Here is a 144,179-nt window from a genome sequence, read left to right as displayed (position 1 = left end):
GCAGTAGATGTTGTCTATATGGACTTCAGTAAGGCCTTTGACAAGGTCCCTCATGGTAGACTAGTACAAAAGGTGAAGTCACACGGGATCAGGGGTGAGCTGGCAAGGTGGATACAGAACTGGCTAGGCCATAGCAGGCAGAGAGTAGCAATGGAGGGATGCTTTTCTAATTGGAGGGCTGTGACCAGTGGTGTTCCACAGGGATCAGTGCTGGGACCTTTGCTCTTTGTAGTATATATAAATGATTTGGAGGAAAATGTAACTGGTCTGATTAGTACGTTTGTAGACGACACAAAGGTTAGTGGAATTGCGGATAGCGATGAGGACTGTCGGAGGATACAGCAGGATTTAGATTGTCTGGAGATTGGGCGGAGAGATGGCAGATGGAGTTTAATCCAGACAAATGTGAGGTAATGCATTTTGGAAGGTCTAATGCAGGTAGGGAATATACAGTGAATGGTAGAACCCTCAAGAGTATTGAAAGTCAAAGAGATCTAGGAGTACAGGTCCACAGGTCATTGAAAGGGGCAACACAGGTGGAGAAGGTAGTCAAGAAGGCATACGGCATGCTTGCCTTCATTGGCCGGGGCATTGAGTATAAGAATTGGCAAGTCATGTTGCAGCTGTATAGAACCTTAGTTAGGCCACACTTGGCGTATAGTGTTCAATTCTGGTCGCCACACTACCAGAAGGATGTGGAGGCTTTAGAGAGGGTGCAGAAGAGATTTACCAGAATGTTGCCTGGTATGGAGGGCATTAGCTATGAGGAGCGATTGAATAAACTCGGTTTGTTCTCACTGGAACGAAGGAGGTTGAGGGGAGACCTGATAGAGGTATATAAAATTATGAGGGGCATAGACAGAGTGGATAGTCAGAGGCTTTTCCCCAGGGTAGAGGGGTCAATTACTAGGGGGCATAGGTTTAAGGTGAGAGGGGCAAGGTTTAGAGTAGATGTACGAGGCAAGTTTTTTACGCAGAGGGTAGTGGGTGCCTGGAACTCGCTACCGGAGGAGGTAGTGGAAGCAGGGACGATAGGGACATTTAAGGGGTATCTTGACAAATATATGAATAGGATGGGAATAGAAGGATACGGACCCAGGAAGTGTAGAAGATTGTAGTTTAGTCGGGCAGCATGGAGGGCCGAAGGGCCTGTTCCTGTGCTGTACATTTCTTTGTTCTTTGTTCTTTGAATGGGTCACATCTGCTCTACATCTACCCTGTCAAACCCGTTTGGCATCTTATATAGCTCAATTTGGGCTGCGATCTAACGACCACGTCACGCCGGATTCGGGATATGACACAGCCTCTCGCGAGATTTCCCCGGCTTGCCTTGCCTCAAGAGATCTAACAGGATCTCGCAAGATATCGGGATCTGAATCCCGCCTGCAATAAGCGGGACCTAATTTGCACATTTAAGTTAAGCACACTCGAATATGCACTCGCCGGATCTAACCAGCGCCTCGTATCGAATCTCCTCACCGACTAAACCCAGGCCAGGCGCCATTTAGTACTGGTCTCCACAAATGGTGACCAGGTAGAACGGCACTTGGGAGAATTTCCAAGGTGGTCAGAGGCCCTGGGTGGTCGTTCTCTCGGCAGGGTGGCACCCCGGCACTGCTGATGCTACCTAGGCACCTTGGCACTGCCAGCCTGGTACTCTATCAGTGCCACCTGGGTGCCAGCCTGGCACTGCTAGGGTGCCCAGGTGGCACTGACAAGGAGCCAGACTGACAGTGCCATGATGCCAGGTTGTCACTGCTAAGGTGGCATTTTGCCCATGCTGGGAAATGGTCCCAGGGGTGCCCTGCCCCTCTGAGGTGGGGCGGGGAGGATGACCCCCTTATAGGTGAATTAGGGGGCCTGGAGGCCACGATGGGAGGAATAGAGATCACATGACGCCCCAATCTCGTCCTGCACTGGCAAGCAAAGCTTGTTAGTGCAGGAAATGGGACCAAGTACAGCCTCGGCGGGGCGTACTTTGCTGACGTCCCAAAATTAAGCAAAGTCCCATTTAATAGCGGGGTCGTACTCGACACACCTCAGATTTCCTTTCATTCTTCTAAACTCCAGTGAGTATAAGCCTAAACTGCTCAATCTCTCTTCGTATGACAAGTCCTTCATCCTGGGAATCAATTGAGCGAACCTTCTCTACACTACCACGAATGCATTTACATCCTTCCTCAAGTGGCACGGTAGCACAGTGGGTAGCACTTTGCTTCACAGCGCCAGGGATCCTGGTTCGATTCCCAGCCTGGGTCACTGTCTGTGTGGAGTCGGCACATTCTCCTCGTGTCTGTGTGGGTTTCTTCCGTGTGCTGTGGTTTCCTCCCACAAGTCCCGAAAGACGTGCTGTTAGGTGAATTGGACATTCTGAATTCTCCCTAGGTGTACCCGAAAAGGCGACTAGGGAACTTCATTGCAGTGTTGATGTAAGCCTACTTGTGACATTAATAAAGATTATTATTAGTAAGGGGTCTAAAGCTGCGCAGTTCTCCAGATGCAGTCTCACCAAAGCCCTATAAAGTTTCAATAGCTACCTTTATATTCTATTCCATTAGTAATGAATGCCAAAATTCCATTTGTCTTCCTTATTACCTGCTGCACCTGCTGCACCTGCTGTGACCTATGCACGAGGATACCTAGATTCCTCTGCCCCAAAGCATTTTGAAGTTTCTCTCCATTTTAACAAGTTGCCTTTTTAATCCGCCGACCATAATGGATAGCCTCACACTTTTCCATGTTAAGTTCCATCTGCCAAACCTTGGCCCTCTAACTTAACCATATCCATTTGTAAATTTTTCATTTCCTGATCGCAACTTGCTTTCCCAATTTAGCAAATTTGTCTCTCATACATTCTATCCCAGCATCCAAGTCATTAATGTAGATTGTAAATGGTTGGGGCCCAAGGGCCAAACCCTGTGGCACACTACTTGTTACAGCTTGCCAACCAGAAAAAGCCCCACTTATCGACACTCTCTGCTTTCTGTTGGTTAGTCAATCCTCTATCCAAGTTAGTATATTACCCCCAACCTTGTGGGATCTTACCTTGTGTATTAACATTTTGTGTTATCAAATGTCTTCTGGAAGTCCAGATGTACTACATCTGCAGGAGCCCTGTTATCCACTTTGCTTGTTACATCTTTGAAGAACCTTAGCAAATTAGTCAAACACGATTTTCCCTTCATAAAACCATGCTGACTCTGATGGAGTTCATTTTGACTGTCCTAATAATAATGGATTCAAGGGGGCGTCACGGTGTCACAGTGATTAATACTACTGCCTCACGGCCCCAAGGACCCGGATTCGATCCCGGCCCCTGTTCGTTGTCTGTGTGGAGTTTGTACATTCTCCCCATGTCGGCATGGGTCTCATCCCCCACAACCCAAAGATGTACTATGTAGGTGGATTGCCACATTAAAATTGACCCCCTTTTTTTTAAACTTTAGAAACATAATGGATTTGACCAATTTCCCAACAACAAATGTTAAACTAACTGGTATATAGTTTCCTACTTTCTGCCTTTCTTCCTTTTGGAACAGAAGCATCACATTAGCTTTTTTCCAATCCCCTAGACCTTTTCCAGAATCCAGGGAATTTTGGAACATTATAACCAATGTCTCCACTACCTCTGCTGCCCCTAGGATGTCTGCCTTTAATCCCAATAGTTTGCCCAGTGCTTTTTCCCTCCTGATGCTGACCATTGTAAGTTCGTCCTTTTCAACAACCTCTGCATTACCTGTTACTAATGGAATGGTTCTACTGTCCTCCACTGTGAAAATCGAGGCAAAGAATTGATTTAGTGCCTCTGCCATTTCTGTGTTCCCCATTATTAGCTCCCCAATCTCATCCTCTAAGGGACCAACATAGAATTCAGCTACTCTCTTCCTTTCGTAATCCATTTTAATATTTTGCGCAAGATTTATTTTTTAATTGTTGCTCTCTTTGGTTGGCTCTGAATATGGCGATCAATATGGTCACCTTCCTTAATTCTAATTATGTTTGCTCTAGAGTCGTCAGGTATCTTCCGATACCGTCACAAGGTTCAAAACCGAATACTGATCAAAGACTCAATACACCAGTTAGTTAGTTCAAAGTCAATGCTTATTTATTTACACACGCAGTTAAATATACTCATGCACGAAACTCTACAGACTAAACTATCACTACTGCTAAAGCCTATACTTAGCTTCGGGTGCCCACTCAGTCAGAGGAACAATGGCCATTGTTCGGTTCTGAGGCTGCTGGGGTCGAACTGGTACAGGGGAACAGCTAAGGTCGTCTGTCTGGTAGCGAGCGTTGACCTTGGACTTACTTGCTTCTGGTGCAGCTGGTGGACAGGTCTCTCCTCGGTGAGAGCCGGGTCCAAGAGAACGATTCTCTCTTGGGGGCTCCTTCTTCTACCCAAATGGGCTTTGCGCTCTTTTGGGCGGGCCTTGAACTTGGCCCCAATCAATTGGGCCGTTTCTTGATCATTCGTATTGATCTCATCCAATAAAGGGGTGGGTGCCTTGATGGCTGAGCGTGTCCTAGGTGGCCGTTGGCCTGCTTTGTTTCGGTCTCCTCTGGCGCCGGAATGTCTGCCTTAGTATCGGTTACTCAAATGTTACTCTTTTGTTCCCGGAGATGGGCCATTTGTATGCTAATGGGCCTGCAGATTTGGTCTTGTCTGGGAGCTGCGGCTCCAATATATAGACAAACCCTGAACCTGCTTGTTTTCTCAGTATTGTCCATTTTCCCTGCAATCTTTGCAAAGTGTCCATTTTGTAATCGGGAAGTGGCCATCCCAGATGGCTACATAATTTAACTTTGCTCTTCTTAATACTTTTTCAGTAACTCTTTGTTGGCCTTTAGAAGTTTCCCAATTCTCCAGCCTGCCACTGACCCTTGCAATATGGTACACTGCAGTTTATGCCTTTATGTTATCTTTAACCGCCTAACTTAGCGAAAGATTCATTTTCCCCATCTTTCTTCCTCTCTGGAATATATTTTCGTTGGGAGGAATTTGAATGTCTCCTGAAATTTCTGCCACTGATCATCAGTTGTCCTACCTTTCAGTCTTTCTGCCCAGTCCACCAGGGCCAAATCTGTTCTCATGCCTTTGTAATTACCTGTGTTTAGCACCAGAAAACTAGTGTGGGAGTCACGTTTATTACCCTCAAATTAAGACTTGATGCAGCCTGTTGGTCTGTACAGAGCCCTGTTCTGATGTTTGCAGGTTGGAGTTTAAACAGAAGACTGCAAGTCTAGAAAAGTAATATTAAAACTTTGCAAGGACCAGATGCTTAGGTCATGTGATGTTGGCCATTAACAAGTCAATTCCAGACCACAATCAATTTCTCTGTCTTTAGTGAAAAGCCATTGATAAATGGTGGCTTTTAGCACCTCTGCATTCATAACCAGTTTCAATGCCTCTCCCTTCGTGAAAGGGAGGCAAGTTGTCTATTGATCCCTGATTTTGGTGATTGTAATGAATCCTCACAATGAGAGGTGTGAGATTCTCCAAGAATGAGGATTGAAATTTTTCCTGTAACTGCTGTTGGAAATTTACACAAAGTGACCTATAGCAGCCATATTCTGCTTCAGTGAGGTCCATTATTTAAATAAGTAAGAGTGTAAGGTTTGATTTAAACAGTTTATGATCTCTTTCGTATCTTCAGGACATGACAATAATCATGGACCAATCCAATGGAAGTCCATGGTAGTGTATGTATTCTTTGGGCATGGCCCCTGAAGGAGGAGGGATATTCCTTGTATTTAGGAATATTCAAACCCAACTGCCTTTCCAAGGAATGCTTTGTGAATGGTGTTATCTGCTTTACACTTGTGACTTATTTGATTGGCAATTGAAGACAATTGACAATTTCTATCACATTGCTAAAGGCATCCTCCTTTATAAAGTAGCATTGTAGTAGTATGGAGGGTCATTTAAAATTTAATCTGTTGTCTACAATCACCTTGGCAGGCATCAGTATTAGAGTTGCTCAAACTAGGGCAGATTTTGAAATGTATACAGTGATCAAAAAATCTATCTGGTGCTGATCCTTTATCGATGTTTTAAATCCTTTCCAAGGGGATGGCCTATTTATCTGAAAGCTAAATTATTTGGCTGTTGCTCTGCTACAATATTAGAAAGATCATACAAATTATTATTTATATATGAACTTATACATATAACTCAATATTACAGTTGGTTACTTATTGTTGAATGAAATCCACAATGAGTTCCACCATAGCCAGCAACCTTCATCTACGGAGAAGAATGGAATTCACTGACATTCAACGGTCTCGTTGTATGCAGTGCGACCACAAGAGTAAAAGATGGGCACCTACTTCACCACCATGTAAAATTAAAACCGTGCATATTACAAATTCATTTGGATACCGGACAGTGATTTCAAGGGCTTCACATATTTTAAACCCTCGAGCTTTCCTCCCAGTTTATGAGGTCATCCAAACCATTCAATTAAATTACTGCTTTATAACCACTCCCAGATAGGCATTATTCTGTGTTCAATACTATTAACATGAAGCAGATTGTAAAACAACAAAGGCTTCTCTCTTCTGAGGCAGTTGGAGATGGTTTGCACACAGCCTTCATTGCAATTATAGCCTAGGAATGTAAGCTGAAGGGTGTTGGACTGGAAAAGGGCAGAGGTCAGTGAGATAAGAAGGGGCCTGGCCCAAATTAACTGGGCAGAGAAGCTAGCATAGTGGTCAACAGTGAAAAATCTTCCAATATGTGATCAATAGAATATGAAATAAATGTATTCCAATGAAGCAAAAACGGTTGTGCATCAAAGGATAAAGTTTCATGGATAAGTACATTCAAAACGTAAAAAAGGACATTTAGTGAAAATAGAACTTGCAACATTGAAAAAAAACATGACAATCATGTGAAGGGAGATTATAATAGGAAGGGTACATGGAAATATGAGAGTCTAGCAGATATAGAAGGTATCGTAAGGACTTTTTCTAAATGCATAAAAGATAAAGATTAGTTGAATAAGGTTAAGAGCACCCAGAAAGCAAAAACAGGCTGAAGACACAGCCGGTATAATAAATAAACAAATATTTGTTTTCACAAATTGGGGTGTAAATTGAGAAATCAAGGTATACTAGAGGAATGCATGTAATTATTGTTAGAGGTAACTGTAGAAAAAGCAGTTCGGAAAAGTAGGAAATCACAGAGCAGGATCTTATAATAATGTTTTCAAAGTGTCAGGGTCTGACTGAAAACCAAGAAGGCCGACTCCACAGAGATTTGGGTGCCATTTTAAGGGCACCTCATTCAGCACACAAATTAAACAGCCCCCAGCAACCCCCCACCCCCACGTAAACATCCCCTCACAAGCATCAGGGCATACTCCCCCCCCCCCACCACAGTAGAAACAACAGGGCTTACCCCACCCACAATGACAGCATCCGGCCCCCACTGCCCCAATGGCAGGCATCGGGCAACCCCCTGTCACCCACACACCCCTTTAGAGATATTAAGTGACCCCCTCCCACCTCCAGCCCCTTGCAAGCGTTGGGTGATCCTCTTCTCATCCCCACCCGCCTTGCAGATATCAGGCGACCCTCTCTCGCCCCCACTCCTTTGCAGGCATCAGATGACCCCCCTTCTCATTCCCACCTGTTGTATGCCTTGTCCGATGTGATGTTGGCAAGGTTTGAATTTTTTTTTTAAAATTTAGAGTACCCAATTCATTTTTTTCAATTAAGGGGCAAGTTGGCATGGTCGATTAACCTAGCCTGCACATCTTTGGGTTGTGGGGTTGAAACCCATGCAAACACGGGGAGAATGGACAAACTCCACACGGACAGTGACCCAGAGCCGGGATCGAACCTGGGACCTCGGCGCCGTGAGGCAGCAGTGCTATCCCCTGCGCCACCGAAGGTTTGAATATTCACTGAGGGAGGAATCATGTGACAGGGGAACTCACTAATTATATTAAAATGTATGAAAAACCATTCAAATGAGGTTCTCGCCCTTTGTGGACGTGTACCTCGTAACATCACCGGCGAGTGGCGTGGAAATGTGGAAACGTGATCTCTCTGGAGAGAATCGCGTTTCCCGATTCACTCTGGATTTTCCACCCACGTCAGCAATCTTGCACACTGCTAATGTGGGCTCAAAATCGCCCTGCAGTCAGATTAGTCAATGGCAGGAAGGAGTAAAGAGAAAGTAACAGGCTCTGGTTAAACTGTTCATGCTTTTCTCAAATATTCACAAAATTGTACAATCAAAAAATGGTTACAGCAAACATAGAACATAGAAAATACAGCACAGAACAGGCCCTTTGGCCCATGATGTTGTGCCGAACCTTTGTCCTAGATTAATCATAGATTATCATTGAATTTACAGTGCAGGAGGCCATTCGGCCCTTTGAGTCTGCACCGGCTCTTGTAAAGAGAACGATACCCAAACTCAACACCTCCACCCAACACCAAGGGCAATTTTGGACACTAAGGGCAATTTATCATGGCCAATCCACCTAACCTGCACATCTTTGGGCTGTGGGAGGAAACCGGAGCACCCGGAGGAAACCCACGCAGACACGGGGAGGAGGCCATTTAGCTTATCATGACCTTGCCAGTTCTCTGCAAGAACAATTTAGGTATCCTGCTCCCCAATCTTTCCCGATAGTCTTGAAAATCCTGTCTCCTCAGGGGATTACCTAATTCCCCTTGAGAAGCCATGATTGAATTTGTTTCCACCACCCTCCAAGACAGTGCATGTCAAATCCAAACCATTCTTCCTCATGTCGCCATTTGTTCTCTTGCCAATCAACTTAAATTGGTGTCCATAAGACCATAAAACATAGGAGCGGAAGTAAGGCCATTCGGCCCATCGAGTCGACTCCACCATTCAATCATGGCTGATTTCAACTCCATTTACCCGCTCTCTCTCCATAGCCCTTAATTCCTCGAGTGTCCTCTGGTTCTTGGTTCTTTCTCCAATTGGAACAGTTTCTCTCTATCTTCTCTGTCAAGATTCCTTCTTATTTTGAACAGCTCTATCTAATCTCCTCTCAACCTTCTTTTCACTATGTAGATCAACACAGCTATTCCTGTCTATCGACATGAGTGAAGCCCCTGCACCTTTTCTCAAACCTCCTCAACCTTCCTAAAATGCAGTGTCCATAATTAGACATAATACTCTAGCTGAGGCGAACCAGCTTTATAAATGTTCATTATACCTTCCTTGCTTTCGTACTTTATATATTTATAAAGCCTAGTGTGGTACCATGGCCCCTTTAAGGGAGATACTTTGTGGGCCACGTGATGGGCCTCGAGCCTATGGGGACAGAGTGTGCGAATGTAAGTCTATCAGGGATTTAGGTCCGGTTCTGGCCATTGGGGCTTGGCCGGAGTTAGCCTAGGAGTCATAGGAGCAAGACCTGTGTATTAATTGTGCTGTCCAGTGTATATCGTTCACCTTAGTTCAATAAACCACATTTGTGTTTCAACACTATCTTGTTGATCGCCTCGCAATATAACATTGACAACAAGAGTAAGACAAGCAAGTCGAATAAAATTGTCCAAAGTTTGGACAGGCAAGGTAAAGCACCTCTCAGAATACTAAAAGGTAAAAGAGTATCTGCAGTCAAATAGCGATGCACTGTTTGGGAAAATTGATCTGGTGGGTCGGGAGGTTGTAAGTTGGGGCTGATTTGATACTTTCTCGCTGCCAATGAAATAATGGCAGAAGAGAAACAAAAAGTAATATTACTTACTGTTTGCAGACCACAAAAATACAATCTTGTGCGAAGCTTAACATCTCCGGAGGCACTGAACTCTATGTCCTTTAATCAATTGGTGCAATTAGTGAGGTATCATTTTAACCCCCAACCCGCCATCATTGTGTAGCGATACAAGTTTCATAAAGCCATCAGAGGTCCAGTTGAAAAGGTATCTGCGTTTGTAGCGAAACTTCAACTAATGTCTGAAAATTGTATATTTGGTAGTTCTCTCAGTGACATGCTGTGACTGGTTGGCCTGTGGCATCAGCAACTTAAATATTCCGAAGAAGTTGCTGGCAGAAAACAAGATATCATCAGACAAGGTGGCTGAGTTGATTTAAGCAACTGAAGGCACTGAGCAGAGCATTTTCGAATTGCAAAGAGGTGAGCCAGTTGTCATGATAGCCAGATTAACATATCATGGTGCAATCACACACACACACTGATGGACAGGTAGATGGACCAACCAACACACACACAACATCACAGCCAATCACCAGTGAGAGCACACGCACTATATAACAGGGAACACCACAGTTCCCGCTCATTCTAACAGGAGATAGCTCAGAGCACAGAGCTCACAGCATGCCACTCAGACATACACCATGTGCTGAGTGCCTCACTAAGATAGTGCTAGGGCTGGGTCCACAGGTTAGCTGGTGAAGTACGAACCAAGGCCAGAAGTTAATAGTTATTATTGTACAGAATAATAAAACAGAGTTGCACCATCTACACCCGTGTTGGTTCGGTTGTGTATCGGAACACCCAACACGACACCAGTTATGGAGGGAAACAACAGCTGCTCGAGGTTTCCGAAGAGAGGGAGCAACGGAGACTGAAAAGAAGAAAAGTGACTAGCAGTCACAAAGCTTAGAGGTTTGTTACCGTTGTGGGGAGAATAGTCCAAGGACAGATGCAGGTATAAAGAATACAATAAGAAAGGCCATTTGCAAGTCAGTTGCAGATGCAGACAGTCTAATTCAAGTTCCCCCAAAAAACAATGGCAACTCCAGTCAACAAGCTTGAGGAGGACCCTGAAGAATAATCAGAAGTTTACAATCTTAGTATGGTGAGACTAAATTGCACATGCCAGGGATCGGGCCCGGGGGGGTGCCCTGAGATGGGTTGAGGGGGGGGCTTGAGGGCCCCCTAATGGGTAAATTGAGGCATTGGGGATGTCCAGAGGCTGCGGTGGGGGATCAAGAAAAAATATAGAAATAAAAATGAGGTGGCACAGTGCATAGCACTGCTGCCTCACATCACCATGGACCCGGGTTCAATTCCGACCTTGGGTAACTGACTGTATGAAGTTTGCAAGTTCTCCCGGTGTTCCTGTTTCCTCCCACAGTCCAAACATGTCCAGGTTCACCTGAGGAAAGAGCAGTGCTCCAAAAGCTAGTGATTTGAAACAAACCTGTTGGACTTTAACCTGGTGTTGTAGTAAAATTTTTTACTATGTCCAGGTTAGGTAGATTGGTCATGTTAAATTGACCCTTAGTGTCAAGGATCTGAAGGTTAAGTGGAGTTATGGGGTTACAGGGATAGGGCAAGGGAGTGGGCCTCGGTAAGATGCTCTTTCAGAGGGTCGGTACAGACTCAATAGGCCGAATGGCCTCGTTCTGCATCGTAGGAATTCTATGGCTCTATGGTTCTAAGTAAACACCCTCCATTGAGATCACCCTCATCATCAATGGCCGTCCACTTCAAATGGAGGTCGATACAGGGGCGGCAGCCACAGTAGTGAGTGAACAGATGTTTAAGTACCTGCAATACTTTGGTTACCTTAGCCACCTATACTGGAGTGATATTGGGGACAGCATCCATACCTGTGTAGTACCAACAGCAGTCAGCCCAGCTGCTATTGATCATTGTGGAGGGAAAGAGGCCAAGCCTCATGGGGTGTGATTGGCTGAATAAAATCAAATTGAATTGGTTAGAAATATTCAGTATCACCGACGGGATTTTCGAGGGACTTGTACAGAAATACCACAAGGTCTTTCAGAGAGAGCTAGGATGTGTCAAATGTGTGAAAACAAAGATCTATTTAGAGTCAGAAGCACCACCAAAATCTTTACGCACCAGACTGGCGCCTTATGCTCTACATCAATAAGTAGAGATAGAATTGAAGTGCCTGGAGGACCTGGGGGTAATTACTCCAGTATACTTTTCAGAATGGACAGCACCCATCGCCCCAGCGTTGAAGCTGGACCACATAGTCCAAATCTGTGGTGATTATAAGATGACGGTGAACAGGGCGGCTAAAGTAGATAAATATCCCATATCTAGGATAGAAGATTTATATGCTGAGTTGGCTGGAGGTCATGAATACACCAAGTTGGATTTAAGCTGTGTGTTCCAGCAGCTTGAGCTGGAAGAGGAGTCAAATAAGTTTGTTACTATAAATACCCATAAAGGCTTTTTCCAAAATACAAGATTGCATCTCGGTACCTAGTCAGCCTGTGCAATATTCCATTGCAGGGAATTCTGAAGATTTTCGTGTATCTGGACAATGTCCTACTGACAGGGGAGACACTAGAGGAACACAAAGTGAATCTAAAATGAAGGTACTGGCCAGGAGCTATGCATGATGGCCAGGAATCGATAAGGACATCGAAAGTATGGTCAATCGGTGCAACCACTGTCAGTCTCAACACAACCTTCTGCCTCCAGTAAGCTGTGCACCCATGGGAGTGGCCAAGCTTCATGGGGTGTGATTGGCTGATCGTCTGTTCATAGACGAGACTCCACATAGACGGTGGATCCCTTCTTCGGTATGATATTTTTGGTCATTGTAGATGACCATTCAATATGGCTAGATGTCCAGTCTGTATGTTTGACCACCCCAGCAGCCACAGTGAACAAGCTACACCAAATTTTTGCCATTCATGGCCAGCCTGAGATGATTTTCTCAAACAACAGTACTGCCTTCACAGACGCAAAGTTTCAACTCTTTCTGAAGTCCAATGGGATACAACACGTAAGGACAGTCCTGTACCACCCCATATCAAGTACACTGGCTGAAAGAACTGTACAAACTTTCAAAGCATCAATGAAGAAACAAGCTCATAGGCCACCACTGCTTCACTTGGCAGACTTCTTGCTCTTGTACAATTCAACCTCGCAACTGGGATTACCCCGGCTGAGTTGTTAATGGGCTGGCATCTCAGGACCCAGCTAAACCTTATTTTCCAAATTTGCCAGGGAGGGTGGCAAACGTCACAGCAAAACTACGATGATACAGCCAAGAAGGACGATTGTTTCAAGCAAATGATTTAGTATACATGAGGAACTTTGGTGGAGGACTGGAATGATTACCCGTAAGAGTTGGTAAAAGGACTGGGCCAGTATCTTATGTTATAGTCCTACAGGGCCATGAGGCTAGAAACTCTGTAGACTATCTGAGGTGGAGAGAAGCTGACATCCCTGAAAAGGGGCAGATGGACCCAACCCATGGTTACAAGTATGCCACTTGCCGAGGCAGTGGTGATAAAATGGGATCTTCTCAAGGGGATTCCGCAAACGCCAGCAAGGGAGCTGATGTGGAGGTCAGTACAACTCCTGTTTTGAACTCTACAGATCCGCCTGCCATTGCGGGACACTCAGATACTCCTAATCTGGAAGACTCAGTGGCCAAGTTGAGACGTTCGGCAAGAGTTAAAAAGTCACCTGATAGATTTACCTTATGAACTTTGTTTGAAACTTTCTTATTGTAACCCTTTTGTATGCATAGAACTACAAATAAGAGTTTTTTTGTATTACAAGGATCTGGAAAGGAACTTATGGGGGAGGAATGTGATAGCGTGGCCCCGTTAAGAGATGCTACTTCGCGGGCTATGTGACGGGCCCAGAGACTATGGGCACACAGTGCACGAAGGTAAGTCTCTCAGGGGTTTAGGCATGGTTCTGGCTGATGGGTCTTGGCCAGAGGTAGTCTGGGAGTCGTGAGAACAAGACCTGTGCATTAGTTGTGCTGTCCAGTATAAATAGCCTGTCTGTGGTCAATAAACCTCGTTTGTGTTTCAACATGGCCTCGTCGATCGCCTTACAATATGACACCCAGGATCACGTATGCATGCGAACCATTTTCTCAACCTGTCCTGCCACGTTTGATGATTTGTGCATAAAGCTGCTGCACTCCCTGTGAATTGTATCCTCTATTTTATGTTGCCTCTCTTTTTTTCAACTAAATGTATCACTTCACACTTTTCTGTAATCTGCCACAGGTCCGTCCATTCTACCATCCTGCTATGTCCTATTGAGGTTTATCACAATCCCCCTCACAATTTACAACACATTGTAACCGTCATTGATGCTTCAGGAGGAATAGAGAGGGAGGTAAAAGGGGTGGAGGAGTTGCATTACTGGTCAGAGATGATATCACAGCTGTGATTAAGGAGGGCATAATGGAGGATTCGAGCACTGAGGCAATATGGGTAGAGCTAAGAAATAGGAAGGGTGCAGTAACATTGTTGGGACTTTACTACAGGCCTCCCAAAAGCGAGCGTGTAGAGGTACAAATATGTAGACAGATTATCGAAAAATGTAGGAGTAATAGGGTGGTTGTGATGGGAGATTTTAACTTCCCCAACATTGAATGGGACTCGTGTAGTGTTGGAGGCGCAGATGGAGCACATTTGTAAGGAGCATCCAGGAGAGTTTTTTAGAGCAGTATGTAAACAGTCCAACTGGGGAAGGGGCCATACTGGACCTGGCATTGGGGAATGATCCCGGCTAGGTGGTTGAAGTTTCAGTCGGTGATTACTTTGGGAATAGCGATCACAATTCCGTAAGTTTTAGAATACTCATGGTCAATGACTCTTAATAGAGTTAAGAGGGAAATCAGGAGGGCAAAAAGGGGACATGAAATTGCTTTGGCAAATAATGCAAGGGAGAATCCAAAGAGATTCTACAGATACATAAAGGGGAAAAGAGTAACTAGGGACAGAGTAGGGCCTCTTAAGGATCAACAAGGACATCTATGTGCAGAGCCACAAGAGTTGGGTGAGACCCTGAATGAATATTTCTCATCGGTATTCACGGTGGAGAAAGGCATGGATGTTGGGAAACTAAGGGAAATAAATAGTGATGTCTTGAGAAGTGTGCATATTACTGGAAGTCTTAAAGCGCATCAAGGTAGATAAATCCCCGGGACCTGATGAAATGTATCCCAGGATGTTGTGGGAGGCTAGGGAGGAAATTGCGGGTCCCCTAACAGAGATATTTGAATCATCGGCAGCCACAGGTGAGGTGCCTGAAGATTGGAGAGTGGCGAATGTTGTGCCCTTGTTTAAGAAGGGCAGCAGGGAAAAGCCTGGGAACTACAGACCGGTGAGCCTAACGTCTGTAGTAGGTAAGTTGCTAGAAGGTATTCTGAGAGACAGGATCTACAAGCATTTAGAGAGGCAAGGACTGATTCGGGGCAGTCAGCATGGCTTTGTGCGTGGAAAATCATGTCTCACAAATTTGATTGAGTTTTTTGAGGGGGTGACCAAGAAGGTAGATGAGGGCAGTGCAGTAGACGTTGTCTACATGGACTTTAGCAAAGCCTTTGACAAGGTACTGCATGGTAGGTTGTTGCAGAAGGTTAAAGCTCACGGGATCCAGGGTGAGGTTGCCAATTGGATTCAAAATTGGCTGGACGACAGAAGGCAGAGGGTGGTTGTAGAGGGTTGTTTTTCAAACTGGAGGCCTGTGACCAGTGGTGTGCCTCAGGGATCGGTGCTGGGTCCACTGTTATTTGTGATTTATATTAATGATTTGGATGAGAATTTAGGAGGCATGGTTAGTAAGTTTGCAGATGACACCAAGATTGGTGGCACAGTGGATAGTGAAGAAGGTTATCTAGGATTGCAACGGGATCTTGATCAATTAGGCCAGTGGGCCGACGAATGGCAGATGGAGTTTAATTTAGATAAATGTGAGGTGATGCATTTTGGCAGATCGAATCAGGCCAGGACCTACTCAGTTAATGGTATGGCGTTGGGGAGAGTTATAGAACAAAGAGATCTAGGAGTACAGGTTCATAGCTCCTTGAAGGTGGAGTCGCAGGTGGACAGGGTGGTGAAGAAGGCATTCGGCATGCTTGGTTTCATTGGTCAGAACATTGAATACAGGAGTTGGGACGTCTTGTTGAAGTTGTACAAGACATTGGTACGGCCACACTTGGAATACTGTGTGCAGTTCTGGTCACCCTATTATAGAAAGGATATTATTAAACTGGAAAGAATGCAGAAAAGATTTACTAGGATGTTGCCGGGGCTTGATGGTTTGAGTTATAAGGAGAGGCTGGATAGACTGGGACTTTTTTCCCTGGAGCGTAGGAGGCTTAGGGGTGATCTTATAGAGGTCTATAAAATAATGAGGGGCATAGATAAGGTAGATAGTCAACATCTTTTCCCAAAGGTAGGGGAGTCTAAATAGGTTTAAGGTGAGAGGGGAGGGATTCAGAAGGGCCCAGAGGGGCAATTTCTTCACTCAGAGGGTAGTGAGTGTCTGGAATGGGCTGCCAGAGGTAGTAGTAGAGGCGGGTACAATTGTGTCTTTTAAAAAGCATTTAGATAGTTACATGGGTAAGATGGGTATAGAGGGTTATGGGCCAAGTGCGGGCAACTGGGACTAGCTTAATGGTAAAAACTGGGTGGTATGGACTGGTTGGGCCGAAGGGCCTGTTTCCATGCTGTAAACTTCTATGATTCTATGATTCTATGACAAAGCCGAGAGTGGTCCTAAAGGAAGAGTGCTAAATTGGGGAAAGGCCAAGTATAACAAAATTCGGCAGGAGCTAGGGAATGTGGATTGGGAGCAGCTGTTTAAGAGTAAATCCACATTTGAAATGTGGGAGTCTTTTTAGGAAAGGTTGATTAGAGTGCAGGACAGACATGTCCCTGTGAAAATGAGGGATAGAAATGGCAAGATTAGGGAACCATGGATGACGGGTGGAATTCTGAGACCAGCTAAGATGAAAAAGGAAGCATACATAAGATCTAGGCGACTTAAAACTGATGAAGCTTTGGAGGAATATCGGGAAAGTAGGACAAATCTCAAACGCGCAATATAGAGGGCTAAAAGGGGTCATGAAATATCTTTGGCTAACAGGGTTAAGGAAAATCCCAAAGCCTTTTATTTGTATATAAGGAGCAAGAGGGTAACTAGAGAAAGGATTGGTCCACTCAAAGACAAAAGAAGGAATTTATGCGTGGAATCAGAGAAAATGAGTGAGATTCTTAATGAGTACTTTACATCGGAAATTCACCAAGGAGAAGGACATGACGGATGTTGAGGCTAGGGATGGATGTTTAAATACTCTAGGTCAAGTCGGCATAAGGAAGGGGGAGGTTTGGGGTATTCTAAAAGGCATTAAGGTGGACAAGTCTCCAGGTCCGGATGGGATCTATCCCAGGTCTATCCCTCACCCCCGCCACAAACGCCCCCCCTCCAGACTGCCCCGTCCACCGCCACACCAACATGTGGTCCAATCATTTGTCATGTCTTGTGTCTTGCAGGATCACCTGCCGATGACACGAACCGTCCTCCTGTCCTCCCCGACCCAAACCCCAGAAGGAGAGCAGGGAGGAGGAGGATAAGGACCGGAGCCCTCGACCAGCAGCCCGAGGCAGCCCGGAGCACCAGTCTGGGGTCGACACTGATTTCCCATCACAGTTGTCTCCAACACCCTCGACCATCCCAGAGATACTCACCTCGGTTGAGTATCTTCATGAAGAGTCTCCTGGGGCACTCTCTGGTGCGCACCAAACACATGCTCCAGTATTGCAGGTGGAGGTAGGAACACCTGAGGGGGTGGACGGTCGGAGGGAGGGTTAACCCCAGGGACTATCTGCCCTCCGGACGGATTTCGAGCTTCTATTATGGAGGTGCAGTCTCAGAGCCGGGTCAACAAGAGGGGGTGTCGGCAGCCATCCAGCACCTGCAGTTGCAGTTGGAGGAGCTGAAGCAGGAGATGGTGCTAACCAAGCGTGCCATTCAGGGCAACACCGCATGGTTGGCATCTGTGGTGCAGGGACTGGGAGCGAAGGTTTTGGCCATGGTTCAAGATGCCCAAAGCCTGGGGCACTCTGTGCGGGCAGTGGATATTGCAGCGGCACCCCTGAGCGTGTCCCCCTGGGCCTTGGTTGAAGGCATGGGGGGCATTGCCCAGGCTCCGGCCGATGCGGCACAGACCCAGAGGGAGGTGGCGCAGTCACTAACTGATATGGCACAGACCCAGAGGGAGGTGGCACAGTCACAGCTTGATGTGGCATGATCCCAGACGGAGGTGGCCTACTCCCTGTGCTCCATGACCGTGAGCATCTAGACCCTGGTCGGGACGTGCGTGGCCTCCAGGACTGGCAGCGGCAGGTGGCGCGGGAGCCTCAGGGGTTAGCTGCACTTGCACCCCCATCCCATGGATTAGCTTGCGAGCCATCAGGCACCCGGTGGGAGCAGGAGGTGATTGGGTCATGCCGATGACTCCTGCAGGGGAGATGTCGGAACAGCACAGCACCTCGGGCTCCCCCTCCTAGAATCATAGAATTTAGAGTGCAGAAGGCCATTCAGCCCATCGATCTTGCACCGGCCCTTGGAAAGAGCACCCTACTTGAACCCACCCCACCCTATCCCTTGTAACCCATCTTGTTGGCTGGGATTAGTGTGTGTGTGGGAAGTGAAGTGCTTTACTGCAGCTGCAGCCTGTCAGTCTCTCGAGTAACCTCACCCTTTTGGACACTAAGGATGTCGCCACTGAGGTTAAACTGACTAGGTTTCTATCTTTATCCTTGCACCCTTTTTCAATAAAGGTGCAGCACCTACAATTCTCCAGTTCTCAGGTACTATCCTTGTATCTAAAGAGGGCTGGAACATTAATGCCAGTGTCTTTCCAATTTTTAACCTTACTTCCTTTGGCATCTTTGGCTGCACCCATCTGCTCCTGGTGACCTATCAATTTTAAGTAAAGCCAGCTTTTCTAATACCTGCAGTTCATCAAATTTTAGACCATCCAGTAACTCAACTGTCTGCTTTTTCACCATAGCTTTGGAAGCATTACCTTCCTTAGTAAAGTCAGTCGTGCTTCTGCCTCCATGCACAAATCTCCTTTTTGGTCCCTAATCATTCCCACTTCTCCTCTTACAACCTTTTTATTCTTTGGATACCCATGGGCAGCTTTTTGATTCCTTTTTTGTGAGCTGTCAATCTCTACTCATACTCTCCCTTTGCCTCTCTTATTTCATTTTCATGTACCCACTGATCCTTTTATATCCAAACTGGTTCTCACTTGTATTATCATAGAGTCATAGATGTTTACAGCATGGAAACAGGCCCTTCGGCCCAGCTGGTCCATGCCACCAGTTTCTATCACTAAGCTAGTCTCACTTGCCCGCATTTGGCCCATATCCCTCTATACCCACTCTGCCCATGTAACTGCCTAACTGCTTTTTAAAAGACAAAATTATACCCGCCTCTACCACTGCCTCTGGCAGCCCGTTCGAGATGCTCACAACCCTCTGTGTGAAGACATTTCCCCTCTGGTCTCTTTTGTATCTCTCTCCTCTCACCTTAAACCTATGCCCTCTATGTCGACTATCCACCTTACTTTACATTTACATTTATCATATGCATCTGTTTGCCATTTAATATTACTTTCTATTTCTTTCGCCATTCAGGGAGCTATGGCTTTTGATACCCTACCTTTTCCGCTCATGGGAATGTACCTCAATGGTACCTGAACCGCATTATCTTCAAATATGCCATGAGACTGTAGAATCGTTACTGTAGAACATCTGTTCACGAAGGAAGAAAACAGCAAACCATTTTACCATAAGCCTGCCTAGATTTAGCTTTTGGCAAACTCTTGGACCACCTAGATCTCATTTTAATCCATTCAAAACTCCGCCTGCAGAAAGGTAAAACGGGATCCATACAAAATACAGGAAGACACATTTGGTAAACCACTGTGTTCTGATATTAGAGGTTGTACGGTAGAACCTGCACTACAGGTTCACCTGTGGCCCCTGCATGCTAGCTCCGCCCAGAAGCCGGGTTATAAATGTGCATGGCCTCCAGCTCGCAGCCATTTCATCAGCTGCTGTGGGAGGCCACACATCTGATACTAAAAAAGCCTCAGTTTGGATTCAACTTCGTCTCCAGTAAAATTGATCGTGCCTCAATTTATTAGTGTCAGATTCAGAAGATGGATCTCCGGATTAAACCAGATAGCCTGCAGCTGGATCCACACGCAAGCGAAGCCAAAAAGGACTTCCAGCACTGGCTAGCTTATCAACGCGGCACCGACCCCTGTTCCAGAGGCTCAGAAGATTCAAATATTGCACTCCAGACTCAGCTCGAAAGTCTTCCCGCTGATCCAGGATGCACCCAATTATGCTGCTGCCATGACTCGACTCAAAGAAAATTATGAACAGAAGACGAACACGCTCTTCGCCAGACACGCGCTCGCAACGTGTACTCAATTACCTGGTGAGTCAATCGAGGACTTCTGGAGGGCCCTGATGCCACTAGTTCGGGACTGTGACTGCCAGGACGTTACAGCTAAGGAGCACTCAGATCTCCTTATGCGGGATGCTTTTGTAACTGGGATTGGGTCTGGTGTTATCAGGCAGCGGCTCCTAGAAGGGGCCACGCCCGACCTCGCAGAGACTAAAACACTAGCGCTCTCCATGACGGTCGCCCTGTGCAATGTCCAGTCCTACGCCTCCAACCGTGTGGCCCACTCCTCCTACGCTTCATGGGCCCCAGCGGGGGCGCTACCCACCCAATACGCCTGCGCTACGCGCCAGCCAGTGATCTCCAGGGGGCCTCGATGCTATTTTTGCGGCCAGCAAAAACACCCCCGCCAACGCTGCCCATTGTAAGGCCTGCGGGAAGAAGGGCCACTTCGCTGCGGTGTGCCAGGCCCGCTCAGTGGCCGCGGTCGCCCCACCCCCCCGGTCATGGACAATGGGTGCCACCATCCTCCTCTCCTCCCCAGGCCATGTACGACCAATGGGCGCCGCCATCTTCTCCCCCGCACAACACGTGCGTTTCATGGGCATCGCCATCTTGCTCCACCCCTGCAACGTGCGTTCCATGGGCGCTGCCATTTTGTAATCCCCAGGATCTCCGGGCGCCGCCATCTTGTCCACCCCACAGCACATGGATACCAACGGCATTTCAGGACCCCAACTCAACGGCCGCCTCACTACCTGATGATCAACCACGGCTCGCCTCCATGGCAATCAACAAGTCCCGACCACATCTGACCAATGCATCCACCAGCGTGAAAGTCAACGGCCATGTGACCTCCTGCCTATTGGGCTCGGGGAGCAACGAGAGCTTTGTACACCTGAATACGGTAAGGCGCTGCTCCCTTAAGGTACAGCCTATCAATCAAAGCATCTCCCTGGCCTCCGGATCCCATCGGGTAGCGATCCGGGGGTACGCAACGGTCACGCTCACAGTCCAAGGTATAGAGTTCCACGGCTTTCGCCTCTACGTCCTCCCTAACCTCTGCGTTGCACTTATCCTCGGCCTGGACTTCCAGTGCAACCTCCAGAGCCTGACCCTTAAATTTGGCGGACCCTTACACCCCTCACTGTGTGCGGCCTCGCAGCCCTAAAGGCCGATCCTCCTTCCCTCTTTGCCAATCTAACTCCAGATTGCAAACCCGTCGCCACCAGGAGCAGATGGTACAGCACCCAGGACAAGACCTTCATCAGGTCCGAAGTCCAGCGGCTGCTTCAGGAAGGAGTCATTGAGGCCAGCAACAGCCCCTAGAGAGCTCAAGTGGTAGTGGTTAAGTCTGGGGAGAAAAAACGAATGGTCGTGGACTACAGCCAGACCATCAACAGGTACACGCAGCTCGACGCGTACCGCCTCCCGCGCATATCTGACATGGTTAACCAGATTGCACTGTACCGGGTCTTCTCAACGGTGGACCTGAAATCCGCTTACCACCAGATCCCATCCGTAAATCGGACCGGCCATACACCGCCTTCGAGGCAGACGGCCGGCTATATCACTTCCTTAGGGTCCCCTTCAGCGTCACCAATGGGGTTTCGGTCTTCCAAAGGGAGATGGACCGAATGGTCGACCGGTACGGTTTGCGGGCCACGTTTCTGTACATAGGCAACGTGACCATCTGCAGCCATGATCAGCAGGACCACGACGCCAACCTCGCTAAATTTCTCCGCATCGCCACTCTCCTCAACCTCACGTACAACAAGGAGAAGTGTGTGTTCCGTACAAACCGCTTAGCCATCCTCGGATACATGGTCCAGAACGGAGTTCTGGGGCCCGATCCCGACCGCATGCGCCCCCTCATGGAGCTCCCCCTCCCCCACTGGCCCAAGGCCCTCAAACGCTGCCTGGGGTTCTTCTCATATTACGCGCAGTGGGTCCCAAACTATGCGGACAAAGCCCGCCCACTCATACAGTCCACTCATTTCCCCCTGATGGCTGAGGCCCAACAGGCTTTCGCCCGGATCAGGGCTGATATTGCCAAAGCTGGAATGCACGCTGTAGACAAAACACTTCCTTTCCAAGTAGAAAGCGACGCATCGGACATCGCCCTTGCTGCCACCCTCAAGCTGGCAGGCAGGCCCGTGGCATTCTTTTCCCGCACCCTCCATGCCTCCGAAATTCGGCACTCGTCCATCGAAAAAGAGGCCCAGGCTATCGTTGATGCTGTGCGACATTGTAGGCATTACCTGGCTGTCAGGAGATTCACTCTCCTCACTGACCAATGGTCGGTAGCCTTCATGTTCAATAACACACAGCGGGGCAAGATCAAAAATGATAAAATCTTGTGGTGGAGGATCGAGCTCTCCACCTATAATTACGAGATTAAGTATCGCCCTGGCAAACTCAACGAGCCCCCAGACGCCCTATCCCAAGGTACATGTGCCAGCGCACAGGTAGACCGACTCCGTGCCCTGCACGACAGCCTTTGTCACCCAGGGGTCACTCGGTTGTACCACTTCATTAAGGCACGAAATTTGCCCTACTCCGTCGATGAAGTAAGGACGATCACTGAGGAGTGCCAGGTCTGTGCGGAGTGCAAACCGTACTTCCACCGACCGGACCGCGCGCACCTGGTGAAGGCCTCCCGCCCCTTTGAACGCCTCAGCGTGGATTTCAAAGGCCCCCTCCCCTCCTCCGATCGGCACACATATTTCCTCAGTATGATCGATGAATACTCCCAGTTTCCCTTCGCCATCCCATGCCCCGACATGACGTCTGCCACCGTCATTAAAGCCCTTAATTCTATATTCACTCTGTTCGGCTTCCCCGCCTACATCCACAGTGACAGGGGACCCTCATTCATGAGTGATGAGCTACGTCAGTTCCTGCTCAGCAGGGGTATCGCCTGCAGCAGAACGACGAGCTACAACCCCCCCGGGGTAAGGGGCAGGTAGAAAGGGAGAATGGGACGGTATGGAGGGCCGTCCAGCTGGCCCTACGGTCCAAAAATCTCCCGGCCTCCCACTGGCAAGAGGTCCTCCCTGATGCACTACATTCCATTCGCTCATTACTCTGCACTGCTACCAAAAGTACACCTCATGAACGTCTTTTGGCCTTCCCCAGGAAGTCCACATCCGGGGTATCGCTCCCAACTTGGCTCACAGCTCCGGGAACCGTGTTTCTCCGTAAACATGTGTGGCTCCACAAGGCGGATCCGTTGGTGGAAAAGGTGCACCTGCTCCATGCGAACCCACAGCATGCCTACGTGGCGTTCCCCGACGGCCGTCAGGATACCGTCTCCCTCAGGGTCCTGGCACCAGCAGGTTCCACCCCCACACCACCCCCGTCGTCCCCAGCGCCACCCTCCCCTCTCCCGCCGCCCCCATCACCCGCCAACCCCATCAACCCCCTAGGACCGTCCGTCCTCCCCCTGCCCACCCCCGTTGATGAAGAGGATTTCGGCACGCTCCCAGAGTCAACTTCGACCACGACAGCACCAACATCGCCGTCACCACTTCGTCGATCTCAAAGGACCATCAAGGCGCCGGACCGGCTGAACCTCTGACCAGCCCGCCGGATGACCAGAGACATTTTTTTACTGCTCTGTAAATATTAAAAATTGCTAATTGTATATAGTTATCCACCACCCCAGCCGGACTCAATTTTAACAGGGGGTGAATGTGGTAAACCACTGTGTTCTGATATTAGAGGTTGTACGGTAGAACCTGCACTACAGCTTCACCTGTGGCCCTTGCATGCTAGCTCCGCCCAGGAGCCGGGTTATAAATATGCGTTGCCTCCAGCTCGCACCCATTTCGGCAGCTGCTGTGGGAGGCCACACATCTGATACTAATAAAGCCTCAGTTTGGATTCAACTTCGTCTCCAGTCAAATTGATCGTGCCTCAACACACAAATGAGTTAGTGCAATGGATAGGCAGCTAGAAGGTGCAATTTAATCTGGATAAGTATGAAGAAATACATGTTGAGAGGAAAGACAATAATTAGGAAAATTAATCAATGGAACAACACTGAGGAGTGTGGAGAGGAGCAGTATTGTTTCCTTTTTTACACCTTAAACTGATTAGGATGTAATTCAAGTTATATGTGCAGTTTTGGGTACACCATTATGGACAGGACATTAAAGTCATAGGGACCACACAGTGTAGATTCACCAGGATGATAGCAGGAATAGCAGACTATACTCATGCAGAAAGACTTTAGATATACTAAGCCTATTTCCAGTGAAGCATAGAAGGGTAAGAGGAGATTTAATCCAGGCTTTTAAATTATGAAGGAGTTTGAACAATTAAATAAGAAAAGACCATTCTTCTGGTTAGGGAGTCAGTGATAGTCATCAATCTAAAATTATCAGGAAGGGAGAAGGGAAAGAAGGTTAGGAAAAGTCTCTTTATGCAGTGGATTCTTGGAATAGTTAAGACACAGGTCATGAGGGAAATTGTATAAGCATTCAAAGCAGAGGAAGACAGAGGACTATAGGATGAGTGTAGGGGACTGGGATTAGTTTTAATTGCTATAGCAATGAGGCAACACAGAATTTTCCAGCCCTTGGGATTTCCTGTTTCCGCTGGCAATGTACCCCCGCCCGCAGCTTTCTCGGTGGCGTCGGATGGCTTCAATGAGAAATCCCATAGTCAAGTGGCGGGCATAGAGAACCCACTACCTATGAACGATGTGCCACCGAGAAACACGCGGTCAGAGGATTGGAGGATCCAGCCCATGGTGGTCATGGGTTATTGCTCTGTTATGACATCGCTTTTAAACTACTGCAAATAAATAGGTTAATGTTTGTGCTGAATATTGGGCATTAGACACATCCGCCCCGCTGGCGGCGCACCCACACCCACGGGTTTCCCGACAGCATGGGGTGGCTCACAATAGGAAACCCCACTGACCTTCTGCGGGAACGGAGAATCCCACTGGAAAGCGGGGCTGGGACAGAGAAACCTGCCATGTACTTTATTATCATACAAAGCTATTTCTAAACTCTTGAATTTATTCAGAACTATGCATATACATGAAAGGGCAGCATGGTACCATAAGTGGATAACACTGTGGCTTCACAGCGCCAGGGTCCCGGGTTCAATTCCCCGCTGGGTCACTGTCTGTGTGGAATCTGCACATTCTCCCCGTGTCTGTGTGGGTTTCCTCCGGGTGCTCCGGTTTCCTCCCACAGTCCAAAAACGTGCAGGTTAGGTGGATTGGCCATGCTAAATTGCCCTTAGTGTCCAAAAAAGCTTAGGAGGGGTTATTGAGTTACAGGGCTAGGGTGGAAGTGAGGGCTTAAGTGGGTCGGTGCAGACTCGATGGGCTGAATGATCTCCTTCTGCACTGTACGTCCTATGTTCTATGAATGATCTGTCTTAATCCAAGTATGTATTTATGGATCTTCATATTTTTATTGTTTCTTTGTTAAACGGTGAGTGAATTAAATGGTCTAAGAAAAGTATTATGGAAAATTAGAACATGTCTTGAATCACTGAAGAACATTGAAGCCAACAGGGAATATGTTTTTTGTTGCAAATAAGAAAAGATTAATGGGTCTTTGTGAGGCAGTGTGATAAGTTAGAGGCAGAAAACAGCAATTAAATGTGCTGTATTTCAATTCAGGAGTCACATTTTAGGGTTCATGCAGTTCTTCAATCCTAATTTTAAACAGAACAGTTGTCAGAAGCATAGAACTAAAAACAGAAATTCCTCTTAGCTAATGGCAATTAGTGGTAATGTTCTTATTAGAAGGAAATGTGGATTGGTTCAGTCGACTAGCATTCAGGAAGTTATTGTTTGTTTCAGGCACTACTCCTTCCTGCCAGAGAAGTCCATGATGAAGTTTATTTTCAATGTCCGAATCAGTAAAGTGAGATAATTTGTATCTGGTTCCTTTTCTGAGTTCAAAGCATCACATTTCTGTCAAGGATCACTGGCACCTTCCAGGCAAGGAGTGAGGTCATGGGATATCCTTGTTACACAGGAAATCATGTTTTGTAAGAAAGGAGAATTGTTTGCTAATCCCCAGTTCCACGTACTAAAAATAAATTAAATTCTAGCTAATAAAGTGACCCATTCCTACTTAACATCAAGTAACAATCACTGCTTGTGTCCGATCTGTCTTGGAAGCAGCGAAAGCCAGGCACCTTGAGGCTGTCATCGGTTCTATAGGAACCCCCTCATCGAAAAAGAAAAACTTGGCCCGTCTTTTTACACTTTAATGCCAACAAAATAAACTAAATTTAACTCATGGATTTTGACGAGAAGGAATGAAATAATTGTGACACTTGGTTGAACATCAAATGGTGTCAAAATCATGCACAGCATTCGGTCATTTTTTGCCAGCTCATGCCATGTTCACTTAAGAGGCTAGTGGTGAGGTGGGACTGAGTCACAGAAAATATAAAACATGCCTTGCTATTTTGGGTGAAGCTAAATTCGGTGGCTGCTTGTTCTTTGCTTTATCACTTGGTGAACATATAATTCAGTAATTGTGAAAAGTAATCCCACTTAGACATTTTTTTAAATCCTGAGTGCCCATTATTCCAAGATTGAGAAAAAAATAAATCAGCTGCTTGGAGTAGCCCAAGAACAAACTGTTTTTTCAGATTTATAGAAAAAAACTGGCTCATAACAACCGCAGAGAATTGGAACAGAGTCCAGATGAAGAAGGTAGAGATTGAATAGTGTTGAGCTTGCCAGCATGAGCTGGACACAATCACTGCACCGGCACAGGTAGGGTCAAAATTGGGCCTTGGACCACAGTAAGATTAGACCTGTGAGCTTCAGTTGTCTGTTGTATGTCCCTAGGAGGTTAGAGGGCAAGTAGACATCCATTTTGGTTCACTGTGGCACCGACAACACTCTTCAGATTGGTAATGGGGGGGATATTGTGAGGTCTGAGTTACCTCGAAGCAGAGCGAGAGGCACAATATATTTTGGGATGACTGTGGAATTGCTCAATCTTCACACAACAATTTTTCAAGGAACTTACTGTTTTGGTGGCAGCCTCGAACGGTCATCCTGGCAACCACTACTAGGGTTGCCAACCCGCCAAGCTTTTCCTGGAGTCTTCACTAATTGAAGATCAGTTTCTGGGAGAAAAATCATCAGGACGTTTTTTTCAAAACATTTTCTTTGAACATTTCTCTTCAGCAGATTTAAAAATAATGAAAATGGGAAATAAAAGGCTGTTTGGCTGTCAATCATGCACCATCCAATTGGATAATGGGTCATTTTGATTTCCAACTGGTGCAGGAAGGCAGTGTATCACAAGGATGGATGTGTTGGCTGTCTATTGGCGAGAAGGTGGCACAAGTAATGTGATGAAACCTGCAGGAATACTTTTAGTCACCATTGCTTTTGATCATCATTAACTCAGCACCTTGCTCTCGTGCCCTTGTATCCGTCCTTGGCCTGCTGCAATGTTCCAGTGACGCCTGGCGCAAGCTTGAGGAGCAGCACCTTATCTTCCGGTTGGGCATGTTGCAGCTCTCTGGATTCACCGTTGAGGTTGGCAGCTTCCGATTGTGACCTTTCTCCTCCATCTTAAACCTCTTCTTTATAAATATCCCATGCATGCATTGCCTCAGTGGAAACCCCCTCCCTCCCCCTCCCACACCAGGTCATCTGTCTTTTGTTCTTAAAGTTGCTCCATTTTGTTGCAAACTCTCACATCTACACTTTAATATCTAACACATTCTCCCTCCCTTCAGTTCTGATGAAGAGCCAAAAGGATTCTAAATGTTAACTCTGCTTTCTCTCCTTATAGATACTGCCAGACTTGCTGAGATTTTCAACATCCACTGTTGTTTCAGATTCCAGCATCCACAGCATTTTGCTTATTATACTTTTAATCACAATTGGCAACTCTTAATTAGTACATATTTAGTCCTTCTCTAACATTGCATTCAAATTTCAGCATCCTTAACAGTGTAGCATTGCCATAGTAATGTACAAGAGTCGGGCTAGATTCTGTACAGATATTCAGTATATAGATTATCTACTGAAAATGCACTGAGGGAAACACAACCTTCTGACAATTAGATGTCAATGTTTAATAATAATAATCATCTTTTTTGTCACAAGTAGGCTTACATTAACACTGCAGTGAAGTTACTGTGAAAAGCCCCTAGTCGCCACATTCCAGTGCCTGTTCGGGTCACAGAGGGAGAATTCAGAATGTCCAAATTACCTAACAGCACGTTTTTCGGAGCACACGGAGGAAACCGGAGCATCCGGAGGAAACCCACGCAGACACAGGTGAACGAGCAGACTCTGCAGAGACAGTGACCCAAGCCAGGAATCGAACCCGGGACACTGGCGCTGTGAAGCAACAGTGCTAACCACTTTTTATGGAAAGTCAATGGGGGGGGGGGGGATCTGACTTTTAAGTATCCAAGAAACACAGAAATAAGGGAAATCTGAAGGTTGTGTCCAGTTTAACAACAGGACCGCATTTGAATTTTCTTTTCTCAGTTTTTTAGCCAGAAACTACTCAGACTGAGAGACTAACTAACTGGCTGTCAGGTGGGAAGGCCTGTGAGAGAAGACCACACCCAGGGACCGGAGGAGGATGGGGGGGGGGGGGGGGGGGGGGGGGGTTACAAGGAGAGATTGCAATGTGGTGATGGGGGAATGGAGACATAGGTCAGCATTGCATTGCCATGAGGGGCGTTCGCAACTGGGGTAGGAGTGAGCTGAGCATAAGCACTCTGCTCTCTCAGGCCACAAAGGCAGTACAGGGAGAAAGCAGGCATTTCTCCCTCCCTTTCGGTATCGGGTAAACCAAAACTGTGAACCATGGCGGGCAGGCCACTACATGGCTGCTAAAATCTGAAGCACAGGGCCTCTTTAAACATTAGAAGTCCTGCCTACCTCTCAAAAGCAGACCAGCTGCCCTCCCACCAATCCATTCTGGTTAAACTGAAAGTATGCACATTTGGCATATGGTTTCCTATTTCTAACAACTCCTCTCGCCTCTTTCCCACACAACATGGGAGGGGGTTAAAAATTCTCCCCTTTGCATCTAGATGCCATAACACATGATAAAAAAACTTAGGAACACAGGTCAGTTTATATATATGATTGAGAAATCAGTCCAAAGATGTGCAGGTTACGTGAATTGGATTTGGATTTGGATTGGATTTGTTTATTGTCACGTGTACCGAGGTACAGTGAAAAGTATTTTTCTGCAAGCAGCTCAACAGATCATTAAGTACATGAAAAGAAAAGGAAATAAAAGAAAATAGATAATAGGGCAACACAAGGTACACAATGTAACTAGGTAACACCGGCATCGGGTGAAGCATACAGTGTAGTGTTAATGAGGTCAGTACATAAGAGGGTCGTTTAGGAGTCTGGTAACAGCGGGGAATAAGCTGGTTTTAAGTCTGTTCGTGTGTGTTCTCAGACTTTTGTATCTCCTGCCTGATGGAAGAAGTGAGTAAGCCGGGTGGAAGGGGTTTTTATGCTGCCCGCTTTCCCCAGGCAGCGGGAGGTGTAGATGGAATCAATGGATGGGAGGCAGGTTTGTGCGATGGACTGGGCTGTGTTCACGACTCTCTGAAGTTTCTTGTAGTCTTGGGCCGAGCAGTTGCCAAGCCATGCTGTGATGCAGCCAGATAGGTTGCTTTCTATGGTGCATCTGTAAACATTGGTAAGGATTAATGTGGACATGCTGAATTTCCTTAATTTCCTGAGGAAGTATAGGTGCTGTTGTGCTTTCTTGGTGGTAGCGTCAATGTGGGTGGACCAGGACAGATACTTGGAGATGTGTACCCCTAGGAATTTGAAACTGCTAACCATCTCCACCTCGGTCCCATTGATGCTGACAGGGGTGTGTACACTACTTTGCATTCTGAAGTCAATAACCAGCTCTTTAGTTTTGCTGGCATTGAGGGATAGATTGTTCTCGCTGCACCACTCCACTAGGTTCTCTATCTCTCTTCTGTATTCACACCATTGGGAGTGGATTGGCTATGCTAAATTGCCCCTTCGTGTCCAAAAGGTTAGGCATGTTTACTGGGTTACGGGGATAGGGCGTAGGCATGGGCTTAAGTAGGGTGCTCTTTCCAAGGACCGGTACAGACTCGATGGGCCGAAAGGCCTCCTCTTGGTTCAGGTTATCACTAACGAACAAAAGAGTTCATGAGAAGAAGACTTCACACAGAGGGGCATTTCTATATGGAATGTGTTACCAGAAGTGGCGACTGAAATGGGCGTCATGGTGGTGCAGTGGTTATCACTGCTGCCTACGGCGACGAGGAACCGGGTTCGATCCCGGCCCCGGGTAACTGTCTCTGTATAGTTTACACATTCTCCCCTTGTCTGCATGGGTCTCACCCCCACAATCCAAAGATGTATTCGGTGGATTGGCCACACTAAATTGCACCTCAATTGGAAAAAAATAATTGGGTACTCTAAATTTAAATTAAAAAAAAGAAGTGGCTACTGAGGAAGAGACCATGGGCTGGATTCTCCGGTCACCGGCGCAGAAATCGCGATCGGCAATCAGTCGGAGAATCAAAGTACCCGACAAAATCGGGGGCGGCGTCGCTTTTGCGATGCTGTGTCCCCTCCAAAACGGCGTACTCAGAGAGAACACCGGGCCACGTATTGACGGCCTCAGGACATCGCCGGATTCCCCCCCCCCCCCATTGCTCCAACCCCAACCGGCCGAGTTCCCGATGGCGTCGGGCACGTGTGGTCTCATCTGTCGGGAAATCGCGTGGAGGCTGCGGACTCAGTGCAGCGACGCCACAGTCGGGAGAGGGCCGATCCGCGGGCAGAGAAGGACTTTATCAGGGGCTGGGGGCACTGTGGTGGGGTAGTCCGGGGCGCACGAGCCGGCCAAAGAGGGGGACTATTTTGCGGGCCGGGTCCGCGAGCAGCCATCGCCATTTTGCACGGCGCGACCGCTGCAGGCCACCATCGTGAGCATGTGCGGCCACGGACCCGGCAATTCTCCGGGCCGTATAGGGATCTAGAGATGGGTGGTCTACGCTGCCGGCATGTTAGCCCCCAGCGAAACGGAGGATTGGTGACCATTTTACGCCATCTTTTCTGACATAATACGCCACCGTTCCCACGCCGGTGTGGGGACATAGCCTCAGAATCGGAGATTCCAGCCTCATATTTATTATTATTTTTTCATATTTCGAATTTGTCGGTGAGAATGAACACAGAGGTCCCAGAATTCAATGGAGTTGCAATCAATTGTATCATCAATGTTTAAGCACTGAGCCATTTCATCTTCAAGAAACCAAACACAGCCACTTTAAACTGCGAAACACCTTAAAATCTGAAACAAAAGTAGATGTGCGATGTGAACAGAACACACATGAGGAAATGATAAATCACAGATCACTCACGAGGAAGGTAACTATTACTTGTCTCAATTCAACGTGTGTTTCATATTTCAAAATAAAGCTGTTCATGAGGTTTTTTTTAAATTTCTCAGACTTTCTCAAAGCTAATCCAAGGGAAAATAAATGGCAGTCACGTTTTTTCAATGGGCCTTGTTACAAAAACTCTGCCAAATCTTCTCACATCTATTTATTTTTTTAACACTTTCTTCTTCTGTTTATTTTACTTAAGCCAGCACTGCCATTATCACGAGTGCAGCTTGCATGAGGAGATCACAGTTGTTTTAATGTTGCATCCAAATAAACAGACAAGCATCTCCACTAAAATAACAGAGCAAGGAATTGCAACATAGGCATATGTATGCTAATATCCCACACTGAGGGTCTGGGAGTTCATCAAAAAAAACAAGTTATTCGTATCTTAAAACCAAGAAAAATTCCATCTACAATTTGCTTACTTATTAAAGGTAATCCGGATGCAGCATTTCACACATCACGGGCTTGATTCAGCAAACTGTAGTTAAAGTCCGCCGTCGGGCACATTTAGCGGGGTGTTTTTCGGTGGCTAGAGGGCGAGAAACATCCCGCTATCCAATGGCACTTTATCAAACTTCTGGCCTTGAGAGGTTTCTCCTTGCCAAGGCCACACTTTGATGGATTTCCTGCTGCCGAGCTGAAGCTGAAGCTGAAGTTTGCCAGCAGGAAAGGCTTCTCGCAGATCAGGGCACCATTTTGTCTGGCAGCCACAACCTTTCCCCCCTCCACATTTCAGGCCCCACCCCTGCTTTTTGACCCCCTCACTCCCCAACCTGTCGTGTTGGGTGTTCTGGTTCACAAACAAGCCAACAATGCTGGAAGTGGTGTAATGCTATTTTATTAACTGTTCAACTATGCTAACATACTGTAAACGTGGGGATAAGCAATACCAGCTTAACTGTGGACCCTTTCCTATCACTAGCTATGGTGAGGCACTCAGCACATGGTGAATGTCTGTGATGCAGGCAGTGAGCTCTGTGCTCTGAGCTGACTGCTGCTAGAATGAGTGGGAACTCTCCTGTCCCCTGTCTTTATAGTGCGTGTGCTCTCACTGGTGATTGGCTGCGGTGTTGTGTATGCTGGTTGGTCCTACTGCATGTCCATCAGTGTGTGTATGTGATTGCACCATAATGTACTGATGTATATTATGACATAACCTTGGGAAACCCCACTCACCCCTCTCTGCTTGACAATGTCCCCCTGGGCCTGACCCATGGGACGGCAACCTGGCACCTAGACACCCTGGCACTGCAAGAATGGCACCCTGGCAGTGCCCCTGGCACTCTGGCGATGCTAACTGGGCACCCTAGTAGTGCCATGGTGGCACTGCCAGGGTGCCCAAGTGGCAGTGCCGAGGTTCCAGGTTGGCAGTGCCAAAATGCCCATGTGATGTTAGGATACCATTCCATCCAATGGCTGACCACCCCGTGGTTCTCCAATGGCCTGGGAGACTCCCACCCTCCAGGTGCCTTTACGCCAGGTTCTCGTTTGTGTGGGCCAGTATTTATCGGCGCACTGGCGAGATCCCCCAAGCGCAGTCGGTGAATCCCAGGTGCCGGGGGAATATGGCAAGCACATATTTAAATGAGCCGAATGACTCATTTAAATATACATATCAAGATCACGTCCTGAGAGAGCGAGATCCAGATCGTGATGATCTCACGAGAAGTTTCCAGCATCACGAATCTCACGAGAGTCCACTCACAAGATTCAATGACCTCGTCCATTTTACTTGCCCCTAAGAGTTCCCTAATGTTACAAAATCTATATAGTTCATTCACTTTTCCTGACACCAATCAAAATATCTTGGCGGGCTGCCCAGTCCCAGAAAACAGCTGGGTGTAGAGAGTGTTCTCAGTGGGCGGTGTGGGTTGTCCTGTGTGCGGTTCCTCCAGGCCTCCTGCTCATCCTCTTCATCAGATGAGGCCTGATGCTCTTCCTCCTCCTTCATTATGTCCCCTCTCTGCTGTTGTTGTGCAGGATGCAGCAGGCCAGCATGATGTTAGAGCCCCTCCTGGTACTATATTGGAGCACCCCATCAAAGTCAACCAAGCATCGGAAGCGCATCTTTAGGACGCCGATGAACTGCTCAATGACGCTCCTTGTTGCTGCATGGGTGTCATTTAAGCAGTTCTTTGCGTCCATCTGGGGCCTCCAGCGTCATTAGCCAAGACCTCAGTGGTAACCCATGTCACCCAAGAACCAACCCTTCCACCCAGGGAGCACCTCGAAGGTGTAAGGAACTGACAAGTGTGCCAGGACATATGCATCATTTGCGTTGGCTGGGAATCAGGTGCAAACGTGCATGACGTGCAGCTGGTGGTCATACACCAACTCCACATTCAGGGTGTTCGTGGAGGGCATGTATGCCCCCTGGACCTGGGGCATGCCAGCGATGGCAGCAAATCCTGCCTCCCAGGCTTGGTCCAGATTGAAGTTTATATAGTCTGCTACGGATGCACCTGTGTACAGATGTCTGAGAGATCTCAGACAGGACCCCTGGAAAGACCCAGAGGCGTTAAGGTTCAGGGCGGTCACCACCTTGTTGCCCACCGGGAGCGGGTATCCTCCTCTAAACCCCCGCAGTGCCAGGTGCGTCATCATCTGACACAGGTAGCGCACAGTCTCCCTGGTTAGCTGTAGTCTTTGGCAGTACAACGGTCCGTCATATAATAATAATAATAAACCTTTATTGTCACAAGTATGAAGTTACTGTGAAAAGCCCCTAGTCGCCACATTCTGGCGCCTGTTCGGGTAAGCTGGTACAGGAATTGAATCCGCGCTGCTGGCCTTGTTCTGCATCACAAACCAGCTGTCTAGCCAACTGAGCTAAACCAGCTGTCATCTCAAAGAACAGACGCTAATGGTGTACACGTGATCTGATGCAGTGCCTCCTTCGCTCCTCCTCCTCGGCCTATTGGAGGCCGACACTGAAGCCTCATTGGCTGGCTCTTCTGGGGCAGGCTCCTCTTGTGCAGGGTCCTCCAAGCAGGCTCTGTGCCTCCAGTCTCCGTGCAGTCGCAACGGCAGCTGCAGCCAGGTAGATAGCGAGCACTCCTGGCTGTACTCCTAAATTAATTCTCTGCAGGGGGGGAATAGAGAAGACATGTTAGCAAGCTGAGTGGTCCCTTGCCTATCCAGATCCAACAAACTACGTGGTGATTGTGAGTTGCACTTCAGCTCCACATGTCCCCCCAAACCCCTCCCCCGCCAACCCCCCAGCTGTTCCTGGCAACATGTGGCCTTCCACACTGCACCCCTGTCCCCATCAGGGAGTGGTACCAGCTGTGTGATGTTGGGAGTCTCTAGCCTCACCACCCACCGCCGTCAACGGGGATACCGGTGCCTGCCGCAATCTGTGTCAGCAATAGGCTCTACAGCCCCTGTCCTGTCTCCCCAGTGGGGTCTACTGTGACTGTCCCCATTGGGTAGGCTGTGTGTTACTTTTATTTTACAGTGCAGAAGGAGGCCATTCAGCCCATCAAGTCTGCACCGGCCCTTGGAAAGAGCACCCTACTTAAGCCCCACACCTCCACCCTATCCCCTTTTATTCCCGTAACCCAGTAACCCCACCTAACATTTTTGGACACTAAGGGCAATTTAGAATAGCCAATCCACCTAACCTAGATCCCTCCAGGGTGGCACATGGTTGTGCGATGGAGAAGGTGACCTTGTGCAACAAATCACCTCCATGCTTAGAGGCTTGTGTGTGTGGGCAGATCCTACAGATGGGGGTGAGGCAGGGATGTGTGTCTGCTGGGGTCGTAGCTCCAGTGTGATGTGGGTTCTGGGTGTGACACACAGGTTGGATGAAAGCAGAAGCGCTGTGGACAGGTAGGGCTTGGAGACAGCTGCTGGTCCTGTGGAGTGGGCTACAGTGCATGTGTCCTTTGTTTGGGGTGAGCTCTGCTATTCGCCTGCCGTGGGCCTGTGCTTCTGATGAGTGCACTGAGTGCCAGCACCTGATGGGACACTGATTGAGCTTGGCCACGCCCATTGATGGGTCAGCTGGGGTCTGAGGGTTTCCAGAGGGGCGGCCTGGGTGGGCTCCCAAATGACAAGAGACTGTGAACATTTACAGGACACGGTGAGCAGTCAGCATAGTGAGCAGACGGGGGCCTGTATCTTGTACCAAATGTGCATTTTTTTAAAATTCTGCAGCAAGGGCTGTCTGAGACAGGCTACCCTGGTTCCGAGGGGTCACCCCAAATTCACGGTGCTGTCAGCACGTAGCTCCCCATCACAACCCCCCACCCCCCCCCCCAACCCCGCCAGCCTTGGCAGCCACCCCCCAGCAAAAGGTACAATTTTAAAAAAAATGTTTTAACTTTGCTTATCTCCTCTCTCTCCCCCCGTCAGCAGCCATGGCGCCTGGTCCCAACTTGTAAATACCTGTAGTAAACTGGGCCCATATGACTTCCGCCTGAGAGGGAGTGGAGCAGCCCTGAGCAAAGTGGATCAAACCCGCCAATCACATTTAAATGAATGCAAATGCTGGTTTTGCATGGCGCCGCCAGCACGGGGCGCGAACCTCGTTATCACCGCCAGCGAGGGACTGGAGCATGGCATCCGATTCGGCGCCGGGCGCGGACCTCAATTTGGGCCTGATGTCCGATTCTCTGCCTGAGCGCAGTTCACATTTGTGCGTCGCGATGTGGAGAATTTAGCCCTCTGTATTCCACAGATCCGGCCTGGGCCACCTTGTGACTCCTGGCTTAAAACATCAGTCAACACCCTTGGCTTCCAATGTCCTATGATTTCAAAATGTGATCAAGCTGATTACTTCCTGAACTCCAACTGCAACAAGGTTAATTGCTTTTCACAGAGAGAGAATTACCACAGATTTCTTCCTTTAGGTTTCAGCTAAACAAATCTTCCAGTCATTTTCCCCTGCTGTTTCTGTTCTTACCTTTCTAGCTGTTAACCTCTTAAATCAATATGTTAACCTCTTAAATCAATATTGCCCCAAACTTTTAAGTGTAACAAATCCACGCTGGTTTGCACTCTCTTTACACCATGGGTTGCTTTTAAAAGCTTCTCAACCAAATACCCCCATTTTCTAAGTTACAACTTTAATTCCGAAAACTAATATTACAAAACATGATGAACGATAGGTTAGCAACATAATGAATGCATGGCTGCAGTGATAGTGCAGGATGGAGGGCTTTAGATTTCTGGGATGTTGGATCCAGTTTCAGGAGGGATGGTACATACACAGGCTGGTGGGATTTAACCTATCAGAGCTGGGATCAATATCCTCACAGAGCAATTTGCTGGTGCGCTTATCATAGAATTTACAGTGCAGAAGGAGGCCTTTCGGCCCATCAAGTCTGCACCAGCTCTTGGAAAGAGCACCCTACCCAAGGTCAACACCTCCACCCTATCCCCATAACCCAGTAGCCCCACCCAACACTAAGGGCAATTTTGGACACGAAGGGCAATTTATCATGGCCAATCCACCTAACCTGCACATCTTTGGACTGTGGGAGGAAACCGGAGCACCCGGAGGAAACCCACGCACACACAGGGAGAGCGTGCAGACTCCGCACAGACAGTGACCCAAGCCGGAATTGAACCTGGGACCCTGGAGCTGTGAAGCAATTGTGCTATCCACAATGCTACCGTGCTGCTTAGGGAAGGGTTAATCTATCTTAGCTGGGAAATAACTTGTAAATTAGGAGGGATAAACAAAGTGTACAAAGAGTGGGAGAAGCAGATAGCACTAGATAAGAAATAGTAAGGTATTAGGTGGGGTCAGACTAAGAAATAGTGGAATAATAAGCTTAAGGTCTAAACTAGGTTTGCAGTGCATGTATGTAAATACACAAGCATGACAAATAAGGCTGGTGAGCTGCAGGTGCAGATAGCCAAATGGGAATATGGGCGGGATTCTCCGACCCCCCGCCGGGTCGGAGAATCGCCGGGGGCTGGCGTGAATCCCGCCCCCGCCGGTTGCCAAATTCTCCGGCACCGGATATTTGGCGGGGGTGGGAATCACACCGCGCCGGTTGGCGCCCCCCCCCCCCACCCCCCCTAGCCCCTCAAGGTGAGGGCTCGGCCCCTCAAGATGCGGAGAATTCCGCACCATTGGGGAGGCGCGATGCCGGACTGATTCGCGTCGTTTTTGGCGGCGGAGGGCGGACATCGCGCCGATTGCGGAGAATCCCGCCCCAGGATTGGGAACTAAATAGACACAATTCTCCGGAAAACTTCTGTGTGGTAGCAAGCAGGAATTGCTGTGAGCTTCCCAGCGCCCGGCCCAGTGAGGCCGGAAACACAAATCAACGTTAATTGGTCCACTTAAGAGGCCCGACGAGCTTCTCACCGCAACTGAAGGCTCGCTAGCTGATTCGCCGACACTGCGCTCCCCAGCCCCCCGCTAATAAAGTCACGCAGCACATAAACTGTACTTGCCCAGCCAACTCCAGTCAACTCGCAACAATGGTGCCGAGGAGACTGGCCTCAAGATTTGGGGACGCTGACCTGGGGAGACTGCTAGATGCCGTGGGGGCCAGGAGGGGTGTCCTGTCCCCCGAAGGGTCCTGGAGGAGAGCCGCAGGGCAGCCAGTGCTGCCTGGGATGAGGTGGCGGCAGCTGCTGTCAGCTCGGGGAGTGTGACTAGGAAGACTGGCCTCCAGTCCCGTAAGACTGTCAACGACCTACACCGGGCAGCACGAGTGAGGAGACAGCAACGCCTATCCTTCCCCCCGCAAGGGAGCATCCACTCCCCAACTCCCCATGCGACCCCCAAACCTTCCTCTACCCCCTCCCCTTCAACCCACAAGCCCACCCTCACCCCCCTCCTTCGCCCCCCAGGAGTACTGTGAACCACGCGTGTGGCTAACGATGCCCTCTCTGTGTCTCCTTATTGATTTGTTCGGCAGGTAGGTTCGATGTGGACTGCACTCGATGCAGGGAAGCTAGAAACGGGCGAAATTCTCCTACCCGCCCCGCCACATTTCTGCCCCGACCGGCCGGCGGGAGTCTCCGTAACACCGGCCGGTCAATGGGGTTTCCCATTGTGGGGCAGCCCCACGCCGTCGGGAAACCCCCGGGCGCCGGCAAAATAGAGACTCCCGCCGGCGGAGAATGACGCCACTAATGTCTAACACTGGAGAAGATCCAACTATTTTATTCAATGATAGAACTGATATACATATTCAGCTGTGGGTCGACACTATACTGAACTGACTGGAGACCTTTTAGTAGCCTGACCAGACTTACGAGCGACCGCATGGTGTTTGTACTGTGCTAGCTCGTGGACTCTGACTGTCTCAGTGGCTGGGTCCCGAGAGAGCGGGAAAACTAGTACCCTCTGGCTTTATAGTGGTAGTGTCCTGTCTTTTGATTGGCTGCACTGTGTTGTGTGCTTACTGGTCATCCTGTGTGTCAATCACTGCCTGTCTGCATCTCATTATATACATGAGTGGATATTATGACATCTCCCCCCCTTTTTTTTAGATAAATAAATACTAAGGTGTGCGTGCGTTTATATATATATATATATATATATATGCCTGACTATATACAAAAGGTGCCTAAATGTACGTATATACATAGGAAGGTGTCGATAGTGCAGATACATGGTAAACAAAACAATATTTACAGATGTTAAATCGATGAAGTCACGAAATGTACAAAAGTTCAGTCTACAGATTCAGTCCTTGTGGTGGGCGACAAATTCTTGTCGATCGCCGCAGAGGTGGATCAGGAGCTGCCTGCGCGTGAATAGGCAGGATCGCTGTCATCGCGGTGGGCGCGTGGATCGGCAGGTTTGCTGGTAGATCGGTGGCCTCGTGGCAGGGTATGTCCGGAGGAAGCATTGTAGGCGGTGGGGCACTTCGGTCAGGTAGCGGGCGTGGAACTCTTTGCAGTGCCCGTCTGTTGCGCCGTAGCAGGGAGCCATCAGCCATGTGGACAAGGAGTGATCTTGGGGCCACTTGTTTGATCACAACAGCTGTGGCTGACCAGCCGCCCTCAGGCAACTGGACACGAACATGATCGGTTGGGGCCAGCTCGGGTAGATCCGTGGCATGAGCACCGTATATGGCCTTCTGTTGGGCCCGTGAGTGCTGCATTTTCTGTAAGACCGTGAGGTGGTCAAGGTCTAGAACATGGATGGCTGGAACTGTGGTCCTCAGAGTGCGATTCATGAGCATCTGCGCTGGAGACAACCCAGTGGACAGTGGGGTTGCCCTGTATGCCATCATCGCCAGGTTGAAGTCGGATCTTCAGCTTTGCACAGCAACCGCTTTACAATATGGACCCCTTTCTCGGCCTTCCCGTTTGACTGCGGGTAGTGGGGACTGGAGGTTACATGACGGAAGTTGTAGGGCTGTGCAAAATCAGACCAATCCTGGCTGTAAAAGCAAGGACCATTGTCGCTCATTACCGTGAGCGGAATCCCATGCCTGGCGAACGTTTCTTTGCAGGCTTTGATTACCGTCTTCGATGTGAGGTCGGACCACTTCTTGGTAACTGGAGAAGTAGTCGACCAGGTGTACGTAGTCACGCCCCTTGGCATGGAAAAGGTCTACACCTACTTTGGATCACGGAGAGGTCACGATCTCATGCTGTTGCAGCGTTTCCTTGGGTTGAGCTGGTTGAAACTTCTGACAGGTAGGGCAGTTGAGGACTGTGTCGGCAATGTCCTGGCTGATGCCCGGCCAATAGGCCGCCTCCCGGTGACCCCAAGGTGACCCTCATGGAGTTGGCCCAGCACCATACCCCGCACACTCTGAGGAATTACGATCCTGTCGAGTTTCAGGAGGATTCCCTCCACCACCGTCAGGTCGTCTTTTACGTTATAGAATTGGGGACATTGTCCCTTCTGCCAGCCATTGGTAAGGTGCTGCATCACACGCTGCAGTAGAGGATCCTTGGCCGTCTCCTCACGAATGTGGACCACCCGTTCGTCAGAGGCCGGGAGGTTGGTGGCACACAACTGCACTTGCGCTTCTATGTGGCAGATGAAGTCACTTTGTTCACACGGTGTTGCAATGGACCTGGATAGGGCATCTGCAATGTTCAGTCTGGCGTGTAGACAAGTTCGAAGTCATAGCAGCATAGCTTAAGAAGAATTCGCTGTAACCGAAGTGTTATGTCATTTAAATCCTTCTGGATTATATGGACTAGAGGCCTGTGGTCCATTCTACCGTGAATTTTGGCAGGCCGTAAACGTAGCCGTGAAACTTGACTATCCCTGTCAGGAGGCCCAGACACTCCTTCTCAATCTGAGCGTACCGTTGCTCAGTGGGCGTCGTTTAGCACAGGGCTAAATCACTGGCTTTGAAAGCAGACCCAGGCAGGCCAGCAGCACGGTTCAATTCCCGTACCAGCCTCCCCAAACAGGCACCGGAATGTGGCGACTAGGGGCTTTTCACAGTAACTTCATTGAAGCCTACTCGTGACAATGAGCGATTTTCATTTCATTTCATGGCCCTGGAGGCATACGCCACTGGAGCCCAGGACGAGGAGTCATCCCGCTGAAGGAGCACCGCCCCAATGCCGTCCTGGCTTGCATCAGTCGATATCTTGGTTTCCTTGGTTGGGTCGAAGAATGCTTGAACCAGGGCTGTGGTGAGCTTTGCTTTCAGCTCACGCCATTCCTCTTCATGCGTGGCCACTGGAATTCCGTCGACTTCTTGACGAGATGGCGGAGGGCCGTGGTGTGGGATGCCATATTGGGAATGAATTTCCCGAGGAAGTTGACCATCCCAAGGAAGCGGAGGACCGCCTTCTTGTCCTCCGGGGTCTTCATGGCGTTGATCGCCGAGACCTTGTCGGCATCTGGTCGCACGCCCTGCTGCGAGATGTAGTCACCCAGGAACTTAATATCCGAATGACCAAATGAGCACTTGGATCTGTTGAGCTGGAGACCATGTTCATGAATTCTCTGGAAAACCTTCTTGAGGCGAACAATGTGTTCCTGGGTGTTGTGGACCAGATAATTACATCGTCAAAGTATACTCGCACCCCCTCGATGCCCTCCATCATCTGCTCCATGATGCGGTGAAATACTTCGGAGGCAGATATGATCCCAAAAGGCATCCGGTTGTAACAGTAGCGACCGAACGGGGTGTTGAACGTGCACAGCTTGCGACTGGATGCTTCCAGCTGTATTTGTCAAAAACCCTTGGAGACATCCAGCTTAGTAAAGAATTTGGCATGAGCCATCTCACTGGTCAACTCTTCACGTTTTGGTATTGGGTAATGCTCCCGCATGATGTTGCGGTTTAGATCCTTAGGGTCAATGCAAATGCGAAGCTCACCTGACGGCTTCTTTACGCAGACCATGGAGCTGACCCAGTCTGTTGGCTCTGTGACCGTCGATATGATGTCCTGGTCTTGGAGGTCCTTGAGGGGTGCCGGCATCCGGCGTGGTGCATGAATTACAGGGGTGGCGTTCGGCTTGAGCAGGATTTTATATTGGTATGGCAGCGTGCCCATTCCGTCGAACACGCTGTGGTACTGCGTGATAATGTCATCTATGTCGGCTTGCAAGTTTCCATCGGGCGAGGCCGTCGCCGGTGTTGATGACATGGTGTGGACTCGCTGAACCAGGTTCAGGAGCTTGCAGGCTCGAGCACCGAGCAGGGACGCTCTGACAGGCCTGACGATTTCAAACCGCAGTGTTGCCGTGATCGCCTTGTTGGATACCCCTAGTTGACAGGAGCCACTGGCAGCTATGGCACTGCCATTGTTGTCAAGGAGCTGGAAGGCCGGTGGAGGAATGCTTGGTCTGGCGCGGATGGTGTCGAGGTCGGATTTTGAGATGAGGTTCGCTGATGCGCCGGTGTCCAGTTTAAATTGGATGCGGGCCTTGTTAACTGTGAGGACAGCACACCACTCGTCGTCGGGATCTACACTGAGGATCGAGAGGCGTTTCGCCATTGTGGTGGAAGGCAGCGCATGTGTAGTTATGATGCCCACCCGGTATGGGGACTTGAGGCACTCAGCATCAGGGTCTGTTGGGCTGTCGGGATCAGAATCTGGCATGCCTTGTTGTATTGAGCGGACACTTCTGCGCCGCAGCTGGGAATGCTGGCTGCTGAGCGGTGGAGCAGATCTGCAAAGGGCTGCGTAGTGGCCAAGCTTGTCACACTGTAGACACCAGCGTCCTTTTGCCGGACATTGCTGCTTTAAATGGGCGGAGCCACAATTCGGACACTTCATGACGCCGACGTCAGCACGTTCCGTGAGCCATCGCGCACGTGCAGTGCAGTCGGTCGACGTACGCACCTGCGCGGTCGGGTTGTCGGGCTCGTCGTCCACTCGGTCGTGGCGCGCATGTGCAGGGAAAAGCCCGCAAACCGGCCACTCTCCTCGATGCTCAGGCCCTTCATTTGTGCAATGGCCTGCACCCCCTCGTGGGAGGCCAGCTTTGCAGTTTCTGCCACCCTGATGTGGGAATAATGATTCTTACCATGCTCATGGACAACACACGTCTCGATAGCGGCAGAGAGGGTCAACTGTTTGACTTTCAGGAGCTGCTGCCGAAGGGAGTCTGAGTGGACCCTGAAAACTATCTGGTCCCGGATCATTGAATCAGCCGTCGAGTTATAGTTACATGACTGCGCTAGGATGCGGAGATGGGTCCAGAAGGACTGAAAAGGTTCATCCTTACCTTGAAGCCTCTGCTGGAAAATGTACCGTTCAAAGCTCTCATTCACCTCAATGTCGCAGTGGCTGTCAAACTTCAACAGATGTGGAGATGCCGGCGTTGGACTGGGGTGAGCACAGTACGAAGTCTTACAACACCAGGTTAAAGTCCAACAGGTTTGTTTCGATATCACTAGCTTTCGGAGCGCTGTTCCTTCCTCAGGTGAATGAAGAGGTATATGATATGGGGAGGAGGGATATGGGGAGGGGGAATATGGGAGGGGGATATGGGGGAGGAGGGATATGGGGAGGGGGATATGGGGAGGGGATATGGCGAGGGGGATATGTGGAGGGGGTTATGGGAGAGGGGAGATATGGGGGAGGGGCGATATGGGGGAGGGGGCATTTGGGGGATATGGAGAGGGAGGAATATGGGGGATATGAGGAGGGGGCTATGGGGAGGGGGATTATGGGGAGGGGGATATGGGGGAGGGGACTATGGGGAGGGGGATATGGGGAGGGGGGTATGGGGAGGGGGGATATGGGGATATGGGGAGGGGAGATATGGGGATGGGGGATATGGGGCAGGGGGATATGGGGAGGGGGATATGGGGAGGGGGATATGGGGAGGGGGTATATGGGGCAGGGGGGATATGGGGGAGGGGGGATATGGGGGGGGATATGTGGGGATGTGGATGGGTCATGGGTGGCTCACTAGCTGGTGGGCCCCCGACCTCTGCATTGGCAGCCTCCCGGTCCTCAGGTCTGCCTGCCAGTTCCAGGGCCTTGTCCTCATTAACGGTGAGTGGTCTCTCATCAGCTGGGCCTCCTCCAGTCCTCTTACACTCCCTGTTGTTGTGTGCGCGCTTCTCCAGTGGGGGGCGGGCAGGTGGGTGGCAGGTGTAAAGGCAACAGTGTTAGACAGGTATATGAATGCATGCCAGCGGTTGCGCGTATATTGGCAGAGGTGCGCAGCACATTTGGGTTAGGGTAGGGTTAACGTTAGGGTTGGTTGCACCTGGGGGTGTGCCGCACATCGGGGTGGGGTACTCACCCTGGCTGCCCTGACGAGGTCATTCACCTTCTTGTGGCACTGGGTGCCTGTCCTTGGTGTCACAGCCACAGCACTGACGGCCTCTGCCACCTCCCCCCACATGCGCCGGCTGAGACGTGTGGCAACCCTGCAGCCATGTCCGGGGTACAGGGCCTCCCTCCTCTCCTCTCCTGCGTCCAAGAGCGCCTCGATGTCGCGCTCCTGGAACCTCGGGACTGCGCGACCATCTTAGCGGGTCCTCCGGGGGGGGCGTCTTTTGTGCTGTGACGCCACGCGGTGTGGGTGACGCCGTTGCGAATGGCGTCACGCCGCTGCTAGCCCATTCAGGCCCCAGAGACTTTGCGCCGTTTGGGGGGGCCCCGACGCTGGAGTGATCCGTGCCGTTTTTGGTGCCGGGTCCCAGCCATCGTGCCGGTTTTCGGAGAATCCCTCCCCTGGATTCTGCTGCTTGAATTAAAGACACATGTCCATTAATCATCCATGATCAAAAATAAGAACTGTAAAATAAAAGAGAGGGGAAATAAGAAAATAAACAGGAAGGATCCTTACATAAAGCATGGCAGCCAATCTTCAAACTCAGTTGGGTGTTCGTCTTCCACTTTTTGCCAGGGACCGGGCTATGGACAGGCTTTGCCCGCTCCCTACCTCCCAAACCGGTCAGGATAAACAACATGCCATGCAGCAGGAACTTGATGTCTTGAAGATGGCCCCCTGCAAGGCATAATGCTCTTCAGAATGCAAGGACTCTCTCTAGCGCCTCCAACAATCTCCCAAGGATCCCTCACAAATCTTCAAAGTGAGCTCCAAAGACCTGCACCACAGAGTCGAGACCTTCACCCAGAACAACATTCTCAATGGCTGCCATCATCCAGATGTGCACAGCACCGCCAAGGTGAGAGCTCGCTACCAGCAACAACGGCACTGCAAGCTGGGCCCCACGCCAGCCCACTCCAATCACCACAGTCAAACGAGGATTTCCTACAATTTATCTCGGCTCCTCTTCGCAAATTACAAACCAGGATCTTCTAGGAACAGAGCGCGAAACATACATCCCAAAAAAAGACAAATATGATGCGAGCATCAGGATAAAATAAAGGAATGCAAGATGAGCAGAGCCAGAGTTTGCGAAAAAGCAGTCGCTGCCATGCTCACATCATATGACCCATCTTACTCTGCTTTCTAAACTGACATCGCCTCAGTAAAAAGCACCGTTCTATACTTAAAAGCTCTTTTTACCTCACCATGTCATAGCACAATTGGTACCACATAAATAGAGCTTCATTTCTATCAGAAAGCTTTTTTCTGTAATGTTGCAGCTCAGACTTCATCCCACACATTCACCATTATAATACAGGTCTAGTTGCGACCACAAACCCTTACGATTTACCAGAAATTTGAACACTGGGGTCTTTGGAATTTTGTTTATGTGCTTTAATACTGATTATAAAAATAATATTTAAAAAAGGGAAACAAGTACGAGATGGACAAAGATTTTAACATGAGGTAAGAAGGAATTTCTTTGCACTCTCTGGATTGTGGTTTGCAATGTGGATTGTGGCAAACCTATTGAGTGTGGAATTTGTTGAGAAGATTGGTTGGTTTGGTTTATTGTCACGTGTACCGAGGTACAGTGAAAAGTATTTTTCTGCGAGCAGCTCAACAGATTATTAAGTCCATGAAAAGAAAAGAAAAAGAAAATACAAAATAAGGCAACACAAAGTACACAATACAAACACCGGCATTGGGTGAAGCATACAGGGGTGTAGTGTTAATCAGGTCAGTCCATAAGATCACCATTTAAGGAGTCTGGTAACAGCGGGGAAGAAGCTGTTTTTGAGTCTGTTTGTGTGTGTTCTCAGACTCTTGTATCTTCTGCCCGATGGAAGAAGTTGGAAGAGTGAGTAAGCCAGGTGGGAGGGGTCTTTGATTATAATGCTCGCTTTCCTCAGGCAGCGGGAGGTTTAGATGGAGTCAATGGATGGGAGGCAGGTTTGTGTGATGGACTGGGCTGTGTTTACGACTCTCTGAAGTTTCTTGCATTCTTGGGCTGAGCAGTTGCCATACCAGGCTGTGATGCAGCTCGATAGGATGCTTTCTATGGTGCATCTGTAAACATTGGTAAGAGTTAATGTGGACATATCGAATTTCCTTAGTTTCCTGAGGAAGTATTGGTGCTGTTGTGCTTTCTTCGTGGTAGCGTCGACGTGGGTGGACCAGGACAGATGTTTGGAAATGTGTACCCCTAGACATTTTAAACTGCTAATCATCTCCACCTCGGCCCCGTTGATGCTGACAGAGGTGTGTGCAGTACTTTGCTTCCTGAAGTCAATGACCAGCTCTTTAGTTTTGCTGGCACTGAGGGATAGATTGTTGTCACTACACCACTCCACTAGGTTCTCTATCTCCCTCCTGTATTCTGACTCGTCGTTATTCGAGATCCGGCCCACTATGGTCGTATCGTCAGCAAACTTGTAAATTGAGTTGGAACCAGATTTTACCAAAGGTCGTATGTATACAAGCAGTATATTAGGGGGCTAAGTATGCAGCCTTGCGGTGCCCCGGTATTGAGGACTATTATGGAGGTGTTATTGTTTATTCTTACTGATTGTGGTTGTGGGTCAGAAAGTCGAGGATCCAGTTGCAGAGTGAGGAGCCAAGTCCTAGGTTTTGGAGCTTTGATATGAGCTTGGCTGGGATTATGGTGTTGAAAGTGGAGCTATAATCAATAAATAGGAGTCTGATGTAGGAGTCCTTGATGTCGAGATGCTCTATGGATGAGTGTAGGGACAGGAATATGGCGTGTGCTGTGGACCGGTTACGGCGGTATTCGAATTGCAGATCAAGGCATTCTGGGAGTATGGAATTGATGCGCTTCATGACCAACCTCTCGAAGCACTTCATTATGACTGAAGTCAGGGCCACCGGACGGTAGTCATTGAGGCACGTTGCCTGGTTCTTCTTTGGTACCGGTATGATGGTGGTCTTCTTGAAGCAGGTGGGGACCTCGAGCGGAGTAGGGTCTGGTGAAAGATGTCCACGAACAAATCTGCCAGCTAGTCCGCGCAGGCTCTGAGTGCACGACCAGGGATCCCGACTGGACATGTCGCCTTCTGATGGTTCACTTTTAGGAATGCCGATCTGACTTCGGAAGCTGTGATGGTGGGCATGGGTGAGTTATGGGCTGCAGGTGCACTTGACAGCAGATTGTTGGTTTCCTGCTCGAACCGAACATAGAATGCATTGAGTTCATCGGGGAGAGGTGCACTGCTGGCGGAGATACTGCTTGGCTTCGCTTTGTAGCCATTACGTTGTTCTTTTTGTCATTCCTGAACTTATACTCTTGATCGATAGCTATTCTGTCAATTCACCACACAAGCTAAATATTGCAATTGAGGAGGTATGCGCACCAACACCATACCCTGTCTCAATCCCAAACTGGAGTGTATCTGTTGAAATGATATTGTACTTTCCTTTGATTCTAATACAGTTACCTTCCTCTTTTAATCAGGTGTCCCAACTTTGATCATGAAAAGCAATGAGGCAAGCAACAATTCACATGATAATAATTATAGAAATTTTCATCATTGACGAGTGAAAAATAATGCCACAATAAAATGACACGTCACAGCAGTTTCGTTTGGAAGGCTTTTTAATTAGTTTCCCAGGTCTGCTTTTTGCTGAGTTAAGCAAAGATGTGGCTGTGGTATAATAGCATGGTGGACAACTGGATTGCACCATTAACGGTCCAAAGCTGCATTGTGGTAATCTGACCAATATACCTTCTTTTTTTTATTATTTAGAGTGCCCTATTATTTTTTTCGAATTAAGAGGCAATTTAGTGTGGCCAATCCACCTACCCTGCGCATTTTTTGGGTTGTGGGGGTGAGACCCATGCAGACACGAGGAGAATGTGCAAACTCCACACGCGCAGTGACCCGTGGCCGGGATCGAACCCGGGTCCTCGGCGCTGTAACCTTCTTCTCATGCACAATTGGAGTTGCTAACTTTCAGGTGAGAGCTACTTTCTCAGGTGCTCTGAAAATTTTCTCATAGAACCATTTCAAATGAGAAGAGGGAAGTTCTCCTTGGTGTCCTGATCTGTACGCATCCTTCAACTAATACCTAATAATACGTTATCCAGCCATTATCACATTGCAGTTTGTGGGACATTGCAGAATGAAAATTAGCTGTTGCGGACTCATAACAGTGACTACACTTCACCCCTGTTCACCATGAGATCTTGAAAGGTGATATATAAATGCAAATCTTTCTTCCTTTCTGTGCATTTTTATCTAATTTCTGAAATGCCGACTCTTATAGCCAGTCCATTTCTACTATTAGCTCATATTGCCTATCAACTATGTGTTCATATGAATGTGTCAAACTAATTTGGCAATTGCATAATCAAGGGTGAAATAGCTGATCACCAGCAACAACTCACATTTCTATATCACCTATTTGATAAAGAAATATGTCAAGATGTTTCACAAAGGGTGAAAGTAATCTGGTGCTGAATCAGAGAGGGAGATTAGGAACGTGAGCAAACAAATGGACTTTGAGGCAAAGTGAAAGATGGAGACGTTAAAGCAGGGAATTCCAGAGAATAGTACTGAGATAGCTCAAGGCTCTGTCACCAATGGTGAAACAAAGGGAGAGGAGCTGCTCAGGGGACCAGAATCTGAAGAATGTAGTTTTGTATTTTGAAGGGGATTGAGGGCTGGAGATGATGGCAGTAATAGGGTGGGAGTAAGGAAATAAAAGATGCCGAGAATTAGGTTTTTAAATGTAATTTGGGGAGAGGGACCCATTGTAGATGAAGAATGGGTAGTGAAGATCGAGTGGTGCCTCTGGTCTCTCCCATAAGTGGATTCACACCCCTCATGGTTAGCACTGCTGCCTCAGCGCTGAGGACTCGGTTCGATCCCGGCCCCGGGTCACTGTCTGTGTGGAGTTTGTACATTCTCCCCCTGTCTGCATGGGTCTCACCCCCACAACCCAAGGATGTGCAAGGTAGGTGGATTGGCCACATTAAATTGCCCCTTGTGGTAGGCTATATTAGGGGTATCACGGTACCTAGGTGGGATGTACCTTATACTCTAGTATGAGTGGTGGAACCTGCCTGCTGGTTCAACCCAGCAGGCGGAGCATAAGAGTCTGTGTTTCACCCACAGCAGTCATTCTGTACCGGAGCTGCTGGGGTAATAAACTTGTTCATTAAAGCCTTCAATTGGACTACAATCTCGCTTCAGTAGTGATTGATCGTGCATCACCCCTTAATTGGGAACATTTTTAAAAAATAACTACAAAAGTACAAGACTTGGGGCTATAGTGAATGGGAGAGACAGGATTGAGATTACAGGTTAAGAGCTGGTGGCATGACTAAGAAGAAGAGATGGTAATAGTAACGGCATCAATGGTCATAATCCTAGGGGCAATCATGAACTCCTCGCAGTTGATGGTGAGGTGATGGTGGGGAAGAGTGTATGTCAAAGGTATTTTGATATGGTGAAATGAGCCAAGGGTTCTCCTTTCCCTCAAGGATAATATTCAATTATAGGTACTTTTGACTGAGCAGAGCAATGCATGATAATGCTTGATGTGACCAAGCCATATCTAGCAAAGGATGACTTTGGTGCACCAAATACATTTGTGTCTCTCTGACTTCAAGAGCAAAGATGGAATAGAACTGATATGGATCCGATGCAATGATTGACATACTGGAGCAACGCAATCAAAGGTTGGGGCAAGGCAGCAATTAAGCAGGTCAATAGATCAATGGAGCCATGATGGTTGGAGGGGAAAAGAAATCAAAGGATTTGGGAAGGAGACTGTGGAAATGGTTTTCCTAATTGGGCAAATTATGTGAATAATGAAATTGGACACAAGTAAAGAGATGTGGGTGGTAAGAGAGATAAGGAAGTGGTCAGAGATAACCTTGTTAAATCAGGCAGATAATAGTCAGGCAATAAAAGAAGCGCAATTAATTTTGGTTAATTACTTCATTTTTGTCATTACTGTTATCAATCATTCAGAAAATTGCTGTTTCTGCCATATGGAGCAAAATTAGAATCTAAGTAAAAGTGAAGAAAGGAAATAGTGTATAGAAACTCACATGGCAAAGATCATGACCTTTGTGCAATCTGTTATCCAACAATACTTTGGGTAATGTGACTTGCCAGAGGCAAGAGTGTGACATTGAAACTGTTTCTATTAATACCAAGTTATTTCAATGTCTCAGCAGTGCCATTTTGATCCTTACTTACCAGACTACTGACCCGGGACGTAATGAAAGACATTTCTGTTTCTTCATTCATTCGCATGAATCTAGTCCATTTAGGCCGGATCCTCAGGAAATAGCCAGCTGGTCTGTGTTAGTAGGATCCTTTTCCCCCTTTAAAACGGTGCAGCCTCTAATTTTCTCATGGGAAGCAAAGCATCTACGAAAGGCAGCAACTGAAGAACGACTCTACTTTCCAACTTATCGATAACCACTTAGTTTTCAAATCAGCAGACAATCTTGAATGGCCATTCATAAATCAGAGGAAATATGTTTTAATGGGAAGTGGGGTGATAAATAGAATTTATTTAATTCAATTTTTCGGGTGCCGTTGCACTGTTGGTCACAAACTGAACCGATATGCAGCACGGTAGCACAGTGGTGAGCACAGTTGCTTCACAGCTCCAGCGTCCCAGGTTCGATTCCCGGCTTGGGTCACTGTCTGTGCGGACTCTGCACGTTCTCCCCATGTCTGCGTGGGTTTCCTCCGGATGCTCTGGGTTCCTCGGACAAGTTCAAAGATGTGCAGATTAGGTGGATTGGCCATGCGAAATTGCCCTTTGTGTCCAAAAAGGGTTACAAGGTTACGGGGATAGGGTGGAGGTGTGGGTTTGGGTAGGATGCTCTTTCCAAGGGCCGATGCAGTTTCGATGGGCCAAATGGCCTCCTTCTGCACTGTAAATTCTATGATTCTATGATGATAGCGGTGGAGCCATTTCGGGATGAAATTGTTGCAGAAGTATCAATTATCCCTTCTCAATACTGATGGCCTGTTTAAGGAGTTGATTATAACCGCAATTCTATCTGGTAATTTGTCAATTAAATAGATGTTGTTAGCTGAACATATTATCAGTGCATTCTAGATTGGATCAACAGAAATGTGGAAGAATTGCACTGTGGACAGCTTTGGAAGCAACCTCAGCTATGATTTTTTTGGAAGTTCTTCATTCCAGGAAAATAATTGTGGGCAGGATTTTCACTTTTCCCTCTGTCAATTTTTCAGTGGATCTGGGAAATGAAAGAGCAGGGGAAGGGTCAGGAGAAGATCCATTGTTCCTTGTCCCCGCTCACTGTTACATTCTACCAGAAGGACACAGGGCTAGGCACTGTTCTATACGTCTCTGGGTGTATTCAGATGATGATGGGAAACCCTTACTTTTGATTTTTCTTCTGCCATTTTCCCCAGAACTTATGCTGGGCATCAGGAATATCTGTTTGTGCTGTTCCCGTGCTGGCAGGAGAGATTTAACATTCGGTGTCCAGAATTGATTGTCGAGTGATTGATGACAGAGGTTTTGGTGTAATATTCAAATATTTTGATTTTCTTTCAATTCTTCAAACATTTAGCACATAGGCTCTCAGGACCTCAGGTTGGCTCTCCAGGGGAGATCAAAGAGCTGAACAAAATTAGTCAACTACCCCTGAGACCAAAATCTCAGTCAAGGTCAGGTGTGCACCTCTGTAGTGGTTGGAGGTCCTGCCATGTTAGAAATGCTCCCTGATTTTGTAATAACAGGGGGCTAGATTCTCCGACTCTGAGGCTATGTCCCCACGCCGGCGTGGGAAAGGTGGTGTTTTATGCCAAACAAAATAGCGTAAAATAGCCACCGGTTCCCCGTTTTGCTGAGGGCTAGCAGCCAGGCAGCATAGAGCACCCGGCTCTAGCTGCCAATATGGCTGGAGAATTGCTGGTCTATGGCCGCGCATGTGCATGGCGACAGCCTGCAGAGGCTGCACCACGCTACATGGCGGAGGCCGCTCGTGGACCCAGCCCGCGAAATAGTGCTCCCCCTTTGACCGGCTCGTGTGCCCTGGTCTCCTCCCCCATTGTGCCCCCAGCCCCTAATAAAGTCTCCCCCGCCCGCGGATTGGCCCTCCCCCAATTGTCCGCAGCTGCCTCGCCGAGTTCACGACGGATGAGACCACACGCGACCCACGCCATCGGGAATTTGACGGGTCAGGGACGGAGCATCGGGGGGTGGGCCTCAGGCAATGTCCTGAGGCCGGCGATAGGTGGCGCGGCATACTCAGAGAGTACGCCACTTTGGAGGGGGTGGAGCATCGCGAAAGCGGCGCCACTCCCAATTCGGTCGGGAACTGTGATTCTCCAGCCGAACGCGAAATTGATGGTAATCTACTGGGCTGACAACAGACCAGCAGTTACATCTCCCTGTTTTATTGCTGTTGGCAAAAAGTTCTTTTCCCACTTGCCTTTATGGGACTGCATCCAAGCAGAAGCTACAGATTGTTTTATTTATCATTTTCTTCTTGCCTGATTTCATTACCGAAAGAGGTTTGATAACTCTCAGTTGGAACAGAAGCTTGCTGGTTTAATCAGAGTTAATGCAAAAGAACTCTCTGTGGACAGGTCTCTTAAGATAAAAGCAACAAAGGTTGTCTCAGGCACTTTCTGATGGCAGCAGCTTTGCACAGTTGGACACAAGTAAAAATCTCAATGTGACAGTCAGTCAGTGCCGCCTGTGGAGTTCAGGCATTAATTTATTTGGCATAGCTCACAGCATTTTATTATTCAGTTAAATATCTTACATTGCTGGAGCTGAGATTCAAACAGCAGCCATAATTTACAATTCACAGTGGAGATCAGGAAATTCACCGGGGCATTTCGACTGGGGGCCGAAAGTGTTAAAAGCCAAATAGCAAATCAGCAGCCTGATTACATCACTCCCAATTTTATATTTCCATTCAATGGAAAGGGTGGAGACAGCGGCGTAATGGTAATGGACGGAATTCTCGCCGGGTGGGATTTTCTGGTCCTGCCGACTGCGCAGCCCTGCCAAAATCTAGTGGTCAAGGATATTCATAGAATCATAGATTATCATAGAATTTACAGTGCAGATTGCACAAAACTGGTGGAATTTAAATTCAATTCATAATTATGGGATTATAAAGCTAATCTCAATAACCACAAAACTATCATTGAATTTGTAAAAATCGGGTCACTAATGCCCTTTCGGGAAGGAAACCTGCTATTCTTACCTGGATGGCCTACATACGACACAACATCCAAAGTAATGTGCCTCTTAACTGGGAACGTGGTGCCGTGAGGCAGCAGTGCTAAGCGCTGCACCACCGTGCTGCCCGTGGCAAATGCTTTATTTTATTAATTTACGGGATGTATGCATCACTGGCTAAATCAGTAGCTATTGCCCATCCCTAATTGCCCTTGAGAATGTGGGGCCTTCTTGAACCACCACACGCCTGTGGTGTAGGTACACCCACAGTGCTGTTTGGGAGGGAGTTCCAGGATTTTGCCCCAGCAAGAGTGAAGGAGAGGCAATATATTTCCAAGTCAGGGTGGTGAGTGGCTTGGAGGGAAATTGGCAGGTGGATGGTGTTCCCAGGAATCTGCGGCTCTTGTTCTTCTAGATGGTAGTGGTTGTGGGCTTGGTAGGTGTTTTCAAAGGCGCATTGGAGAGTTGCTGCAGTGGATCTTGTAGATGGTACACACCGCAGCTACTGGTGCGCTGATGGTGGAGGGAGTGAATGCTTGTGGTGGTAAATGTGGTGCTAATCAAGCTTTGCCTGGTATTGCACTCACCCAAGAATGTGGCGACACTTCCATCACCTTCCCAACGCATGCTTTGTAGAGGGCAAACAGGCTTTGTGAAGTCAGGAGGTGAGAGCAGATTTCCCAGTCTGTTACTTACTCTTGTAGCCACTGGGCTGGATTCCCCATTATTGATACTATGCCCCCACGCCGGCGTCAAAACGGTGGATGCAGCTTTTGCTGCAGATACGGGCCCCCGCATTTCCGGGTCAGAAACTACGTATGCGCATGGCGAAGGCGTCCAGCAGCCGTGCCGTGCTCCATGGCAAACTTGGACCACGGAGCCAGACCCAAGGTGCGCCCGACCCTCCAATCCCTCACATTAATTCCCCGGCCGCCGATGAGGTCTCCGATCCACCTGCCCCCGACCAGGGCGGGGGCGGACTGAGTCCTCAGACGAGCATCCCAACCGGCAATAGCAGGTTAGTTCCATGCAGTCGAGAACTTGGCCGGTCGGGGGCGGACAATTGTTGCAATGCCCTCCCGTCGGTGCGGCGTACTCCCCGGTGACGCTGATTTTCGGTGCCCGGAGAATCGCCGAGCCAGCGCCGGGCCCGATTACGGCATCAAACTGGATTCTCCGTCCCGGCACCAGCCGCGATTTCAGCGTTGGGGTGCGGAGAATCTAGCCCACAGTATTTATATGGCTGGTCCGGTTCAGTTTCTGATGAGTTGTAGTATCCAGGATGTGCAGAACTTATCCCCCAAACTCTCTACAATCAGAGGCTCAGAGATTCCTCACTTCACTCAGAATGAGCTTATCCTGGCAACCACTGCACCCGATAAATGTGTTCTGATGAAAAGACAGCCCTGAAATGTTCAACTCAGTTTCCACGTCCAAGCATCTGTCAAACCTGCTGCATTTTTCCAGAATGTTCTGTTTCTTTTATTTTATATTATCAGTCTCAGTCGAACACAGAGAATACTATGAATAGGAAATCAAAGGACTCACAACTGCCACGTCCACAGGCTTTCGGTTTGACAAGTGTGGATGAGGGCAGTCAGGAATCCCTGATAAGCACAGGTGAACTGGAAATCAGGTAGAAGTGATTTTCTTCCGATTTTCGTGCTTGAAAAAAGTTATCCTGTGCCATTTATGCACCCATAATACACTGAAAATGGCCCTTTAAGCTCCGATCTTTTTTAAAACCTGTTATGGTCTTGAAACACACTCCCGCTAAGCTATCAGCCTGAGGATATTAGTGCATTCAAAATAATATCACATCCTTACCACTTTCACATGTCAATCACGATCTTTAAAAGGAGCTCTTTAAGAGGTGCAGTAAACACTAGCCCATGAATGGTACGAGGAATGTTGTATTTCCAAGAAAACAATCTTTTTCACCATCTTTGAACAAATGAGTTTGCAACGATTTGCCATGTGAGAGAGACATTTTAGCTGAAAGCAGCGGATGCTGAGGGTGGTCACTGATAGCACCCTCTCAATGTAGGGATGATGGAAGAGTAACCACTGCTCCTTCTCAATGCTGACAGTGCGTTTAATGATCTGCCATGTTATCACAATCCTATCTGTAAACAAACATAAGAGTTCAAGAGATGCAGCTGCACTGGACAATGTTTGATCACAAAGAAAACGGTGTGAAGCTGGGATAGCATTGCTACAAAGATGGAAAACTACTCCTCATCCACATGTACTTGAAACATTTATGGACCCTTGTAACTTTATGGAGAACAGTGATACAAAATCAGACCTTCGCAGTCTGACAAATAGAATATTCCTTCCATCCATTTACATGCAGCATAGGATTGCTTTATTTGATTCAAGCTCTTTCTTATTAGGTGTTTTTTTCAACTTGATGTTGTCAGGTTTGACTGTAATTCTATCTCAAATATTGTCATAACATTAATAGAATACTCATTTTGACATATTTCAGTTTGCCATTGCTACAAGGCAGAATGTCGATCAGAAGGTGCTCCCCGGTTGAAGAGATAGAACACATGGGCCGAGATTCTCCGACAACTCGCCGTCGGGTCGGAGAATCCCCGGGGGCGGGGGGGGGAGAATCCCGCCCCGCCGCCACGACAGCGGCTTCCGCATTCTCCGGCGCCAATTTTCAGACGCCCCCAGGACCACCGCCACGTTGGTCGGGGGCCGTTGACAGCAGCCCCCCCCCCCCCCCGGCGATTCTCAAGGCCCCGATGGGCCGAATGGCCGACGAGTTGGCCGACTCTCGCCGGCGTGGATTACTCACCTCCCACACGGCGGAACCTGAAAGGTGAGTGTGCGGGGGCCGTCCTGGGAGGAGGGGGCGGGGGGGATCTGACCCTGGGGTGGTGCTCCCACGGTGGCCTGGCCCGTAGTCGGGGCCTATCGACTGGCAGGCGGGCTGGTTCCGTGAGTGCCTTCTTTACTCCGCGCCGGGCCCCTGTAGGGCTCCGCCATATTGCCCGGGGACCGGCAGAGAGAAGGAAACCCCCGTGCATGCTCGGAAATAATCCGGCCGTTCTGCGCATGCGCGGAAATACGCCGGCCGTCATGCGCGGACTCGCGAGGGCTGTTCTGCGCCGGATGGAGCTAAAGGGAACCACTCCGGTGGCAACCTAGCCCCCTAGAAAGGTGTTAATTCCACACTTTCGGGGGCCGTTGACGCCGGAGTCCTTGGCGGCGGTTTTCATGCCGGCGTGGGGGCAAGCACTATTATTAGGGAATTCCACCCATGGAAATTTCAGAACACCATGGATAATTTGTCCTGGTGCGGTTGGAGAAAGGAAGCATAGGAATGAGACGTGCTGTTGGAGGTTGGTACTGGATTTATCAGATATATGAGGTAAAGGGCCTTTGCCAATCGATCGACAATACAACTGAGTGAAAGAAGCAGTAAGCCCATTGGAAGATGGGTGTACTTTTAGCCCGGTTCCTGTTAAGGCTGCAATTCAGTGGAGAGCATGCTGAAATGTATAAATGTAGCGTGGGGTTTTGTGTGTATTAAAATGCGAATAAGCAATATATTTTCTGTAGTTTAGTGCGTTAGTCACCTACTAAGCAATGTTTAGACCATGTTGGTTTTTGTATGTTTGCTGCAGTAAAAATATTGAAACATGGGGCGGGATTCTCTGCAATCGGCGCGATGTCCGCCGACCGGCGCCAAAAACGGCGCGAATCAGTCTGGCATCACGCCGCCCCAAAGATGCAGAAGTCTCCGCATCTTGAGGGGCCGAACCCTCACCTTGAGGGGCTAGGCCCGCGCCGGACTGATTTCCGCCCTGCCAGCTGGCGGGAAAGGCCTTTGGTGCCCCGCCAACTGGCACAAAACTGACTTTGCCGGGTGGCGCATTCGCGGGAGCGTCAGTGGCCGCTCACGGCATTCCCGCGCATGTGCAGTGGAGGGGGTCTCTTCCGCCTCTGCCATGGTGGAGACCATGGCGAAGGCGGAAGGAAAAGAGTGCCCCACGGCAAAGGTCCGCCCGCGGATCGGTGGGCCCCGATCGCGGGCCAGGCCACCATGGGGGCACACCCCGGGGCCAGATCGTCCCGCGCCCCCCCCCCCAGGACCCCGGAGCCTGCCCGCGCCGCCTTGTCCCGCCGGTAAGAGAGGTGGTTTGATTCTCGCCGGCGGGACAGGCATTCCAGCAGTGGGACTTAGGCCCATCCGGGCTGGAGAATCGCCGGGGGGGGGGCCCCTGAACCGGCGCGGCACAATTCCCGCGCCCGACGAATATCCGGTGCCGGAGAATTCGGCAACCGGCGGGGGCGGGATTCACGCCAGCCCCCGGCGATTCTCCGACCCGGCGGGGGGTCGGAGTATCCCGCCCCTGAAATCTTATCGTCTGATCCTTTGAGTTGGTCAGTGGAAATTCAAGTCGCTTTTTAAAAGTTATCAGTCTCTGAGATCATAACAATATTGTTATAATCCACATGAGACCTATAATCAGACACCCCGTGAGTCTTGCCGAATACAAACTCTCCCGCTAGGGGGACGGATCATTCATGATTGAGTTCTATATAAAGTCGGCCAGGTTTGGAACTGACAGAACCAAATTTCCTTTTCCTAACTCGGTTCGCACTCGTTTGTGTTCCACAAGAAATGTATAGTGGTATCTTCATTGCCACTGAATGAGAATTCTGGTAGCCCTTACATAATGAAACTGTAGGAATACCTGCCCATGAACCACAGAAATTCAGGAAGGGGGATCACCACTACCTTCTCAAGGGCAGCAACTGATGGGTCTTGTCAATGACACCCAATTTCTGAGAATTATTATTTTTTTTAAATTGTTCCAATTAAGGGGCAATTTTAGTGTGCCCAATCCACCTACCCTGCCCATCTTTGGGTTGTGGGGGTCAGACGGGGAGGATGTGCAAACTCCACACGAACAGTGACCGGGGTTCGAGTCCTCGGAGCCGTGAAGCAGCAGTGCTAACCACTGCGCCACCGTGCCGCTCCTTTGAGAATTAATTTTTAAAAGTTCTATTATCAGAAGTGGCTTGCTAGGCCAATTTAGAGTTAATTACATTTGTGTGAGATTGGAATCACATATTGGCCATACCAGTTAAGGAGAACATGTGTGAATCAGTTGGGTTCATTCAGATAGTCCAACAGCTTAATAATTAACTTTCAGACTTTTCAAACCAAAATTAATATTCAAACTGCCCAAAAAAGGACTTGCAGCTAGTTAGCACTTTTTCTGACCAGCAGACATCTCAAAACACTTTACAACCAGTTATATTCTTGAAGTGTATTCACTGCGATATTGCGGGAAACACATTGGCCGACTCGCACACAAAAAACTCCACAAACAGCATGTGATAATAACCAGATAACCTGTTCATAGGATATCGATTTGAAGGATAAATATTGGTTGGGACACCAAGGTTAACTCCCCTACTCTTGTTCAAAATAGTGCTATGGGCTCTTTTACATACACCTGGGAGGACAGGCAGGGCCTCTCATCCAAAAGAGGGCACCTCAAACTGCCTCAACATGACACCGAGGCCTCACCCTTAATTTTTGTGCGAAGGTTCTGGAGTGGTACTTGAACCCAAAATCTTGTGATCTAGAGGCAGGAAATGCTACTGAGTTACTGCTGACACCACAGTGGGATTTGAGCTCACATTCTTTGATATTAATTTGCGCCTGGCTTATTAGTCCTGTAACATAACCATTATGTCACCATGTCCCATATCACAAGAGCAAAAATTTTCAACCATATTAAAAACTAACACAGATATACCTTTTTGCAGTGCAAGTTGCCAAGTATCAAAATAAAATATATTTTATTAAATTGACAGACATGACACTCCTTTTACTTTGTCCTCACATTATGATAAATAAATCTAGGTTCCAGAAACATGTAGACAAAGTCAAAGATGCAAGACGATACTTTAAAAGTGAGTCTTTGCAGGTAATTAAGTCTTTACAGGTCCAGATGGAGCAACTGGAGAGAGGGATAATCACAGGTTCAAGAGGTATGAGTTGTCTCAAGCCAGGACAGTTGGTAGGATTTTGCAAGCCCAGGCCAGATGGTGGGGGGTGAACGTATTGCGACATGAATCCAAGGTCCCGGTTGAGGCCGTACTCATGTGTGCGGAACTTGGCTATATGTTTCTGCTCGGCGATTCTGCGTTGTCGCGCATCCTGAAGGCCGCCTTGGAGAATGCTTACCCAAAGATCAGAGGCTGAATGCCCTTGACTGCTGAAGTGTTCCCTGACTGGAAGGGAACATTCCCGCCTGATGATTGTCGCACGATGTTGCAGTGTCTGCATGGTCTCGCCAATGTACCACGCTTCAGGACATCCTTTCCTGTAGCGTATGAAGTAGACAATGTTGGCTGAGTCGCACGAGTATGTACGCCGTACCTGGTGGGGGGTGTTCTCACGTGTAATGGTGGTACCCATGTCGATGATCTGGCACGTCTTGCAGAGATTGCCATGGCAGGGTTCTGTGGTGTTGTGGTCGCTGTTCTGAGTAGCACGGTAGCATGTCAAATTTGCCGGTCCTTCAAGGGTCTATGTTTCCCTTTTTGATTGACGCCCATTCAAAGTGGCTTCACGTGCACAAGATGATGGCAACCACATCCTGGGCAACCATTGAGAAGTTACCTTTATCGTTTTGCATGCTGAGCCTCCCTGAAGTGCCTGTCACTGATAGAGGCACTCCTTTCACGAGTAAGGAGTTCTCCAGGTTGCTGAAGGAAAATAGTGTGCGGCACATTTGTACCGCCCCATACCACACGGCATTTAATTGAATAGCGGAGCTAGCGGTGCAAGAAATGGTCTTGTGGATTGATGGACACTAGGCTGGCTCGTTTCTTGTTTTGCGAAAGGACCACTCTGCATGCAGTGACAGGAGTAGCCCCACAAAACTACTGATAGGCCGGAGACTTCGGACCTGCATTAGTATGATTTTCCTGACATAGGCGCATAAGTGTGGCACAACCAGGAAGAACAGGGGTATTGCCCCAGTCGACACAAATCTTCCAGGCACTTTGTTCCAGGTGACTTGGTGTTAGTTCGCAACTTCCCCAATGTCGCCCAGTGGATCTCTGGTTTTATTCTCTGTCAGACAGATTTGGTGTCTTACCAGGTGCAAACCCAGTGTCATATTATGCGAAAACACCTCCACCTTCGGCCTAGGGAACCGCTTCATCGGAAAGTTCCCCAACCTTGTAAATCTCTTCCAGAGCCGCCTCTGCTGCCTGATCAGGCCATAGTGGAACCTCAAGGAAGTCAAGACACCAACATGACTCAGGTTGTCGACACAGAGATGGAAATGCAGGAGGTCTCCGTTCGCTTTCTCGATACATGCCATCTGATCAAGTGTCTCCGGTACACGACACCCAGCCAGACGCCAAGAGGATCCGGGTCCCTCCTTCGCCATGGTCTTCGGAAGGTTCTTCGAACTTTGGGGGGAGGGATGTTATAACCTACATGAGTCTTACGGAGCTGTTGTCAATCGACAGTTAAACCCAAAACACTTCTTCAGTGTTTCCCTCCCTACCTCCTCCTCTAACCAAAAAAAAAGACAATCACTGTAAGGATCCCAGCCAAGTAAAGATCAAGAGGGAGACTCTAGGGCAGGTAGAAGTAGAAAGAAGTTGAACCGTGACGTCACAGCCTGAAGGTAAGTGATTGGATGGTGACTGGTAAGTAGTTTTTCATTTCCCTGAGGTGTTATCGTGCGGGGCGCAGTGGTTGCTGAGTGAGTGCTTGCTGAGAAGGGGAGTAAATTTTTTTTTAAACTTACTGTTGGGAGTTTCCAGCTGAATCTGGTCGGAGTGAGGACAGAGTGACTGCTGGGTAAATAGTAAAGATTTGAATTGTTTGTGCAGGCCCATAACAGCTGATTGCTGTTCTCGTGTGGGGCGTAGTGGTTGCAGGTTAAGTGTTTTATTTTTACCTGTATTTAAGTTGGGCAGTTTCTAAATCCTAGACACTACACTTGTAGCGTCCCCCACCCTTCCACCTCCTTTAACCTAAGGGGTAGAGTGAATAACAGGTAAGCTCTTTTTTTCTTTTCTTTATCTAGAGGGGATGGCAGGGAAGGCAGTGCAATGTTCCTCCTGCTGAATGTTTCAGGTGAGGGACGCTGTCAGTGTCCCTGCTGATTTCACCTGTGGGAAGCGCACCCATCTCCAGCCCCTCAGAAACCTCATTAGGGAACTGGAGCTGGAGCTGGATGAACTTCGGATCATTCGGGAGGCAGAGGTGGTCATAGATAGTAGCTTCAGGATGTAGTTACTCCGAAGAATCAAGATAGATGGGTGACGGTGAGAGGGGCTGGGAGGAAGCAGTCAGTGCAGGGATCCTCTGTGGTCGCTCCGCTCAGTAACAAGTATACCGTTTTGGATACTGTTGAGGCGGACGACCTACCAGGGGTAAGCCACGGTGAATGGATCTCCAGCACTGAGTCGTCCCTGTGGCTCAGAAGGGAAGGAGGGAGGGGAGGAGAACAATAGTTATTGGGGACTCGATAGTTAGAGGGACAGATAGACGGTTCTGTGGCAGCGAAAGAGACTCACAGATGATATGTTGCCTCCCGGGTGCCAGGGTCCGTGACATCGTGGACCGTGTTTTCAGAATCCTTAAAGGGGAGGGGGAGCAGTCACAAGTCGTGGTACACATCGGTACCAACGACATAGGTAAGAGAAGGGACGGGGATTTAAAACAGGAATTTAAGGAGCTAGGGTGGAAGCTGAGAGCCAGGACAAACCATGTTGTCATCTCTGGTTTGTTGCTGGTGCCACGTGCTAGTGAGGTGAGGAACAGGGAGAGAGTGCAGATAAACAAGTGGCTGCAGGGATGGTGTAGGAGGGAGGGTTTCAGGTACGTGGATTATTGGAGCACATTCTGGGGAAGGTGGGACCTGTACAGACAGGACGGTTTGCACCTGAACCAGAGGGGCACCAATATCCTGGGACGGAAATTTGCTACAGCTCTTTGGGTGGGGGGGGGGGGGGGGGGGTGGGGTTAAACTAATTTGTCAGGGGACTGGGAAAACGAGCTGTAGTCCAGACGCCAGTGTTGAGAGTAATGAGGTACTGAGGAGGGTATCAAGGTCGCAGGAGTGTACCGGCAGACAGAAAGTTGGGTTGAAGTGTGTCTACTTCAATGCAAGGAGCATCCGGAATAAGGTAGGTAAACTTGGAGCGTGGATTGATACTTGGGACTACTATGTTGTGGCCATTACAGAGAGATGGTTAGAACAGGGACAGGAATGGTTGTTGGAAGTTCTGGAGTATAGATATTTCAGTAAGAGTAGGGAAGGTGGTAAAAGAGGTGGAGGAGTAGCATTGTTAATCAAGGATAGTTTAACGGCTGCAGAAAGGCAGTTTGAAGGGGATCTGCCTACTGAGGTAATATGGGCCGAAGTTAGAAATAAGAAAGGAGCGGTCACATTGTTAGGAGTTTTCTATAGGCCCCCAAAAAGTAAGAGAAATGTGGAGGAAGAAATTGCAAAACAGATTATGGATAGGTGTGGAGGTCTCTGGGTAGTTGGCATGGGTGACTTCAACTTTCCAAATATTGATTGGAACCTCTACAGGTCGAACAGTTCGGATTGGGTAGTTTTTGTACAGTGTGTGCAGGAGGGTTTCCTGACACAATATGTGGATGGGCCGACAAGAGGGGGGGGGGCACATTGGATTTGGTAGTGGGTAATGAACCGGGCCAAGTGTTAGATTTGTTTGTGGGAGAGCACTTTGGAGATAGTGACCACAATTCGGTGTCTTTCACTATTGCAATGGAGAGGGATAGGGCCATACGGCAGGGCAAGGTTTATAATTGGGGGAGGGGTAATTATGATGCGATTAGGCAAGAATTAGGGAGCATAAGTTGGGAACAGAAACTGTCAGGGAAAGGCACAAATGAAAAGTGGAGCTTGTTCAAGGTACAAATACTGCGTGTCCTTGATAGGCATGTCCCTGTCAGGCACGGAGGAAATGGCCGTGTGAGGGAACCATGGTTCACAAAAGAGGTTGAATGTCTTGTCAAGAGGAAAAAGGAAGAGTATGTAAGGATGAGAAAACAAGGTTCAATAGTGTTGCATGAGTGTTGTTTTTACTCTTATGTGAGAAATAAAAGAATGACTCGGGTGAGGGTAGGGCCGGTCAAGGACAGTCGTGGGAACTTGTGCATGGAGTCAGAAGAAATAGGAGAGGCATTGAATGAATACTTTTCTTCAGTGTTCACAAAGGAGAGGGGCCATGTTTTTAATAATGAGAGTGCGATTCAGGCGGGTAGGCTGGAGGAAGTAGATGTTCTGAGGAAGGATGTATTAGCAATTTTGAAAAACCTGAGGGTCGACAAGTTCCCTGGGCCAGATGGGATATACCCAAGGATTCTTTGGGAGGCAAGAGATGAGATTGCAGAGCCTTTGGCTTTGATCTTTGGGTCCTTGCTGTCCACGGGGATAGTGCCAGAGGACTGGAGAGTGGCGAATGTTGGTCCTCTGTTCAAGAAAGGGAATAGGAATGACCCTGGTAATTATAGGCCCGTTAGTCTTACTTCGGTGATCGGGAAGATAATGGAAAAGGTCCTGAAGGATAGGATTTATGACCATTTGGAAAGATGCTGCTTAATCCAGGATAGTCAACACGCATTTGTGAAGGGTAGGTCTTGCCTCACAAATTTGATTGAATTCTTTGAGGAGGTAACTAAGTGTGTAGATGAAGGTAGAGCAGTTGATGTCGTATACATGGATTTTAGTAAGGTGTTTGATAAGGTTCCCCATGGTCGGCTCATGAAGAAAGTAAGGAGGTGTGGAATAGAGGGAAATTTGGCCAATTGGATAAGTAACTGGCTATCACATCGAAGACAGAGGGTGGTGGTGGATGGAAAATTGTCAGACTGGAGACTAGTTATCAGCAGTGTACCACGGGGATCAGTGCTGGGTCCTCTGCGATTTGTGATTTTTGTCAATGACTTGGAGGAGGGAGCTGAAGGGTGGGTCAGTAAATTTGCTGATGACCCCAAGATTGGTGGAGTAGTGGATGAGGTGGAGGGCTGTTGTAGGCTGCAAAGGGACATTGATAGGATGCAGAGCTGGGCTGAAAAATGGCAGATGGAGTTTAACCCTGATAAGTGCGAGGTGATTCATTTTGGTAGAAAAAATTTGAATGCGGATTACAGGGTCAACGGCAGGGTTCTGAGGAATGTGGAGGAACAGAGAGATCGTGGGGTTCATGTCCACAGATCTCTGAAGGTTGCCACTCAAGTGGATAGAGCCGTGAAGAAGGCTTATAGTGTGTTAGCGTTTATTAACAGGGGCCTTGAGTTTAAGAGCCGCGGGGTTATGCTGCAACTGTACAAGACCCTGGTGAGACCACATTTGGTGTATTGTGTGTAGTTCTGGTCACGTCATTATAGGAAGAATGTGGAAGCATTGGAAAGGGTGCAAAGGAGATTTACCAGGATGCTGCCTGGTTTGCAGAATAGGTCTTATGAGGAAAGGTTGAGGGAGCTAGGGCTTTTCTCTTTGGAGCGGAGGAGGATGAGAGGCGACTTAATAGAGGTTTATAAGAAAATGAGGGGGATAGATAGAGTGGACTTCAGAGACTATTTCCTCGGGTGAATCTAGCTGTTACAAGGGGGCATAACTATAAGATTCAGGGTGGGAGATATAGGAGGGATGTCCGAGGTAGGTTCTTTACTCAGAGAGTGGTTAGAGTGTGGAATGGACTGCCTGCTGTGATAGTGGAGTCGGACACTTTAGGAACTTTCAAGCGGTTATTGGATAGGCACATGGAGCACACCAGAATGACAGGGAGTGGGATAGCTTGATCTTGGTTTCGGACAATGCTCGGCACAACATCGAGGGCTGAAGGGCCTGTTCTGTGCTGTAATGTTCTATGTTCTAATCAACTACCTCAGGGATCTTGCATAATACGAGCTCCACCGATAAAGGGGCAGGGGGACCATGAACAATACTAGCTATGTATAAATTACAGTCGGCCAGTAAGGCACTGACTAGAGAAGGCTCAGTAGGAAACTACTGGAGCTATATATAATAGTAGTTGTAAAATAAAGTAAGTTTTCATTTCAACAAACTCAGTGTGGACTCTTCGTGGCCCTTACAAAAAAAAAGCTTTGTCAAATAGATATGTTTTAAGGATTGTCTTAACGGAGGAGAAGGTGGATACATGAAGAGATTTACAGAAGGCATTCCAGAGCTTAGCACCTAGATGGCTAAAGGCAGGGTCATCAAGGAGTTGGAGAAGTCAATGTGGGATGCACAAGAGACCAGCATTGGAGGAAAATAGAGCTCTCAGACGATAGGAAGACTGGATATGGTTTCAGAGATCGGGAAGGGTGAAACTATGGAGATGTCTGAATACAAGGATGAGAATTTTGATATCACGGCATTGATGGTCTAAGAGTCAATGCCAGCCAAAATATTCGGTGGTGATGGGACTGGGTTAGAATAGAAACAAGGCAGCATTGTGGCGCAGTGGAGAGCACGGCACCAAGATCCCAGGTTCGATCCCGGCTCTGGGTCACTGTCCCTGTGGAGTTTGCACATTCTCCCCGTGTTTGCGTGGGTTTCACCCCCACAACCCAAAGATGTGCGGGGCAGGTGGATTGGCCACGCTAAATTGCCCTTTAATTTGAAAAAATGAATTGGGTACCCTAAATTTATAAAAATAAAGAACAGAAACAGCAGTTTACTGTTACGATTCCTGTAGAGGCTGTGCAGGATTTTCTGTCCCTTTCCACCATTAGGATCTTCCGGCCCCTTGAAAGAACCCCCCACCGCCGCATCCCGGACCCCCGCCCCCCCCCCCCCCCCCCCCCCCGGCACTGGGTGAGCTTTACAATACGCCATAAACTTTGTCAGGTCAGGATGATCCCATCAGCTGCCATTGCTGAGCTTCCTCCATCAGCAGAAACACTGCAGAGGAGATGGAAAATCCCAGCTGATAACTTTAATCAAGAGATCTGAATTCCAAGTGACCATCTGAAATGAATTACACAAGAAGATGACAATTTTTGAGACTTATATTATAACTTATATTGCACCTGGGCAGGACTGGAACCGATGTCCTACGGGGGGTGTTTGAGAGAGCTGTTGGGGAGAGTTTAAACTAATGTGGCAGGGGGATGGGAACCGATGCAGGAAGTTGGAAGGGAGTAAAACAGGGACAGAAACAAAAGGCAGTAAGGGGGAAAGTGAAAGGCAGAGAAGCCATAGTCAAAAATCAAAAAGGGCGACAGTACAAGGTACAGTGACTGAGGGGAGCTCAGTGAATAGGACCAGGAATACTAAAAGGAATAAAACGGGAAGTGAAAACATTAATGGTAAGCGACGCGGCAAGTTGTTACATGAAGATATGGGTTCAACGACAAGGAAAATTAGGAGAAAGGTTAAGAGGATATATAACTTAGGAGAGGTTACGAATCGAGGTGTTAAGATTCAGAACAGAGGTAAAAAAGCCAACATAAGTGTACTTTACCTGAATGCTCGTAGTATTCGGAATAAGGTAAATGAGTTGATGGCGCAAATCATCGTGAATGACTATGATTTAGTGGCCAGTACTGAAACATGGTTAAAGGATGGCCACGACTGGGAGTTAAATATCCGAGGGTATCAAACTATTCGGAACGACAGAGTGGATGGTAAGGGAGGTGGTGTAGCTCTGTTATTTAAGGATGACATCCGGGCAACAGTAAGGGATGACATCGGTGCTATGGAGGATAAGGTTGAATCCATTTGGGTGGAAATCAGGAATAGTAAGGCGAAAAAGTCACTGATAGGAGTAGTCTATAGGCCACCAAATAGCAACATTATGGTGGGGCAGGCAATAAACAAAGAAATAACAGATGCATGTAGAAATGGTACAGCAGTTATCATGGGGGATTTTAATCTACATGTCGATTGGTTTAACCAGGTCGGTCAAGGCAGCCTTGAGGAGGAGTTTATAGAATGTATCCGCGATAATTTCCTAGAACTGTATGTAATGGAACCTACGAGGGAACAAGCGGTCCTAGATCTGGTCCTGTGTAATGAGACAGGATTGATTCAGGATCTCATAGTTAGGGATCCTCTTGGAAGGAGCGATCACAATATGGTGGAATTTAAAATACAGATGGAGGGTGTGAAGGTAAAATCAAGCACTAGTGTTTTGTGCTTAAACAGAGGAGATTACAATGGGATGAGAGAAGAACTAGCTAAGGTAGACTGGGAGCAAAGACTTTATGGTGAAACAGTTGAGGAACAGTGGAGAATCTTCCAAGCAATTTTTCACAGTGCTCAGCAAAGGTTTATACCAACAAAAAGGAAGGACGGTAAAAAGAGGGAAAATCGACCGTGGATATCTAAGGAAATAAGGGAGAGTATCAAATTGAAGGAAAAAACATACAAAGTAGCAAAGATCAGTGGGAGACTAGAGGACTGGGAAATCTTTAGCAGGCAACAGAAAGCTACTAAAAAAAGCTATAAAGAAGAGTAAGATAGATTGTGAGAGTAAACATGCTCAGAATATAAAAACAGATAGTAAAAGTTTCTACAAATATATAAAACAAAAAAGAGTGGCGAAGGTAAATATTGGTCCTTTAGAGGATGAGAAGGGAGATTTAATAATGGTAGATGAGGAAATGGTTGAGGAACTGAACAGGTTTTTTGGGTTGGTCTTCACAGTGGAAGACACAAATAACATTCCAGTGACTGATGGAAATGAGGCTATGACAGGTGAGGACCTTGAGAGGATTGTTATCACTAAGGAGGTAGTGATGGGCAAGCTAATGGGGCTAAAGGTAGACAAGTCTCCTGGCCCTGATGGAATGCATCCCAGAGTGCTAAAAGAGATGGCTAGGGAAATTGCAAATGCACTAGTGATAATTTACCAAAATTCACTTGACTCTGGGGTGGTCCCGGCGGATTGGAAATTAGCAAACGTGGCACCACTGTTTAAAAAAGGAGGTAGGCAGAAAGCGGGTAATTATAGGCCAGTGAGCTTAACTTCGGTAGTAGGGAAGATGCTGGAATCTATCATCAAGGAAGAAATAGCGAGGCATCTGGATGGAAATTGTCCCATTGGGCAGACGCAGCATGGGTTCATAAAGGGCAGGTCGTGCCTAACTAATTTAGTGGAATTTTTTGAGGACATTAACAGTGCGGTGGATAACGGGGAGCCAATGGATGTGGTATGTCTGGATTTCCAGAAAGCCTTTGACAAGGTGCCACACAAAAGGTTGCTGCATAAGATAAAGATGCATGGCATTAAGGGGAAAGTAGTAGCATGGTAGAGGATATGTTAATTAATAGAAAGCAAAGAGTGGGGATTAATGGGTGTTTCTCTGGTTGGCAATCAGTAGCTAGTGGTATCCCTCAGGGATCAGTGTTGGACCCAAGTTTGCAGACGACACTAAGATAAGTGTGTAGCGCACAAAGACTCCCGAGTGACGAATAGAGGTGAAGACGATGAGGCTTTATTAAGCGTGACTCGTTCCCCGCAGTTCAGCAACAGACTGGAGCTGCGGGAAGAATTCCTGGTTCTTATACTCCGCCTTCAGGGTGGAGCTAGAGATCAACAGCCAACCAGGACCCGGGATCTGTCAGCCAATGACATCACGGCTTCACAGTCCCACATGACCCCTAATGCATACTACCACATTCACCCCTTGTTAAAAATGAACCCGGCGGGGTGGTGCTTCGCATGGTGGTAGGGGTTTACAAGGCTGGTCCTGGGAGGAAAAAAACTTTTGCATGTCATTACAGTGCCCTACACTGGGCTATGTACAGGGTTTTTTTGTGCTGAACTATTTACAGTATTCGTAAGAGGGAAAAGGAAAAAAAAACATTCTCGTTAAAGTCCACAACATTCTAGTGTTACACCGATGCCACGAGCCGGGTGGGCGGACTGGTCGTCCTTGTCGATCGCCTCAGCCCCGCTGGTGGTGGTGCTTGTTCCAGTGTTGTCGCCTCCGGGAGCTTTACAGTTTCTGCTTCAGCTTCACTTCTGGTCGGACCTGGGAGGAGGACCGATCCTCCCGGGAAGGGGGTGGTCGCAGGGTGCGCCGGTGGTAGGGAGGGGGTGATTGGTGTCGGGGGGGTGTGCGTGTTGCCGGCAGGTGCCAGGTCTCGCAGGGAGACCGTGTCCTGTCGGCCGTCGGGGTACTCCACGTAGGCGTACTTGCGGTTCGCATGGAGGAGGTGAACCCTCTCGACCAACGGGTCCGACTTGTGCGCCCGCACATGTTTCCGGAGCAAGATGGGTCCTGGGGCCGCCAGCCAGGTCGGCAGCGACGTTCCAGAGGAGGACTTCCTGGGGAAGACAAGGAGACGCTCATGGGGCGTTTGATTAGTGGTGGTACACAGCAGCGACCGGATGGAGTGGAGAGCGTCCGGGAGGACCTCCTGCCACCGTGAAACTGGGAGATCCCTGGACCGTAGGGCCAGTAGGACGGTCTTCCAGACCGTGCCGTTCTCCCTCTCTACTTGCCCGTTCCCCCGGGGGTTGTAGCTGGTCGTCCTGCTTGAGGCTATGCCCTTGCTGAGCAGGAACTGGCGCAGCTCGTCACTCAAGAAGGAGGACCCCCTGTCGCTATGGACGTATGCGGGGCAACCGAACAGTGTGAATATGGTGCTAAGGGCTTTAATGACTGTGGCCGCTGTCATGTCAGGGCAGGGGGTGGCGAAGGGGAAACGGGAGTACTCGTCCACCACATTCAGGAAGTATGTGTTGTGGTCGGTGGAGGGGAGGGGCCCTTTGAAATCCAGACTGAGGCGTTCAAAGGGACGGGAAGCCTTGATCAGGTGCGCACTATCCGGCCTGAAAAAATGCGGTTTGCACTCTGCGCATATGTGGCAGTTCCTTGTGACTTTACGGACATCCTCCACGGAGTAGGGGAGGTTGGGGGACTTTATAAAATGGTAGAACCGAGTGACCCCCGGGTGGCAGAGGTCCTCGTGGAGGGTTTGGAGACGGTTAATTTGTGCGTTGGCACATGTGCCGCGGGATAGGGCATCGGACGGCTCGTTCAGCTTTCCGGGACGGTACAAGATCTCATAGTTGAAGGTGGAGAGCTCGATCCTCCACCTTAAGATCTTGTCATTTTTAATTTTTCCCCGCTGTGCATTATCGAACATGAAAGCTACCGACCGTTGGTCAGTGAGGAGAGTGAATCTCCTGCCGGCCAGGTAATGCCTCCAATGTCGCACAGCTTCCACTATGGCTTGGGCTTCCTTTTCCACTGAGGAGTGGCGGATTTCTGAGGCGTGGAGGGTTCGGGAGAAAAAGGCCACGGGTCTGCCCGCTTGGTTAAGGGTGGCCGCTAGAGCTACATCGGAGGCGTCGCTCTCGACCTGGAAGGGGAGGGACTCGTCGATGGCGCGCATCGTGGCCTTTGCGATATCCGCTTTGATGCGGCTAAAGGCCTGGCAAGCCTCTGTCGACAGAGGGAAGGTCGTGGTCTGTATTAGGGGGCGGGCCTTGTCTGCGTACTGGGGGACCCACTGGGCGTAATATGAAAAGAACCCCAGGCAGCGTTTTAGGGCTTTTGAGCAGTGAGGGAGGGGAAATTCTATGAGGGGGCGCATACGTTCGGGGTCGGGGCCTATTATCCCATTGCGCACTACATATCCCAAGATGGCTAGCCGGTTTGTGCTAAAAACGCACTTGTCCTCGTTGTATGTGAGGTTCAAGGCTTTAGCGGTCTGGAGGAATTTTTGGAGATTGGCGTCGTGGTCCTGCTGATCGTGGCCGCAGATGGTTACGTTGTCGAGATACGGGAACGTGGCCTGCAACCCGTGTTGATCAACCATTCGGTCCATCTCCCGTTGGAAGACCGAGACCCCGTTTGTGACGTCAAATGGGACCCTTAGGAAGTGGTATAATCGCCCGTCTGCCTCGAAGGCTGTGTCGAAGGCTGTGTACTTTCGGTCACTTGGGCGGATGGGGAGCTGATGGTAGGCGGACTTGAGGTCCACGGTGGAGAAGACCTTATATTGGGCAATCCGATTGACCGTGTCGGATATGCGGGGGAGAGGGTACGCATCTAGCTGTGTGTACCTGTTGATGGTCTGGCTATAGTCTATGACCATCCTTTGCTTCTCCCCTGTCTTTACTACTACCACCTGTGCTCTCCAGGGACTATTGCTGGCCTGGATTTTGCCTTCCTTCAGTAGCCGCTGGACTTCGGACCGAATGAATGTCCGGTCCTGGGCGCTGTACCGTCTGCTCCTAGTGGCGACGGGTTTGCAATCCGGGGTGAGGTTTGCAAACAAGGATGGGGGCTCAACCTTGAGGGTTGCGAGGCCGCAGATAGTGAGTGGGGGTATTGGGCCGCCGAATTGGAAAGTTAGGCTCTGCAGATTGCACTGGAAGTCTAATCCCAGTAATGTGGGCGCGCAGAGTTGGGGAAGGACGTAGAGCCTGTAGTTTTTAAACTCCCTCCCTTGCACCGTTAGGGTCACTATGCAGAAGCCTTTGATCTGTACGGCGTGGGATCCTGCAGCTAGGGAAATCTTTTGCGCACTGGGACGGATGGTCAAAAAACAGCGTCTTACCGTGTCGGGGTGGATGAAGCTTTCTGTGCTCCCGGAGTCGACCAGGCATGGTGTCTCGTGTCCGTTGATCAGCACCGTTGTTGTCGTCGTCTGGAGCGTCCGGGGCCGTGCTTGGTCCAGCGTCATTGAGGCCAGGCGTGGTCGTAGTGCTTCAGCATCTTCCTCGAACCCCGTGGAGCCGTCGATGCTGGGGTCCATTGTTGCCGTCCAAGATGGCGGCGGGGGTGAACAAAATGGCCGCCCCTAAGCATCGCATATGGCTGGGGGGTCACAAGATGGCGGCGGGGGTGGACAAAATGGCCACCCCCATGCGTCGCGCAGGGCTGGGGGGGTCCCAAGATGGCGGCGCCCCTCCTCCCCTTGTGGTGGCCGGGACCTAAAATGGCGGCGCCTGCGGGTCGCACATGGGGCGCGGGGGGGGTTGGGGAGCGTTTGGAACGCGCAGGACTCCTTCTTCTCCGGGGACAGCGGCGACCCCCCGGGACCGGCACACAGCCGCGAAATGGCCCTTTTTCCCGCAGCTCTTGCAAATCGCTGCGCGGGCCGGGCAGCGCTGCCGGGGGTGTTTCGCCTGGCCGCAGAAATTGCAGCGGGCTCCCCCGGGACGACTTGGCGTCTGAACCGTGCAAGCCTGGGGGTGGGGGGGGGGGTTTTGTCGCGCCGGGGGTCCACGGAGCCCAAGGGGCTGCCGCGCGGTCGGGGCCGTAGGCGCGGGCGTTTCGCGCGGCCACATCTAGTGAGGCTGCAAGGGCCCGTGCCTCTGAGAGTCCTAGCGACTCTTTTTCTAAAAGTCTTTGGCCGATTTGGGGAGAGTTCATACCAGCCACAAACGCATCGCGAATTAACATGTCCGTGTGTTCAATCGCGTTTACCGGCGGGCAGCTGCAGGCCCGTCCCAAAATTAGCAGCGCGGCGTAGAATTCGTCTAGCGATTCTCCGGGACTTTGCCGTCTCGTTGCGAGTTGGTAGCGTGCGTAGATCTGGTTCACTGGGCGAACATAGATGCTCTTTAGTGCTGCGAATGCCGTCTGGAAATCCTCTGCGTCTTCTATGAGAGGGTAAATTACCGGGCTTACCCTCGAGTGCAGGACCTGTAGTTTCTGGTCTTCTGTGACCCGGCCGGGGGCCGTTCGGAGGTAGGCCTCGAAACAAGTCTGCCAGTGTTTAAAAACTGCTGCTGAGTTCACTGCGTGGGGGCTGATCCTCAGGCATTCTGGGACGATCCTGAGCTCCATAGTCCTTTAAGCACGCTTCATAAATTGTAGCGCACAAAGACTCCCGAGAGACGAATAGAGGTGAAGTCGATGAGGCTTTATTAAGCGTGACTCGTTCCCCGCAGTTCAGCAACAGACTGGAGCTGCGGGGAGAATTCCTGGTTCTTATACTCCGCCTTCAGGGCGGAGCTAGAGATCAACAGCCAACCAGGACCCGGGATCTGTCAGCCAATGACATCACGGCTTCACAGTCCCACATGACCCCTAATGCATACTACCACAAAGTGGTAAAGCAAAAAGTGCAGAGGATACTGGAAGTCTGCAGAGGGATTTGGATAGGCTAAGTGAATGGGCTAGGGTCTGGCAGGTGGAATACAATGTTGACAAATGTGAGGTTATCCATTTTGGTAGGAATAACAGCAAAAGGAATTATTATTTAAATGATAAAATATTAAAACATGCTGCTGTGCAGAGAGACCTGGGTGTGCTAGTGCATGAGTCACAAAAAGTTGGTTTACAGGTGCAACAGGTGATTAAGAAGGCAAATGGAATTTTGTCCTTCATTGCTAGAGGGATGGAGTTTAAGACTAGGGAGGTTATGCTGCAATTGTATAAGGTGTTAGTGAGGCCACACCTGGAGTATTGTGTTCAGTTTTGGTCTCCTTACTTGAGAAAGGACGTACTGGCACTGGAGGGTGTGCAGAGGAGATTCACTAGGTTAATCCCAGAGCTGAAGGGGTTGGATTACGAGGAGAGGTTGAGTAGACTGGGACTGTACTCGTTGGAATTTAGAAGGATGAGGGGGGATCTTATAGAAACATATAAGATTATGAAGGGAATAAATAGAATAGATGCGGGCAGGTTGTTTCCACTGGTGTGTGAAAGCAGAACTAGGGGGCATAGCCTCAAAATAAGGGGAAGTAGATTTAGGACTGAGTTTAGGAGGAACCTCTTCACCCAAAGGGTTGTGAATCTATGGAATTCCTTGCCCAGTGAAGCAGTAGAGGCTCCTTCATTAAATGTTTTTAAGATAAAGATAGATAGTTTTTGAAGAATAAAGGGATTAAGGGTTATGGTGTTCGGGTGGGAAAGTGGAGTTGAGTCCACAAAAGATCAGCCATGATCTCATTGAATGGTGGAGCAGGCTCGAGGGGCCAGCTGGCCTACTCCTGCTCCTAGTTCTTATGTTCTTATGTTCTTATAAATTAACTAGATGCAACAGGACTAGGGAAATAATACTTTAAACTACAGAAAGAAATATGCACTTTAGCGTTTAAAATGGAATTTACAGTGCCAAAGGAGGCCATTCGGCCCATTGAGTCTGCAATGCCCTTGAAAAGAGTAGCCCACTTAAGCCCACACCTCCACCCTAACCCAGGAACCCAGTAACCCCACCTAACCTTTTTGGACACCAAGGGCAATTTATCATGGCCAATCCACCTAACCTGCACATCTTTGGACTGTGGGAGGAAACCGGAGCACCCGGAGGAAACCCACGTAGACATGGCGAGAACGTGCAGACTCCACACAGACAGTGACCCAAGCTGGAGTCAAATCTGGGACACTGGAGCTGTGAACCAACTGTGCTAACCACTGTGCTACAGTGCTGCCCTAAATGACCAAAAGCTCCACATAAGTGCCAGGCAATGACCATCTCCAATAAGAGTGAATCAAGCCATCACCCCTTGATATTCAATGGCATCATCATCACTGAATCCCCCACTATCAACATCCGAGGGTTACCATTGACCACAAGATGCACTGGACTAGCCTTAAAAATACTGTGGCTACAAGAGCAGGTCAGAGGCTAGGAATCCTGGCTTGAACTCAACTCATGTCTTCCCTTAGTCTGTCTACTACCTACAAGGTACAAATCAGGAATGTGAAGGAATATTCCCCACTTGTGGTATTATAGGTATTATGGTACCTGATAGGCTAAAGCACCATTGGTGGAAACTGTATTCTTGCTATTGGTTAGAGTGTATGATAGCTCCGCCCTGATAGGCGGGGTATAAGAACCCGTGCCGCCCCAGCAGCCCTCATTCTGTACCTGAGCTGCTGGGGAAACATCTAGCTTATTAAAGCCTTCAGTTGGACTACAACCTCGCTTTAGTGGTCATTGATCGTGCATCAATTTAATAAGTTAGATTTTTTAAGAAGAGAGGATGGAGCTCCGAATCAAGCCGGAGTGTCTGCAACTTAGCCCCCGCGTGGCGAACTCAGCGGCTATCTTCAAGCACTGGCTGGTGTGCTTTAAAGGGTATCTCAAGATGGCTGAAAATGCACCCACAGGAGAGCAGAAACTGCACGTCCTGCACTCAAGGGTGAGCCGGGAGATTTACACCCTCATCGAGGAAGCGGAAGACTTCGATGCAGCAATAGAACTGCTAAAAGGACACTATATTCGCCCGGTCAACCAGGTCTACGCCCGGCACCTGCTTGAAACAAAGCGACAAACCCCTGGGGAATCGCTGGAGGAATTCTACCGTGCACTCCTGGTGTTAGGCAGAAGCTGAGCCTGTCCGCAAGTTTCGGCAAGCGAACACACGGAACTCTGAGTTCGGGACGCTTTCGTGGCAGGTATGCTATCGTCACAAATCCGCCAGCGCCTGTTAGAAAAGGACACCCTGGGTCTCAGGGAGGCACGTGCCCTTGCAGGCTCCCTGTACGTGGCCGCCAGGAACACCCGCACTTACGTTTCCGACCGCACGGGGCAGCGTGGAACCCCTCCATGGCCGACCCCGAGACTTCCCCCATTCCCCCACAGGCCTGCGCTGCAATGCAGCCTGGCAACCCCGGGGGGCCCCGCTGCTACTTTTGCGGGCAGGCCAAGCACCCCCCGCCAGCGCTGCCCGGCCCGCGCATCCACCTGCAAGGGTTGCGGCAAAAAGGGCCATTTCAAGGGTGTATGCCAGGCCCGAGCGGTGGCCACGGTCTCCAGCGGCGAGTGCGGACCGCAACCACAGACTTCTCATGGGCCCCGTGCGGCCAGCGGTCGCCGTCACCTCCATATCCCAGGGCCACGTGCGGACCCCGGGCGCCGCCATCTTGTTCAGCGGACGCCACGTTGGAGGGATGTGCGCCGCCATTTTGTGCACTCCCAGCCATGTGCGACTAATGGGAGACACCATCTTGGATGAACCCCCAGGACCCCAGCTCGGCTGACCACACACTGCCCGAACAGAACTCTCAACTGCTGCGATTGGCCTCGGTGACTCTGGATCAGTCGCGGCCTCGAACACTCTCAACCGCTACGACGACCGCATTCATCAACAGGCACGAGACGTCCTGCCTAATCGACTCTGGGAGCATGGAGAGCTTTATACACCCCGACACGGTAAGGCGCTGTTCTCTCCTCATCCACCCCACTAATCAAAAAATCTCACTGGTCTCCCGTTAGTCTCAGTGGAGATAAAGAGATTTTGTGTAGCAAACCTCACAGTCCAGGGAAGGGAGTTCAAAAATTCCGTCTCTACGTCCTTCCCCACCTCTGCGCGGCTACATTCCTGGGTTTAGACTTCCAGTGTAACCTTCAAAGTCTGACCTTCCAATTCGGCGGCCCTATACCCCCCCTTACTGCTTGTGGCCTCGTGACCCTTAAGGCTGACCCGCCTTCCCTGTTTGCGAACCTCACCCCAGATTGCAAACCCGTCGCCACCAGGAGCAGACGCTACAGTGCGCAGGACCTGGGGCGAAATTCTCCGGTATCGGCGCGATGTCCGCCGACCGGCGCCAAAAATGGCGCAAATCGGTCGGGCATCGCGCCGCCCCAAAGGTGCGGAATCCTCCGCATCTTGGGGGGCCGAGCCCTAACCTTGAGGGGCTAGACCCGCGCCGGACTGATTTCCGCCCCGCCAGCTGGCAGAAAAGGCCTTTGGTGCCCCGCCAGCTGGCGCGGAAATGACATTGCCGGGCGGCGCATGCGCGGGAGCGTTAGCGGCCACTCACGGCATCCCCGCGCATGCGCAGTGGAGTGTGTTTCTTCTGCCTCCGCCATGGCGGAGACCGTGGCGAAGGCGGAAGGAAAAGAGTGCCCCCATGGCACAGGCCCGCCCGCGGATCGGTGGGCCCTGATCGCGGGCCAGGCCACCGTGGGGGCACCAGATTGTCCGCGCCCCCCCAGGACCCCGGAGCCCGCCCGCGCCACCTTGTCCCGCCGGTAAGGTAGGTGGTTTAATCCACATCGGCGGGACAGGCATCCAAGCAGCGGGACTTTGGCCCATGCGGGACGGAGAATCGCGGGGGGGGGGGCGCCAACCGGCGCGGCGCGATTCCCACCCCCGCCGAATCTCCGGTGCCGGAGGATTCGGCAACCGGCGGGGGCGGGATTCACGCCAGCCCCCCGGCGATTCTCCGACCCGGCGGGGGGTCGTAGAATCTCGCCCCGGATCTTTATTAGGTCAGAGGTCCAAAGGCTACTGAGGGAAGGGGTCATTGAAGCCAGTAACAGCCCCTGGAGAGCTCAAGTAGTGTTGGTAAAGACCAGGGAGAAGCTTAGGATGGTCATCGATTACAGTCAGACCATCAACAGGTCTACGCAGCTGGATGCGTACACTTTCCCCCGCATATCCGACTGGTAAACAGGATCGCGCATTATAAGGTCTTCTCCACGGTGGATCTCAAGTCCGCCTACCATCAGCTCCCCATCCGCACTAGTGACCGCAAATACACTGCTCTCGAGGCAGATGGGCGGCTCTATCACTTCGTAAGGGATCCCTTCGGTGTCACCAACGGGGTCTCGGTCTTCCAGCGCAAGATGGACCGAATGGTTGACTGGTACGGTTTACGGGCAACATTCCTGTATCTCGATAATGTCACCATCTGCGGCAATGACCAGCAGGACCACGACACCAACCTCCGAAAATTTCTCCAGACCGCTAAGATCCTTTACCTTACATACAACAAGGATAAATGCGTGTTTAGCACCGACCGTCTAGCCATCCTCGGCTACGTAGTGCGAAATGGAGTTATAGGCCCCGAACGCATGCACCCCCTTATGGAGTTCCCCCTCCCTCACCAATCCAAGGCCCTGAAAAGCTGCCTAGGGTTTTTCAGTTACTACGTTCAGTGGGTCCCCAACTACGTGGACAAGGCCCGTTCCCTGATCCAATCCACAGTTTTTCCCCTGTCGATAGAGGCCCGCCAGGCCTTCAGCCGCATCAAAGCAGACATTGCAAAGGCCACAATGCATGCCATCGACGAGTCCCTCCCCTTCCAGGTCGAGAGCGATGCGTCCGACGTAGCTCTGGCGGCCACCCTCAACCAAGTGGGCAGTCTTCTCCCGTACCCTCCATGCTTCTGAAATCCGCCACTCCTCAGTCGAAAAGGAGGCCCAGGCCATAGTAGAAGCTGTGCGACATTGGAGGCACTACCTGGCCGGCAGGAGACTCACTCTCCTCACTGACCAACGGTCGGTGGCCTTCATGTTTGATAATGCGCAGCGGGGCAAGATAAAAACGACAAGATCTTGCGGTGGAGGATCGAACTCTCCACCTACAACTACGAGATTGTGTATCGTCACGGGAAGCTAAACGAGCCTCCTGACACCCTGTCCCGCGGCACATGTGCCACCGCACAAGTAGACCGCCTCCGAGCCCTCCACGAGGACCTCTGCCACCCGGGGGTCACTCGCTTTTTCCATTTTGGCAAGACCAACAACCTGCCCTACTCCATCGAGGAGGTCAGGATAGCCACCAGGGACTGCCAAATCTGCGCGGAGTGCAAACCGCACTTCTACCGGCCAGAGAGAGCGCACCTGATAAAGGCTTCCCGTCCCTTTGAACGCCTCAGCATGGACTTCAAAGGCCCCCTCCCCTCCACCGACCACAACTCATACTTCCTGAACATGATTGATGAGTACTCCCGTTTCCCAATCGCCATCCCCTGCCCCGACATGACCGCAACCACTTTCATCAAAGCCCTCCATAGCATCTTTGCACTGTTCGTGTTCCCCGCTTACATACATAGTGATAGGGGGCCCTCCTTTATGAGCGACAAACTGCGTCAATTCCTGCTCAGCAAGGGCATCACCTCGAGGAGGACGACCAGTTACAACCCCCGGGGTAATGGACAGGTAGAGAGGGAGAACGGAAAGGCCTGGAACACCGTCCTACTGTCCCGACAGTCCAGGAATCTCCCATTCTCCCGCTGGCAAGAAGTCCTCCCGGATGCCCTCCCCTCCATCCGGTCACTGCTTTGTCCGACCACCAATCAGACACCTCACGAACATCTCCTCGTCTTCCCCAGGAAGTTCTCCTCTGGGACCTCGCTCCCGACCTGGCTGGCAGCACCCGGACCCATCCTGCTCCGAAAACACGTGCAGGCGCACAAGTCGGACCCGTTGGTCGAGAGTGTCCATCTGCTCCATGCTAACCCTCAGTACGCTTGCATGGCGTACCCTACGGCCGACAAGATACGGTCTCCCTACAGGACTTGGCGCCCGCCGGAACGCCACGCACATTCCAGCCACCAGTCCCACCCTCCCCTCCACCGCAGCACCTTACAGGAGGATTGGTCCTTCCACCGCCCCCGTTTAGGCCCCCCCACCCACCGACGCCCCCCCCGCAGGCGCTCCCTACCCAGGTCAGCCGTTTTCCCCACCAGCGCCGTCTAGGGGTGACGAAGCTGCCATGGAGATCGAAGCCACGCTCCCGGAGTCACAGACACCCGAGCCTCCACCGGAGTCGCCACCGAAGCTGCGACGATCACAGAGGACGACCAGGGCCCCCTATCGACTGATTGCTTCATTTTAACTGTAATCTGTAAATATAAACCATCAAATGTACATAGCTACCAGACTTGTAAATAGTTACTAAACACTGTACAGAGGTATTACGGTACCTCCATAACTAATTATACCAGGTTGCTATGTTTTGTAGTTTCTGGCCTACACCCCCAGTTTTTTAACATGGGGTGAATGTGGTACTATAGGTATTACGGTAGCTGATAGGCTAAAACACCATTGGTGGAAACTGTATGCTTGCTATTGGTTAGTGTGTATCATAGCTCCGCCCTGATAGGCGGGGTATAAGAACCCGTGCCGCCCTGCAGCCCTCATTCTGTACCTGAACTGCTGGGGGAAACATCTAGCTTATTAAAGCCTTCAGTTGTACTACAACCTCGCTTTAGTGGTCATTGATCGTGCATCACCACTTGCCTGGATGAGTGCAGCTCCAACAACACTCCAGAAACTCAACACCATTCAGGACAAAGTAGCCGCTTGATTGGCACCCCTTCCACAAGCACTCACTCACTCCATCACTGATGCACAGTGACAGCAGTGTGTACCATCTATACGATGCACTGCAGGAACTCACCAAGGCTCCTTAGGCTGCACCTTTCAAACCCATGGCCACTACCACCTAGAAGGACAAGGGCAGCAGATAAGACCACAAGACATATGAGCAGAATTAGGCCACTCGGTCCATCGAGTCTGCTCCGCCATACAATCATGGCTGATATTTTTCTCATCCTCATTCTCCTGCCTTCTCCCCATAACCCCTGATCCCCTTTTTAATCAAGAACCTATCTATCTCTGTCTTAAAGACACTCAGTGATTTGGCCTCCACAGCCTTCTGCGGCAAAGTGTTCCACAGATTCACCACCCTCTGGCTGAAGAAATTCCTCCTCACCTGTCTCAAAGGATCGTCCCTTTAGTCTGAGATTGTGCCCTCTGGTTCTAGTTTTTCCAACAAGTGGAAACATCCTCGCCATGTCCACTCTATCCAGGCCTCGCAATATCCTGTAAGTTTCAATAAGATCTCCCCTCATCCTTCTAAACTCCAACGAGTATAGATCAAGAGTCCTCAACCATCCTCATACAACAAGCTCTTCATTGCAGGAATCAGGAATCATTCTTTTGAATCTGGGAATACCACCATCTGGAGGTTCCCTTCCAAGTCACTCAGATCCTGACTTGGAAATATATCGGCCATTCCTTCACTGTCACTGGGTCAAAATCCTGGAACTCCCTCCCCAACAGCTCTGTGAGTGTACCCACACCTCAGGGTCTGCAACGAACCAAGAAGCCAACTCACCACCGCCTTCTCCAGGGCAATTAGGGATGGGCAACAAATGCTGGCCTCGCCAGTGAAGCTCACAGCCCGTAAAAATGAATTTTAAAAAAACACAGCTATACTTTACATCCGGCTCTCTGCATGATAAAAGATTTCACAAAAACCTGACGAATATCGCTCCTCGCTTCAAATTAGTTTGCTTTCCCTGTTTTGCCAAGTTGTAAAGTCGACTGACCGTCAAATCCCAGCCACATCAGGACAAATTTTCCTGATCCCTTAGATTGCCATGGGATGCTAGAGCACTGACTGTCTTTAGGCACTCATTTTTGCTTGATAACTGGCATAAAGATCATCCTCTCCTTTCTGCTGACGACATCTCACTGGGACCTCCCCCTCCTCTTTCTGTCCGAAATTTCAGCGACTGAAAGTCAAGCCACTGTCAGCACAGCTGCCCTTTCCTAGTTTCAGGTGTGAAAAGTCACACAGACTCAAAGCTGCCACATCTGCTGAGTTTTTCCAACATTTCCTGTTTTTATTTCAGATTTCCAGCATTCACTTTTTGTTTTTAGTTTAATCAACATTTTACACTTTTCTCCAATAAGTCTCACGCTGGGCTTCCCTACCTCCAAGGTAACCAAGCTACCCAGGGACATTGTCTGGCAGATTTTGAAGCAGATAATGTAACCACTACCCCCGCCCCTTCACTCGGCTGTTTCATCTGGAATTAAAGAGACAGTCCCAAAATATATAAAACGTTGTAATTCATAATAATATGAAGGGTGAATGCCAGGAAGCCAGTCAGAAGGCCACTGGAATCATCAAGTCTGCAGGTAGGAAAGCATGAAGTAAGAAATTTACAAGCAATGAGGATAAGTAGGCTTTGTACATTTCCCCATAAAAAGAACTGAAAATGAGGAATTTTTGCTGTTGTGTGGACATCATTGGTGCCTAACTAAAGCATTATGTGGCTCAGAAGAGTTTGTAATCACATAGATGTAAGCTTTGCTTTTCTAAATTGAGCCTAAAGCATAAACAAGAAGGAATACTTTCATTTAAAGTCTATCTGGTGGAGGCCTACAACAGGATGCTGTCTTTTCAACATCAGTCTGCACTGAACAGAAGTCCTGTTGTGTTTGCCTTTGTTCCTCTTCCAATGGTTCATTTTACGATACCCTCAAAGTCTTTTCTTCCCTCCAACACATGTATTATTTCACACAAATATTTTCTGATCCCCACATATACATCCTGTCTGTAACCATATGTTCATAATATATGTGTGTGTGTATGGTTGTCACATTGACTAACAATATGCATTCAATTATAGACCTATCATAACTACAGCGGGCATACTTAGTGTGGGGATAGTCTTGCTAATGATGAGTTGCTCATTTTAGTAGCCACACTACATCCACAGAGCTGCAGAGGCATATATTTTCTCTGATTCAGATTAAGTTTTAACACTTGTAACTATGAATAAAGATAAAATAATGGATATCAATACCCAGGGAAATAATAAAAAGATTTCCATGAATTTGAGCAACAGGTTTAGAATGGTTGCATTTGATAATTATATTAGATTCTCGATGATCAGGAAGTTAAAACTTTTCTCTCTGTTGAGAATGTCCTGCAGACATCTAAACGAGCCGCATTTACCAGGAAAGAGGGGAAGTAGACAAAGCCCATTATGTGGAATACAACCATGAATTGAACAGAAATCTGAGGTTTGGTAATAATTCAGGAAGTATACCTATATTTTGCAATGTTTTTACAACTTTCATAATGTCCACAAATTTGGTTGCAATACACCTGTATATTCAGTGCTCAGGGAGCTATTTTGAGCCCAAAATTGCATCCACAGGAACACTTCTGGTTGTTCATGGCAAATGCCATTTTGGGTGGATCGTTAACGTGGGAAATAGGAGCTCGTGCCGGAAGTACACAGAGTAATCAGACCGAAGCATCAGTCAGAGTAAAATGGTGATTTGGCTCCAGCCAACAGCCTCTCATAACCTCACACAGCTGCACATTGGTCCAACAGCAGCAAGGACCCCACCCAGCCCAACCCCAGCAAACAGGAAGCAATACTTTCATTTAAAATCTATCTGGTGGAGGCCTACAACAAGATGCTGTCTTTCCAACATCAGTCTGCACTGAAGAGAAGTCCTGTTGTGATTGCCTTTGTTCCTCTGCCAATGGTTCATTTTACCATATCCTCAAAGTCTTTTTTTCCCTCCAACACATGCATTATTCACACAAATATTTTCTGATCCCCACATATACATGCTGTCTGCAACCAGGATTGCCAACCACTCAAGAGGTCGCTGATTGATTTCTACTGGTTGCTGCTGAGTTCGTTGAAATATTTGGATGTTTTAAAATTGGTGATGTCTACAGGGAGGAACGTGTCATGGAGTAAAAGACCTTGATTTGGACTTCAGACCGCTTGCTACCAGTCATGGCGATCTAGTTTCTATCCCCTTGGCCATGGCATGGAGCATGAGCAGGGACAACATCGAGGAGGACAAGTTGTTTGGAGGGGGAGGAAGATGAAAGGGAGAAAGGTTTTCCAACAGGAGGTCATTTCCACTCAGTGCTTTCAGGGAGAAGTACTCCTGTTACAACCTTAGTGAGGAAAGTTATGTGCAACATTTCTGTTTTACTAAGGATATGTTGACTGAAATTTTCCATCAATTGTCAGCAGACCTTCAGCCTCAGAACAGGGGAAGGGTGGACTCAGCAGTGGCTGTAAAAGTATCCATGGCCTTAAAGTCTTTGTGTCAGGTTCCTTCCAAAACTGGAGCAGGTGACATTGTGGTGATCTCGTAGTTTGCTGTCCACTATTAAAAGGGAAGCCACCAACACTTTGGATGGAATTTTACCAGTCCCGCTAAGGTCAATTTGAAAGCAGGACAAGGAGCTAACATGGATAATAGGGCATTGGACTGATAGCCTGATGTGTTCCCACCTCTGGGCAATCTTGCCACTCTAGGGCAAATATGGCCTGCCCTACAGTGGCAAGTAGCAAATATTGATCAATGAAAGGTTGATAAGCAGCTGCCAGAGAGGTCAGATCTGTACTCCATGCAGCTACATGCAATCACTGTACAGAACTATCAATGGTTCTGCAGCCACATTATCAAGGCCATATCTCTGCTCCTGTATCCAACCTTCGGCCAGGCATATATGAATCACAGCGGGGGTGGATACTCATTTTCAATTGAGTTATTCATGAACTCATTTGACTGAGATATGGCAAGAGTCTTGGCATGGATGGACTCCTCCGTCATTAAGTATGTAAAGAGTTTCAGGCAACTCTGCCAGATGGCCACACATTTCCATTTGTTGCACCACAAGCTCTGAAAGCAAGGGGTGCAGACTTAGTGTTGTGACAGAGAACATTCGAGCATGCTCTCTTCCCTGTTGTGCCATTTTGCTGTGCCTTTCCTGCTTGGATACTTAGCCCCAGCTACTTCCAGCACAAGCAGCAGCCAGAATGCCCTCCCATTTAAATGGTGCAGATTGAGCAACTTTTAGTGCAGGTTAGGCTCCCCTCTTCAGGCATATAGACATCCAGCAGTGTTCTCGGCCATAACTGCACACCACAATCATGGTAATAAGTGTGCAACATGAAGTTTACAAGTTTCCTGAAACAAAAGGAACAGGCATAAATTAATCTTAATTTAATTTTAAATAACCTGAATATTAAAATATGTCATTATTTACAGGGCTACCGAATCTTCAAAACCAGCCGAGGAGCAGGATTTGACAGAGGGTCAGGGGAATGAGATGTGTGAAGAACTGGTTAATTCTTCTTACTGAGCTTGGTGTGTTACCTCTAAAGAGTTCTGACAATCTTTACAAGCACACTCATTTATCACTGACCACTCCAAATAATCCTAACGTCTATCATCAATAAATGAAGTCATTTTGACATCTGATACTAAGCAGACAACAAAAAGCCCTCCCATCTCTCTTCGGTAGTAAAGGAATGTGACTAAAACACACAGCTGTCACACCCGGAATCAGCTTTTGTCTTCCACTGCATTTAACAATACTGTTTAGATAGATAAGAAAGTATGTATTTGTCAAAGAATTTACTCATTATTTTCATCATCACTGCTTATTTTAGGGAGAGATTCATTGCAAAATGGCACCTCAAATTAGACTGTCAATTTTATTTCTATAAGTGTGCACTGTTTCCCTTCCATTATTATGAATTATACCCATGTAAATGCTCCTATGGAGAGCATGACTCATGGTGGTCAAAGGAAGCCCCACAAGAATATTTGGAAAGCTTCACAGAGGAGTTTTGATATTCACTTTGGTCCGGATTTTCACTCCTGGGTAGGATGCACAGAGTCAGGACATTTTACAGCTCCAAGAACCCAATTCGGTAAAGAGAAGCCCGGAAGTTGGGATTTTTGTTCCTAGATTAGAAGACCAGCCTATTGCAACAAGTTTGCAGGCAGCAGAGACAGGTTGGCTGAAAGGACTGCCTCTATGTGAAAGATTAAAAAAACAATAAAAGGAAAAACATCCCTCCAGGCCAAACCTCTTCCCTCTCCCACACACGCCCCATGCCAATCTGTGCCAACCCATGCCCCTGTACCCACCCCATACCTCCATGCTAATATTTGCACCTGTACCCATGCCCCATGGATCCCCATACTCTATGCCAAACCATGCCCCTACACCCACTCCCATGTCCCCCATGCTCTCCATACCAACATATGCCCCTGTACCCATAGCAAGCAATTTTGACAATCCAAACATTTTGTTCAAAAATTTAAAGAGCAGGTCTTTTAAATTCCTGAACAGCTTGACAGCATTCTTTGCCAGCTGCTTCTGACAGATCCTCTTGGTAGTCTTGACATGTCATTTTGACAGTTTATTTTTGGTAGGTACCCTCGCTATCCAAACAATGCACAAAGTTCAGAGATGTTTGGTACCCTCGCTATCCAACCAAATGCACACAGTTCAAGTTCTTTTCTGCCCACACAAGAATGGAAAGTGCCATGGCTGTGAGCAGAACTTCCAATTTCCAGGCTCATCTGCCATTTTTGCCACCATGGAGACTCAAAACTCCTGGCCTTTGAATCCTGGAAAAGCTCGTCCAGAAACACTGAAACTGATGCAATTAAATAAAAAATATTACAGACTCATTTAACAGCATGCACATATCAGAGGCAGCAAGAAAATGCAAGCAGAGGAAACCCCAAGCCAGCAACTCATCAGAACTCATAAGACCATGTAAGGGTCCTTCCTTTATTTTCCCTTTCTTTATTTTTTTTCCATCATCATTTTGATCTATGGTGCTTAATGGACATGTATCTATCAGTCAAGCAGCAGAGTGAATGAGAAATTCAATAAGTTACAACATATTATATGGTGCTAGTTTTCGAGCAGCAGAACTTTTATCCTTTTACTTATTATTTGTATCCCTCTCTTCCCCTCTGTGTTTGTTTGACTTCTGTGCGTGTGTACTTGTGTGTATAGAGCGTGAAGCGTTTTAAAGTGGGGATTAGGAATTAGATAATAGTTAGCCAGTTGGATTTACTGAATTTGCATTATAGTTCTTGTTATAAAAAAAAGGTTATTGTGTTTACATTTTCAAATCTGGTGGCTGTAATTGTTAGGCAGCCAAGGGCCAAAGACATTGGGTATTTTTCTAAAAACTATTGGTTAATTCAATTGTGTTGCAACTCCAGGTCAAGAGGGACTGGAATTGACCTAACCCAGGTTGTTGTACCAATTATAAGACGTAAGAGCAGAAGTAGACTATCAGATGATCGAGTCTGCTCCACCATTCAATGAGATCATGGCTGATCTGATATAATCCTCAACTCCATTTTCCCGCCTTATCCCCATACCCTTGATTTCCTCACTGCTTAAAGATCTGTCTATTTCAGCCTCGAATATACTTAATGACCCAAACTCTACAGCTCTCTGCGGTAAAGAGTTCCACAGATTCACTACCTTCTGAGAGAAGAAATTCCTCCTAATCTCTATTTTGAATGGGCGACCTCGTACTCTTTGATTATGCCCTCTGGTCCTGGACTCTCCCACAAGAGGAAACATCCTCTCAGCATCTACCCTGTCAAGCCCCCTGAGAAACCTATATGTCTCAAGATGGTCACCTATCATTCTTCAAAACTCCAATGAGTACAGGCCCAATCTACTCAACCACTCCTCATAAGAAAATCCCTCCACTCCAATAAAGCTTGTTCAACATTCTCTGGACTGCCTCCAATGCCAGTACACCTTTCTTTCTAAAAGGGGACCAAAACTGATGTTCCAGGTGTGGTCTAACTAGTGCCTTGTATAGTTTTAGCAGGACTTCCCTATTTTTATACTCCATTCCCTTTTAAATAAAGGCCAACATTCCATTTGCCTTCCCAGTTACCTGCTGAACTTGTATGCTAATGTGTTATGCATGAGGACCCTCAAATCCCTCTGTGCTGCAGTCTTCTGCAGTCTTTCTCCATTTAAATAATATTCAGCTCCTTGATTCTTCCTACTAAAGAGCTTAACTTCACATTTTCCGACATTATATTCCTTCTACCAAGTTGAATCCTGTTCTATTTGTAGTGGAACATTCCAGGTGCAGATCAACCATAGCAGCCACAGACATAACCATCGGAACCCTACCAAACAGCCCGGATAATGAAGACGGCCATCTTCACTTCAGAGGACAAATAAGATAAAAATTTAATGTCAAAAAGGTGGCACGAGACAGATTGTACTAAATGGTCTTTTTTTCCTTCCCTACTTACAAAGGTTGTAATTGGTACATGTTATTCAAATGCTGAACCCTCACATTCTGTAAAAGTACATGGAGATAATATTAACCATTAATGAAAATATCAGATCAGTCGCCTGTTATATATTATCGCCAAAGTATCAGGAGAGGTATGAAAGGATGATAGTTCATGTTTTACAATACTGCCAAACGTTTAAAATACCTCTAATGTTTTCATAAATTTTTTTAAAAAAATTTAGAGTACCCAATTCATTTTTTCAAATTAAGGGGCAATTTAGCGTGGCCAATCCACCTACCCTACACACATCTTTGGGTTGCGGGGGCGAAACCCACGCAAACACGGGGAGAATGTGCAAAATCCACACGGACAGTGACCCAGGGCCGGGATCGAACCTGGGACCTCAGCGCCATGAGGCAGCAGTGCTAACCACTGCACCACCATGTTGCCCCTTTAAGTTCTTCTTTAAAGTTTTTTCCATGCTTTACTTTGTGTATTGAAAAAATAGTGATGGAGGTTTTGTTAACAAATGGTTAAACTTCAGTTGTTCTTTTTTTAGATACAAAGCTCTAAACACAGACTGTGGTGGGGTAAGTTCTAGAATTTGAATCCAAAAATCTACATGAGTTATAGAAATGGAAGCACTCTGTCACTGACATCATTTCCTACTCACTTGTAAATATAGCACAGCACAGTTTTAGAAACTTGCCTTATGTCCAATAAAATTTACATCAATGACTATTTTATGTTTCCGAAACCCGATACCAGTCAAATTTGCAGATGATACTAAACCCAGTAGGAGAGTGGAAACTGAGGGTGCAGCTCAGAAACGGAAGAAAAAGTTTGATAAAACATATAAGTGGGTGGAACAATGATAAAATTGACTGTCGACACGGCAGAAGGTCAAAAGAGCAACTGACGCGTTCTGAAGTTGAATTCGCTAAGGATGAATTTGAAGGAGATCCACGAGGCTCAGCATGTCCAACCAATGTCAAGCAGCAATCAACCAAACCATGTTGAATTACATTGTCAGAAGAGTATAATATGGTCACAATACATATTACTGGGGGTCGGTTAGCTCAATTGGCTGGACGGCTGGTTTGTGATGCAGAGCGGCGCCAATATTGCGGGCTCATTCCCCGTACCAGCTGAGGTTATTTATGAAGACCCCACCTTCTCAAACTTGCTCGTCACCTGAGGTGTGGTGACCCTCAGGTTAAATCACTACCACCTCTCAAAGGGGAGAGGAACCGATGGTCCTCTGGGACAATGGCGACTTTCATTGTGGGCAGATCACACTTTGCGGATTGTGTTAAATTCTGGTCACTGGAACATTGGGGAGAGATTCAAACACTAGAAGCAATTTTTAAAAGAACTAGAAAACTGATCCAATTATCAGATCTTTTAGTTCGGAGAAAAGGATTTAAGGTTTTCATTACATCGAGGTAGTAGTTGAGATCATTTTATAGAGGTGTTTTATATAGTATCAAAATTATCAATTACTTTAAATTAAATGGGAGAGTAGAACAAAGGGCAATATGTTCAAACTAATGAAAGGCAAGTTTAACTTGAATATCAGGACGTTTTACATCATTAAAAAAGTGGTCAACACCTCCATCATCAATTTCCTCGAGGTTTTCCACTTGGCTTCATCATGGTGGAAAACCCATTTGCACAGAACAAGTAGAATTTCTGCTGATCCTCTGCTGAAGTGGTGATTGAAAAAGCCCCAAGGACACTTCTGTAATTAGGATCAAATCCTAGATAAAATAGTGAAGTTAAGAACTGGAGTTATTTAATAACTTATTTGATATTGTATTGGGGAGGCTTTAGGGTCATTCTGGATAAACTATGATGGGCCAAATGGCTTTCCTCACTCAGTATTATCTTGCGATTTAATGTAGTCATGAACTATAAAATTGCAGTTCTAATAGTAAAGTTTACTCTGGTCCTTACCATATTCAGTCATGTTGAAGGGCATTTGTTACAGTTCTGTAGATCGGAAGAAGTCTTCGTAGTCAGGCGTTGGTGAACCTTTAGTCTTTACTGACTCTTAGAACTATTTACAAATTGGATTTGGACTTGGATTTATTGTCACGTGTACGAGGTACAGTGAAAAGCATTGTTCTGCATACAGTCCAGACAGATTATTCCATACATGAAAAACATAGGACATATGATAAATACTCAAAGTAAATACTCAGTTCAGACCATAAGTGGGTCATTCAGGAGTCTGGTAACAGTGGGGAAGAAGCTGATTTTGATGCAGCCAGATAGGATGCTTTCTATGGTGCATCTATAAAAATTGGTAAGAGTCAATGTGGACTTGCCAAATTTCCATAGTTTCCTGAGGAAGTATAGGTGCAATTGTGCTTTCTAGGTGGTAGCGTCGATGTGGGTGGACCAGGACAGATTGTTGATGATGTGTACACCTAGAAATTTGAACCAGTCAAACATCTCCACCTTGGCACCATTGATGCAGACAGGCATGTGTACGATACTTCGCTTCCTGAAGTCAATGACCAGATCCTAAGGAGAGATTGTTGTCGTTACACCAAGCCACTTGGTTCTCTATCTCTCTCTTGTACTCAGCCGTATCATTGTTTGAGATCTAACCCACTACGGTCGTGTCATCAGCAAACCTGTAGCTGGAGTTGGAGCCATATTTTGCCACACAGTCATGTGTGTATAGGGAGTATAGTAGGGGGCTAATTACACAGCCTTTCAGGGCCCTGGTATTGAGGACTATCGTGGAGGAAGTGTTGTTGTTTATCCTTCCTGATTGTGGTCTATGGGTCAGGAAATCAAGGATCCAGTTGCAGACGGAGGAGTCAAGTCCCAAGTTTTAGAGTTTTGAAATGAGCTTGGCTGGGATTATGGTGTTGAAGTCTGGCTGCATCACAGCCTGGTATGGCTACTGCTCGGTTCAAGACCGTAAGAAACTACAGAGAGTCGTGAACACAGCCCAGTCCATCATGCTAACCCTCCTCCCATCCATTGGCTCTGTCTACACCTCCCGCTGCCTTGGGAATGCAGGCAGCATAATCAAAAACCACCCAGGTTATTCTTTCTTCCATTGGGCAGGAAATACAGAAGTCTAAGAATACGCACTAATAGATTCAAAATCAGCTTCTTCCCCGCTGTTACCAGACTCCTGAATGATCCTCTTATGGATTGTAGTCAATGAATCGGAGTCTGACGTAGGAGTCGTTGTTGTTGAGATGTTTCAGGGATGAGTGCAGGGCCAGGTAGATAGCGTCTGTTGTGGACCGGTTGTGGCGTTATGCGAAGTGCTGTGGATCGAGGCATTCTGGGAGTATGGAGTTGATATGTCTCATGACCAACGTCTCAAAGCACTTCATAATGATCGATGTCATTATGACATATACCATAAAGGGTCATTATGTCAAATTTGCCATTATGACAAATATACAGGAATGGGTTCGAGGTAGGACCTTTCTCCATGCTTGCTTCTGCACACAGCTCTGTCCAGTACTAGCCTGACCCTGGGTGCAGGTCAAGCATCTTCTTGCATCACTGTATGGGCAATACTGTATATTCAGTCCCACATTAACCATTTATGTGCGAAGTTCTTTTACAAATAACAGAATCTTTTTTATCTGATTAAATGCTGAATCAAATGGAGTTGTGAAAAGCTACTGCTTTTTCAATAGAAATATTGTTCTGTGTTTAGTCAGGTCTTGTAATATGTAGTTGTAGCAATTAATGAACTTCAAAAAAAAATGCAGGAATTAAATTTAAAGAAAAACATTACTTTCTGTAACATTTGCTCTGACAGGTGACCTTTGTACTACAGCTACAGCTGCCTGCTGTCATGAATTCCTTTAGTCAATGCCAAAGATTCATCAGTGACCATTTCACCTTTGTTGGAACAATCTAGTTTCCTTTAAAGGCTCCCTGTCCAAATATGTTACAATCTTTCTTTCAGGTTCAGGGCATTATGTCAACACCACCTGAGGTTCACAAATGAATGCTCCATAGCTCGGTCAAATAAGAGAAGAGAAGCAGGAAAAAGGGACTAGAGATGGTCATCACAGACGCAAAGGTCATTTGAAGATATCTGAGTTACAATTCATTCTTTGATTAATTTTTAGCAATGTCCCATGTTGTTTTCAGTTATTTCTCTACAATTTAATCCACATTGATTTTCTTCGACATACTCACTTTTACCAATACACCCTCGTCCCAAACATCCACAGGATTTCGGGCAGCACGGTGGCGCAGTGGTTAGCACTGCAGCCTCACAGTTCCAGGGTCCAGCCTCTGGTGGCTGTGTGGAGTTTGCACTTTCTCCCTGTGTCTGCGTGGGTTTCCTCCGGGTGCTCCGGTTTCCTCCCATGTGTCCAAACACGTGCAGGCTAGGTGGATTGGCCGTGATAAATTGCCCCTTAGTGTCCAAAAGATTAGGTGGTGTTACAGGGTTATGGGGATAGGGTGGAAGCATGGGCTTTAGTCGGGTGCTCTTTACAAGGCCGGTGCAGACTCGATGGGCCAAATGGCCTCCATCTGCACTGTAAATTCTGTGATTCTATGATTCAACATTTCTGGTGATTATACCAAAATTGCGCTCACCCGAAACTTTGCTGCTGCCTCTGTAGTCTTTCCTGGTACAGGCAGAAACATCAGCCACACAGCGATAACCCTTTTGAAAGTAACAACAGTCGGACATTTGACATAAACGGACAGTGGGGCATTTTCGGTCCATGACTCCCACATTTAAGCCAGGTAGATAAAATCTAACTTGTGCTATACGCAGATCCCAGTCTAGTTCATCGTTCTTCCTCTGCACAGCTAGCTGCACCAGCGGTGGGGAGTGTGCCGGAAAAGCCATGGATCTTTAACTCCACTTGTAATGTGAACTCTTGTTGAAAAGTGTCATTTGAAGACGGCCTCAGTTATTTTCCTGCCATTGTAGGCCTGGAGCAGAATCTTGCCAGCAATGCAAGGCGTGTAGCACCTCAGATATTGATGTGTGACTCTCAGCAACCTTTGCTTTGCAGGCAGCAGCAAATCTATTCACACCTCAGGGGATGCAATTAGGGAGCTTTAAGAGATCACAACGGGTGATTTAAAGGACACAAGGGAGTAGGAGTAAGTGATGGCATCAAAGGAGGTTCAGGAAGACATTGGGAACCATTAAAGATCCCCTGTGTTTTGGGGAATGCATCAGTGAAATAAATAGATACAGTAAATGGTATCCAAGCAAAAACAAATGTGATTTCAGACAACTTAGCTTTAAAGCTTTTTTAAAAATCCGCAAAGGCTTTGCTGGATATTCAACCCAAACAATGAAAATAAAAGATGTTATGAAAAAACAGTTTGAAATAAGCTGGTGTCAAGTACACAAGTCTGCAGTCTAAGACCAAAACATATTGGAACAGGGCCGGGAAATAAAACACTCATCACCCAAATTCCTGGTCTTAGCTCACCTGAAATTTACCTGCCACAGAGATCTATCCGTTGGAAAACTCAATGCTGCCAAGGCCACAAATGTGGGAGAGTTCATTAATATCAGTGGTTACAGTTAGTAACATGGGCGAGACCCTCAGTAATTATGACATGTTCATCTACTAATGTTAAATGTAACCTCCTCAAACTGGTGGTCTTAAGTTGTTTAAAACGGCCCTCCAATAATGTCAACAGTGCTTTTTATTTCAATGTAAATATTCAATTAAAAAATGTGAGCATGCCGATGTTTGAGATAATTTTCATTTAAAGGAATTGTGAGGTCCTCTTTCTTTAAGACTTACAGAGAAAGTATATATTTTTAATATAAACCAGGAAGTTAGCAATTGAGCCTCACTGATTCAAAAACGCCATTCTCACAGATTCATCAGATTTCTCTAACATTTTAGCTGCTTAAATAAAAGGAGAATGAATTATTTATGTTCAGTGACAATGTGACATTTCAGAGAGACAAAGATTAAAAGCAACAGGCTTGAATACAGCTGGAAGAATTTAAATTAGATTTATAACCTCACATTTTAGATACCCACGCAGTCAGAACGGAAGGACAATAACCTGATTCATATCAACAAATACAAGAAAAGATTCTTTTCATTATCGGTTATCTGAATTGCTAATATTTTATACCACAATGACTTTTCAGCAGTGCAGTATTGCATCACAAGTCTGTTTGTATTTGGGGTAAATATATTTTAAGGGTAATTGATCCCATATTTTAGATACAGTCAACTGATCGGAAACTTGCTGCAGATCAAGATTCCTGTCAAGATTTAAATAATTTACTATGAGCAGTTCACAGCAAGTTTAAAATAATTCCACACAAGGTGTTAAAGGAACAAAATGAGTTCAGCAGTAAGGTTTACATAACTCGTACATATATAAATCAAGTGTAATTCTGGCATTAACTTTACAGTGAAATTCCTTTTCTTTGTATCACAGTAACTTGGGGCTGACTTGTTCGGGCACTCTGCAGACAGGCTGGAAGGTGAGAGGCTGGTAATATGGCAGAGGATGGCATCAGGAAGGAAACTAAATGGTTTCCCGTTGTGATACCATATTGCCAGTGGCAGAAAGCTTACTGGCTAGGCCACTCCTGGGGAGGTCAATTGAACCACTTAAGACCCCAATTAAGGGCCACATACTCTCCACCCACGCCCTCCACCACCACAAGCATTTTCTCAGCATTTTGAAGCCCATTGCCACATTTTTAAAATACATCCATGGAGTGTGGACGTCACTGTCTGGCCAGCATTTACTGTCCATCTCCAACTGCCCTTAACTGAGTGGCGTACCAGGCCATTTCAAAGAACAAAGAAAAGAACAAAGAAAAATTACAGCACAGGAACAGGCCTACATTCCTGTGGATCTGGAGTCATGTGTAGGCCAGACCAGATAAGAAAGATCTCCTTCCCTAAAAGACACGAGAAAATTAGATGCGTTTTTACAACTATCGACCATGGTTTCATGGTGCTTTTTATTGGATTCAAATTTCACCAACTTTCTTTCACCAACAAACCCAGGAAGCCTTCCTATGGATTCCAGGGGAGAACCTCTTTGACGGGCCTTTCATGACCCAAGGAGGGGCCCCAGTGACAATGGTTGCACATTCCACGACCACGCCCCATCATTGTCTAAGTTGCTACTGATACAATAGCGCCCCCCTCCCCAATCAGCAGGGCCAAGCTAGCATTTTTTACGCACACGCAATTAGGCTAGGGTTGCCAGTGTGGGTGTGGAGGGTGCTTGCATAAAAAATGCAAGCTTGGCATCTTGGCAGTGCCCCTTCCAGCTGATAGTGCCACCTAGGCACCTTGGCAGTGCCAGGCTGGCACCCAGGAGGCAGTGCCAGGGTGCCAGGCTGGCAGTGTCAGGGTACCCAGGTGGCACCAGAATTTCCAGGTCACCACCCTGCTCAAAGGGCATGCAGCTAGGGGCCTCTGATTCCCTTGGAGACCTCCACAGGTGCCGTTCTGCCTGGACACCATTTGTGGGAACCAGTGCTGAATGGCACTCACCTGTGATCCCCGAGGTGAAGGGAATCCCAAAGCCTCAAGTACCTCGTGAATCTGCACCCGAATCTGTTTACTGCCTTGCTCCAATATGCAGATTTGCTAAAAAGTGATCCTGCCCATCGTGGTTGGGATTCTCCTTGCAACGTCTCGCGAGATTGCGCTGAATCTCCAGGGTCTCCCGGTGTTCACCGGCCACGCTGCACCATGGCGAGCAGCTTTTCCTGCGCAGCGTGGCTGGAGGATCGCGCCCACTGAGTGATGTAGTCCTTCATCGTTTCAGTTTTAAATCTGACACTTCTTAAGCTGAAACTATGGCCCCTCATTCTGGAAAGTCCAACAAGAGGAATCTTGCAGATGTCGAACCATCCCAATAGTAACAGGTAATGCAAAGGTTATTGAAAAGGAGAAACTTGAAATAATTACCATCGCCAATACTTCCTTAATAATGAATTCCATCAATTTCCCAACAACACAAGTTAAACTAACTGGTCTATAGTTTCCCACTTTCTGCCTTACTTCCTTTTTGAACAGGAGCATTACATTAACCTTTTTCCAATCCACTGGAACTTTTCCAGAATTCAGGGAATTTCAAGAATATTATAACCAATGTCTCCACTTACCCTGCTGCCACTTCATTTAAGGCCCTAGGATGTAGATCATCAGGCGATGGGGACTTCTCTGCCTTTAATCATTTAGTTTGCTCAGTTCATAGAATCATAGACTTTACAGTGCAGAAGGAGGCCATTCAGCCTATCCGGTCTGCACTGGCCCTTGGAATGAGCACCCCATTTAAGCCCACACCTCCACCCCATCCCCAAAATCCAGTAACCCCATCCAACCCTTTCAAACACTAAGGGCAATTTAGCATGGCCAATCCACCCAATCTGCAGATTTATGGACTGCGGGAGGAAACTGGAGCACCCGGAGGAAATCCACGCAGACAAGGGGAGAACATGCAGACTCCACACAGACAGTGACCCAAGCCCAGAATCGAACCTGGGACCCTGGAGCTGTGAAGCGACAATGCTAACCACTGTGCTACTGTGCCACCCAACTTGTTCCCTCATGGTGGTGATTATTTTAAGTTCCTCCTTTTCAACAACCTCTGCATTACCTGTTACTATTGGGATGGTTCTAGTGTCCTCCACTGTGAAAACCAAGACAAAATATTGGTTTAGTGTCTCTGCCATTCCTGTGTTCCCCCATTATTAACTCCCAGTCTTGTCCTCTAAGGGACCAACATTGACTTTAGCTACTCTCTTCCTTTTTATATACTTATAGAATCTTTTAAAATGCACTTTTACATTTTGCGCAAAATCTCTTTCACAATTTACCTTTGCTCTTTTTATTTCTTTTTTAGTAACCCCAAGTTTCCCAGTGTTCCAGCCTGCCACTGACCTTTGACTCTATGCCTTAGTTTTTGCATTTATGTTGTTGTTGACCTCTTTTCTTTGCCACTGCTGCAATTTCTCCCTCTTTCAATTTTTCTTTCTCTCTGGGATATTTTTTAGTTTGGAGAAATTTGAATATCTCCTTAAATACTTGCCACCGTTCATCAACTGTCCTACCTTTCTGTCCAGTCCACTGGGAATAAAACTTCCTCATGCCAATTAAAATACCTTGGTTTTGTAGCCACTTAAAATGGCCAACTCCCGATTCAAAATGGCAAACGGCAAAGGCCGATGGGAAAGTCAGCCAACAGGACAAAAATGAGCAGCTGCAGGTTGGCTATGTATTTACCTCTGGAAAGACCAGACAAGATCGATACCAGCAACCATCAGCATAACAAAACATCAGCCATCTGCATACTAATGAGCAATCCCCAGGAACAATAAGCAACATTTAGACATACAAAGCAGAGCCAGACTCTTCAGCGCCAGCAGAAGCTTACACAAAAGGAGATGAACGACCACCTCAAGACCGCCCATCGATCAGGGAACCGCTCCAGCATTGGAGAAAATCGAACCAAGTGATTGGGACAATGTCCAATCACTGGGGACCAGGTACAGGGTCCGCCCCAAAAGGCGGGAAGCCCCTGGGAACTATAAGAATTGAGACCCAAGTTCAAATCGCTCTCTCTTCACTCTTCAGCAGCCGATCAAACCTGTAAGTCTTACTTCAACGCTCGCTACGAGATAGGCGCTCCTAGCTACCAACCTGTACCAACTTCGAATCCCGCAGGCTCAGAACCCGAACAAAAGGCCATTTGTTTCCGTGACCTGGTGGGCCAGTTCCAAGTTAAGTATAGGCCTGTTAGTTGTAGAAGTAGCTTAGACGTAGAATTTGTGCATGAGTAGCGATTACTGTGAATAAGAAATGTGCTTTGATTTAAATCTTACTAATCGATGTATTGGATTATTGATCATTACTCGGACTTGAACCACGTGGCGGTATCATAAAGATACCTGGCGACTCAAGAGCAAAGGTAATAAAACAGAGCAATTGAACGCAGGCAAAGTTAGCAACAGTTTAACACCAGAATTGATATTGTGCCACCATACTTATTTAGATGGTGACCTGTTAGTTGGTTGTTCTGAGCAAAATGCTGCCCCTTAGTCAATTCCCATATTCACCCATGGTAGCAGGATTTAAACCTCTCAGAAATATTGAGCCATTAAATTCAGCTATTTTGCAGTTCCCCAACAATTCCCTTGGCAGAATTATTGCAGTTACATGAGTATTTTCTGCCACCTCCATGGTAAGGGTTGCAGGTATTTCTTATCAAAATCTCACTGGGGGCAAAATCAGTGAACATTCAAAACAGATTTTGAAAAGAAAGAAAGAAACATCTTGGGCTGGATACTCCGATTTTGAGGCTATGTCCCCACGCCGACGTGGCAACAGTGGCGTTTTACGACAGAAACAATTGCCGGTGGCCAGCATGCCAGCAGCATAGAGCACCCAACTCTAGCTGCCAATATGGCCCGGAGAATTGCCACGTCCATGGCCGTGCATACGCACAGCGGTGGCCTGCAGCGGCTGCGCCATGCTACATGCCCGGCGGCCGATCGCGGATATGATCCACAAAATAGTCTCCCACTTCGGCTGGCTGGCGCGCCCCGGACCACTCCCCCACACTCCCCCCAGCCCCTGATAAAGTCCCCCACTGCCCGTGGATCGGCCCTCCCCCGACTGTGGCTGGACTGAGTCCGCAGCCGCCACGCCGAGTTCCAGACGGATGGGACCACACGCGACCGACGCTGTCGGGAACTCAGCCAGTCTGGGACAGAGCATCGGGTCGCGGGCCTCAGGCAATGTCCTGAGGCCGTTGATACGACGCGTGGCGTATTCTCCAAGTACACCGCTTTGGAGGTGACGGAGCAACGCGAAAGCGGTGCCGCCCCCGCCCCCCCGATTTGGACGGGAACTTTGATTCTGCTACCGATTGCCGAACGCAATTTCGGCATCGCCGACAGGAGATTTCAGCCCCCTGCATTTCTATAGAACCTTTCATTGCCTCAGCACACAACAAAACATGTGACGGTCGAAGAAGTGTTTTTAAAATGCATTCACTGTTATAATGTAGGAAACAGAACAGCCAATTTGCACACAGCAATATTCCATAAACAGCAATGAGGTAATGGCTAGATAATCTGTTTGGGCAATGTTGGGATAAATAATGAACAAGGTGCTGGAAAGGACTCGAGCGCATAAACAGAACAGCAAAATACTCCAGTCATTGCAATTCCCTTTTCCCGCCAGCAGCGCATCGCCTCCAGCGGGTTTCCTGACAGCTTGGGATGCCTATGATGGGAAATCCCATTGACAAGTGGAAGGAGTATAGAATCCTGCCACCAGCGAACGGTGTGCCATCGAGAAAACCGCGGCTACTGGACCGCAGTACAGCATTTGCCACATTCCTTTTTCTGTTGTTTACTTTATATTTCTTTATTTTTCTTCTGGTGTTCTTCATTACCACCATCCCTTCCATCTCTGGAAGTTTGCGCTGCTGGTTAGCATACAGGCAGCCTCTGCCATTCAGTTCCTTGCCAAAGTGACCAATCCAGATATGTGATTCCAGACAGCGAGTCACACAGAGCACCTTAGCTGAGCTCGGTGCTGTCCTTGCCTGATCATCGCTTGTGTCCATTCCTACCATGATCAATTGAATTGCAAAACCCTCTCGATCCCCAGGGTACAGAGGTTCCTGGAAATCCTTTTTTTAGGTGCATGTACCATATATTGAAAATCTCCTAAGAATTCAACTTATTTCTCTAAAGTCACCGAAGTTCCTATCTTCCAAGAGGCTTATGTTACCAGAGATGCCATAGATGTTTACAGCATGAAAACAGGCCCTGTGGCCCAGCTTGTCCATGCCGCCAGTTTCTATCACTAAGCTAGTCCCACTTGCCTGCATTTGGCCCATATCCCTCTACACCCACCCTGCCCATGTAACTGTCTAACTGCTTTTTAAAAGACAAAATTGTACCTGAAATGAAAATCGCTTATTGTCACAAGTAGGCTTCAAATGAAGTTACTGTGAAAAGCCCCTAGTCGCCACATTCCGGCGCGGCTGTTACGGGAATCGAACCGTGCTGCTGGCCTGCCTTGGCCTGCTTTCAAAGCCAGCGATTTAGCCCTGTGCTAAACAGCCCTTCTAAATACTAAAAGTTGTATTCTTTGGGGGTTATATTTGAATGATCACTGTATGTTTTAAAAAGATAAATGTGAGTTCATAGAATAAACATTGTTTTGCTTTTAAAAAATACTTTTCCATTTCTGCTGTACCACACCTGTAGAGTGGGCCGTGTGCTCCCCATACCACAATCTATTAAACGTTGTGGGACAAGTGAACTCCATGATATACTTTGGGGTTCTCTAAACCCTGGCCCATAACACTATGCCCTCTTGTTCTAAACTCCTCTACCTTTGGGAAAAGATGTTGACTATCTATCTTATCTATGCTCCTCATTATTTTATAGACCTCTATAAGATCACCCCAAAAGCCTCCTATGCTCCAGGGAAAAAAATCCCAGCCTATCCAGCCTCTCCTTATAACTCAGACCATCAAGTCCTGGTAACATCCTCGTAAATCTCTTCTGCACTCTTTCTAGTTTAACAATATCCTTTCTATAATAAGGTGACCAGAACTGTACACAGTATCCCATGTGTGGTCTTACCAATGTCTTGTACAACTTCAACAAGATGTCCCAACTCCTGTATTCAACATTCTGACCAATAAAACCTAGCATGCTGAATGCCTTCTTCACCACCCTGTCCACCTGTGACTCCACCTTCAAGGAGCTATGAACCTGTACCCCTAGATCTCTTTGTTCTGTAACTCTCCCCAATTTCCTACCATTAACTGAATAGGTCCTGCCCTGATTTGATCCACCAAAATGCATCACCTCACATTTATCCAAATTAAACTCCATCTGCCATTCATCTGCCCAATGGCACAATTGGTCAAGATCCTGTTGCAATCTTATATAACCTTCTTCACTATCCACTATGCCACCAACCTTGATATCATCTGCAAACTTACTAACCATGTCTCCTTACATTCTCATCCAAATCATTAATATATATAACAAATAACAGTGGACCCAGCACCAATTCCTGAGGCACACCACTAGTCACAGTCCTCCAGTTTGGAAAAACAACCCTCCACAACCACCCTTTGGCTTCGGTCGCCAAGCCAATTTTGTATCCAATTGGCTACCTCACCCTGGATTCCATGAGATTTAACCTTTCGCAACAATCTACCATGCGGTACCTCGTCAAAGTCCCTGCTAAAGTCCATGTAGGCAGCGTCGACTGCACTGCCCTCATCTATGTTCTTGGTTACCCCTTCAAAAAACTCAATCAAATTGGTGAGACATGACTTTCCCCTTACAAAGCCATGCTGACTTTCCTTAATTAGCCCTTGCCTGTTATGTTCAACAAACAATTGTTTAGCCTCTCTGAGTATTAGTTGAGATGAGCCTCATTTGCAGTAGAAGAAAGTATACTACTCAATGGGATGATAAAACACCTAAGATAAAGGTTATTGTAAGTGGCATTTGTTTTATAATGTCAGAATATACATTTCCTCTCTTGGTAAAATCCAGATTTGTATATTCAAGGTTCTCTGTGCTATTCCTTAAATGGTATTTCTCACCAACCCTTATAATAATAGTTTTCAAAATTTTCCACCAATGTTTTATTCTTTCCTTGATACCCTGTACAAGTTCACATGAAGGAGCTCAGGCTCCCCTGTCTGAACAGAAGGTGAACATCAGAATCAAAGAAATAATCCACTGTCCAAGGCTGGCCTGAGTAATCCTCTGTGTGGTCCTTTCCAAATTGTTTCAATCCGTTGCACGCTCTGCATTCCAGGTCGGGATGGGTTCCCGCGCCCCCCACAATTTAATTGAAAAAAGCTCCCTTCCTACAGTAGACTGGCATTGATCAAAGTCATCCTTCACTCTTACAAAGATCTTCTTTCACCCCGTGCTCTATCAGACACTGACTTACCTGCTCATTGGTCTCAGTGACATTTTCTTGTCACACGTTTTAGCTCAGATTCTTTCAATGAGCAAGCTGTCGTCTTTCTCCTCACCAGTTTGAAAATTTCCAGATCACTGCTAAAAGACATTGTATTGTGGCCACTCTATTTCCTGCAGCTCCTTGGCTCTTTTTTAATTCATCTGCACTCTTTGGAGGCTCCGCTGGACAAAACCTCTCTGTTCTACTCACTCGCCTTTAACACCTCCACATACAAAGATATTTCTGGTGGTACCATTTCCTTCCTTTCCCCCAGGAAAATTATAGCTTTGATTTTCTCCTCTCCTTTGATTCAAATACCCCACTCTCGAAATGTTTTTAAGATGTGGCATTTCTGTTTGTGATTTTACTCCATCTGATATTTAAAACCATAATGCCAGGACCTCCACTTAAAACTTGCATGGAATGGGGTCCACGAAAAGAAGCTTTTCGTCTCTTCTACATTTAATTTGAAATTTATCGAAAGCTTAAGTGTGAGTCTGCGTTAACTTGATCACTTGATGTTCCGTCACGGAATCCTGTTGTTCAAATACTGGGTTATTCAGAGAGTGGTGAGAACGTGGAACCTGCTATGACATAAAGTAGTTTAGACAACAGCATAGGTCCATTTAAGGGGAAGATTGATAAGTATGAGGGATAAATAAATCGAAGGATATGCTGAATGGATGGGATACAGTAAGCTGGAAGGAGACCCATGTAGAACAGAAACATCGACATAGCCTTGCTGAGCCGAATGACCTCCTTCTCTACTGTAACATTTTATAGTCCACAACCTTTTTTTTTGATTGAAGTGCACAAATCATACTTAATTATACTAAAGAAGGAGGATATATTTGAATGAAGTGCACTATCATCCAGTACTGTGCCTCTCATTAATTTTCATAGGTAGATAGATAGAATTTACAGTGCAGAAGGAGGCCATTAGGCCCATCGAGTCTGCACCAGCTCTTGGAAAGAGCTCCCTTTCTAAGCCCATACTTTAGCATGGCCAATCCACCTAACCTGCACATCTTTGCACTGTGGGAGGAAACCGGAGCACCCAGAGGAAACTCACGCAGACACAGGGAGAACGTGCAGACTCCGCACAGACAGTGACCCAAGCCAGGAGTCGAACCTGGGACCCTGGCGCTGTGAAGCAACTGTGCTAACCACTGTGCTACCGTGCTGCCCAATTGTTCATTCTTAGCAACCAGGTGAAGATGTCCATTTGAAGCAATACAGACACTTTGTTGCAGCTCCTTATGCCGGCGACATGATAAGTTTATAGTTCACAACACACAGCAGTCAAAGACAGCTGAGAGAGACTTATGGAAATCTGCACATCATCCTTCATATTTATTTAGGGCTGCCCATCAATTCAGTAAATTATTTGTTTCCAGTAACAAGGTATGGTGACATTATTTAATACTCAAATTCCTTTAAATATGGAGCCGGGAATGAATGCCGCACGATTGATACACCACAACATTCTTCTGTGATTTTTGGCATCCATTGGAAAATACAAGGACAAGCAACTGCACTTAATTCTTAGTTTCACCGGGTTGGGTTGCTCAAGGAGAGAAATTTCTCGACTTGCTGGACCTCCCTCAGGATAATATCACCCCAGAATATTGCAATCTCCGATTGTGGGGAGGGGTGGGTGTGAGATAGAGTTGAGCTTGCCATCCCTGGAAGCAAAGCGTAGATGGCCATGTCGCAGCAGAGCGCCAAGCCAGCTATTAAAAGACTTACCTCGGTTCTCTGAGAGTACTTCCATGTTAAGTTCTAGGATTTTAGGTCCTCCAGCCCTCATCACCCACCCCACATACATTAAGGGCCCACAACGGCCCTTAATACTCCAATAACAACACATCCAAACTCATCCCCAACAATGTTTATATCCTCATGCCAACTCATCACCCTACCATGCTAACACCCTTTATAACCCCATGTAAACTCATCCAGTATCTATCCTGGGCAGAGCTAAAGAGCCATGTACAGGTAAAGTGAAATAAAATTCTAAAATCTAATACTGATTTCACTGAACAGACTTGATAATAAAGACATCATCTCATTCAAAGCATTTTTTTCTAAAAAGTTTCAAAAAGCCTCCACACCAAAGCCTTTAATGGAATATTTAAGCTGTCAATCAATCTGTCAACTCAGAACCCCCTGCTGAGATAATTTTAGCTTTTAGAAGTCAGTCAAGCATTCATGAAGAGCCCTTGTGAAAGTATCAACAAACAGCTATTGAAACTATTAGAACAAAGAGGTCAGGAATCTCTGGCCTCACTTACTTTGGGATTGGAAATTCCCGCCTTATGTCAATGGACTAGCTGGTCTGTCAAATCTCTTTTAACTCCACTGACTACTGCAATTTGTTTATTAAATTTTTGAATGCCTGCAGATTTAAATAACTTCACATCGTAACAGTTATACAGGAATAATCCACCCTTAGAAATAGTTTATCAACTCCATAAATATGTTCCAATAATCTTTATTGTCATAAGTAGGCTTACATTAACACTGCAATGAAGTTACTGTGAAAATCCCCTAGTCGCCACATCATGGCGCCTGTTCAGGTACACAGAGGGAGAATTCAGAATGTCCAATTCACCTAACAGCATGTCTTTCGGGACTTGTGGGAGGAAACCGGGGCACTCGGAGGAAACCCACGCAAACACGGGGAGAACGTGCAGACTCTGCACAGACAGTGACCCAAGCTGGGATCAAATCTGGGACCTTGGCGTTGTGAAGCAACAGTGCTACCCACTGTGCTACCGTAATCTCCCACCCTGGGTTAAGGCCCACGCAACTGCCACGCTGTGTCTTATCATGCTGTGCTGGATGTGAGAGGAAGCGACTCACTGCCATACCGTGCCATGCCATGCCATGCTGGGCCAGCTGGGGGAGGGAGAGACTTGTTCCATGCCAGACCAGGTTGGGGAGGAAGAGACTCACTGTTGGACTGGATTGGGTCAGGACAGATGAGGGAGGAAGAGAGAGTCTAACTGGTGGGCCAGATGATGTGTGGGTGGAGGGTTTATGCTGAGAATGAAAAGACTCACTGCTTGCAGAGAGAAATTGAGTGAGTAGTGAGAGACTGGGAGTCAGTGTGTGAGAGAGTGAGTGAGTGTGAGAGTGAGTGAGTGCGAGTGTGAGAGTGAGTGAGTGTGAGAGAGTGAGTGAGTGTACATGTGCATGTGTGGGAATGAGTGAATGCGAGAGTGAATGTGGGAGAGCGTATGGGAGAGTGAGTGGGCACGTGTGTGGGAGTGAGTGAGTGTGAGGGAAAATGAGTGAGTGGGTGTGTGGAAGTAAGTGAATGTGAGAGAGAGAGTGAGTGAGTATGGTAATTGCGTGTGCGTCTGATTCACTTGTTGTCTCAGAATTCTCACTCATACTCACACACCAACTCACAATCACATCCACTAACATAGTAGGTGAGGGTGGGTGACTGAGCATCAAGAAATTGCGAGTGAGCTGTCATAATATACACCAGTATATCATGGTGCAGAGACACACACTGATGGACACACAGCAAGACCAATCAACATACACAACACCGCAGCCAATCACCAGTTAGAGCACACTCACTATAAAGAGTGAGGAAGACTGAGGAAGGAGCAGCGCTCCGAAAGCTACTGACATCGAAACAAACCTGTTGGACTTTAACCTGGTGTTGTAAAACTTCTTACTCTGCTCACCCCAGTCCAACGCCGGCATCTCCACATCATCACTATAAAGACAGAGGGCATCAGTTTTCCCGCTCTTTCGGGATGCAGCCTCTCAGAAGGACAGAGCTTACAGCTTACAACACAGATCCTCACCATGTGCTGAGTGCATAGACTGGTTAGGACAGGCATAGGTCTTTAGTTTAATCTAACATCATGTTAACCCACAGTGAAAATATGTTCAACAGTTTCTAGCTTAATAAAATAGTATTGTACTATTACAAGTTTTGGTAGCCTGTCTATGTTACTGCTAAGGTAAACGCAGTCTCCACAGATCCAGAGTACCCAACACATCATAAGCCAGACAAACATACTGGGCATGCCCCTGCCGGCACTGGGATCCTCCGTCCTGGCAGCCAGCCAATGGGGTTTCCCACTGTGGGCACCCCCACGCCGTCAGGAAATCCGCGGGCGCGAGTGCGCTGCCGGCAAAACGGAAGTTCCCGCTGACGGAGAATCCAGCCCACTCTGCCTCTCTCACACTCTGATGGTGATCTTTATTAATTACTTTTTTAAAATGATTAATTTATTGATTGACATTGCTTTATTTTTGCTGAACAAGTTGTTTATTTCCTTCAAACCCATGTCAATAGTACTTGTGCTCCAATACATGCCGTGCCCTAGCTAGGCTTTTTCGTCACAGCTAACACCACCAGCATATACTCAGCAATGTGGAAGTTCACCAGGTATGCCCTATACACACAAAGCAGGACAAATTCACCCCAGCCAATTACCACCCCATCAGTCTACTCTCGATCATCAGCAAAATGATGGACGGGGTAATCAACAGTGCTATCAAGCGACGCTTACTCAGGAATAACATGCTCACCGATGCTCAGTTTGAGTTCCAACAGGTCACTCTGCTCCTGACCTCATTACAGCCTCAGTTCCAACATGGACAAAAGAGCTAAATTTCAGAGGTGCGTTGAGGGGCACTGCTCTTGAATGAATTAAATGAATGAAAATCGCTTATTGTCACAAGTAGGCTTCAAATGAAGTTACTGTGAAAAGCCCCTAGTCGCCACATTCCGGCGCCTGTTCAGGGAGGCTGGTACGGGAATTGAACCGTGCTGCTGGCCTGCCTTGGTCTGCTTTCAAAGCCAGCCCCTTGACATCAAGCCAGCATTTTGACTGAGCTTGATGCTCTTGATATCAAGCCAGCATTTTGACTGAGTTTGACATCAAGGAGCCCTTGCGAAACTGAAGTCGATGGGAATTGGGAAAACTCTGTTGGCTGGAATCATACGTAGCACAAAGTAAGATGGTTGTGGTTGTCGGAGGCCAACAATCTCAGTTTCAGGATATTACTGCAGGAATTCCCCAGGGTAGTGTCTGAGGCTCTTCCACCTTGAGCTACTTCATCCTTCCATCATAAGGACAAAAATGGAGATGTTTGCTTATGAATGCAGACTGTTCAGCACTATTCGCAACTCCTCAGATACTGAAGCAGTCCATGTCTAAATGCAGCAAGACCTGGACAATATCCAGGCTTGGGCTGACAAGTGGCAAGTAACATTAGTGCCAGGCAATAACCATCTCCTACAAGAGAGAATCTATCCATCGCCCCTTGACATTCAATGGTATTACCATTGCTGAGTTCCCCCATTAGCAACATCCTGGAGGTTATTACCATTGATCAGAAACTGAACTGGACTAGCCTTATAAATACTGTGGCTACAAGAGCAAGTCAGAGGCTAGGAATACTGCAGCAAGTAACTCACCTCCTGACTCGCCAAATACTGTCATCCATCCACAAGGCACAAGTCAGGAGTGTGATGAAATACTCTCCACGTGCCTGGATGAGAGCAGCTCCAACAACACTCAAGAAGCTCAACACCATCCAGGACAAAGCTTGATTGGCAACCAATTCATTCCCTCCACCAATGACGCACAGTGGCAGCAGTTTCTACCATCTACATGATGCATGGAGGTTGAGGGGCGACCTGATAGAAGTCTACAAATTATATGGGGCATAGACAGAGTGGAAAAAGAAGCTTTTTCCCAGGGTGGAAGAATCAATTACTAGGGGACATAGGTTTAAGGTGCAAGGGCACCGAGGATAATGGGTGCCTGGAACTTACTGACGGAGGAGGTAGTGGAAGCAGGTACAATAGAGACGTTTAAGGGGCATCTTGACAAATACAAGAATAGGTTGGGAATAGTGATGTGGAACCCGGAACTATAGAAGGTTTTAGGTTAGACGGACAGCATGGTCAGCATCGCCTTGGAGGGCCGGAGGGCCTGTTCCTGTGCTGCACTTTTATTTTGAAATACAGTTTTAACATTGGGCCAAACTTGACCTTTCTGAAATTTGCTCATTGGCCCCATGCGTGAGAAGAAAATGGAGATATGCCCTGCCCAAGCCTGGGTTAGGAGGTGTGAGGGGTAATGGCCCGAGGGCCTTAGAGTTTTTACAATAACTGAAACAAAGTCCTTGAAACCAACTTTCTAACCAGCCCGCCTCGGCACTCACCCACCCCCACCCCAGGACCACCCCTGCTACCTCCCCGGAGAGAAAACTACCTGTGATGGGGCCTTTATAATCGAGCAGTCTGTCGAGTGGGGAAATTTCCTCAGCAGCAAATGTCTGATCCCAGCTGCCTATTCATTCTAACAAAAATTCAACCTGGAATTAACTGTTGATGTCATTTGTTTGAAATACTAAATTAAATAATGTAGCACATCTTGCAGCTGAAAACCTTATTGAAGCTACACTTATATTTTCTTTGGAGATTAATTGTGCTTTTGCAATAAATGTTTCACTTCTATTGTTAACTTCATTTGGAAGTGTGTGCTCTCAGATGATTACGATCCGTATTCTTCAGCACTTTTGTTTCCTTTTGGTCCTGCTTTCCAACAAAGTCGATTTAAAAAATCTCCACTAAGATTTGCACCCACATAGTCGGGAGTCAGTGTCATTTTCACAAATGGTTTTACCAAAATTGTATTTTACATGCCTTTGCAAAGGTCTTCAAAGCGAAGGTTACAGAGGGACTACGTGGATTCTTTGTTATGAGGGGAGGTTTAAGCACTGCTTATTTCAAAGTTCATGCCATAGCCAAGTGTTTTGGATAAAAGGCCACTTTGTTACAATACTCCAAAGTCTAAAAGTACAAAGATTGGCCGAACTGTCTTCCATCAGTGAAAACCATCAATTTTGAATGCTTCAAACAAACAAAATACTTGTTGTTTTATGCTCTTGTGCTGAGTACAAATAAATCAGGCCTTCTCAAGAGAGTGTTTGAATTTTCAACGAGCAGTGATATCTGTGAAGGTTTATGGGAAGGTGCTACATGACAGAAAGGTAACGTGTGAGTAGTTTTGCAGTTCATCGGTGGAAACAAAATGCGAAGTATTTCACACATGGACACTATCTTGCGTCAGATGGTGAAATCGTTCATCTTTTCAGTAGATCAACACTATAAGAAATTTCAAGCTTAATTCCAAAAATGTGTGGCATGTTTCAATGCCGAAATGAAGGACTGTGTACTTCCGAATAGCCTCTTAATCGTGGGGCTGCTTTTGGCCTCTCAGGTCTTCCTGGAGTCAAGGATGAATTATCTGTGATCAAACTTAAAACACAACGGAAGCAATAGGCAGGTCTGTTTGTAAATCTCAACTATCTGGCTAATACATCAATGATACCACCCAAGCAAAATATATTGGACAAAGAGGCTCTGTAACAAATAAAATTATGACAGTTGCTCATGGGAAAATGGATGACAAATTAATAAGATGTTCCTGTCAATTCAAAAAATGACAGATTCACAATTGAGTGCAACGGATCTCACCTCAGTCATTTTACAATAGAATTATCCAAACGATAGCAACTTGCTTGTGACTATGGATTGAGAATGGTATCATTGTAATCCATATCTACATCATTTTCAGTCATTGATGGAGGACAGTTGGGTTGAGTTTCCAACTCTGAAAGATTCAACTTTGGATAATTCAGTCCATTGTCTACAGTCGTTTCAACCCAACTCTATAGATAGTAGATGTTCACAGTAACTCCATTGCCGTGTCAATGTAAGTCTACTTGTGACACTAATAGAGATTATTATTATTATTACGTTCAAACTTACAAGTAACAGTCAAGCAGGTTAAAGTAAAAGAAAGATGCAGACCTGGGGAGGCTCCCAGAGGCGGTCGAGTACAGGGTAGTTGTCCTGTTCCCCCGAGGGTCCCGGAGGGTAAGCCAAAGGGCAGCCAGTGCCGCCTAGGAGGAATTGGCAGCAGCCATCAGCTCGGGCAGCATGACCAGGAGGACCAGCACCCAGTGCCGCAAGAATGTCAATGGTCTACATCGGGCCGCATGGGTGAGTTGGCACCACACACCCCACGAGACTGCGCTTGGCACCGTCCCTCCCCCGCCCTGCACCATGCCGTGCCCTGGCCCATCCATGTCACCCACGCCATCCCCAACTCAAACCATTCCCGAAACCTTCTTCTCTCTCCCCCAACACCAAGCTTCCCCCCCCCCAACCACTGCGGGGACAAAGAGGCTCAGCATCTTTGGCGGCCTAGCCCCAACATTGAGGGGCTAGGCCGACGGCGGAGGGATTTCCGCCCCGCCAGCTGGCGGAAATGGCGTTTGTTTCCCCGCCAGCTGGCGCGGAAATGCGGCGCATGCGCGGGAGCGTCAGCGGCCGCTGTCAATTTCCCAGCGCATGCGCGGGAGCATCAGCGGCCGCTGTCAGTTTCCCGCGCATGCGCAGTGGGGAGAGTCTCTTCCGCCTCCGCCATGGTGGTGGCCGTAGCGGAGGCGGAAGGGAAAGAGTGCCCCCACGGCACAGGCCCGCCCGCGGATCGGTGGGCCCCGATCGCGGGCCAGGCCACCGTGGGGGCACCCCCCCGGGGTCAGATCGCCCCGCGCCCCCCCCCCAGGACCCCGGAGCCCGCCCACGCCACCTGGTCCCGCCGGTAAATACCAGGTTTGATTTACGTCGGCGGGACAGACAATTCCTGGGCGGGACTTCGGCCCATCCGGGCCGGAGAATCCAGCGGGGGGTCCCGCCAACCGGCGCGGCCGGATTCCCGCCCCCGCCCAATCTCCGGGAGTGGAGACTTCGGCGGGGGCGAGGGCGGGATTCACGGCGGCCAACGGCCATTCTCCGACCCGGCGGGGGGTCGGAGAATGACGCCCCAGAATCCTCACCACCTTTGGGTAATGGGCCCTGGAAGTTACAGAGGTGGCCGAGAAGACAGCGGTCACCAATGCAGAGGTCGTCGCAGTGCGCAGATGTGAAGATTCATCGGGCCTCACCCAGTTGGACTGTCACCCTTATCCCCCTGGAGCCAGCAAGCCAGCCTGGGTGGTCCTTGAAGATGCCGGTGTTGTCTGACTGCCCCAGGATGTAGCTGTCGTGCACCTTCCTGGGAAGCGTGCACGCACATGCATGACCTTTATATGGTTGTTGCACACAAGCCGGATATTCATGGAGTGGAGCCCCTTCCTATTGATGTAGGCACTCCCAGATGGCCTGATGTGCTCAAGGTGACATGAGTGCAATCTATCAGCCCCTTGACCTGGGCCATCCCGGCGATGGCAGAGAATCCTGCTGCCCCGGCAGCTTGTTGGACTTGGTCCATGTCAGATTTTACATTATTTTCTGCCCGGGCAAACAAGGCATTCATTTTTTAAAAATAAATTTAGAGTACCCAATTATTTTTTTTTCCAATTAAGGGGCAATTTAGCGTGGCCAATCCACCTACCCTGCACATCTTTGGGTTGTGGGCGTGATACCGACGCAGACATGGGGAGAATGTGCAAACTCCACACGGACAGTGACCCGGGGCTGGGATTCGAACCCGGATCCTCAGCGTCGCAGTCCCAGTGCTATCCACTGCGTCACATGTCGCCCTCAACAAGGCATTCATGACCTGTTGGATGCACCTGTGAGCTGGAGCTTGACAGATGCCACACAAGTCCCAGCTCAAGCCCTAGAATGATCCCAAGGCCTAGATATTCAGCACTGTGATGGCCTTGAAACCACCAAAACTTGGTGCTGCACCGTCTACTTGTTGAGGCGGAGCATCCTACAGCATGTGCTGTCTGACATTTTCTCAAAAGACCAGCGCGTTTGTACACACATTGCGGACCTCTCCACCAGGTTCTCACCCTGGCCTGACACCACCTCGAGCCTCTGTCAATGCTGCTGCTGCCGTCATCTCCAGCGTCTGGTCTCCTGGCCTGCCAGCAGCACCACTCGGGCAAGCTCCGTGGGGTTCAAAATATCGTCCATATCTTTGAATATCTGTAAGGAATTGGGAGAGGATGTTAGACTGACAAACATTGGATTGGATTGGATTGGATTGGATTTGTTTATTGTCACGTGTACCGAGGAACAGTGAAAAGTATTTTTCTGCGAGCAGCTCAACAGATCATTAAGTACATGAGAAGAAAAGGGAATTAAAGAAAATACATAATAGGGCAACACAACATATACAATGTAACTACATAAGCACTGGCATCGGATGAAGCATACAGGGTGTGGTGTTAATGAAGTCAGTCCATCAGAGGGTCATTTAGGAGTCTGGTAACAGTGGGGAAGAAGTTGTTTTTGAGTCTGTTCGTGCGTGTTCTCAGACTTCTGTATCTCCTGCCCGATGGAAGAAGTTGGAAGAGTGAGTAAGCCGGGTGGGAGGGATCTTTGATTATACTGTCTGCTTTCCCCAGGCAGCGGGAGGTGTAGATGGAGTCAATGGATGGGAGGCAGGTTCGTGTGATGGACTGGGCGGTGTTCACGACTCTCTGAAGTTTCTTGCGGTCCTGGGCCGAGCAGCTGCCATACCAGGCTGTGATGCAGCCCGATAGGATGCTTTCTATGGTGCATCTGTAAAAGTTGGTAAGAGTCAATGTGGACATGCCGAATTTCCTTAGTTTCCTGAGGAAGTATAGGCGCTGTTGTGCTTTCTTGGTGGTAGCGTCGACGTGGGTGGACCAGGACAGATTTTTGGAGATGTGCACCCCTAGGAATTTGAAACTGCTAACCATCTCCACCTCGGTCCCGTTGATGCTGACAGGGGTGTGTACAGTACTTTGCTTCCTGAAGTCAATTACCAGCTCTTTAGTTTTACTGGCATTGAGGGAGAGATTGTTGTCGCTACACCACTCCACTAGGTTCTCTATCTCCCTCCTGTATTCGGACTCATCGTTATTCGAGATCCGGCCCACTATGGTCGTATCGTCAGCAAACTTGTAGATGGAGTTGGAACCAAGTTTTGCCACCCAGTCGTGTGTGTCTTTCACCCCAGGAACCTCCATTCCAACATTGATCCCTCCCCTCCCCCTCACCCACACTCGGAACGCCCTGCCCATGCACATCCTGTATCCCTGCCACCCGCACATAACGTTACATGGACCGGTCGCTGGTTCCCTCCCCATTGCACTCACTCACCCTTCGGCCACGGACATGTCCCCGGTGCTGGGGCCCAGCATCTGGGTCTTCAGCAGTTGGCTGCTGCATCCGTGGTGTTGCCTCCCGCAGTGGTCAGGCACAGTGTCCAGGCATCACGGTCTGATTGGGATAGTAGGCAATAATCCCCACATGCTATATAGCCCACCCACCCAGAGGAAACCACATGGGATGTGTGAAATGCTCATTCAACTATGATTGCCAATTACCTATTAGCAATAGCTTTCAGCCACATGGCCAGAGGCCTCCGTGGCAGTGGGGGTTAATGGGTGGTCAGTGGGGTAGACAGGCAGGGGCTAGGGTTGCTGCCGGAACGGATACTCCTGACTCCCCGCAGCAGCCCTTCCGCCAGGTTCACATTTTTAAAAAGAAGTACTAATCGGCGCCAGCATGAGCATGTTCTGGGGAGGCCAATGAATCACGGGAGACCATTTGATAAGGAGTGACTCCCATTAATTGTATGGAAATCGTGCTTAAGTGGTGATTATTAGTCTCTCGCCACGCTACGGCGGGCTCTTGATTTTGTCTACGGGAGCAAGCCGATTGCATCGCAAAAGGTTTGGTAACGGTGCAGTTCTTGATTATTGACTCTCCCTCTAGTCACTGGCCTCGTTGCGCACGTGCATGAGCACAACAAGGCCACTGGATCGTGCCCTCAGTCTTCTGTGCCCTGTAGCCTTTGATGGCCTTGGAGGATGTCCGCTAGAGGGCCTGGAGCCGGAGGGCCCCGGCTGACTCACCATTGTCACAAGCGTCGCTGTGCCACCCTATTCTTCCCACTGCCCTTGAGATGCAGCGATGTCAGGAGGAGGGATTCAGAAGAACTGGAGACCACCTTAGTCTCTTTGGTGCAAGGCCTTGGGTTGGACTCCAGCACATCGTCCTCCCTGATGGTGCCCGTAAAGCTCTGGGGGATTCCATGGGATGGAGGGGCATCTCGAGTGAACCTCGGAACCCTCTGAGTAACCTGGTGCTGCCAGTCCTGGTGGTTCCCCATAGTCTGCACCATGATGTTGATGCCCTCAGTGATGGTCCTCAGTGACTGGGCCATGCTCTAAAGTGCCTCAGCAATGTCCACCTGTGTCTGGGACACATCCCTCATTGATTAGGACATAATTTCAAGGCCCTCAGACGTGGGAGTCACAGACTGAGCCATGCCTTTGGCACTACCACTCAAGGCTTGGGCATCGTGCTCCAGGTTTTCCACTGCGGTTGCCACCCTAGTAGTTAGACTTGGTGCTATGCATTGTCGGCACCATCTCCTACACCTGAAGACTTTGGGACTCCTCCAATCAGCCTTGCAATCGCTGGAATGTTGCTGACACCCCCTCCTGAGTCTCAAGGCTGCGTCCTATTATCAACTCTGGGATAACCTTGCTGAGAGGCTCGGCATCTGACTGGGATCCAGCTGTGTCCTGGGCTCCAGTAGCCCTCTGACTGCTGTTTCCCTTGGATGTTCCTGCCTACACCTGATGTGCATCAGCAACTGTGTGGTGCTCACCAGATTGTGCCCGAGAAACCTGTCCACTAATGTCGCCCACCGAGGTGTGCGTCACTGCGCTGGTGGAAGGTACAGGTGATAGCTGTGATGTTTCATCTGTGATCTCGGAGCTTCCCTTAGTAGTCTCTTGGGTGTTGGGGTAGGGTGGGGGGGGGGGGGGGGGGGAGACGACTCCGGATGGCCCTGTCTTTTTAGATGGAGATCCTGCGGGAGAATGAACACGTGGTCAGTGAGAGGAAAGGGTCATTTTTTCTGACATGAACATCTCATTTGTGACAGATAATCAGGATGAAGGGTCAGTGGATCCTCACCTCTCTGGTGCAAGTCAAGCTTGCTGTTGGTGGCTGCTCCCTCCTCGGGCAAGCCCGCGATCTCCAGGGCCCGTCCCTCATAGGGGATGAGGACTCGAATCTCTGGCATCTTGCCCACCCCCATCTTTGCCCTTTCCCTCTTATTATGGGCTAACGTCTACTGTGGGGACAAAGAGAGGGCATTGTGAGCTACACTCTTGATGGGTCGGGGGGTCTATAGTACTTGGCATTGCCATCCTCGTTTCTTGACTGGGAGTGAATGCTGAGGGAGCATGAATCAGGTGAATCAGACAGCGAGGGAGCCAGTCATGACGAGATTCACATGGGGGCTTATTTTTGGATCTAAGTGCGCATGAATTCAGGCCGCAATCTCAACAATGTGGCCGACGCGAAACATGCCGCCAAACATGCCCAAAATTACACTGAACTGAAATGCACCCTTAATCTCTGCAATCTGTGGGGCATTTGTTTTAAAAGCCTCCCCAGCACTCCCCTGCATCCAAATTGTAATTGTAATAGAATTGCCAACTCGATTGGCTCCATGGTTCTCCAGAATCCAGAAAGAGAACATCAAAATGGGCGATGAGGGTTCCTGACAGTGTCCTGACCCTCGGCCCCCTCAGCATTTGGGACATCCACCCACCGGCTTTCCCCTATGAACACCTTTCACGAAGCCCCACTCCCTCCCCTGCCACACAATAGTCACTTCCCCAAATGTGTCCCTCTTATCTCCACCTGAATGAGGAGCTTCCACCCTTGCGGGGCTTAGCAGTTCCTAACCTGCACTCCAAGCCACCCCCCGCCCCCACCACTCCGCAAGTGTGAAGTGTTAGGGCAGTCGAGTGCTTCCACGGACCAGCATTTTAAGCTCATGAGAGACATAGGTGACAATACCGTCATCGTCTTGAATGGGGTGACTGATGAGAGAATTCACCAGAACATCTTGCATTGGGGGCCACATCTGTGTGGGGCACACCTTTCTATTATGTAGATGTATTAACCTTCGAGTTCAATGCCAGGGGGAATGCTTCCAACCATTTTCATCAACATAAATAACCAAGTAAACTAAATCAAATAAACAGAGTCACACTCTGCCTTCAGGGAAACTGCCTGAAAGAAAAAGCAAATCACAAATGAGACTTAAAACATCAAACCAAAATGTGATTAGTGGGGTCAATAAAATAGCTCAGCCCCTGCGGTGGTCAATGGACATGGAAGTTCTCAAAGGGGCCAGTGAACACCGCATGCTCCCTCTCCAGGGACACAGGTCTGCAAATGTAGCCCTGGTAGAGGGGCAAAAGTCAGGTCAGATGACCCCCCCTCGGTCACCTGCTGCCTGAACCTGCGAATGGCAAGTCTGACCGGGCCCAGCGGCAGGTTCACGAGGAGGTCCTCCTCCCTCCCCGCCCCTCTCCACACTGGATGCCCGTAGATCAGGACCGTGGGACTGAAGTGCATACAAAACTGCAACAAAAGTTTGTTAAATAACTGAAAAGGGGGCGCAGTCTAAAACAAGCTATTAGGTGTGATCCACAAACTCCACAAGGCCACAAAAAGAGCAAGCATCTTGGGAGTCCACGAACTGATGCAGTCTACTGTTGTATGGGACGGCTGCATACAACACCCTAGAGCCCAAGTCCCCAATGTTAAGGGAAAGAGGTCCTCTGCAGAGAGACCTCCACTGGGACCTAAGCCGCCGGATGGTAACAAGGCACACCAAGGCGGGTCCAGGCAAGGCAGCAGCCCATATAGGAAACACCTCCATACAGTGCAAAAAGGCATGGAGGACATTTCCACGCGGCGACTCCTGCTGTAGGGCTCCGGCTCCCGAGTGGGCGGGGGAGGGCCTCTGGCTCCCTGAGGGGTGGGGAGGTGGGGGGGGGGGGCTGTTGGGGCTTGGGGCCAATTTGAAATTCCATCCAAGCAGGGGGTACACTCAGATGAGAGCCCACCGCACACCTGCACCACCTCAAGACCATGAGTAATGTCGGTTTTGGCCAGAACCATTTTGAGGTCATGATGGCATTGGTCCCAAGCGGACAATCACCTCCACATGATGTGCCAACTCATGGTGTGTCATCCAGCCCACTCCTCCACCATCCAGGAGGTCCCCGATCCTGGTCACCCCCGCAGCCACAGCCCGTCCATCCACCAGCCATCAGAATTGGTATTAGTGGAGGTACGGATCCCTGAGCAGAGGTTCCCTGATGACAACCGCTACTCTAGGCAGGGGAGAGTTGCAGTGCGATGAGTCCATGTTCCAGACTTGGAGGAGGTCCTAGTAAAAGAGCATCGCCTGAAAGGAGTTACAAAGACCTGTCTGGTCTGTAAACAGGAGCTGCACGTGGGGAACCACCAGAACTGGCAGCACCAGGTTTCTCAGAGGGTCCTGAAGAAATACATCGCAGGGCACATCATCTAGGAGAGGGTTCAACATAGAGGCATCACTGCAGGGTCTGAAGGTCACCTGGGTGTCAAGGCACACCAACGCCTGACTGCCCTCCCCAAGTGAGAGATTCAGAACCTCAGCGGCGACTTAATTGGTACAATTGACTCATGAAGGAAGTGTCAGTGAGCTGACATTGCAACTAGTTACCCTTGTGGTTAGCATGGCACACCTGATTCGTCGAAAGACTGCAATTTGCATGTCAATCTCATCCTTAGAGGGCACCCCCATTCCCCCAGCTCACATGGGCTGTGGGTGAAACAAGCTTTCCATCTTTCAACAGCTGTTGAGAAGTGCGCCAGAGTGATGTCATGAGGGTGACCGTTGAAGATTCAATGACTTGGGAAGTCCCGGAGGGAGAGCTCACGAATTCTATTATAATGTATTAAAATGAGGGGCGTCATTCTCTGACCCCCCGCCGGGTCGGAGAATGGCCGTTGGCCGCCGTGAATCCCGCCCCCGCCCCCGCCGAAGTCTCCGAAGGGAGAAAAGTCGGCGGGGCGTTAATGGCGCCGCTGCCGTGGAGAATGTCACGGGTCTGCGCAAGGCAGCCGATTTTCGGCCTGCCGATATTCTCCCTTCCGGATGGGCCGAAGTCCCGTCGACGTGATGACCGTTCACGTCGATGTCAATCAAACCTCCTTTTCATCGGCGTGACCCGGTGCTCCAGGCTCACGCCGACCAGCGAGGAGGTGAGTGACGGCCTGGGGGGTTGGCTCTGGGCAGGAAATGGCGTGGCCGCAGACTGATTGCCTGAGGAGAGTTGTGTCTAGGCTTGTGTGTGTGTGTGTGTGTGTGTGCGGCGGGGGGGGGGGGGGGGGGGGGGGGGTGGTTAGAGTAGGCTGGGCTCCGGGGGAGTGCCGGGAGGGGGTCCGTGCCGGGGTGGAGGTTGGGGGTTGTGGAGGGCGTCCATGCCGGGGTGGAGGTTGGGGGGGGGGTCCGTGCTGGGGTGGAGGTTGGGGGTTGGGGAGGGGGTCCGTGCCGGGGTGGAGGTTGGGGGTTGGGGAGGGGGTCCGTGCCGGGGTGGAGGTTGGGGGTTGGGGAGGGGGTCCGTGCCGGGTTGGAGGTTGGGGAGGGGGTCCGTGCCGGGGTGGAGGTTGGGGAGGGGGTCCGTGCCGGGGTGGAGGTTGGGGAGGGGGTCCGTGCCGGGGTGGAGGTTGGGGGTTGGGGAGGGGGTCCGTGCCGGGGTGGAGGTTGGGGGTTGGGGAGGGGGTCCGTGCCGGGGTGGAGGTTGGGGGTTGGGGAGGGGGTCCGTGCCGGGGTGGAGGTTGGGGGTTGGGGAGGGGGTCCGTGCCGGGGTGGAGGTTGGGAGGGGGGGGGGGTCCGTGCCGGGGTGGGTGATGGGAGGGCAAATGAGTTGGTCCACCTGGCCAGGTGCCAGCCTCCAACAGTTGGACCCATGCGGTCCATGCCACCTGGCTGGGGGGAGGAGGGGATATGGGCAATGATGACATGTCGTCGTTCCCCTCCCCCCCACCAGGTCGTCATGTTTTCAGATCATCCAGCGATGTTGGCCGCCGTGGTGGCAGCCGCTCATGTCTATGTTGCACTGGATGAGGAGGAGGAGGAGGAGGAGCGTGCCAGAGAGGCGGCGCAGGCTGCCGCAGAGGGGCAGGCGGCAGCCGCCCAGGCTGGAGGGACACCTGACCGACAGGACGAGGAGGGGGAGGAGGACGTCGCGGCCCCACGGCAACGGAGGCACCCGAGGGCGCCCCATGTGTACCGGCCCCGGCAGTCATACCAGGACCTCACGGACCGGGAATGCAGGAGGAGACTCCGGATGAGCCGGGAAACCGTGGCACACATCTGCCACCTGCTGGCACACCTGTCACCGCGTGGCACTGGCGGGGGACACCCTCTCCCCGTGTCCGTCAAGGTTACGGTGGCCCTGAACTTTTATGCAACGGGGTCATTCCAGGCACCGAGTGGGGACCTGTCCGGCATATCGCAGACATCGGTGCACCGGTGCATCCGGGCACTGACAGATGCCCTTTATGCCATGGCGCACCGCTACATCCGCTTCCCCGTGGACCGGGCCAGCCAAGATGTCCGGGCCGTGGGCTTCTCTGCCATTGCCGGGTTCCCCATGGTCCAGGGCGCGATCGATGGGATGCACGTCGCCGTGCGGCCACCTGCAGATAACAGGGCCGTGTTCACTAATAGGAAGGGGACCTATTCGATGAACGTACAGGTGGTCTGCGACCACCGCATGATGATCCTGCACGTCTGCGCCCGTCACCCAGGCAGTGTACACGACTCATTCGTGTTGTCGCGGTCATCCATCCCCGGCATGTACGAGGGACGCCATCCCCGGCTGAGGGGCTGGTTGCTGGGCGACAGGGGCTACCCATTGCGATCGTGGCTGATGACGCCTATACGGAGGCCACGCAATGAGGCGGAGAACCGCTACAATGATGCCCATGTAGCGACAAGGGGAGTGATCGAGAGGTGCTTTGGCGTGCTGAAGATGCGTTTCAGGTGCCTGGACCTCTCTGGGGGCGCCCTCCAGTATCGGTCAGATAGGGTCGGCCGCATCATTGTGGTGTGCTGCGTCCTGCACAACATAGCCCAGCAGAGGGGCGATGTGCCGCAGGCAGAGGAGGGCGGAGTGGAGGAGCAGCAGGAAGAGGCCCAGTCCTCCCCAGATGAGGGGGATGGGGGCAATGGTCAGGGCAGACGGGGTAGACACAGACGGGTGGCTGTCCACCGTTACCGGCTGGCCCAGCGGGCACGGGACAGGCTGATAGCCGCCCGCTTCACTGACTAGATGGGCGTGGGAATCGGGTAGTATGGCCACAGACCGCACACCATGACAACAGCCGACCACCCACACCCCCCACCCATCCACCCACCCAGCACCCTCACCCCCCTCCCCAACCCCACACACCCCACCCGCATGCACACCACCCCCCCACTCCCAATTGCCGATCCACCGGCGGCACAACGGGCCGGGCTCACCCAGTTGCGGGTGGACGCGTGTCTATCGCAGGCCATGGAGAATGATGACAACCCGCCTCCGATGAGCTCCTGGCTCTACATCGTTGGACTATGTCTGACCCATGGCCACAGTACCACCATCCACCCGGACCATCCCTGCATGCGGCTGTGACACTGCAGCGCACGGTCCCGTCCTCTGCCCGGGGGATGTTGATGGCGGCCCAGGGGGAAGGGGGCAGACTCACCTGGGGCTGAGGTAAGACCACCCCTCACACACACACTTGCGCTCAACGTACATGACACCCCCGCACACATTGGACAGAGCACAAAGGCAGCTTCGGTAGGTGTAACATTGACTTTAATAACCAAAGGAGTTCATGCATGTGCCCGAGCGCCTAAAACTCATCTGTGCCCTGCACCCGTGCCAACTTACTCAGTGTCTAATTGTTTGACCTTACGGGCCCTTTGACTACGTCTACGTGGTTCCCCAGACGGTACAGCAGAACTGGAGGTGGACTCCTGTGATTCCTGCCCTCTGACACTGGATCCCTTTGGCGGCCGTTTCCAGGGGCGTCCTGGCCTAGATGGGCCAGGCTGCGGCCCGGGCGACTGGGATGGCGAGCTGCCAGCCTGTCCTGCCCGTTGCCCACCCGATGCACCTGGGACGGAAGGGGGGGAGTCCGAGGTGTCGCGGTGTACCGGGACCTCCCCTACAGAGGGAGCCGGGACGGACCACACCACCTCCTCCTCCCTCGGGGTGCCCGATGGCCCCCAGGCCTCTACATGGGTGGGGGATGCGAACGGACTGGCCATCCGACGCGCCCCCGACATCTGGCGCTGCCAGTCCTGGAGGCCCGTGCTGGTATCGACAGGGGTCTGCAGGTTTGCAGCCATGGAGCCCAGGGGGTTGTCGAACCCTGTCTGCGACAGTGCGACGCCAGCTCGCACATGGCCACTGGCGCCGATGCCCTCAGCGATGGCCTGCTGAGACTGGGCCATGGCCTGCAGAGACTGGGCCATGGCCTGCTGAGACTGGGCTATGGCCTGCTGAGACTGGGCCATGGCCTGCTGAGACTGGGCTATGGCGTTGAGCGCCTCTGCCATCTGGCGCTGGCACTGGCTCATGGCCTCCTGTGAGAGGGCAGCCATTTCCTGGGCCACAGACGCCACCTGCACGGAAGGCCCCAGGCCTCGCAAACCGTTCCCCATGTCTGACACCGTCGCACCCATTGCCTCCACCGCGGACGCCACCCGTGCGGTGTCAGCCTGGGTGGCACGCATGACCGGGACCACTCCCAGCTCCTGGACGCGGGTGGACTCCTCCACCTGCGACCGCAGCCGCCGCAAGCCACCCGTCACCCTATTCGCTCGTCTCCGTGTCGGTGGTTGCATCGGATCTATGTGTGGGTGTGGTAACTGCAGGAACCCGGGATCCATCTGGGCGGCAGATGTTCGCTTGGCCTGGGCTGCCCTCCGACCGCCCGGTCCCTCTGCTGCTCCTACCTCCACCTGCTGTACCGGGACGGCTGTGTTGTGCGCACCAGTGAGTGTACCAGACGCCTCATCACTAAAGTGCCCAACCGTGGTGAGTGTTTCTGCGATGGTGGAGGGTGTTGGTGACAGCAGTGGCGTTGTGTCGTGCTCTTCGTCCCACTCTGAGTCCATGGCACTTTGGGGTGGGGGTTCGTCTCCACCCATCCACTCTGAGTCACTGTCCGGTATTTCGTCTTCCCGGGTAGGGGTGTCCTGGGTAGTGCTGTCCCGGGTAGTGCTGTCCCGGGTAGTGCTGTCCCGGGTAGTGCTGTCCCGGGTAGTGGTGTCCCGGGTAGTGGTGTCCCGGGTAGTGGTGTCCTGGATAGTGGTGTCCTGGGTAGTGGTGTCCTGGATAGTGGTGTCCTGGATAGTGGTGTCCTGGGTAGTGGTGTCCTGGCTCGGATGTGACGGGGGCCTGTGGCTGCCCCCCTCATCGCTGGGTGGTCGCTCCCGCACGTGACGGGGGTGTCGTCTCCCTGTTGCTCCAGGTCTCTCCGTCTCCCGTGGTCTCCGAGGGGCATCCTGCGGGCGTCGCATGCTGGAGGGTTCGGGTCTCTCCGTCTCCCGTGGTCTCCGAGGGGCATCCTGCGGGCGTCGCATGCTGGAGGGTTCGGGTCTCTCCGTCTCCCGTGGTCTCCGAGGGGCATCCTGCGGGCGTCGCATGCTGGAGGGTTCGGGTCTCTCCGTCTCCCGTGGTCTCCGAGGGGCATCCTGCGGGCGTCGCATGCTGGAGGGTTCGGGTCTCTCCGTCTCCCGTGGTCTCCGAGGGGCATCCTGCGGGCGTCGCATGCTGGAGGGTTCGGGTCTCTCCGTCTCCCGTGGTCTCCGAGGGGCATCCTGCGGGCGTCGCATGCTGGAGGGTGCGGGTCTCTCCGTCTCCCATGGTCTCCGAGGGGCATCCTGCGGGCGGTCTGCATCTGCGGGGATGGGTGCCTGGACGTTTGGTCCTGCGATACACAATGAAGCATGCATGGTTAGACATCAGGCAGTGATCAGGTGATACGGGAGAGGGGGATATAGGGGAGGGGGGATATGGGGACGGGCTGTTGGTGGCTCACTTGCTCGTGGGGCCCCGACCTCTGCATCAGCAACCTCCCGGTCCTCAGGTCCGCCAGCCAGTTCCAGGGCCCTTTCCTCGTGTACGGTCAGTGGCCTCTCATCAGCGGGCCCTCCTCCAGTCCTCACATGCTCCCTATTGTTGTGTGCGCGCTTCTCCTGGGGGGGGGGGTGGCAGGGGTAAAAGGCAACAGTGTTAGGCAGGTATATGAATGCACGCCATCGGTTGCGCGTGCATTGCAGAGGTTAAGGTTAGGGCTGGATTCACTTGGGGATATGGGGGATATGGGGGAGGGGGGATATGGGGGAGGGGGGATATGGGGGATATGGGGGAGGGGGGATATGGGGGATATGGGGGAGGGGGGAATGTGGGGGATATGGTGGAGGGGGGATATGGGGGAGGGGGGGATATGGGGGAGGGGGGATATGTGGGAGGGGGGATATGGGGGAGGGGGGGATATGGGGAATATGGGGAGGGGGGATATGGGGGATATGGGGGAGGGGGGATATGGGGGAGGGGGGAATATGGGGGATATGGGGGAGGGGGGATATGGGGGAGGGGGGATATGGGGGAGGGGGGATATGGGGGATATGGGGGAGGGGGGATATGGGGGAGGGGGGAATATGGGGGATATGGGGGAGGGGGGATATGGGGGATATGGGGGAGGGGGGATATGGGGGAGGGGGGATATGGGGGATATGGGGGAGGGGGGATATGGGGGAGGGGGGGATATGGGGAGGGGGGGATATGGGGGAGGGGGGATATGGGGAATATGGGGGATATGGGGGAGGGGGGGATATGGGGGAGGGGGGAATATGGGGGATATGGGGGAGGGGGGATATGGGGGATATGGGGGAGGGGGGATATGGGGGAGGGGGGAATATGGGGGATATGGGGGAGGGGGGATATGGGGGATATGGGGGAGGGGGGATATGGTGGAGGGGGGATATGGGGGAGGGGGGATATGGGGGAGGGGGGATATGGGGGAGGGGGGATATGTGGGAGGGGGATATGGGGGAGGGGGGATATGGGGAATATGGGGGAGGGGGGATATGGGGGATATGGGGGAGGGGGGATATGGGGGAGGGGGGAATATGGGGGATATGGGGGAGGGGGGATATGGGGGAGGGGGGGATATGGGGGAGGGGGGATATGGGGGATATGGGGGAGGGGGGATATGGGGGAGGGGGGAATATGGGGGATATGGGGGAGGGGGGATATGGGGGATATGGGGGAGGGGGGGATATGGGGGAGGGGGGATATGGGGGAGGGGGGATATGGGGGAGGGGGGGTATGGGGGAGGGGGGATATGGGGGAGGGGGGATATGGGGAATATGGGGGATATGGGGGAGGGGGGATATGGGGGAGGGGGGGATATGGGGGATATGGGGGAGGGGGGATATGGGGGATATGGGGGAGGGGGGATATGGGGGAGGGGGGAATATGGGGGATATGGGGGAGGGGGGATATGGGGGATATGGGGGATATGGGGGAGGGGGGATATGGGGGAGGGGGGATATGGGGGAGGGGGGATATGGGGGAGGGGGGGATTTGGGGGAGAGGGGATATGGGGGATATGGGGGACGCTCACCCTGCCTGCTCTGACGAGGTCGTTCACCTTCTTGTGGCACTGGGTGCCTGTCCGTGGTGTTAGGGCCACAGCGGTGACGGCCTCTGCCACCTCCCTCCACAGACGCCGGCTGTGGCGTGGGGCAACTCTGCGGCCGTGCCCGGGATACAGGGCGTCCCTCCTCTGCTCCACCGCATCCAGGAGCGCCTCCACATCGCGTGACTCGAACCTCGGGGCTGAGCGACGGCCAGCCATCAAGTCGGGTGTTGCGGTCGGCTGTTCCGGTCGGGTGGGGGGGAGCTGCGCGGCCTTATGAGCCGTCACGCCGTGCAGCGCGTATGACGCTGCACGGCGTGAACCACTGTGCAAGCGCGGATCCCGTTACGTCGCTGCTAGCCCATTTCGGGCCGCAGACTATCGGCCCATTTTTATGACGTGACGCAAGTGGGATTTGCGCCGTTTTTTGCGCCGATCGGCGGAGTTTCCGCCGATAACGGAGAATTTCGCCCCAGATTCCCAGCCTTCCCGGCAGATTTCTCACCACGCTGCCAGCGAGGGGCCTGGAAAATCAGACATTGTGATCTCGCCAGAGCGAATCGCGTTTTCCGATTCTCACCAAATTTTCTGCCCGCGTCACCATTCTCACTGATGGTTAACCCTGGATCAAAATTGCCCCATAAAAATATATTAAAACACAGAAAACTCGTGCACCTGTGGACGTTTCAGATACTTCTTGAACTATTTAAAAATTAAAGAAATGGGCGGCACAGTGGGGCAGTGGTTAGCACTGCTGCCTCATGCCTCCGAGGTCCCAGGTTCGATCCCAGTCCTGGGTCGCTGTCCGTGTGGAGTTTGTACATTCTCCCTGTGTCTGCCATGGATCTAACCCCCGCAATCCAAAGGTGTGCAGGGTGGTGAATTGGTCACGCTAAATTGCCCCTTAATTGGTAAAATAAATGTTTTTTCAGCGAACGAAAGAAATAGGAGCAAGAGAGGCCATTTGGCTTCACAAGCCTGTACACCAATCAGTAGGATCATGGCAGATCCACCCTCTTCCTATATCACTTGACTACCTTAGTATCCAAAAATCGATTGAACCAATCTTGAATGTACTCAACAACTGAGCACCCACAATTCTCTTGGGTAAAGAATTCCAAAGGTTCACAGAGGGAAGAAAGTTTTCCTCATCGCCATCCTGAATGCTTCATATCCTGAGTCTGTGACCCACTAGTTTTAGGCTCCCCAAACAAAAGTTCCGAATTGTACAATCCATTTCTTAATGTTCAATGCATTTATCAATGCTGCTGGAAGTGTTGGCGTGATTCAACCAGAAGTTTCTATGCCCGATTTTGGGAGGGTTTAACGGGATGTTTCTTGGCACCTGCAGCGCTGAGAGAAACCCTGCTGTCCAAGGGAACTTGGCCGGCTTTTTTGGCCTTGGCAAGGAACTCCCCGTTGAAGCCGCACTTCTGTCATTTCCTGCACTGGCAAGATGGACATGATGGGCAAGATTCTCTGGTCTCCCCGCAGGCGACTTGTCTCTTGGCGGCGGGTGGCGACCCACCGTTGGCCACGGCAAGATCTTCTTGCATCGCCGCTGTCACTGGGATTTCTCATTGAATCCACCCCGCGCAGCCGGGATACCTTTGGCGTGAGGGAGGGGGGCCGTCCGTGGGACCAGAAGATCCTGCCAGTGTGAACAACTCTCCCTATATTGATCCAGATTCATCTGTACTTTGTATTTGAATAAAATAAGACTTTCTTGCAAATGACAATAGTTCCTGCAGCAGGTTCCAGTCTGGACAGGGGACTGAGAACTGAATGATGCATGACATAATATTCTGTACACTGTTATAGCATGCATTATAAAGAAGTGGGATTACAAGTGAACATCTAGTAACAGCGTGTTTATAATGTGGCCAGCAGGAACACTTAAAAATGCAACAGGTGAAAAACTTGACAATTTCTTGATGTCTAGGGAGTGAATATCAGAAATTGCATTAAGTGTCTGGTTTAATGTGCATTTAGTGCAAATAGGCACAGCAGATGGTTAACAGCACAGCTCATTGAAAAAGCAAGGAAATGTTAATCTAAGCAGCTATATTAGCAGTTGTGCTCATTACATAACCCTTAAAGAGTTGGCTTTTGGAATGTATGGGCAAATAACAGGGTCATGACCTTAGTTGCTTGCAGATGTTGCTCCAGTTTGACACCTGCAAATCATTTGGAAATCCCTGTTTATTTGGTATATCTGAGTGCTCCCAGTCTTCCCTCCTCTTGTTTGTGCTCCATAAAGCCATTCCCCAGAGATAGGACCAAGAAGATATTTCAGTTTGATCTTTACAAGATGGACCCTGTTTAGAATAATGAGGATCACCAGGACATCGTCATTGCTGCTCAAACCAGTCGTTCAAACACAATGCCCAGTTTTCAAAGCTCCAAGAGTTCGCAAGGAAAGGACGAGAAGCAACCAAGTGGCTATATGTGTTTCATAACAAAATGGATCGACTCTTCCTGGTTACAAATGGACAGGCTGTGCATGCAATTTTCAACCACTTTATTGTCCAACCCAAACTAAAATTAAAGTGGCATTGACACCAAGTTTCAAAAATTAGTGACATTATATCAAATTGTGGCTAAATGAACTACTGTTGTCAAGAACAAAGAGAAAATGGCCTCTTATTGTTTGGGAATTCATGGGAGAAAATTTACTAAAATCTGTAAGAGGCCACAAATGAGTCCGAACTGAGTTGGTCAAAAGAAAACTTGGTTTATTGCAAAGCAATTATATTTACAATATACATCATATTCCAGCTGGGTCTGCTCTGTCGGTTCCATACCTGGCTGACTTTATACAGATCTCAATCATGAATGCCCTCGGCGACTTCAGGGGACAGGGATGTGCTGAACGGGCCCACAAAAGGTGGCTCTCCATCTGAAAACTTGGAACTAGGCAGTCTAATCACAAAATAACCCACTGAAACCAGGAGAAAACACCCCTCACCCTCCTCGAACATCGTCAGGGCAAGACATGCCAAGCAGTAGCAATTCCAGGGGCCGCAAAGATGGCAAAGGCAACAAATGCCTGGAAACACAAATGGGGAGATGGCTCCGGTCACACCTGAATGAGGTGGACTGCCAGGTCATGCACAGAGCTCCCCATCCCCGATGAACAGATGGAAGGAGTTCCTTACAAAGGAACTCAAGAAGGCCGTTAATAAATAGATGAGGGCAAAGGTCAAAGTGGCGGTGGTGGAGGCACTGATTACCCTTCAGGCGGAATCTGGAAACGGTGGAAAGGCGGCTGGAGACTAATCAGGGAGCTAGAGAATGCCTCGACAGACTAGAGTAACCGAATCACCACATTAGAGGTGGAAATGGCAAGGTTGGTGGCGACGCAAGGGACATAAAGGGGGAAAGTCGAGGATCAGGAAAATCGGTCAGAACGCCAGAACCTCCACATAGTGGGCCTACCTGAGGGCACCGAGGGCAGGAACATCATGCAATCTGTGGCCCAAATGCTGGGTAAGACAGCTGTGGTGAGACAGCTTCACCACAGGTCACTCCGGCCAAAGCCCAAGGCCGGGGAGCAACCGAGGGTCATCATCACGAAGCTGTACCGGTACCAGGACCATGAAAGGATCTTGAACCGGGCAAGACAAGGTCCTGAAATTGGGCGGGTCACTCAACTGGGTGTATCAAGTTACTTGGGGGGGGGGGGGGGGGGGGGAAGAGGGGGGAGGGAAGGAGGGAGTGGGGGGGAAGATGGTGACACAGAAATCCCCCATGAGAATAGTCACCTGGAATGTCAGGGGACTTAACGGCCCAGTGGAAAGATCCCAATTCCTCGCCCATCTGAAAAGTATGAAAGCTGACATAGGCTTCCTCCCAGAGACACAGCTGAGGGGGGAGGAGTGAGACAGGCGTCCATGCGTGCTATGGGGTGAGAGCTCGGGGGGAGCCATACCGTTCAACAAGAGGACACCATTCACAGTGACGAGGATGGCTACGGACGATAGCCCGCTTCTGCGGCAACTGCAGATTCATGCAAACCATGTTGGACGCCATCTTTAAGAGATGGAGACAGGCCTGGAGACGCGACTGCTCGGGTCTTCTATACAGAGGACAGACCAACAACATGAGAGGAGCTGACCAAAAAACTACAACTACCCAACAGGAACAAAGTGCGACACCTATAGGTAAAGAACCTCCACCGCAAGGATGCCGAGACATTAAATGTTAGAGGAACTACTGGACACGGCAATCTGGGAAGGGGGAACTGCGGGGAACTCTTTGGACGACTACTAGAAGGGGCATACTCCCCACTGGACAAGACACGGGAAAAATGGAAGAACTTATGGATTGAAATAGGGTGGGTCTCTGGAGTAAAGCACTGAACAGGAACAACTCCACCTCCACTTGCGCAAGGTTAAGCCTCATGCAGCTGGAAGTGGTGCACAGGGCACACCTAACCAGAACCCAAAAGAGCAGGTTCTTCTCAGAGGTGAAGGATACGTGTGAATGGTGCGAAGAAGGCCCAGCCAACCGCACCCACATGTTCTGGGCATGCCCCAGACTGGTTGGGTACTGGACAGCCTTCTTTGAAGCAAAGTCCAAGGTTGTGGGGGTGAGAGTGGAGCCAAGCCCGAAAGTTGCAGTCTTCAGGGTATCAGATCAGTCAGAACTATTTATGGAGAGGACGGCCGATGCCCTTGCCTTTGCTTCACTAATCGCCTGCCGAAGAGCGGAACAATACTGCTCGGCTGGCAAGGCAGTGCCACATAAAACTGCAGACTGGCTGGCAGAATTCACCATCCGAAGGTCGGAAGAGGGCTTCCAAAAAACGTGGAAGCCTTTCACCAACTTGTTCCAAGACCTGTTTGAAGCCAACACCCAATAGAATGAGGGGAGGAAGGGGGCCACATAGGCGCTATTGAGGCACCAAAGAATAGGAAGAGGGAGGAAAGGAGGGAGGGGGAGAGTAGGGAGAGGGAAGGCGGGGGGGGGGGGGGACGGAAACAGCCGGAATAAACAACGGGGTAGGGGGGCCAAGAACAAGGCCACAAAGACTGGGCCCTTCACCAGGGACAAGGGGGGTCCCAGGTCAGAATGGGGGCCAGCCAAAGCCAAACCGCCCAGCATGGGGAGGGCTACCAATTCCCTCCCCGCCTAGCCCTGGGCAGAACTGTCCATTCTAGCCGGCAAACGAACAGAACCAGTTGCATGACCAAGGGGCTCTGCCAGAGCCGGCACAAGTAAAATTAACACTGTGAAGATGCAAACAAACCAAGACGTCAAGGGAACACCTAAACAGGGGAGGGGGAGGGGAGGGAGTGCGCGGCTACCCAACTGGGGGAAGAGGAGGGGGGAAGGGGACTATTCATATGTAACTACGCGATGATCTCTTTCTGCAAAGTCTGTAAAAACTGCAAAATGTTCAATAAAATATATATTTTTTTAAACTGTTACTGATTGCAGAAAGGCTCCGAGTCCACCACCGTAGTCAGGAAGAAACAAAACCATTTTACAATTCACAGCATCTTTAAAGAAGATGCAACACTTTAACAACACTTGATGATACTCTTTGAGACAAGCTGGTGTGTGGATTACGCAATGTAGCTATTCATAGGAAGCTGCTTACTGTAAGTGAGTTAACTCTAAAAGCTGCTGTGGAAGTTGCCACATCGATGGAGCTTGCAACAAGAGAGGCTTCCCAGATAGAGGCTGGAGTGAAGATCCACAAAATGGATACCTAAGAAACTTAGCTGCAAAGGTGCAACCATGTTACCATCGCACACAGGTTGGACACTCAGCGGGGCAATGTTAGAGTAAATCAAATACATGCAAGAACTGTGGTGAGAAGGGCCATATCGCCAAGGCTTGTTGGGCTCAGAAAACCTCTGTCGTATCTGTCCAATTCGGATACTTCAAACAACTCCTTAATTAAAGTTAACCCAGATGTCTTTCTTTATGTGTAGAATAAAGTACGGGAACATATATAACATACTTTATTAAATATAGTTGACCTGTAAATTACCCAGTATACATATAAGAAACACCCAGGATTTGACTATACTACCCGCAAAGGTGGTCTGGTAAGTTGTAGATCCAATCCCCGAGTCCCTCTGGTTCCTCTTTGCAAAGGATGATTCTCGCTGGCTGTTTCTTGCTTGCTTCCTTCTGGTCTGGTCAGGGTCACCTCACACACCAAATCTTTGCTTCGAGTCTTTGCTTTGAGTCTTCTGCTTGTCCTCTGCTTGCTCTACTTGCTTCTTCCGTTTGCTCTGCTCCTTCTGCCACTGGTGTCTCTGAGATGCCTACTTTTATTCCCCCTCCACTCGCTTTTCCAGAAACTTCTCTGGCTTCCGGCTAATGAGGTCTCGGGAGGGGGGTCCCAGCAGCCAATGGTCCGGTTGATGACTGTTTGACAGGCCACCTGAACCTGCCCCAGGTGTTCCATCTCTGCTGGTGTGGGCTGCACATGGCCTGTGCCCATATATGACAACAGTAGATACTCTCGGTGACAGAATGCCTGGCTCGATCTGGGCTACGAACAACAGATTTCCTGAGGTTTGACTGCAGTGTAATTTTAAAATGACCACACCTCTTCTGCACCAAGAAAGTGCAAGAGGAACAATACAAGTATACAATCTCATCATGTCTACAATGTAGTGGATGAAGCTCACGATCACTCAAAGGACAGCAAAACCAAGGTACAGCAAGGGCTAAAGCTAGGTGTTTGGTCAACGCAGGGAGGTTGGCAATGTTTCTTGGCATATCCAAAACTTGAATGTCATGAAATTAAAATGGAAGTGGATACGGGCGCAGCAGTATCGCTAATACCTCAGACAATTTATCATCAAAAGTTGAGGCATTAGCCTTTAAAACCATCAAATGTGATCCCAAAGATGTACACTGAAAAGGTTGTATCATTAAAAGGATGCACTGAGGCCCACCTTCTCAATCTTGCCCCTCACATAAGGTGTGGTGATCCTCAGGTTAAATCACCACCAGTCAGCTCTCCCCATCAAAGCAGCCTATGATCATCTGGAACTATGGCGACTTTACCTTACCTATGGTGAAAGTCGATGCAAATGGGCAGACGGCAAAGTTACCTCTTCACGTTTATGTGGAAACATTGCTGCTCTATTTGGCAGAGCACAGTTGGCTAAGATTAGATTTAACTGGGAAACAGTCAATCAATTGGTGGGTTCAAAGAGCAACTGGCAACAGCGTCTGAAGAAGTATGAGAAGGTGTTCGGAGATTCACAAGGCTCTATGACAGGATTTGAAGTGCATCTAAAAATCAAGCAAGACAGCACACCCAAATGTCTCAAAGCTAGAACCATACAATAGATAGTCAAGCCTAACGTTCAAATGGGCAGCATGGCGGCGCAGTGGTTAGTACTGCTGCCTCATGGCACCGAGGACCCGGGTTCGATCTTGGCCCCGGGTCACTGTCCGTGTGGAGTTTGCACATTCTCCCCGTGTCTGCGTGGGTCTCACCCCCACAACCCCAAAATGTGCAGGATAGGTGAATTGGCCATGCTAAATTGTCCCTTAATTGGGAAAAAAAGAATTGGGTACTCTAAATTTATTTTTTTTAAAGCTTAAAGTTGAAGAAGATCGAGATTAGTAAGGACTGGTCTTCTTGAACCTCTTGCTACAAGTGATTGGGCGACACAAATTGTATTTGTATTAAAAAGGATGTCTCAGTGAGAATCAGTGGAGATTTAAAAACAACTATTAGCCTAGTTTTGTGCATAGATCATTATCCAACACTGTTGATTGAAGACTTGTTTGCTGGACTTTATAGAGAACAGATATTCAGTAAAATTGATCTTTCACAGACATATCTGCAGATAAATGTCAGTGCTGAATCACAGCTACTACTCATCATAGTGACGCACAAATGTCTGTTCCGTTACAGAAGACTTTCTTTTGGAATAACATCTGTGCCTGCTTTTTGCAAACATTCATAGATCAAATTCTAAAGTGGATTGAATGGAGTGCAATGTTATTTAGATAACATACTTATCACCGGTTTGAGTGAACAGGAACACTTTCAGTGGTTACAGAGTCACAACCTGAGAGTTAAAAAGGAAAAGTGTGCCTTTTTCAAGTATTCCATAAATTACTCTGGTCGTATTATCAACAAAGGTGGTTTACACAAAGAACCAAATAAAATATCAGCAATCTTAGAAGCACGACATCCTCAAAATATGATACAATTAAGCTCATTTTTAGGATTGATCAATTATGATGGTAACTTTGTGCCGAATTTAGCAACACAATTGAAGTCTTTACACATGTTATGTGTCAAATAAGCATGGCATTGGTCAGAAGAATGGGAAAATGCATACAATGAAATGAAACAAGCTTTACTGACGTCAGAGCTGCTGGTTCATTACAGATATAGTTTAAGTGAGTGGGCAATGATCTGGCAGATGGAGTACAATGTTGGTAAATGTGAGGTCATCCATTTTGGTTGGAATAAGAGCGAAATGGACTATTATTCAAATGGTAAAAAATTGCAGTATGCTGCTGTGCACAGGGACCTGGGTGTCCTTGCGCATGAATCGCAAAAAGTTGGGAATTAAGAAGGCAAATGGAATCTTGTCCTTCATTGCTAGTGGGATAGAGTACTGTGTACAGTTTTGGCCTGCTTACTTCAGAAAGGATGCACTGACATTGGAAGGGGTGCAGAGGAGATTCACTAGGTTCATTCCGGAGTAAAGAGGATTGGCTTATGAGGAGAGACTGAGTAGCTTGGGACTATACTCAACGGAATTTAGAAGAATGAGGGGAGATATTATCGAAACAGATAATATAAATTATGAAGGGAATAGAAAAGATAGAAGCAGGGAGGTTGTTTCCACTGCCTGGGTGAAACAAGAGGGCCTAGCTTCAAAATAAGGGGGAGCAGATTTAGGACTGAGTTGAGGAGCAACTTCTGCACCCAAAGGGTTGTGAATCTGTGGAATTCCCTACCCAGTGAAACAGTTGAGGCTACTTCTGTGGTGAATGAATTGCTGTAACAATTCACCATGTGCATATCTGTATTACACTGCTGCCCATGTGGGCTCCACCTATGGACCATGGTAAGGGATTACCTATGATGTAGCATGTTGGGGCCTGTGTGGGCTCCGACCCTTGAAGGAAGGTATAAAGAGCAGTCGCCCTGTAGGCGGCTCTCACTAACAGGTCAGTCACAGGCAGGCACTGTTTTAGTTGATTAAAGCCACAGTTTACTTCTACTCCTGGTTTCGTGTGAATTGATGGTCGCATCAATTTAATCAACTACAATGCCACTATGGAATTGGCCCTCAAACTTGACCTACTGGAACTCGATCCGCAGGCCGCGGAGGTGAAAGAGATTTTTTCGCACTGGCTCTGCCGTTTCAAGGCCTACCTCGCCGCCTCCTCCTCACCTTCCATCACCGACGCGCCATCGGCCTCGTGTTGTCCGTGGGGGCAGCCATCTTCCAGCCCGCACAGCGTCTGCGACTCACAGGGGTTGCCATCTTGGCTATCCTCGCCCACGCGGCCCGCCAAGTGCGATTCATGGGGGCCGCCATCTTGGACGCCATCTTCCTCACCGCCCGACATATGCGACCGACGGGGGCTGCCATCTTGGCCGCCATCTGCGTCGCCGACCGACACGTGCGACCAATAGGGGCAGCCATCTTGGAACTGCCCCAGCACCTCCTACCCGCAACTCAGCATGGTCACCCTTGACCAGTCGCGACCCAAACACCTCCAGAGCTCTATGATGACCGTTCGAGTAAACGGACACAAATCGCCCTGCCTCTTCGACTCTGGGAGCACAGAGAGCTTCATTCATCCAGACATGGTAAGACGCTGCTCGCTCCCAATCTTCCCGGTGCATCAAACCATCTCCCTCACCTCCGGGTCGCACTCGGTGCAGGTCCGGGGGTGCACTACCACAACCCTCGCAATTCAGGGCGCAGAGTACGCCAACTTTAAATTAGATGTACTCCCCGACCTTTGCGCTCCTTTTCTATTGGGACTGGATTTCCAATGTAACCTCAGGAGCCTAACCCTGAAGTTCGGTGGGCTCCTACCCCCACTCACCGTATGTAGCCTCGCGACCCTAAAGGTCGACCCTCCCCCGCTCTTTGCAAATCTCACCGCCGACTGCAAACCAGTCGCCACCAGAAGCAGGCGGTACAGCATCCAGGATAGGACTTTTACCAGGTCCGAGGTCCAGCGACTCTTGCGGGAGGGAACCATCGAGGCAGCAATAGCCCCTGGAAAGCCCAGGTGGTGGTCGTCAGGACCGGGTCCACTTCCAGGTGGAGAGCGACGCATCAGAGGTCGCCCTCGCCGCTACCCTCAATCAGGCAGGCAGGCCAGTAGCGTTTCTTTCACAAACCCTCACCACCTCCGAAATTCAACACTCCTCAGTCGAAAAGGAAGCCCAAGCCATCGTGAAGCCGTGCGGCACTGGAGGCACTACCTCGCTGGTACCAATAATCGGTAGCCTTCATGTTACATAATACGCTGCGGGGCAAGATCAAGAATGATAAGATCTTGAGGTAGAGGATTGAACACTCCACCTATAATTACGATATAGTATATCGTCCTGGGAAGCTCAACGAACCCCCAGATGCCCTGTCCCGCGGCACATGCGCCAGATGACTGACTACGTGCTATCCACGATGACCTCTGCCACCCGGGGGTCACCCAGCTTCTCCACTATATCAAGGCCCGCAACCTGCCCTACTCTGAGGAGGTCAGAGCCATGACCAGGGACTGCTAAATCTGTGCGGAGTGTAAGCCGCACTTCTATCGACCGGATAAGGCCATCTGGTAAAGGCATCCTGGCCCTTTGAGCGCCTCAGTATCGATTTCAAAGGGCCCCTCCCCTCCAACAACCGCAACACATATTTCCTCAACATCATCGACGAGTTCTCCCGCTTCCCCTTTGCAATCCTTTGCCCCAACATGACCACGGCTACCGTCATTAAAGCCCTACATAGTGTCTTCACCCTGTTTGGTTTCCCTACGTACGTTCACAGTGACTGGGGCTCGTCGTTCATGAGCGACGAACTGCATCAGTACCTGCTCAGTAAGGGCATCACCTCGAGCAGGACTCCCAGTTATAACCCCAGGGGAAACGGGCAGGTGGAGAGGGAGAACATGACGGTCTGGAAGACCGTCCTCCTGGCCCTACGGTCTAGGAATCTCCCAGTTCCCCACTGGCAGGAGGTCCTCCCCGACGCATTCCACTCTATTAGGTCCCTACTTTGCACGGCCACAAACGAGACCCCTCATGACCGCCTATTCATTTTCCCCAGGAAATCCACCTCCGGAGACTCGCTTCCGTCATGGCTGAAGACACCGGGGCCCGTCCTGCTCCGCAAACACATCAGGAGCCATAAGTCCGACCCCCTGGTCGAGAGGGTCCAGCTCCTCCACTCCAACCCCCAGTACGTATACATCGAACACCCCGACGGCCGACAGGATACGGACTCCCTCCGGGACCTGGCACCCGCAGGTTCCACTACCACCGCCTCCCCATCTTACCCGCCCAACCTACGCTGATCAGCGCCCCCGCCCCTAAATAGCACCCACACCCCCTCCCGCCCACCATTCCCCCTTCACCGACCCACAGGAATGAAGCCCCAGTAGACACGCTCCCGGAGTCCACGTCTGTGCCCGCACCGGCGACTTCACTACCGATGCCAGCACGGCTGAGTTCGACGCCCGGGCCAGCTGCGATACCAGAGCTTCGGCGATCACAGCGCACAATCCGTGTGCCGGACAGGCTGAACCTATGAACCCTTCACCCCCGCCGGACTTCATTTTTTTTAACAGGGGGTGAATGTGGTGAATGTATTGCTGTAACAATTCACCATGTACATATCTGTATTATGCTGTTGCCCATGTGGGCTCCACCTATGGACCATTGTAAGGTATTACCTATGATGTAGCATGTTGGGGCCTATGTGGGCTCCGCCCCTGGCTCCACCCCTTGAAGGGAGGTATAAAGAGCAGTCGCCCTGTAGACGGCTCCCACTAACAGATCAGTCACAGGCAGACACTGTTCTAGTTGATTAAAGCCACAGTTTACTTTTACTCCTGGTTTCGTGTGAATTGATGGTCTCATCAACCTCGTTGAATGTTTTTAAGGCAAAGGTAGATAGGATTTTGCACAGTAAAGGAATTAAAGGTTAATCCAAAAGAGGAGTTGCACTTAGGTTGCAATGCCTCACCATATAGGGTTGGTGCAGTCGCCTTCAGGAGAGAAACAACCAACAGCATTTGTTCCACTCTATTACTAGCGAAGGAATAAATTATGCTCAGCTAGAAAAAGAAGCTTTGTGCATCATTTTTGGTATACTGGGTTCTACCATTACCCACTGTACCTTCATTGCAGTGTTCATGTTAGCCTACTTGTGACAATAAAGATTATTATATTACTATTTATCGACACTGGACTATAATCTTTGTGCCGTATAAAGGTATACCTTCTTTGGTAGCTAGTAGATTACAAAGATGGCCATTGATATTGTCGGCGTAGACTTCCGGGTGCGGCGATGACCAGCTAAGTCGCACGTTTCGGCAGCTCCCGGTGGAACGGACTTTTGGGCTCTTGATAGGAGCCCCAACGGCAATTTTAACGGCTAAAAACACCGTGCGGTAAACCAGAAGGGTGTTCCCCCTGGACACGGATGGAAAAAGGAGAGGAAAGTGGCCGGATTGCAGCGGATCCTTTGGAACAACGGCAAGGAAGGCAAGCAAAAACCAAGATGGCGTCGGAAGGTGGCAGTTTCATATGGGGCCCTGAACAACAAGAGTTCTTGAAATGCTGCGTGGAGGAGATAAAAAAGGAAATGAAGAAAGAGTTGTTGGCCCCGATACTACAGGCGATCGAAGGGCTAAAGGAGGAACAAAAGACCCAGGAGCAGGAGCTTCGGGTCGTGAAGGCGAAAGCAGCCGAGAATGAGAATGATATACAGGGCCTGGTGGTGAAGTCGGAGATACAGGAGGCACATCAGAAACGATGTGTGGAGAGGTTGGAGGCACTGGAAAACAACGCAAGGAGGAACAACCTGAGGATTCTTGGCCTTCCTGAAGGTGTGGAGGGGGCGGACGTCGGGGCATATGTGAGCACGATGCTGCACTCGTTAATGGGAGCGGAGGCCCCGACGGGTCCGTTGGAGGTGGAGGGAGCGTACCGAGTTATGGTGCGAGGATCGAGAGCAGGAGAAACTCCCAGAGCCATAGTGGTGAGATTCCTCCGTTTTAAGGATAGAGAAATGGTCCTTAGATGGGCGAAGAAAACTCGGTGCAGTAAATGGGAGAACGCGGTGATCCGCGTTTATCAAGACTGGAGTGCGGAGGTGGCGAGAAGGAGGGCGAGCTTTAATCGGGCCAAGGCGGTACTTCATAAAAGGAAGATAAAATTTGGAATGCTGCAACCGGCAAGACTGTGGGTCACATATCAAGGGAGGCACCACTACTTTGAGACGGCGGATGAAGCGTGGACTTTTATTGTAGAAGAAAAACTGGAATGAGTGGATTATGAAAAAGAACGTTTGGACAAAGTGGTGGGGCGAATGTGGGGGGCGAAGAGGGGTTTTATGTTCTAATCCTGCGGTATGGTAACTTTTCTTTCTCCCACAGGTGGTGATGGGGGGAGGTGGGGAGGGAGAGGAGAGGAGATGGGGCGTTGGCCATGGGAGGCGGGGCCGAGGGAGAAGCGTGGGCTTGGTTCCCGCGCTATGATAATTATGGCGGGAATAGAGAAGCAGGAAGGAGGGGGCGTCGCACGGTGCGAGCCGTGGTCACGGGGGGAAGCCGAGGTCAGCCAGAGTTTGCTGACTTCTGGGAGCAACATGGGGGGAGTAATTACGCTAGCGGGGGGTCTAGCGGGGGGGGGTGGGAGGGGGGAATTACTGGGTTGATGCTGCTGGGGAAAGGGGGGAGTGGGTACGGGAGAGGATGGGCGGGGGGGCACCGCCTGGGGGAGATACAGCTGCGTGGGAACTGGGTGAGAAGCTGGAAAAAGATGATGGCTAACCGGCAAGGGGGGGGGGGGGGGTGGGAAGCCCCCCAACTCGGCTGATCACGTGGAACGTGAGAGGGCTCAACGGGCCGATAAAGAGGGCACGAGTACTCGCACACCTTAAGAAACTTAAAGCAGATGTGGTTATGTTACAGGAAACGCACCTGAAACTGATAGACCAGGTTAGGCTGCGCAAAGGATGGGTGGGGCAGGTGTTCCATTCGGGGCTGGATGCGAAAAACAGGGGGGTGGCTATATTAGTGGGGAAGCGGGTAATGTTCGAGGCAAAGACTATTGTGGCGGATAACGGGGGCAGATACGTGATGGTGAGTGGCAAATTACAGGGAGAGATGGTGGTTTTGGTAAACGTGTATGCCCCGAACTGGGATGATGCCAACTTTATGAGGCGAATGCTAGGACGCATCCCGGACCTAGAGACGGGAAAGCTGATAATGGGGGGAGACTTTAACACGGTGTTGGAACCAGGGCTGGATAGGTCGAAGTCCAGGTCTGGTAGGAGGCCGGCAGCAGCCAAGGTGCTTAAGGATTTTATGGAGCAGATGGGAGGTGTGGACCCGTGGAGATTCAGTAGACCTAGGAGTAAGGAGTTCTCGTTTTTCTCCTATGTCCATAAAGTCTATTCGCGCATAGACTTTTTTGTGTTGGGTAGGGCATTGATCCCGAAGGGGAGGGGAACGGAATATACGGCTATAGCCATTTCGGATCATGCCCCACACTGGGTAGACTTGGAGATAGGGGAGGAAACAGGAGGGCGCCCACCCTGGAGAATGGACATGGGACTAATGGCGGATGAGGGGGTGTGCCTAAGGGTGAGGGGATGTATTGAAAAGTACTTGGAACTCAATGACAATGGGGAGGTTCAGGTGGGAGTGGTCTGGGAGGCGTTGAAGGCGGTGGTTAGGGGGGAGCTGATATCAATAAGGGCACATAAAGGGAAGCAGGAGAGTAAGGAACGGGAGCGGTTGCTGCAAGAACTTTTGAGGGTGGACAGACAATATGCGGAAGCACCGGAGGAGGGATTGTACAGGGAAAGGCAAAGGCTACATGTGGAATTTGACTTGCTGACTACAGGCACTGCAGAGGCACAATGGAGGAAGGCGCAGGGTGTACAGTATGAATATGGGGAGAAGGCGAGCAGATTGCTGGCACACCAATTGAGGAAAAGGGGAGCAGCGAGGGAAATAGGGGGAGTGAGGGATGAGGAAGGAGAGATGGAGCGGGGAGCGGAGAGAGTGAATTAAGTGTTCAAGACATTTTATAAAAAATTATATGAAGCTCAACCCCCGGATGGGAGGGAGAGAATGATGGACTTTTTGGATAGGCTGGAAATTCCCAAGGTGAAAGAGCAGGAAAGGGTGGGACTGGGAGCACAGATCAAGGTAGAAGAAGTGGTGAAAGGAATTAGGAACATGCAGACGGGAAAGGCCCCGGGACCGGACGGATTCCCAGTTGAATTTTACAGAAAATATTTGGACTTGCTCGCCCCGGTACTGACGAGGACCTTTAACGAGGCAAAGGAAAGGGGACAACTGCCCCCGACTATGTCTGAAGCAACGATATCGCTTCTCTTAAAGAAGGAAAAGGACCCGCTACAATGCGGGTCCTACAGACCAATTTCCCTCCTAAATGTGGATGCCAAGGTCCTGGCCAAGGTAATGGCAATGAGAATAGAGGAATGTGTCCCGGGGGTGGTTCACGAGGACCAAACTGGGTTTGTGAAGGGGAGACAGCTGAACACGAATATACGGAGGCTGTTAGGGGTAATGATGATGGCCCCACCAGAGGGTGAAACGGAGATAGTAGTGGCGATGGATGCCGAGAAAGCATTTGATAGAGTGGAATGGGATTATTTGTGGGAGGTGTTGAGGAGATTTGGTTTTGGAGAGGGGTATGTTAGATGGGTGCAGCTATTGTATAGGGCCCCAGTGGCGAGTGTGGTCACGAATGGACGGGGATCGGCATATTTTCGGCTCCATAGAGGGACAAGGCAGGGATGTCCTCTGTCCCCATTACTGTCTGCACTGGCGATTGAGCCCCTGGCGATAGCGCTGAGGGGTTCCAAGAGATGGAGGGGAATACTTAGGGGAGGAGAAGAACACCGGGTATCTTTATATGCGGATGATTTGCTACTATATGTGGCGGATCCGGCGGAGGGGATGCCAGAAATAATGCGGATACTTGGGGAGTTTGGGGATTTTTCAGGGTATAAATTGAACATGGGGAAGAGTGAGCTGTTTGTGGTGCATCCAGGGGAGCAGAGTAGAGAAATAGAAGACCTACCGTTGAGGAAGGTAACAAGAGACTTTCGTTACCTGGGGATCCAGATAGCTAAGAATTGGGGCACATTGCACAGGCTAAATTTAACGCGGTTGGTGGAACAGATGGAGGAAGATTTCAAGAGATGGGATATGGTAGCACTGTCAATGGCAGGGAGGGTGCAGGCGGTTAAGATGGTGGTCCTCCCGAGATTCCTCTTTGTGTTTCAGTGCCTCCCGGTGGTGATCACGAAGGCTTTTTTTAAAAGGATAGAAAAGAGCATCATGGGTTTTGTTTGGGCCGGGAAGACTCCGAGAGTGAGGAAGGGATTCTTACAGCGTAGTAGGGATAGGGGGGGGCTGGCACTACCGAGCCTAAGTGAGTACTATTGGGCCGCTAATATTTCAATGGTGAGTAAGTGGATGGGAGAGGAGGAGGGAGCGGCGTGGAAGAGATTAGAGAGGGCGTCCTGTAGGGGGACCAGCCTGCAGGCTATGGTGACAGCCCCATTGCCGTTCTCACCGAGGAACTACACCACGAGCCCGGTGGTGGTAGCTACACTGAAGATTTGGGGACAGTGGAGACGACATAGGGGAAAGACCGGAGCATTGGGGGGGTCCCCGATAAGAAACAACCATAGGTTTGCCCCGGGGGGAATGGATGGGGGATATGGAATGTGGCAAAGAGCAGGAATAACGCAACTGAAAGATCTATTTGTGGATGGGAAGTTCGCAAGTCTGGGAGCGCTGACCGAGAAATATGGGTTGCCCCAAGGGAATGCATTCAGGTACATGCAATTGAGGGCTTTTGCGAGGCAACAGGTGAGGGAATTCCCGCAGCTCCCGACACAAGAGGTGCAGGACAGAGTCATCTCAAAGAAATGGGTGGGGGATGGTAAGGTGTCGGATATATATAGGGAAATGAGGGATGAAGGGGAGACTATGGTGGATGAACTAAAAGGGAAATGGGAAGAAGAGCTAGGGGAGGAGATCGAGGAGGGGCTGTGGGCAGATGCCCTAAACAGGGTAAACTCGTCGTCCTCGTGTGCCAGGCTAAGCCTGATTCAGTTTAAGGTATTACACAGGGCACATATGACTGGAACACGGCTCAGTAAATTTTTTGGGGTGGAGGATAGGTGTGCGAGGTGCTCGAGAAGCCCAGCGAATCATACCCATATGTTTTGGTCATGCCCGGCACTACAGGGGTTTTGGGTGGGGGTGACAAAGGCGCTTTCAAAAGTAGTAGGAGTCCGGGTCGAACCAAGCTGGGGGTTGGCTATATTTGGGGTTGCACAAGAGCCGGGAGTGCAGGAGGAGAGAGAGGCCGATGTTTTGGCCTTTGCGTCCCTAGTAGCCCGGCGCAGGATATTGCTAATGTGGAAAGAAGCCAAGCCCCCGGGGGTGGAGACCTGGATAAATGACATGGCGGGGTTCATAAAGCTAGAGCGGATTAAGTTCGTCCTAAGGGGGTCGGCTCAAGGGTTCACCAGGCGGTGGCAACCGTTCGTCGAATATCTTGCGGAAAGATAGATGGGGGAAAAAAGAAGGCAGCAGCAGCAGCCCAGGATTTGGGGGGGGGGGGGGGGGGAGGGGGAGGGATGGGGGGGGTGGGCGGGGGGGGGGGTGTAGCCTGTGACAAGGCAGTTGCCAATTAGGGCTAGTTTTCATTTTTGTTATTTAATATTTATTTATTTTTTGTTTTTTGTTTATATAAAAAAGGTCATTGTTATCTGTATTGTTATAATGTTGTGTAAAGGATGCACAATGTACTGTGTTGGTTGACCAAAAATTTTCAATAAAATATTTATTAAAAAAAAAGATATTGTCGGCGTACACTTACAATATCCAGTATTGCAAGTCGGAACAGCATGTAAATGCTGATGCTTTATCATGATTGCTGTTACGTCAACAAAACTCTGAAGAACATTTTGTCAATGTTTTGTATTTCTCGCTTATGGGTGGTGTGCCTCTGACTTCATCTCAGGTTCACAGTTATACAGGAGCTGATCCAGCAATGGGGAAGGTGATCGACTTGGTTCAAAATGAAGGCAGTCGGACATTAATAGAAAAAATCCAAACCTCAAGACTTACAACACACGAAGACTTAAGTTGACAGGACAGAATGGAGTTCTATTTTGGGGAATTCATGTAATTATTCCTCCATACATATGTAGTAGAGTCCTTGACCAGCTGCATGAGAGACATCCTGGTGTGGTAAGAATGAAGAAATTGGTACGCAGTTATATTTGTTGGCCAGAATGAAACAGTGAAACTGAAGAGAAAGATGGGCAATGCCAACTTGCGCAAAACTAAGGAACATGCCCCGATCACAACCAGTACCTCCATGGGAATGGATGACACACCCATGGCAGAGAATACGCATCAACTATGTAGTCCATTGGAGAGTCACATGTTCTTCCTGATCATGGACGTGAACTTGAAATGGCCAGAAGTCGCGATGATGGAGTCAACGATGACTGAGTAGACCATTGAGAAACTAGATGAAATTTTGGCAAGATTTGGTACACCAGAACAGATTGTCAGTGATAATGGTAAGCAGTTTACTTCAAAGGAGTTTGAGAACTACTTGAAGGGGAACGGTATACACCATATCAGGTCAGCTCCATATCATTCAGCAACGAATTGATTGGCTGAACTTTTTGTGCAATCATTAAATCATTCTATTAACGCATCAACGGACCAGGGGACATTGACATGAAAAGTAAACAAATTTCCAATATCTTATCAGAACACTGTATATGCTGCTGTGCAAAGTTCATCGGCAATGCTGTTCGTCAAGATAAAACTACAAATGCAGTTTGGTTTCTTAATTTCACCTGATACTTAAGATATCATCAAGCGACAATAGCAAACATAAATTGCTGGGAGGGAGAAAATCTCTAAAAGACGAGTATTTAAATAGAGAGAGAGTGTAAGCTAGGAATTACAGCACGAACGAGAAATGGGTACCAGCTATGATCCTCGAAAAGACATGTCCAATATCCGTACAGAAGGATGATGAAAGAGTTTGGTGAAGTCATGGTGATCAGTTACTTGCTGCATAAAGTGAGTTTGCAGAAACTTCTCAAGGGGTTCTATCTTAGAAGATCTGGAGAGGTTAGCTTTGGAATGGAGACCATAGACAGTGACTGTGGTGTTGGGTGTTCTGACACACAGATGAGCCAACACGGTTGTATATGGTACAACGCTATTTTATTCAAACTTACTATGTACAGTTTGGTCTTTGCACTCTGCACGTGGGGGTTCCCTGCTTGTGATGTTTTAACAGCTCTTTCTTGTTTCCTTGTCCCCAGACCTACTGACCTCCAGGTGTCGTGCTCGTGC

General features: G+C 49.2%; 1 long non-coding RNA gene across 1 annotated transcript; it reads right to left on the bottom strand.

Annotated features, from left to right (window-relative positions):
* Positions 1-34,271: 34,271 nt before the first annotated feature.
* LOC140411663 (uncharacterized) lies at positions 34,272-92,969 on the bottom strand. Its single transcript, XR_011940939.1, has 2 exons — positions 92,646-92,969; positions 34,272-34,683 (listed from the first exon to the last, which is right to left on the bottom strand). It is a non-coding gene; the product is annotated as an uncharacterized lncRNA (long non-coding RNA).
* Between the last annotated feature and the right edge of the window lie 51,210 nt (positions 92,970-144,179).

This window comes from Scyliorhinus torazame, chromosome 4, assembly GCF_047496885.1.
Source record: "Scyliorhinus torazame isolate Kashiwa2021f chromosome 4, sScyTor2.1, whole genome shotgun sequence".
NCBI lineage: Eukaryota > Metazoa > Chordata > Chondrichthyes > Carcharhiniformes > Scyliorhinidae > Scyliorhinus > Scyliorhinus torazame.
The sequence above is the reverse complement of the archived record's forward strand: the minus strand, read 5'-3'. Positions and strand labels throughout refer to the sequence as shown.